We start from the raw sequence: 127978 nt of genomic DNA on the forward strand, positions 1-127978 counted from the left end.
TCTAACCCTTAGACTTTTATGAGTAATGAAATTGTATATCAATGAGAATGATTTAGAATGGTAGTCCCATGTGAAATGTGGAGAATCTCACTTTATAATGGAACAAATTGTGTACACATAACGCATTATTATGATAATTAAATTTAAAGAGGGAATTTAAACCACATTTGGTGATTTTTGGTTTTGCACTTAACATTTCGTCCAATTTGTTTCTAGAGATATTTAATAAAATTTTAGGCTCAATTGATAGGTTTAGATTTAGTTTGACTTGGAAATGGTCTTGAGTTTTTGCTGAGTCCGACCTAGATAAAAATGTTAAAATTTAGGTTCGGTCTGGCCTATTTATATTAGTCTTTTTAATTTTTATTTTTTATATAAAAATTTAAAAATATAATAATAAAATATACTAAAAATATTAAAATAAATGTTTCCCAACAGATTGAAAATAAATTTAAAAAAGTCTTTATACTTAAATAACACTAAGATAAGTGCAACTTAACAAGCAAATACCTCTAAAATAGTAACAAAATTAATAATAAAACAAGTGTTATACAATATCTAAACATTAACAGTAAAATAATAGCAATATAATAGTGAAATGATAGCAAAATAGTGGTAAAAAGTGAGAAAATAACAAAACAGCAGGATTTCTTTTATTGCAAATTTGGACCGGATTGGGCCAAAAGAACCTTACTCGAGGCTCGACCCATTTCTAAATAGGCTTTTTTTTTCCACAATAAACACTTTTTCAAAATAAACTTGAAAACTTTGATTCAGTTAACACAAAAGTAATAATATAACACAATAAGAAAATATATAAAGCTTGATAATGTTTCTAATGCTTCTAACAGCTAAACAAAAATTTACAGATTGGGATATGAACACAGATGGGGCCGGTAAGTTAATTGAAGGTTTCTAATGCTTTTATTGGAGGAGTGTTTAGGGTTTCGGATGTAAATTAGTTACGTGGCTTTTCGACGAAGATTGTTAAATCTTTAATTTTTAGAATTGAAACAAGAGCGATTTTAGAAGAGTTGCGTATAGTTTAAGAGAGGAATTTTAGACAAATAGATTTAGAGTATGATAATGCACTTTTAATGGAAACTATTTTATCTGGTGGTGCTGCTAGTAGTAAAATGATAGAATTGCGCTTAATTCATCAATTGCTAACTCGAAATTGAAAAGTCCGATTTCGTTTCCGAAATCTTTAAACGAATTTACCGATCAAATGAAAAAATATGCTCCTAATAGTGTTTTGAAATTACTCTACTTTGAAAAACCCCAAATTCGATGCGTGATTTATTGAAAATTTTTCTCGATTTGTTCCTCAAATTTGTTTTGGTCCACGTTAAATTTAAAGCTTTACAACTTTCTGTTAATTTTGTTCCCAATGATAATGATAATATTTAGAGTAAACTACATCAATAGTTATTAAATTATGGTTAAATTTTTATTTTGATCACTTAACTAAAAAATGTTACAATTTGATCACTAAAATATTTAAAAGACCCATAAATTAATTTCTATTTAAGAAAGTTTTAATACTAATACCTCAATTTAATACATAAAATTGTTTAATTTATCTTCAAATTTTCAGGTAATATTTTCCACATAAAATTTCATCATTATCTTACTATAATTGTGAACACTAATTAATTGGTATCACTCAACCATTCAAGTATATTAAATACTTTTTTTTTTGAATAATCTCACTAACAGGTTCTAATCATATTTGCTCTTTTTGACAACCTATAGTCCTTCCCTAACCCATAAATATGAGGATAATTTGTTTCAACACACTTAAACTCACGTCCTTCTATATTGACAACAATATCTACGCCAATTGAATCAAGACTCAACCAACAATATATTAACTCCTTAAGATTCGAGAATCTTGAATTTCATAGCATTCAACCTTAAATTTAAAGATGCCTTAATCTTATGAACATATTTTTAATTGTGTTATCCTTGGACTTTAGTGTCTTTTATCTAGTCTATAGGTGTTTCCTATGGATTAGACCAGGAGCTTATAGAGACTCGAAAAAATTCATTTTTTTCCAAGTTCGTCCGATAGTACGTAGTTACTGTTTTTTTTAAAAATCTGAATTAAATTAAAATGATTCAAATAATTAAAATTTTTGTTCAAAACTCGATATGGATAACTCTTAGATTTTTTTTGTTATAATTAAAGTATTTTTCATATTCGTTTTATAACTAACGAAAATCTTTTCAAAATTTATAGTTGTCTCTAGTGGTGGAATATCACATTAAGTTTTGAAGCGACTAATTAAAATTTTTAAAAATTTCGAGGGTTTAATTAAAATTTTCGAAACTTTAGTAGAACTTGATTAAAATTTTAAAAATTCTTGGAGAGCCTAAATAAAATTTTCAAAATTTTCGAAAATAGTTTTTCAAAATTTTGCCCTCCTCTCACGTTAAAAGATTTTTAAAATTGAACCAGTGATCAAATTAATTATGTCGTTAATTCGTAGATCTAACTAGTTCGATGAAATAGATCATTAAAAATTCATGAAAAATAAAATAAAATATTTAAAATTCGATTCAATCCGTTAAACCTCATAGTTCAATTAATTTTTTACATGATATATATCGATTTTTTAGATCAACCAATTCATTACTCTTTTTCGGATTTGTATATAATTGAGATGGATTAGAATTTTTATGGGACGTGAAATTCGTGGAATCTATTTATAATAACTGAAAAAATCTTATCCAGATACACAGACAGACAAATTGACTACTAAATTTTTATTCCCTCTTTTCCGAAAGCCGTCTACTATTGTTTGTTTAACAAACAGCAAATGGCATCCCTACATGCATGCATTATTATAATAAATTGAACACCCAATTTATTCTAACTTTCGGTCAGTTTTGCATTAAACATTTCCTACAAAATCTATCAACCCCCCAATTTAAAGATATTTATTTTATACAAATATATTTTAAACTTTTTTTATGAAACTCTTCACGTAGTAAATATACTTATTCGGTTTGAACAGAACTCGATTGACATGTACATTGCTACTAATGTAAGAGGACGTGGGTTCGAGTGCACTGAAATGTATTATCCTCTTATTTATAGTTTAAGGAGGGACTATAGGTAGTTCTAAGTATTGTGTCATATAATCAGAACCTATAATGAATTTTCTCTTTGTAAAAGAAACATATGTCAACATCTTAAATTCATTTGTGATTTTTTTTTAGTGACCGTGTATATAATGATTATTTTATATGAAATTATATTTAAATAAAAATAATATATTTAAAAAAATTTAGTGGGCTTAAATCTTCTCAAATAATTTTTCACAAATATAAGCGAATTTCATATTACTAGTTAAATCAAAGCTTGATCAACTATATATACTACTAATAACATATATAAATTTGATCCAATCTTACCCGATTCGTGTATTCAAGCTTTAATTATGAATAAAAGAATCCGAAAAGGTAAAGCTTAAGCTGCCACAAATAACTTTATGTTTCATGTACCTAATTTCTTCAAAGGAGTTAGGCTTGAGTCTCTTTCTTTAGTGTGTATGTGTACATATAAAATTCAAAAGTTTGTATATATACAAATAAACGTATATATTCTGGGTTTGATTCATGTATATATATCCAAGAAACCAAGAGAAAAACACAGCAAGATATCGAGTGAAACAGTAGAGTTTCTAGGAAATATGAGTCATTCACCTCTAAAATCTCCCCTACATAATCTACAAACAACTGAACTTCACCAGCATTCGATTCCGAATGTAGTTCATGTTCCAAAGATACATGAGCCAGTGGTGGCATATCCGGATCCATACTATCTACAAGAAGTAAGTACCTTGACAACAGACAACTTGGTTGCATCGAACCCTCCACAAGGCTATCGGCAATCCCCGATTGCTACACCTGCGGCGGTCTATCCGGATCCATACTATCCGCAACCCCAGGCAGTTTCACCCGTGATGGCATATCCGGATCCGCATTATCTACAACAATTAAGTACCTTGGCAACAAACAACTTGGCTGAAGAAGTACCTCCAGTTCCAGCCATGGTATCATCATCTGCATCGAATCCTCCACAAGGCTACCCGCAACGCACAGCAGCTTCATTGAACGTAAAGCCGGCGCCAGTGTCGTCATCGGGTGGTTGTTGTATCATCTTATGAAAACCATGGCTGATCTCTTAATCTCATCAAGTTTGACGTCAACTTTTTATGATCCCTTCGCATCAAGTTCTAATTTTAAGTTTTATCCTTGTTTCTTATGAAGTAAAAATCATAAACTCTACTTGAAGTTTGTTTTGTATTACGATTGGATCAAATTGAGGAAACATGAATTTAGTGGAACTATGAATTATTGCTTAAAGATTTGTTTACTTTTCATCACTGATTTTCAATTTAACCTTATAGAACAAGGAATTTCTTTTAAATTTTCTCAACAACTAAATTAAAATGAAGAATTGAAATACAATTCTAAACGAGAGAGACAAAAAAAAGAGATTAGAGACCACTCAATAAAAAAAATATTTAAGGATTTTTTTTAGCATTTTAAGAGCTTCATTTATTTCTAAAAAAAAAGGAAATGAGAAGGTTAATTCCAATTTTTTTTTTCACGAGATACAACTCAAAATTTCTAATTATTTATTTTTACGGATTTGACCATAATGGAAATTAATCACATTAGTAAGAATATATGCCGAAACGATTCCTGATTGGGTTTCAACTATTGGTAAATTAAGCAATCATATTTCCTTCACCTAACTGAGAACTTGATTTAACAACTCTTTTTTAAAAGGCGCGAATGCAAATACAAAACATATCCTAGATAAATTTCATGACTCGACACGCAGTTAGAGCCCATGGGCTCCTCCCAATGCTTGGGAGCTTGTAATTTTATGTTCTATTTCACTCCTAACAAAAGTTCTTTTCATCATTTTCTCGTGATATTATTTCACTATAAGTCACTTAAGAGTACTTAGCTTTGCAAGGTGGTCTTTACTGATTCACACAATATTTTGGCCCATAAGCTAGTGATATTTTCGACTACCAGATTATTTGCTTCAACAATAATTAAATAATTTTTAAAAAAATCTAAAAAGTTAATAAACATAAATTCTAATATTAGGACAATAAATATGGGCCAAAATCACCGAATAAAACCCAAAAAATATTTTAAAATCGAATCATACTATCTTTTAGCTGTTTTTTTTTTCTTCAGTTTACTGTTTTTTATCTATTCGTAATTATTCTCTTTACTCGTCATTAGCCAAATCATTAGATGAATCCAAATAAATTCTGATAACATTTCTTGCAGTATTTAATGAATCATTAAAGTATTAAACTAAATAAACAGCCTGCATCCAGAATTCACATATTCCTCAAATATTAATCCTAAACTTGAACATGAAATTGAAATTCCAACGAGCAGCAGCATCATTCTCCTCCATTAAGGGTTAGGGTTCTTCCGAAAAAATTATTATCCAAATAAATCACCATGTAAATATTAAATAGGGATATATGTTTGATATTTTTTAAAAATTTATCATATATTTGAAGAGTCATCGGACACAGATGGCGTAAATGAAGACTTCATGATACATGATGTTAGAGTAAGAGCTCCTACCATCACCATCACCAGCAAAGTAATCAACAAGGGCTCAGCATCCTAAAGAGATGAGCATGATACAGCAGATTTTCTTTAGCATAAAGCTCAGCCATGGTTGTATGTTGTTTGCTGAATATATTCCTTTTTATCTAAATATTGAAAAACATATGTTATTTTCAATGGATTCAAATCATAGATTTAAATGGTAATTGATATTCTCTGCATTCCATCACAATGCCACATATTACATCTACACTCCATCTTAAAAGCATGTGGAATAAGATCCTTGATTGAAATATTAAAACAATACGATGTGTACAATAATAAAATATATTATATTTAAAAAAATTAGAGTAAACTATAAAATAGTCACTTTTGTTTGTTTCAGATTATATTTTAGTCACTTATGTTTGAAATGTTACGTTATCGTTTTATTACGAAGTAGTCACTCTACCATTAATATCCGTTACCTCCCTAACGGCGGTCCTACGTGACAGTCTAAATAGGTTTTAAATGTCAACTTAGATGTCTTACGTGGTAATACAAATTAAATTTATTTAATTAAAAACCTATTTTCATTTGAGCAATTGGACATCCAAATTGGTATTTAAAACTCATTTGAATTGTCACGTAGGACTGCTGTAACAGAGCGGAGTTTAACAGTTAAATGATCATGTCGTAATAAAATAATAACGTAAATGACTAAAATATATATAATCTGAAGTGATTATTTTTATAATTTATTTATGTTTACGAATACAAACTGTATCTGAATCTTACTAAAAAAAATTAGTAAAATGAAAATGAAATATTTCTTAGTTGTGGCATTGGGTTTCCATTTTTAGTGATGTTATAGTGACACCTATCCATTTTTTGGGTGGTGTTAGTGACACGTAAAACTTTGATTGTTTTGTCTTTTTATTTTCATTTGGCATCTTCACTGTGCCCCCATTGCTACTTTCCAGCCTAAAAGATTAAAGTTTGAAAAATTAAAAGATTATTTCATTAATAAGGTTAAAAAAGAAGCAACCTATAGAGAAAATTTGATGGGAAATTTAAATATTTTACAGTCCTCAATCTCGAGCTTTGTTCAAACCACAACACTTAAAAGAACTATTCACATACATCAATATCAATGTAAAAATTTGGAAACGTTATCAGAAACGCCAGAACTGTTGGCGGAGGAAGTGTGAAATACAAGTTGGTAGGTTCTTTTATTCTATTTACTTTTTATAATCTGGTGCATCCTTTTACTTGACCCAATGACAGCTAAATTGTTTCACTTTTAAAATTTTGATTTCTTGTTGAATAAATATCGAGAAACTAAGACACCAGACCAGACCAGACCAGTTTCTGGGAGAAACAAGGGAGTCGTTGAGTTCCGAGTTTATGTAAAAATACCATGAATCGGCTTTCTCAAGGCTTGCCTTTAATGGGTGCTCATCAAGGGAACCAGGTTGAAGATTACAGAGAGGGACGAACGAGCCACGACAACTCCAACAAGAGCCAGCAGCAGCATCGACCTCCTCGAGAAAGTTATCAGAGCTCTGTTGATCTTCAACAACAGCATCGGCCTCCTCGGGAAACTTATAAGAGTTCCGATCATATTCAACAACAGCATCCACCTCCTCAAGATATTTATCAAAGTTCCGATCATCTTCAACAACAGCATCGGCCTCCTCGGGAAACTTATAAGAGCTCAGATCATATTCAACAACAGCATCAGCCTCCTCGGGAGAGTTATCAGAGTTCCGATCATCTTCATCAACAACAGCGTCAGCCTCCTCGGGAAAGTTATCAGAGTTCCGATCATCTTCATCAACAACAGAGTCAGCCTCCTCCGGAAAGTTATCAGAGTTCCGATCATTTTCAACAACAGCAATATCACCCTCGAGAAAGTTATCAGGATTCGGAACATCTTCAACAACGGCATCGGCCACCTCGAGAAAGTTATCAGTGTTCCAATCATCTTCAACAACAGCTACAGCCTTCGGAAAGTTATCATCAGAGTTTCAATCATCTTCAACAGCAGCAGCATCAGCCTCGGGAAAGTTATCAGAGCTCCGATCATCTTCCTCCTCGAGAAAGTTATCAAAATTCCGATCATCTTCAGCAACAGCAGGCTCCAGTTATCAAAGGATATGCAACAAAAGATGATTCTTCTTCTTTGATTAACAAAGTTGCCTCTGATCATCAGTTGCCTTCAGTTATCGATCCTTCAAAACATGTTCATCGTCCTAGTGGTTATCAGAGTTCCCATTCTCCGACACCTCGGGTTAAGCCTCCTTCCACCCATGACCCGAATTCCATTCTCATGAACCCTAAACCTCGTAGTCTGCTGTATCATGAAGAGTATGCAATGACCCATGGAAATACAGCAGATGATTCAGCCGAAGCGGAGAACAAAAATGTTAAAGTAAAGAGAACCCATACTAATAAACCACAGTCTTCATCCTGTTGCCAGTGATACAACCTTTATATTGTCTGAAAACACCATCCTACAGGTGAAGTTATGCGTAATAGGTATGTGTGTTCATTTATGTGTACAATAAATTTAAGATATGTAATAAAAGTCTAATTCTTTTGGTTAAATTTTGCTATTATTATTATCTTTTAAGTTGTGCATTTAATTTTTATATTTTAATTTGCATTGTGAGTAATATGTGAAACTAGCAATCTTATATAACATTACACATGTGGTGATTTGTTTGTCACATCGAATTCTAAAAATAACAGGACTTGCTGAATTTAACAACTATAATTTAATCAAAATTTATTAGAATATACCCATACCCCATACCTTTCCCATACCTACCCATACTTTGGAAAGGTCAAAGTTATGGGCACCAAATATTTATTTAGTGTTGGGCATGGGAAAATAGCAATTTTTGGTCCCTAAGTGAATAGTGACTTTACAAGGTGGCCCTTGAATCTCAACTATAAATAGGCCAACCATTGCTCATTCTCATCATCCCACATTTGCCATTCTCTACTTAAGGCATTGTTCTCTCTCCCTATTTGTAAAGTTTCACTTGTATTTTGGAGTGAAATATATTTGGTAGTGCCCGAGGACGTAGGCAAGATTTGCCGAACCTCGTTAAATTTTGGTGTTCTTTACTATTTAATGTTCATATTTTGTGAGTGTGATTGTAGTGATTTATTGTGCTATTAAATTACGATAGAGGGATATTCTGGCTAGGAAAGACTTGGTACTTAAGTGATCCTCGTGATTCACCTCTCTTTCCTGGGAATTGAACTTAGTGTGATTTTTTAGTACAATAATTTTACTCTTTCACACGCTTCCGCGCAACAATTGGTATCAGAGCAAGGTTCGTACTTGGGGAATACGACCATTTACGGCACTATTCACGTATACGGCACTATTCACGTATACAGTACTATTCACGTATACGGCACTATTCACGTATATAGTACTGTTCACGTATACAGTAGTTGGGATTGAGGAGAAAAATGGCAGCAGCATCGTCATCAGCAAGGACTACTGTGACAAATGCAAAATTTGAAGTAGAGAAATTTGACGGTACCAATAATTTTGGTATGTGGCAGTGTGAGATCCTGGATGTCTTATGTCAGCAAGAGCTGGATATAGCCCTTGAAGAAAAACCTGACAAGATGGATGACAAGGAGTGGGCCAAGATCAATAGACAGGCGTGTGGTACAATCCGCCTATGTTTGGCCAAAGAGCAGAAGTACTCCGTCATGAGTGAGACATCAGCGAAGAAGCTGTGGGATACATTGGAAGAAAAGTTTCTAACGAAAAGTCTTGAAAATAGGCTTTATATGAAAAAGAAACTTTATCGATTCACGTATGCACCCGGTATGTCGATGAATGACCATATGAACTCATTCAATAAAATTTTAGCAGACTTGCTAAATTTGGATGAGAAATTTGAAGATGAAGACAAGGCATTATTATTGTTGAATTCCCTTCCTGATGAATATGATCATCTTACCACCACATTGCTTCATGGGAAGGACACGATCACATTTGATGCAGTCTGTAGTGCGTTGTATAGATCTGAGACTCGAAAGAAAGATAAAAGAGATCACAGAGATACAACCGCAGAAGTCTTAACAGTAAGAGGTCGTTCACACAGCAGCAAACCTGGTAGAAGGGGTAAGTCCAAAGGGAGACCCGCCAAAGATGAATGTGCCTTTTGTCGTGAGAAAGGGCATTGGAAAAAGAATTGTCCTAAGTTACAAAAGGGCAAGTCTATTTCTAATGCATGTGTAGCGGAGCATGATGAGGAGTCAGACTTTAGCTTGGTTGGCATGGCAATGGCATGTCAAACGGATGAGTGGATATTGGATTCGGAATGTACTTACCATATGTGTCCTAATAAGGACTGGTTTTCTAGTCTTGAAGAACTAGAAGGTGGAGTTGTTTTTATGGGCAATGATAGTGCCAGTAAGACAATGGGTGTAGGTACAATCAAATTGAAGAACCATGACGGCTCAATCCAAGTTCTGACAGATGTTCGCTATGTACCCAGCTTGAAGAAAAATCTCATCTCATTAGGGGCCCTAGAATCTAAAGGGTTCACAATCACTTTGAGAGATGGATTACTAAAGGTAGTAGCTGGGGTATTGACGGTGATGAAAGGCACTAGAAGAAATAACTTGTACTATTTAAATGGAAGTACAGTTATTGGATCAACATCAACAGCTTCTGCGAAAGATGCAGATTCAGAGGCTACCAGGTTATGGCATAGGCGATTGGGACATGCTGGTGAAAAAGCTTTGCAGACTTTGGCGAAGCAAGGCTTGTTGAAAGGTGCAAATTCTTGCAAATTGGAATTCTGTGAACATTGTGTTCTGGGCAAGCAGACGAGGGTAAAATTTGGTTCAGCAATTCACAATACGAAAGGAATTCTGGACTACGTTCACAGTGATGTGTGGGGACCTACCAAAGTGGCTTCTTTGGGAGGTATGCACTATTTTGTCACTTTTCTTGATGATTATTCAAGAAAAGTATGGGTGTATCTAATGAAAAGAAAAAGTGAAGTTTTGGATGCATTTCTGAAGTGGAAGAAGATGGTGGAGACTCAGACTGGTCGAAAGGTCAAACGACTTCGATCAGATAATGGTACTGAGTACAAAAACGATCCATTTCTACAAGTATGCCAAGATGAGGGCATTGTGCGACACTTCACTGTTCGAGATACACCACAGCAGAATGGGGTGGCAGAACGCATGAATCGGACTATACTGGAGAAAGTTCGATGTATGTTGTCCAATGCTGGATTGGGCAAGGAATTTTGGGCTGAGGCAGTTACATATGCGTGCCATCTAATTAACCGATTGCCATCAGCTGCAATAAATGGAAAAACTCCTATGGAGATGTGGACTGGTAAACCTGCTACTGATTATGATTCTTTACATGTTTTTGGTTCCACTGCATATTATCATGTAAAAGAATCTAAGTTAGACCCAAGAGCAAAGAAAGCATTATTCATGGGTATAACTGGTGGTGTAAAAGGATACCGTCTCTGGTGTCCTGATACAAGGAAGATTGTTTTCAGTAGAGATGTAACTTTTGATGAATCAACCATGATGAAGAACGAGGATTCACAAAAGGATGACAAAACCAGTAGTACTTTGCAGCAGGTGGAGTTTGAAAAGGTTAATGATGATCCAGCTAATATTGAAAGAACAAATGATGAAGAGGTTTCGACCCAAGAACTTCTACAGCAACAAGATTCAATTGCATATAGGAGGCCAAGAAGAGAGATTCGTAAGCCTGCTCGCTTTGACGATATGGTGGCCTATGCACTTCCAATTGCAGATGATGATGTTCCTTCCACTTACACAGAAGCAATAAGTAACCCTGATGGTGTAAAGTGGAAGCAAGCAATGAATGAAGAAATGCAGTCTCTTCATAAAAATAAGACCTGGGAGTTGGTGACACTACCCAAGGGAAAGAAGGCAATTGGATGCAAATGGGTATATGCAAAGAAGGAAGGATTTCCTGGTAAAAATGAAATTCGATACAAGGCTAGATTGGTAGCAAAGGGTTACGCTCAGAAAGAAGGAATAGACTACAATGAAGTGTTTTCTCCAGTTGTGAAGCATTCGTCTATTCGGATTTTGCTAGCCTTGGTTGCGCAATATGATCTTGAACTAGTTCAGCTTGATGTGAAGACCGCGTTTTTACACGGTGATTTGGAAGAGGAAATCTATATGACTCAGCCAGATGGATTCAAGGTTGCTGGAAAAGAAAATTGGATTTGCAAACTGACAAAGTCGCTTTATGGATTGAAGCAATCTCCGAGGCAGTGGTACAAGCGATTTGATCAGTTCATGAAAGGGCAAAGGTACACAAGAAGTAAATTTGATCATTGCGTGTATTTTCAGAAGCTACAAGAAGGAACTTTCATATACTTGCTCTTATATGTTGATGATATGCTAATAGCATCTAAGAGCAAAGTTGAGATTGAAAGATTGAAGACTCAACTCAATCTCGAGTTTGAGATGAAAGATCTAGGAGAAGCTAAAAAGATTCTCGGCATGGAAATATGTAGAGATAGAGCTCATGGCAGAGTTAGCTTGTCTCAGAAGCAGTATTTGAAGAAAGTACTACAGCAGTTTGGTATGAACGAGCAGACCAAACCTGTAAGTACCCCGTTGGCTTCTCATTTCAAGCTTTCTGCACAACTATCTCCTTTGACGAATACGGAACAAGAATACATGTTGCAAGTTCCGTATTCTAATGCAGTGGGTAGCTTGATGTATGCAATGGTGTGTACAAGACCCGACATTTCACAGGCAGTTAGTATAGTGAGCAGGTATATGCATAATCCTGGAAAAGGACATTGGCAAGCTGTGAAATGGATTCTACGGTATATTCAGAAGACCGTGGATGTTGGATTACTGTTCAAGCAGGATAATACACTTGGTAAAGGTGTTATTGGGTACGTTGATTCTGACTATGCCGGTGATTTGGACAAGCGAAGATCAACCACCGGTTATGTGTTTACACTTGCTGGAGGACCAATAAGTTGGAAGTCTACACTACAGTCTACAGTTGCATTGTCAACCACAGAAGCCGAGTACATGGCTGTAACAGAGGCTGTAAAGGAGGCTGTTTGGTTACAAGGTATGGCTAAAACCTTGGGGTTGGTTCAGGAGCATATTAACGTGTATTGTGATAGTCAAAGTGCTATTCATTTAGCAAAGAATCAAGTCTATCATGCACGTACAAAACATATCGACGTACGATTCCATTTTGTGCGGGAAATTATTGAAGAGGGGAAAATTTGTCTTCAGAAGATCAAGACTGCAGATAATCCCGCAGATATGATGACCAAGGTGGTAACAGCAACCAAGTTCGAACATTGTTTGAACTTGATTAATATCCTGCAAGTTTAACAGTTGAAGAAGGCACTATCAAGTATTGTTGTCAAAAGCAGAAAGAATTGTGTGAAGATAAGATTATCCTAATCAAATCTTCAAGGTGGAGATTATTAGAATATACCCATACCCCATACCTTGCCCATACCTTTCCCATACCTACCCATACTTTGGAAAGGTCAAAGTTATGGGCACCAAATATTTATTTAGTGTTGGGCATGGGAAAATAGCAATTTTTGGTCCCTAAGTGAATAGTGACTTTACAAGGTGGCCCTTGAATCTCAACTATAAATAGGCCAACCATTGCTCATTCTCATCATCCCACATTTGCCATTCTCTACTTAAGGCATTGTTCTCTCTCCCTATTTGTAAAGTTTCACTTGTATTTTGGAGTGAAATATATTTGGTAGTGCCCGAGGACGTAGGCAAGATTTGCCGAACCTCGTTAAATTTTGGTGTTCTTTACTATTTAATGTTCATATTTTGTGAGTGTGATTGTAGTGATTTATTGTGCTATTAAATTACGATAGAGGGATATTCTGGCTAGGAAAGACTTGGTACTTAAGTGATCCTCGTGATTCACCTCTCTTTCCTGGGAATTGAACTTAGTGTGATTTTTTAGTACAATAATTTTACTCTTTCACACGCTTCCGCGCAACAAAATTAGAATTTTAAAATTCGAAAAATAAAGAGACTAAAAATGATTAAATTAAAGTATAAAGACGAAATTCGTCACTTAAAAGAGACTAATAACAAAATTTAACCGGTTTCTTTTGTTGATCCATATGCACTATTCTCATGTACTTGATAATATAAAATTATATGAAATTAAAGTATACAGGTTAAATTCTTAATTTGAAAATAGTAGAAGGACCAAAATCAGAATTTAAACTTATTTGAATAAGTGTCAAATATAAGCTTCTGAAGGGTCATTTAAAATATTTTTATTCTTTAATTTATTTCTTTACAACATGGTCACTTTATTCTTGGTTCTTCGCATGAAGCAATGACATTAAATTATTTCATCTTCTTTTTACTTTAAAATTCTTATATTTCATGTTCAATAAACATCAAAGAAACTAAAGAGTAAAGACCAAACCAGATCAATAGGCCTGTGAGAGAAAAAACAGGGGAGTTTGCCTTCAATGGATGCTCATCAATGGAATCAAGTTGAATATTACAGCGAGGGACGAACATCGATGATTCGAACGAGCAGCGATAATGCCAACGAAAGCCGGCAGCATCGGCCGCTTCCTGTTCCAAACGTCGATCATCTTCAACAACAGCAGCAGCAGACTCCGGCTATGGTCGCATCTTCAGAAGGGTATCCGTCGAAAGATGATGATTCTGAGAGTGATGGGAGTTTCGAGTCTTCCAGGAAATCCGAAAAGGATTGTGTTTCAAATGATCAGAGAATTTTCGAGCCTAAACCACAGCAGCCGACTCGCGTGGAAGAAAAGTGCTACCAATCTAAGCAATCGTTACCATCGGTTGCGGCTCAGTCTCCTCCGAAAGCGGGTGAACGGAGTTCTCCGAGCTTTAACCAGCCCCAACAATGGCAGACTTCAGATAGGGTTAATCCTCCTACAAGACATCCTAGTGGTTCTACTTCTCAGAGTTCCCATTCTGCAGCACCTATTAAAGCACATTCAAACACAGGGTATACACGTTTACCTTCAGTTGAGGCTCCTTCGGCACGTGTTCCTTTGAAGGTCGACCCGATTCCGATGAGCTATAATCCTCGTCCGCCGCATCCGGACGAGGAGGGAATGGCCTATCGTGGAGAAACAACGGCACCCGAAGATGAAATCACACCTGCAACTGCCGATTCTATCGAAGCGTCACCTAAAAATGTTGCAGTGAAAAGAAAAACATCACCACCACCATCATCTTCACCACCTTGTTGCTGCATCTCGTAGCATCATAAGTCGAGTGTTGTCAAAGCTGCAAAAAACCGTACTTGCCCAAGTAAAAGGGTAATTTGTGTGTGTGTATGTGTGTATAATAAGCTTAAAAGCTCCGTTACCAGTTATATAAAAAATGAATTCATCACTCAAATAACGTCAATGGCAAAAACTATAACATCTTATACAATAAATACCCATAATAAACGATATTGTGCAACCATGAAAAGAAAGAAAAGGTTTACATAGCAAACTGAAAATAAGTAAAATCAATTGGATCGAATTCGATATTATTCAAATTTGAATTTTATAGGTGAAGAAAAAACATGAAAATGCTGACTGAATTTGACTTATCCCGATATGAAAAATAAAAACTTTTCAACCATTGAATCAGAAGAAAAATGTACTCAAACATGTTTGAATCCATAATTTATTATCTTTTATTTTATAAGCAAAGTTAATTAATTTTTTTTATAAATTTTAAAATTTATTGTTACTTATTTTTCTTTAATATATATATATATCTATATTTGCTTATGTATATCTGTATATAATATATTTTTACTAGATTTGTTCATGGATTGGGCTATCCACCCAGGTTCGAAGATTTGTCCGAAATTTGAGAAGGTTTGGGTAAAAAAAAATAGGCCAGTTTAAAATATGAGTCAGGCTTGAACTTGAACTTGAACATTCAAGGCTTGAGCTCGGCCCGACCCATTTTAAGTTTATAATACTTTGTATTATGTTATTTTTATATATTATGTAATTTAGAACACATTAAAAAAATAAGCCTATAATAAATATATAATTCTACTCTAATGTAAACATTAAAATAATATTAAGATGACCATATAAAAATTTTCAATAAATAGAAAATGTATAAAATTATTAATATTTATATTATTTTGTTTTAATATTTAATGATTATTTCATGTCAACCCTTCAAACATACCCTTTGATGCATTTTACACAATCTGCACAAAAACAATCCAAAAACATAGCTCAACATGTCATCTTATAAGCCAAACACATAGCTTAACATAATACTCCACATTCATGCACATATAAGTTACATGAGACAAGGGTTAAACCAAACTATCATTCCCAAGTTCCCATTCATTTCATACAACACCTATGTACACATCACATAATCTAAGATAAAATGATAATAATAAAAAAGCTACCAAATCAAAGTATTGGATTGTGTAAGCTCCAAGGCAATCTGATCAATAAGTCTCACAAGCGTATGAACTATAGAAAATGAAAACAAAAATAGAGTGAGCAATTTGAATGCTTACTAAGTCATGGACATAAAACATTAACGTACCTCATTTTACACTTATACACAATAAATTACTCAACTTGACAATTAAACCTAAACATAGAGTAATATAATTCCACAATGTTGGTTTAATTCTTGATCTATAAAATAATTCATTTTAATTTTTCAACTTCAAATGCTTAGTAACATCCTATTATAAGCATATGACAGATTAATTTCAAATTTTTGAATGTTCCCTAAAGTTTTTTATTTTATTCAATTTAGTCCTTAAAACCGAAATTACCATATTTTCCAAATTTGAGCCTAGATTTCAAAATCGATCTCAATTACAGAAAATTCATACCAATTTCAAAATATTTTTCAAAACTAACACTTTAGTCCTTATGTTCAAAACTAATAATTTTCACTTTACAAATTAGTCCTTTTTCATATCTAAAATTTACGAAAAACAAAATTTTAATTCATGCAAGGACCGAATAGCTTAACACTTCATCAATGGTTTTCTAGGTTTTCCTTAGCTCAAACGGTTGAACAAAAAAAAAATGACAACTTTAAGTTGTTTTTTATATCTTAATTAGTTTTTCAATTAATCAAAATTAAGTTAATTAACCTATAAGCTTAATTAACATGTGATAGTGGATTACAATCGACATCCACACCGTTTGACTTAAATATAACGGTCCAATTGTTCAATTGGTCCTCCAATTAATTAAAAATTTATAACAATTAATTTTATTATTTTTACAATTTAATCCTTATACATTAATTAACTACCCGATTAACAAAATTAATAGCCAAACTTTAATTAGATTTCATACTAACCTCGTACATATTAAAATAATATTTATGAACTCGAAGATTGAAAATAGAATTTTGAAACCACCGTTTTCAACACCACTGACTTTCGGGTTGTTACACAACGTCTATGATTTCATTCTTGAAACTCAAATTTAACGTAATTTAATATTCTGAACTTAAGATTTATTACACCATAATAGTCTTACAATTTTCTATTTGTTATGAATATCTTATTAAGTGGATGTCCATCCTGATCAAGATAAAGTTTGAATGTACTTTAAATACTAATAGTTATTAGAATTAGATATCTACTTCATTTATACTTTGTAAGGCCCAATTCTAGCCCGGGCCCATGCAGAATAAATAAACAAAAAATATAAACCAATAAAAAACAGTCCATTTTAAATGTCCATTTACACTGGGCTCAATATGGCCCAAACTAAACACAACCCACTAAGCCAAATACCCCTAGCCCAATACCCTAACCCAACTGGCCTAAACCAGAAGTTAGAAACCCTAGCAGCAATGGTTCCCACCGCCGCAAGCCTCCACACGTGACGTTTGTTTCTCCCACGAGTGTCTGCCTCCTCACGCACGTAGCCCCACCACGAGCCTCCAGCTGGCCTCTGTACGGCCGTACCTGCAGTAGACACGAACAAGCAGCAGCAGAAACAACCACGCAAAAAAAGAAAATAACAGCAAGGATAAATTGGAATTTTATGATGGTAGTTTTAATTTTTATTTGGATCCGGCTATATAAAGTTGTTTTTGAATCTGTAAAAGGGGTTATTCCTCTACCCCCAACATTAATTCAAAGATACGAAATTTTCTTTCAAAAAAAAGAAAATATAGCATACTTTTAAGGTGATTTCTGATTCGAATTTTCTTTTCTTCTTTTCTTTATTATTTTTTCTTTTTTGGATTGTTTTTCAAAAACTGAGTAACAAAAGAAAAGGGGAGAGCCCATATGGTTAAGCCCGCCGTCGAATCCTTCGTTGGTTCCGATTGGAACCAGTTGGTTGGGGGACTCCGATGTTGAAGCGGCACATAGGCGGGTGCTCCTCTGCTCTAGGTTTTTGTACAGCCCAAATTTTCCCGGGCCCTATACCATCAAAACCAAAATAACCCATTTACAAATACAACCCAACAAATTCATCAAACCAACTACCAGCCCAAGAACCCAAAACAATTAACCTTAACCAAACTAGCCTAAACCCGAGCCCAATTACATCAAGCCCAAATGGCCCTAACCCAGCAAACCCGGAGCCCAATAGCCCGAGCCTAATTTCCCTAAAAAATATCTGCCTACGGTTTCAGAAACTGAAACCCTAACCCCTAACCTAGGCGTCGCCTCTAGCCTTTTGACCTTTGGCCTGCCACCACCGCCGCTCGATTGCCACAGCCGCCAACGTCTATCACCGCCCATCTACTTGCGCCGTCACCTGCAAAAATACGCAAGAAAACAGTAGCAACCAAAAAAGGAGACAGTGTAAACGGGCTATAAAAGCCGAAGACCTCTACTGTCAAGGGGTTCGGGTTTTGATTCCCTTTTTTCTTTCTTTTGTAATGTTTCACAAAAACAAATATATAAAAATCAAAGGTGATTACCAGCATACTTTGTTTGTTTTAGTTGTTTTAACTCTTCTGTTATTTTCGTTTTTTTTGTGCATTTATTTACATAAATAATAAATAAGGAAAGAGAGAGGTGCTCACCGGGACGGGGTTTTTCGCGCCGATTTGGCATTTCGTCAGTCGTCGGGGCAGTGGCAGTGCGGCGAGCCGAGCGGTGGCTCAATAGGGACCAAGGAACCCTACATGGCCGGACCTTTTTGAGAGAAAAAGGGTTCTCCTTTTGTTTTTTTTAGGAAAACAGCTGAAATGATTTTTTTGAAAGAAATTTGGGTTTAAATAACCCCATAAAACGGCGCCGTTTGGGCTTAGGGTTCAGAGACCAAAAACGGTGTCGTTTTGGTCTCTGACCCGCGCAGTGACCCGACCCGAGGGGAAGATCCGCGTTTTTTTGACTCTTGGGTTATTTGCGCAATTAGTCCTTTTGATTCTGTAGCAAATTCATGGAATTTTTTCGCATATTCGTAATTTGGCCACAAAATTTTATTTTTGTCTCAATTCGGTCCATTACGGCGCAGCGTTTTGGGGCCTTTGGCTTAATATCCTTTTAAAAATCTTAAAATAAGGCAATGTTTTGCGTTTGGAAATTCGAGAAAACGTACCGTAACCTGCCGGGTGTTGATTTTTCTCATTCAACCAAATAGCCAAATATCCTTCCAAAAATTTCAAAATAAGGCAATGTTTTGCTTTTGGAAATTCGAGGAATGTACCCTAATGCACTGGGTTTCGATTTCTCGTTTAACCAAATAGCCAAATATCCTCTTGAATTTCAACCCATGACATTCGAGTTTTCTAAGGATCATATTTTAAATTTCTTTAAAGTTTTCAATTTTCGACATTAAGACATTAACTAATCAACTAGGTACCAATTTTGGGCGTATCGAGGGTGCTAATCCTTCCTAATGCGTAACTGACTCTCAAACCCGTTTTTCTGTATTTCGTAAACCAGACTTGTTGTTTTAATGAAATCAAATCGTTTATTAAAAACAACCACTTTTCGAGGTGATCCGATCACACCTCATCAAAAAGGATCGGTGGCGACTCCCATTTTCGTTTTCATTTTCCAAAACCCAAGTTGACCCCATTTTCAATAAAAAAAATGGTGTCAACAGCTTGGCGACTCCACTAGGGACATAAAACTTTTTCAAAATAAGTGAGTCGAGCCACGAGTTGATTACCTTTTGTCTTTTTGTCAAAAATTGAAAACTTGATTTAAATATACGATCCTTTCGTTGCATTCCATTCATTTTTATTGCAATTTTCATTGCTGTAACTGTTGTGTTAATTTAAATTTCGGTATCTTTCTGCATATTGCATTGCATGACCGTTGGTCACACCTTTTTAAGTGGGAGTGAGAAGCTATTTCTTCGTGAGGTTTTCACCTCTGTGCAGGATAGTGGATCGCGTTCGGGATACATCCGTACCTATGTCTTCGTGAGATTTTCATCTCCGTGCAGCCATAGAGAAATGTATTCCCCTGAACCGAACTCGGTCTATATGAGCCTATAATGGGTGAAGATCGAGGAATCTGCTGGTTTGAGTACCATTGCTTTAGAGCCAAACCTCATGTAGTGAACCTTAGGAGCCCACCCTAAGTAGAACCACTTCGAACCCCTAGTATTCACCCGAATAGGTGTTCTATTTATTCTTGCTTGCTTTTGTTTTGTACTAACCTATTTTCTTTTTTTGTTATGATTGCATTGCATTTTCATCATAAAAAGAGGTGTTGATTTACGTTTGGTTGCTAAATAGAGAGCTTGTCATAAGGAAATGGGTTTCTTGATAAAGTGGATAATAATACGGTTGTCCGAATATGGTCCAAGAAAATGTGATAAGAGAAGGATGATAGTTTAATGAAGGACTACACGACCATTGCTCCGTTACCCGAGAATTCAAGATGACAACGATTATTCGAGAGCCGCTGAACTTTCTTAAAGAGAAGCCAACGAGCGTCACGAAGATGAGTGAGCAACCAGTCGCAGCCCGGATCAAGCAAAAGGGAGATAAAAAAGACGTTCCTTTTGAAGAGTTCGTGAGATTTACCTTAACGCTCGAATGAAGAAAAGGATCGTTGACTTGAAATATAAGGGCAAAGCCGTATATATATATCCGCTTTATGTAAAGAGATTTGTTTTCTAGTAAAGTTCTTCTTATAGAATTGAATCAAAAAAATCAATGTCTCTTTTTTGCATTCATCTCATGCATTTGCATTACATTGCATTATATGCATTAGATTTTCACAAAGTGACCCTAATTAGGTAAAATTATTTCAGTTAAACTAGAAAACCGACACCCCTACGGAACTCAAGCGAAAACAAAGAACATGGATCAAAGATTAGAAAAACTTGAACAGCTCCAAAAAGATATGCAAGATCGGATACAAGAGCGGCTGGAAAAAATTTAGCAAGATATGACAGAAAAGATGCGGGAGTCCCAGAACGACATGATGGCAAAGTTAACACAGCTGTTGAAAGTAGGAAATGACAAGGGAAAAGACCCTGTAGTTAATGATGAAGAGGGAAATAATGATGAACCCATTTACCCTCCAGGCTTTACCCCTCTGCACGCGCATACTCAAGCTGAGCTGTACCCACATAAATCCTCTGTTACGATCAGACCCCAGCAATCTCAGACGGGTCCTTCAATGCCAATGAATTTTCAAATTGGGGTAGGTCCTAATCCCGGAGAGAATCCTACCAATCTCATGGTCCCTGATCTCGATGACGTGGCAGAAGTGGAGAAAGCGAAAGTGGATCTATCAAAGCAATTAGAGGACCGATGTAAATGGCTGGAGGAGAAGTTTAAAACCATAGAAAATCCTGATTACCACCGAGGAATGGACGCTAAATATTTGAGCTTGGTACCCGATTTGGTCCTCCCTCCCAAATTTAAAATGCCGAAATTTGAGAAATATAACGGGACAAGTTGTCCGGAAGCTCATATCACTATGTTTTACCGAATGATGACCGGGTACATCAACAATGATCAACTACTGATTCACTACTTCCAGGACAGTTTGATCGGGTCAGCGGCTAGATGGTACAATCAATTGAGTCGGGCCAACATCTATTCATGGAAAGATTTAGTGTAGGCCTTTATAAAGCAGTACAGACATGTGATGGATATAGCACCCGATCAAATTGTATTGTAAAACATGGAAAAGAAGCCTAATGAGAGCTTCAGACAGTATGCCCAGAGATGAAGGGAGGTGGCAGCGCAAGTTCAACCACCACTTTTAGAAAAAGAGATAACCATACTTTTTATCAATACTTTGAAAGCTCTATTTCTCAATCACATGTTGAGCAGTGCCACTAAAAGCTTTTCAGACATAGTGATGTCAGGAGAAATAATAGAGAACGCCATAAGATGCGGCAGGATAGAAGCGGGAAAAAACGCCCAGAGGTTGGCTCCAATGAAGAAAGAGCACGAGATAAACAATGCAAGCGTGTTTAACAAGGGCTATTCTAAACCAATCACGGTGGGACAAGCAAGAGCAGTAATCACTAATCAACAAGGTTCTTTAAGGTAGGAAACCAATACTAGGCCAAATGAAAAAAGACTCCAGTGCACACCCATCCCGATGACATATAGAGAGTTGTATCAGAAGCTATTTGATACGCATATGGTATCTCCATTTTACTCAGAGCCCGTACAACCTCCGTACCCCAAATGGTACGATGTGAATGCCCAATGCGAGTATCATGCGGGAATTACAGGGCACTCGATTGAAAATTATACTACGTTCAAGAAGTTGGTTGAAAGATTTATTAAGATGGGGATCGTAAAATTTGGCGACCCATCAAGACCAAACGTAGCAGGGAATCCGCTACCCAATCATACTGATAATGGGGTGAATGCGATGTAGGAAGAAGTGTTGGGAAGCAACTCTTTTGTGAAATAGACTCATGTCTGAACGTCATTATTTTAATGAAATGCATCTTTTTGCGATCCTTTTTGAGCCAATATTCTTTCATTCTTTACGAATAATTATTTTTTATTCTTTAATACTTTTAGATTTTCATCCAAATCAATCATTCATTTATAATCATACTGTACAGATAATTACTCTTAAATTCATACATTCTTTATATATTCTTTGGTACCTACAATAGGTCCCTGAATATCAATGACATGAATAACACTGCTACAGACTCAGAATCTCCTTTTGAGCGAGACATGTGTTTAGAAGGATCCCATGACTTTGAAGATGACATAGATTGTAGCCTATCTCAAGACTTATTAAGGATAGTAAAACAAGATCGAAAACAGGTCCTACCTTACAAAAGAATCAATGGAATCCAAGACTTCTCCTTGTGTAGGGCATGAAGGTCATTGAGCCGATCTTGCCAAAAATTTCTGGAGGTCAACAATTCATCTTTGCAGCCGCCGGTTACTTCACTAAGTGGGTGGAAGCTGCTTCATACGGTAATGTTACGAAGTCGATAGTCAGCAAATCCTTGAAAATCATATGTCAGTATGGAATGTCAAAAATAATCATATTTGACAATGCACTAAATTTGAACAAGAGCACGATATCAGAAGTTGGTAGTCTGTTTAAGATTAACATCATGTCGCCTCAAAGTGAATAGTGTATTGGAGGCAAAAAAAAAACTCTGCTGGGGCAATGTCGTTCTCTTAGGCTTATCGCGATTTTACCGATTAAAGATGAGATTCTTTCTGAGTTTTTAGACCCAATCCCGATCGAGGAATGTTCAAATGTGCCAAAAGCAAATGATGCAAGCTAAAAAAAGGGGAAAGAAGAAGAAGTTCTCCCTAGAGGATTTCATGAGAGAACTTGGTATCGAAGAAGATCCTTATCACATAAAAAAAACTTCATGCCAAGATGGGAAGAACCTTATGTGGAAGGCCTTATCTGGAAAAGCATCAGTCTTGATCGAACGAGATAACAAGGACATGCCTAATCCTATAAGTTCAGATTCAATATAAAAAAAAAGAAAAAAAAAAGAAGAAAAAGAAAAGGAGAGGCCAAGTTAAAAACCCACAAAGGGTATCTTGAGACCAAAAGGGATTTGAGTTGAAAACCCAAAAAGGGCGACTCAAATTTTGGATCAAATTGGGGTATGAGGCGATCAAAGTAGCTCAAATTTTGATTAGATCTGGGCATATGGTGATCTTGTTATACCTGAATCAATAGGAAAGGGTAGGCGACATCTTGGGGCATTGACAAAGTCCTGTAGATCTCCTAAACACATGTCAAACTCAGAATGGTCTTTCAATGAGTTTGTACAGAAAAGTTCAAGCTGCGATATCTAGGGCATCTAGTCCTCATACTATTTATATTAAATTTTTTGTTCTTGGAACACTTCATTCTTTTTCAAGATACGTGTTCCCAATTAATCCCCTTTTTATTCTTACTATCCTTGATAATTTATCCACTTCGAGTTAAGCTCCCGAATCAATTCTATGTTATCCATCATTTTTATTCTTTTTGTAAGCATGTTGCATTGGAATAATGATTAATGGACTAATAATACATTCACAAAAGAAGTTTTGCATATTACTCTAGAAGTTTCTAAATAATACAGTAACCTGAAACAGGACTATTGTTTAGAAAACACCAAGTTTAAAGGGTGAAATATCTAAGAAGGAAGAGTCTAAATTAATACCACCCTTTTGGATTTTGTTGTCAAAACATTGATTGAAAAAAATGACAAGATGCCGTGTTGGTGACATAGCTTCAATGAACAAATAAGCAATGATCACCAAGTAATAAGAAAAGGTTTTCTCGGAGAAGAAAATTTTGCAATTGTGCATGAGCATTTTGTATGACATCTTGGAAATGGGGTAAAAGACCAAAGAGCTTCACATTTTGTATCCTTGATTTACAATAGGAGAAGATTGAAAAAGCCATATCTTTTTACCCTTGGGTTACAGTGGGAGAAAGATAGTTCAAATTTTGCATCCAGCGGATTGAACTTAGAGGTTTACAGTGGGGGCAATCTGATTAAGTGTTTCTTTGGATATGCCAGCCGAGCAAGAAGGCGTTGTAACACGTCAGTGATAAAACAATGAGCGATAACAACTCAAACATTAAAAATGGATCATTCTCATGACATTCTGCATTCATACAAATATTATTCATACACATCTAGTTAGGAAATTTTGATTCATTTTAATCATGACATCTTAAACACTAGGCATAAATAGGTCCATCAAATGGATTATACAGGTCATGTTCCCCAGAGAACAGATCAATGAAGATGGCAGATCTTACCTTCCTATACTGACAGCAAAGCAGATCGAAGATACTATAGTTTGCAATTTAGAAGATTAAAGCCACAACAGCGAATCTTATTTCCCAGGCGATGCAGCGGAACAGATTGAAGTCACAACGGCGAATCTTGCTTCCCCGATATTGCAATTTAAAAGATTGAAGCCACAATGGCGAATCTTATTTCCCAGGCGATGCAGCGGAACAGATTGAAGTCACAACGGCGAATCTTGCTTCCCCGACATTGCAATTTAAAAGATTGAAGCCATAACGGCGAATTTTATTTCCTAGGCGATGCAGCGGAACAGATTGAAGTCACAACGGCGAATCTTGTTTCCCCGACATTGCAATTTAAAATATTGAAGCCACAACGGCGAATCTTATTTCCCAGGTAATGCAGCAGAACAGATTGAAATCACAACGGCAAATCTTGCTTCCTCGACATTGCAATTTAAAAGATTGAAGTCACAACGACGAATCTTACTTCCAACCAATGCAGCGAAACAGATTGAAGTCACATCGGTGAATCTCGCTTCCCCGACATTGCAATTAAAAGATTGAAGCTACAACGGCGAATCTTACTTTCAGCCGGTGAAGTGCAACAGATTGAAGCTACAACGGCGAAACTCGCTTCCCCGACATTACAATTAAAAAGATTGAAGCCACAACGACGAATCTTACTTCCAGGTGGTATAGTGGAATAGATTGAAGTTACAACAGCGAATCTTGCTTCCCCGACACTGAAATTTAAAATATTGAAGCCACAACTACGAATCTTATTTCCTAGGCGATGTAGCAGAACAGATTGAAGCTACGACGGTAAATCTTACTTCCCCGACATTGCAATTTAAAAGATTGAAGCCACAACGGTGAATCTTACTTCCCAGACGATGCAGCGGAACTGATTGAAGCCACAACGGTGAATTTCACTTCCCCGACATTGCAATTTAAAATATTGAGGCCACAACGGCGAATCTTACTTTTCCAGGCAATGCAGCTGAATAGATTGAAGCTACAACGGCGAGTCTTCCTTCCCCGACATTGCAATCTCATTTCTCTAGCGGTGCAGTGGAACAGATTAAAGCTACGATGTCGAATCTTACCTCCCCAACATTACAGTTAAACAGACAGAAGAAGCCAATAATTCTATCTCCCTGGTTGGTAGTGGAATAGATTGAAGATTACAAGTCTTATCTCCCTAAGCAGTCCTATCTCTCTAAGTAGAAGTGGAGTAGATCAAAGATTGTAGATTCTGTCCCCCTAAGCAGTAGTGGAGCAGATCAACAATAACGAATCTTACTTCCCTAACGAATCTTATGGAGCAGACTAAAACCATAAGTTTTGTCCTTTTGAAGCTAGTACGAAGAAGATTGAAGCTACGAGTTAGAGCTTTCTAAAGTGCAGTGGAGTAGAGCGAAGCAACAAACCGCAGTGGATTGAAACAAAGCTACTTGAAGAGAAGCGTCAAGAGCAGTCAAGACTCGGCGAGACCGGGCAAATTTGGTCTTTCTTAAGTCTTTGCTCTGTTCTCATTACACGACAACGAGCAGAGAGGGGCAGCTGTACAGCCCAAATTTTCCCGGGCCCTATACCAGCAAAACCAAAATAACCCATTTACAAATACAACCCAACAAATTCATCAAACCAACTACCAGCCCAAGAACCCAAAACAATTAACCTTAACCAAACTAGCCTAAACCCGAGCCCAATTACATCAAACCCAAATAGCCCTAACCCAGAAAACCCGGAGCCCAATAGCCCGGGCCCAATTTCCCTAAAAAATATCTACCTAGGGTTTCAGAAATTGAAACCCTAGCCCCTAACCTAGGCGCCGCGTCTAGCCTTTTGACCTTTGGCCTGCCACTACCGCTGCTCGACTGCCACCGCCGCCAACGTCCATCACCGCCCATCCACTTGCGCCATCACCTGCAAAAACACGCAAGAAAATAGTAGCAACCAAAAAAGGAGACAGTGTAAACGGGTTATAAAAGCCGAAGACCCCTACTGTCAAGGGGTTCGGGTTTTGATTCCCTTTTTTCTTTCTTTTGTAACATTTCACAAAAACAAATATATAAAAACCAAAGGTGATTACCAGCATACTTTATTTGTTTTAGTTGTTTTAACTCTTCTGTTATTTTCGTTTTTTTTGTGCATTTATTTACATAAATAATAAATAAGGAAAGAGAGAGGTGCTCACCGAGACGGGGGTTTTCGTGCCGATTTGGACTTTCGTCGGCCGTCGAGGCAGTGGCGGTGCGGCGAGCTGAGCGGCGGCGCAACAGGGACCAAGGAACCCTACATGGCCTGGCCTTTTTGAGGGAAAAAGGGTTCCCCTTTTGTTTTTTTAGGAAAACGCCTGAAATGATTTTTTTGAAAGAAATTTAGGTTTAAATAACCCCATAAAACGGCGCCGTTTGGGCTTAGGGTTCAGAGACCAAAAAACGGCGTCGCTTTGGTCTCTAACTCGTGCGGTGACCCGACCCGAGGGAAGGATCCGCTTGTTTTTGACTTTTGGGTTATTTGCGCAATTAGTCCCTTTGATTCTGTAGCGCATTCATGGAAGTTTTTCGCATATTCGTAATTTGGCCACAAAATTTTATTTTTGTCTCAATTCGGTCCATTACAGCGCAGCGTTTTGGGGCCTTTGGCTTATTTCTCATTTTGGTTCCCCCTTTTTTGCGCGCATCAGAATTCAATCCCTTACCCTAATTTATTTCTTATTTCAGCCCAGAGATTTTGTTTTAGTTTTAATCTAGTACTATTATTATTATTATTATTATTATTATTATTATTATTATTATTATTATTATTATTATTATCATCATATTTCCATTTATACTTATTTATGTAAATTTTTAAATATATTTACCTTATTATAGTATTGTTATTATTTTAATTACTTATATATATATACACATACATGTGATTTTATAATATACATATGTAATATGCATATTTTTATAATCTATATAAATATATATACATATACGTACCTATATATATTTTTATATTTCACAATTTTTATACATATCTATGTACATTTCTATATATGTATATTATTTTCATAAATATGTATTTTATATATGTTCTTTATATTTTAACTATGTATTTTATATATGTTCTTTATATTTTATGAATCATATATATAGTTATATATATATTTTTTATATTTTATGATAGTTACATACGTGTATATAGGTATATGCTTACTCATATATATATATATATTTTTAATATATAATAATTTTAAAATATGTACATACATATATTTTTCATATTTCCATAATTTTATGTATATACGTACATATATATTTCCCTTAAATGTACATACATATGTTCATATTTTATAATTTTCATCTATTTTCTTTTATTATTTTTTATGTTCATTTATGTATTTATTTATATGTCCATTTTTTATGTTTTAGTTTATTTATTTATTTGTTATGGTATACACATGATTGATTTGTTTTTTTTTATTCATTTTTTGCTCATGTTCTTTTTGTTCACATTATCATATTTATTATTTCATTATGTATATTAACACCATACTTCAAAAAAGGAAAATTTTTCAAAATAAGGCAATGTTTTGCCGTTTAGAAATTTGAGAAAACATGCCCTAAGGTGCTGGGTGTCGATTCTTCTCGTTCAACCAAATGGCTTAATATCCTTTTAAAAAGTTTAAAATAAGGCAAGGTTTTGCCGTTTGGAAATTCGAGAAAACATGCCCTAAGGTGCTGGGTGTCGATTTTTCTCGTTCAACCAAATAGCTTAATATCCTTTTAAAAATTTTAAAATAAGACAATGTTTTGCATTTGGAAATTCGAGAAAACGTGCCCTAATGTGCTGGGTGTCGATTTTTCTCATTCAACCAAATAGCCAAATATCCTTTCAAAAATTTCAAAATAAGGCAATGTTGTGCGTTTGGAAATTCGAGGAACGTACCCTAATGTGCTGGGTTTCGATTTCTCGTTTAACCAAATAGCCAAATATCCTCTTGAATTTCAATCCATGACATTCGAGTTTTCTAAGGATCGTATTTTAAATTTCTTTAAAGTTTTCAATTTTCGACATTAAGACATTAACTAATCAATTAGGTACCAATTTTGGGCGTATCAAGGGTGCTAATCCTTCCTCATGCGTAACCGACTCTCGAACTCGTTTTTCTGAATTTCGTGGACCAAACTTGTTGTTTTAATGAAATCAAATCGTTTATTAAAAACAACCACTTTTCGAGGTGATCCGATCACACCTCATCAAAAAGGATCGGTGGCGACTCCCATTTTCGTTTTCATTTTCTAAAACCCAAGTCGACTCCATTTTCAATAAAAATTTTATTTTTTAATTTTTATTTTTAATTTTAAAATACTTTTAAAATAACTTGATTAATGTTTATTCCTTTGCTCCCACAATATTTCATGTACAAAACAATAAGCTAGGGAAAAGTTAAAGCATTGAAAATTAAAATATGTAATCTCATATATACTTTATTTTTATTAAAGTTTTCCATTCAATTAAATTTTCCTTTCAAGATTACATATAGAGTCATTTTCGTAGGAAGGACATTACACTATTAATCTAAATGCTTCAACCACATAATGAGTAAACTTCTTTTCTAACTTTTCCAAAGTAATAATTAAATGAATAATTATTTATCCTTTTCTTTTCGTAAGTTACAAAAAAAGAGCATAACTTAGAAATAAGGAAAAGTTAAAGCATCTCGGGTTTACTACTACTTACCATTCTCACAAGCATTTTATGATTCTCATAAATTCCAACAATATAAATATTTGATTTATAAGCTTAGCTTCCATCAACCCATTTTGTTGTTATTTAACACACAAACTAGCAACCAAACAAACATAAACACAAAGATGAGTCTTCAACACTTTAGCCATCAACATCCACTGGTGTTCATTGAAAGCCAGGGCCACGAAATCGAAAAGGTGAATTGCTCAGGATGTGGAGAGTTAGTGTCAGGTTCGAGCTTTCCCTGTGTGGAGTGTCGGTTTTACCTACACAAGCAGTGTGCTGAGGCACCTGCTGAGATGAATCACCCTTTCCATCGCAATCACAACCTTAATCTTCTTACAAGGAATCCATACAAGACCGGCACGGCCACCTGCGATTTCTGCAGAAAACCCTGTGAGAATTTTGTTTATCATTGTTCTTGCAAGTTAGACTTTCATATCAAATGTGCATTATTTTCTCATAGCATTGCTGAGAAAAGGATTGCAGAGTTTCAAGACATTCCCCGTATAGATCCATCCATCAATACAGGAAATGTTACTGAAGAACTCAAAAAAGCTGAATGTTTTGCTTGTTGGAAGCCATTATTAGATTCTGTTTACTTTTCTCCTAATTGTGGCTTTTACCTGCATGTAAAATGTGTTGATCTACCAGCAGAAATCAATCACCTCTTCCACCAAGAACATCCTATCTTATTACAATTTAACAGTCAAAGGCTCTCCTGCAAGATTTGTCAAAAGCCCCAACATCGGGGATTTGTTTATTGTTGTTCACTTTGCAAAATTGCCCTTCATATCGAATGTGCCACAATACCTACCAAAATCAATCAGCCTTTCCATCGCAAACATCCTCTTATTCTTCAATCTGTCGACGAATGTCTTCCTTGTCAAATATGCCAAGAAACCACCAACCTTAATGATGTCGTGTATTTTTGTTCAATTTGCAAGTTTGTCCTTCATAGTAGGTGTGTGTCATCACCACCGATTATAGAAGATAAACTTCATCATGAACATCCATTTACCCTATTGCCAAGACAAGTCTCATTTTGTGATGCTTGTGGCACTTTAGGGAATTATGTTCCTTATCTTTGTTCCACATGCGGTATTTTTGTCCATAAAAATTGCATTTCAGTGCCACGTATCATCAGATTCTATCGACATCAGCACCGCATTGCCCACACATATTTCCTGGACCAAAATGAATCTGAATCGTGGGAATGTAGATTTTGCTTAGAAGAGGTGAAGAAAGAGCATGGGGGTTACTTTTGTTCCAAATGCAATTACATAGTCCATGTAAAGTGTGCAACAAAAGACAGTGGTTTGTATTACGAGGTTGACTCTACAGAAACAGAAGAGGAAACGGACTCAGATGAACCTGTCGATTTGTGAGAAATTCATCCGCATAACTTAATACTGAGTGGAGACATTAGAGATTTAAAACAATGCGACGGTTGCCTTCTACCCATCGATACTTCTTATTGTTATTGTTCAGAATGTGATTTCTTCCTCCACAAAGCTTGTGCTGCATTAAGTACGAAGAAGCATCTTTGGTTTCACTATTGCCAAACGCTTCAACAACTTACTTCTGGTCGCATTTTTCAATGTAATTTTTGCAACAGTTTAACAAGTGGCTTTGCCTATACCTGTGATAAATGCAAAGTAAGTCATTGTTTGCGATGTTCTTTGCTTTCTGATATGCCCAAATGTGAAGGACATGAACATCGCCTCCGTCGCTTTCTTAGCAAGAATAAAGAATTGTGTAGAGGTTGTGGTAAGTCTGAAGATAACGGATTCACTTGTAAGCTTTGCAATTTTAACTTGGACGTGGCCTGTATTATATTGCCTCTTACAGCTCAACATAGTTCTGATGTACATCCTTTCAAACTCACTTATCACGAGGATGATGACAATTATTCAGAAGGTCATTATTGTGATATTTGTGAAGAGGAAAGGAATCCCAAACATTGGTTTTATCATTGTTCAGCTTGTAACACTTCAGCTCATCCCAAATGTGTTCTTAAATAATATCCATTTATTAAGCCTGGGACCATCTACAAAAAAGAAGTTCATCCACATCATCTCACTTTTGTCAAAAGGGTTGAGTTTTATCCAGAATGTCATAGATGTGGTAAGCACTGCCTTGATCTGTCCCTTCAATGTAAGAAAGTTGGATGCAGCTATATTATTCATTGGGAGTGTAGAATAGATAAGAGTTCGTAGCCTGATTTGTGGTCCATAATTCACGCTGGAATGTAAAATTTTTGGACTTGATTGTCTAGACAATGAGTATCGAATATAGATATGAATAAGTTATTACCGAAAATATGATGGGTTTTTTATAGACTTACATAAGTTGATATATGTGTCAAAACAAAAATATCAAATACTAATATTTAAAGAAATAAATGAAAAATCCAAAGAATGTAAAACAAGCAAATGCCAAAAACCTAGGGCTCTAACGGACATTATATTATTTTGCAACTATTAAGAGCATCATAAATTAAAAGACAACTCATACAAAGAGAGCCATAATTGATAATAAGAGATTGTGCTTGTTAAATATAAACAATTTTTGAGGAAAAACATTCACAATGGGTTCACAAAAGAATATCATTGTCCATAAATTTCATCGAAGAAATTCATGTTTGTTTTACCTTCTCAACTCATATTTTAATTAATTAATAAACTAATATAATAAGAATCAAAATAGTCACTTTTATTTATTTCATGCTACGTTTTAGTCATTTATGTTTGAAATGTTATGTTTAAATCATTTACGTTAACGTATTATAACATTTTAGTCACTGAGACATTAATTATTATTAACGATGCAATGATAAACTGACATGACACGATAAATCATCATTTCAAACAAAAAATTTAAGTCATATTATACAATTGGTCCCCATATTTTTTCATTTTGAGAAATTTAAATTTTTCTTTTCTTTTCTTTTAACTTTATTCTTCTTTATTTTTCTTTTCTACTTCTCCCTCTACTTTCCTCCCTTTTTCATCTCTACTTTCCTCCCTTTTTCATCTCTTATAATGTAACTTTTCTATATTTTCCATTTGTTAAAACTAATGGGGAAAAAGAAAAGAAAAAAAAAAGTTCAAAAAATAGATCACTATCAAAAGAATATTTTGAACTAGATCTTGATGGGCCATTCCGTAAAAGGAAATAGGCCTCCAAAAATAGGCGTATGCCGCTATAAGCGGCAAGCACAAGGTACTCTTTAGTAAAAGGCGAAAGAATAGTTCGCTCTGTGCTCACCGCACGGCTCCGTGATTTGGGGAGCTGGTTTTCGCTTTCGTTTATAAAAGATGGTAGAGTGGCCTTGTCTGTCCTTAAGGAATGTGGGATTCTGCTTCTTTCTAAACCTCAGCAACTTCTTTTCCACCTCTACCTCCTCATTAAAAAATAAATGGAAAATCCAAATGATGTAAAACAAGCAGATACCAAATACACCAAACCCATGACTCTAACAGGCATTACATTTTTGCAGCTAGCAACCAACACCATTAATTGAAAGACACAACTCATAGAAGCTAGAATTCCATAAATAAGAGATGATACTAAAATTAAATATATACACAATGGATTCAGAAAACAATACCATTCTCTATCAATTTCATTGTACGAACACTCACAATTGTTTTAACTTCTAAACTCAAATTTTACTTAATTATCAAATTAATATAATAAGAAATACAAATTCATGCATGTAAAATAGTACTTCCTATCTTACAATAAAAATACAAGTGTTGGCAGCCATGTTGTTAGATATCAATCAATGACTAATGGGAATTAGATGGCCAAAAGCAAAATATGACTACTTTCCTTCATTGGGTCTCAAACAAACTGAGTTGAAGTGATTAACAAGGGACTCTTTCAACTATTTTCAGGTCTCATATTGTATATCTATTATAGCATACAGATTGGTATAATTTTTATCATTTTGCTCTAAGTATAGGGCTATGGTTTCCAACTTCAAGAGAGATTGGATCCCTGCATGCAAACTTACATATACACTAAAAGGGATCCTTTACCTCATCCATTCCCATACCAATACCATTCTGGACTTTGAACTTTATTGAGCAAAGTGATACTAGGAATAGCTAACATGGGCCTCACCATTAGTTCATCCATGACAATACAAGTAACACCCTCACCTGAGGATGAACCCTTGTTTATAAGTTTCACAAGTGTCATATTTTGGGTTCGTAACATTGTAGCAGGCAGGACAAAGAGATTTTGGATTATTATTTTGCCACATGCATGACACAATTATCACTTTGATGGTTGCTACCTCTGTAAAGATTGATGGAGGATGTTGAGGATTGCTTGTTTGGAAACAAGAGTAGGCATAGTCATAAAAACCCATAGGCTTCAAACAGGGTGTCTTTGTTTGCTGCTGACTGTATGTACGGCTGTCATAGAGATTTAAAAGGCCATCAAACTATTCCTAGTTTAGTAAGTAGCCTTAAGACAAGGCATTGTCTAACAAATTCAGTAATTTCAACCCCTCAATTCCAAAGCAGAAGTAGGAAAAACTTTGAAATAAAACTTAATGGGTCATTCCAGTAACAAAACAACCCTCCAAAAATAGGCCTATGCCGCTTTAGGCGGGGAGCACACGGTATTCTTTAGTAAAAGGCGAAAGAATAGTTCGCACTGTGCTCACAGCACGGCTCCATGCTTTTGCAAAATTCATCTGCGCTTTTATTTATAAACCATGGTAGTAGAGTGGCATTGTCTGTCTCTATGAAATGTGGGATTCTGCTCCTTTTTAAAGCTCTCTCAACTTCTTTTCCAGCTCTACTCTTCTGCCAAGCCACACGCTTCTCCAACACATTTCTCCTTATCCCCTCTAATATAAATTTGCTTTTCACCATTGCTTTATACCGATTCACCATTCCGATTGGTAAAATCTTTTGCTTTACCCAGTCCAACAATTGTTTTAATAACATTAGTTTGAAACTAGATTATAACATGAACAAATCATTGAAAGATCAAATATATGTAATAACCATCTGACTCGGTTCATAACAGTTGTAACTTCAAACACATCTAAATACTGAAATCAACAGATATGAGCAACGAAAATATCTACATCAGCCAACAGCTTTTGTATATTTCTGAACATATCAGCGATGCATCAAGCATTTGTCGTCATTTACAACGCTTCTTCCTGGCCTTTTGGGTAAGCAACAGATCAGTAAGAACGGTCTTGGACTTTAGCGGTGACTTCAGGAGCTCCAATCCCTGAAACATGAACCAAACAAAAGCCATGGAACCTCCTGTCTTTTTTAAAACAACTTATAAACAAACGGGATAATAATGTTCACCTCATTCATTCCTACATTTACCACTTCCTCTTCCAAATCCTCAACTTGTTCGAGGTTGAACTTATAGAGCATAGCTACGATAGAAATAGTCGAGATTGGTGTAACTGTCAGGTCGTCCATGATTGTATACGTAATGACCCCTTTCACATAACCCTCCTTTGCAGTAGGTGATGATGTTGAAACCTTATTTGGCGGCAGGTGTACAAATGTTGCAGGGATGTTCATTGACTCCAGACCAAGAAGGGCAAGTAGTTGTTGGATCATGTGTGTAATACAAACAACTGTCATCATACAGTCCATTATAACCATACGATGACCCTTTATAACCATATGAACACTGGTAAAACCTTTGTGTTGTTGATGATTGAATGTTTGGCAACAAGACAGGAACATTGGCTGGCAAGCTTGAAGAATATTTAGGTTTCAACAACGTGTCCTTCTTTGTTGTTAGCAGAATGAATGAATCACTCAATTTTTCAACGCTCTCGTAAGGGTTTGCAAGACATCCGAGCATGCCTTCTTTTGCAAGCAGCCTTACAACATATTGTCATAAGGTTGCTTCTGCATATAAGCTTCAAGCTCACAGTGGTGGTGGTGGCGGCCATGGATGGTATTGGTCGATATGAAATTGTGTGTATTGCAGTGAATCCCCAACCAGTCACTTCTTTATAGAGGTTTCTTTTAGTAGAAATGATTCTTAGAGAGAATTGAAAAGGACACAAACGAACATTCACTGAGAGAACTCTCTAACTTTCCTGTAGTCATGTAATAAATAGCCAATAGTTTATGAATATTTTAATTATAATAAAAATAAATAGTTAAATTTCTATTCATTTATCAAAATTAAATAAACAATTATTAAGTTTTGAGTCGCGTAAGAGCTTAATACAATAATTAAACTATTTCTCAATTGTTTAAGTTATTGAAATAATTGGCCACTCAGCCTATTGCAAAACTCATCAAAGAAAGTAGGGATTCAATTTCATGTTTCATGGATAGTGTTTTCCAATCGGGTTATTATAATTATTGTAACAAATTCCAACCAGTATCAAATATTGATTTTTGAATTTTATTATTCGTATGTACTTTAATTTTACAGATAATGAAATAAATTTGGATATTCAAAGTTTAAATCCATTATCATCTTTACTTTTTAAAGTTTTTTTCTTGCTAAATTTATATGTTTAGCAGGAAAAATTATTTTATGGACCATCCCTATCACATTAACCATGGTCTCTTTCTAATTATTTAATGAAATTTCAACAAATTTTTCATATTATTGATACATAATTTTGATAAATATTTTACCCTGAGCCTCAAATCCCGACCCCTAAATTCTGAACTCTAAACCTGAAACCCTAAATCTTAAAAAAGTTCAATGTTTAGATTCAAGGTTCTAATTTTGGGGTTCAAGGTTCGAGTTCGAGATTTGGAATTCAAAAGTAATTGCTAAAATGTCATTAAATAATTCGAAAGAGGCTATGAATGATATGGTACGAAGGGTCTATAAATTAATTTCTCTTTTAAGAGACTTGAGAACCTAACAAATAATTTATTTAATTCGGATAATAATATTTAGATTTAATGCAAATAATATACGGACTTTGATCTTAAGCAATTATACAAACAATTACAATTTATTTGGACAGGGGTGATCCAAACCGTGCTTAATTTAAGCATTACTTTAGATCCCAAGATTGGGGTTATAAATAGAAAATTCTGATGTTTATATATCATAGTTATAGCTGTTGGACTTACTTGAAGTTTTATTTATAAAAATTGAACAAGAACATAATCTATCGTTTATTTATATTGAAAAGGATAACTTAAATTTTCAACAAAAAAACTTTCTAGGGGCCGACTCTTCAATTGAACATTAAAACTAAAATCAAGTGTCAAACACTATATTAACTCCTCAATTTTTTACTATAATTTCCAGGTTCTAAACTGAATTTATTTCAGTAAATAGGTTTCAATTTCATGCTATAATTATCTTATGCTTAATTTTAATTATACTAATACCCTTTAATTGGTTTCAATTTCATACTATTGTTATTTTATGCTTAATTGAACAATGGTAGTTAATTTGCAGTAACCAATGATCACAGAGAAGTAGAATTGCAAATGCATATAACAGAAGCAGTGTTGGCAATAAATGTACATACATGTACAACATATAATTCTATATACTTTGAGAAACTGATAAAAACACGTACAAAATTATAAGAAAAATCTATATACAATCGGACTGACATCCTACGAGATCCAACTTATATAAATGAAATAAGGTAAGAAAAAAAAATTCAAAGGAAAGTTACTTTCAATTTCCATTCATTCATTCCAACAAATGTACATTGTCACATAACCAGACATAAAATAATTAAAAAGAATTACCGAATCAAAGTTGAATTATATAAACTCAGAGACAATCCAATTAATAGGTTTCGCAAGCGTATGAACTACAAAAAAAAAAACAGCTTAAATATTTTGAATGCTTTGTAAGTTATGAGCATAAAACATTAACTTACCTCACTTTACACTTAAACCTAAATATAGTAACATAATTTCATAAGATTCGTTCAATTCTTAATCTATGCAATAATTCATTTTATTTTTGTCGATTCCAAATACTTAGTAACATCCTCTTATAAGCATATGACAATTTAATTTTAATTTTTGAATGCTCACCAAAATTTTTCATTTTATTAAATTTAATCCCTAAAACCGAAATTACCATATTTTTCAAATTTAAGCCTCAATTTCAAAATTGATCTCATTTACATCCTTCAAAGACCCTCTTTGGTCTATAATTACAAAAAATTCATACCAATTTCAAAATATTTTTCAAAATTAACACTTTAGTCATTATGTACAAAATTAACAATATTCACTTTATAAATTATAGTCTCTCTCTTTTTCATATGTAAGCTTAGAATCTAACCATTAAACACTAAAAGCTTCAAGAAATCATCGATGACAACTTTAAAAAACTTAAATAATTTAAAAAAATAATAAATACATTAGCTAAATCGAGCTCCTATTATCTTAAAAACATAAAATTTACGAAAGACGAAATTTTAATTCACTTACATACAAGGACCGAATAGCTTAAGACTTCAACAATGGTTTTCTAGGTTTTCCTTAGCTCATACGGTGGAAGAAAATAAAAAGAATTAAAAGACGACAACTTTAAGTTGCTTTTTATTTCTTAATTAGTTTTTTAATTAACCAAAATTAAGTTAATTAACCTATAAGCTTAATTAACATGTGATAGTGGATTACAATCCACATCCACATTCAACACCGTTTGACTTAAAAGGTGCAATTGTTCAATTGATCTTCCAATTAATTAAAAAACCATAACAATTAATCCTCCTCCACCGCATCCGGACGAGGAGGGAATGGCCTATCGTGGAGAAACAACGGTACCCGAATATGAAATCACACCTGCAACTGCCGATTCTATCGAAGCGTCACCTAAAAATGTTGCTGTGAAAAGAAAAACATCACCACCACCGTCATCTTCACCACCTTGTTGCTGCATCTCATAGCACCATAAGTCCAGTGTTGTCAAAGGCGCCAAAAACCATACTTGCCCAAGTAAAAGGGTAATTTGTGTGTGTGTGTGTTTTTGTGTATGTGTATGTGTGTACAATAAGCTTAAAAGCTCTGTTACCAATTATATAAAAAATGAATTCATCACTCAAATAACGTGAATGGCAAAAAGTATAACATCTTACACAATAAATACCCATAATATACCATATTGTGCAACCAATAAAAGAAAGAAAGAAAAAGTTTACATAGCAAACCCAAATTAAGTAAAATCAATTGGATCGAATTCGATATTATTCAAATTTGAATTTTGTAGATGGAAAAAAATCATGAAAAAGCTGTCTGGATTTGACTCAATCCGATATGAAAAATAAAAATTTTTCAACCATTAAATCAGAAGAAAAACGTACCTCAACATGTTTGAATCCATAATTTCTTATTTTTTTATTTTCTCCGACTACAAAATAAGTAAAAATTACAAAAAGAAATTTCAAGATTTTATAAATTAAAAATAAAGAATATCATAAATTATTTATATATTATATAAAATCCACTTGTAAGAAACCTTTAGGAGTTAAATAGGGGTATTTTAGGTAGAATAAAAAATTATTAGGGATAATTTAAGCATTACAACTTAATAAGAGAAATTTAGGTATTTTGTAAACAAATTTAATTAAATTGTTTATAAAATTTAAAATCTTATTATTAGTTATTTTTTATTTAATATAAATAAGAGCATTTTAGGAGTATAAGAAATTAATAAGAATAGTTTAGGTAGAATAAAAAAAAGCAGTAGGAATAATTTAGGCATTACAACTTAATAAGCGCAATTTAAGTATTTTATTTTATAAACAAAGTTAATTAATTTATTTATAACTTTTAAAATTTATATCTATATTTGTTTATCTATATCTGTATATAATATATTTTTATTAGATCTGTTCATGGACTGGTTACCCACCCAGGTCCGAAGATTCGTTTGAAATTTGAGAGGGTTTGGGTAAAAAAAATAGGCCAATTTAAAATATGAGTCAGGCTCGGACTTAAACATTCAATGCCTGAGCCCGACCTGACCCATTTTAAATTTATAATACTCTATATTATGTTATTTTTGTACATTATGTAATTTAGAACATAGTAAAAAAAATAAACGTATACTAAATATATAATTCTACTCTAATGTAAACATTAAAATAATGTTAAGATGACCATATAAAAATTTTCAATAAATAAAAAATGTATAAAATTATTAATATTTATTTTATTTTAATATTTAATGATTATTTCATGTCAACCCTTCAAACACGCCCTTTGATGCATTTTACACAATCTACACAAAAACAATCAAAAAAACATACCATAACACAATATTAAACCAATACCAACCAACCAAGTCAATGTGCCTAATTTGTCACCAAAACTATTTATTAATCTATTATATCATATATTTAACTTACCATGCCTATAAACTATTTATTAATCTCTTTTCCCTTCTCTTATTTCATACTCAACCAAACAAATAGCTCAACATAATACTCCACATTCATGCACATATAAGTTACATGAGACAAGGGTTAAACCAAACTATCATTCCCAAGTTCCGATCCATTTCATACAACACCTATGTACACATCACATAATCTAACATAAAATGATAATAATAAAAAGCTACCGAATCAAAGTTAGATTATGTAAGCTCAGAGGCGATCTGATCAATAAGTTTCACAAGCGTATGAACTGTAGAAAAAGAAAACAAAAATAGAGTAAGCATCTTAAATGCATGGTAAGTCATGGACATGAAACATTAACTTACCTCATTTTACACTTATACACAATAAATTACTCAACTTGACAATTAGACCTAAACATAGAGTAATATAATTCCACAATGTTGGTTTAATTCTTGACCTATACAATAATTCATTTTAATTTTTCAATTTCAAATGCTTAGTAACATCCTATTATAAGCATATGACAGATCAATTTCAATTTTTTAATGTTCCCTAAATTTTTCATTTTATTCAATTTAGTCCTTAAAATCGAAATTATCATATTTTCCAAATTTGAGCCTTGATTTCAAAATTGATCCCAATTACATCCTTCAAAGACCCTCTATTGTCTATAATTACAGAAATTGTCAAAATATTTTTCAAAACTAACACTTTAGTCCTTATGTTCAAAACTAATAATTTTCACTTTACAAATTAGTCATTTTTCATATCTAAGCTTAGAATCTAACCATTAAACATCAAAAACTTCAAGAATTCATCAACAAAAATTTTAAAAAACTTAAACAATTCTGAAAAATACTACTCGAATTAGCTAAATTGAGCTTTTACTATTTCAAAAATATAAAATTTACGAAAAACAAAATTTTGATTCATGCAAGGACCGAGTAGCTTAACACTTTATCAATGGTTTTCTAGGTTTCCCTTAGCTCAAACGGTGGAACAAAAAAAAAATGACAACTTTAAGTTGTTTTTTATATCTTAATTAGTTTTTTAATTAATCAAAATTAAGTTAATTAAAAATTTCAGCCCGTTTACTAGGCCCGAGCCCGGCCCGGCCCAAAATATGGGCCTGAGATTTTGCCCATGCCCAGCCCGAAGAAAAAAATATGGGGCCCGAGCTTGGTCCGGCCCGGCCCGACCCGTTTTAAGTTAAAATTAAAATTAAAATTAAAATTATTTTTTAATAAAATTAAAACTAATTGTTATTAAAATTAATTGTTAGTAAAATTATCAAATTATTAATTGTTAATTGTATTAATTGTTGTAATAAAATCTAACATTTGATTAGTAAATTTATCAAATTATTAATTGTATTAATTGTTGTAATAAAATCTAACATTTGATTAGTAAATTTATTAAATTATTAATTGTATTAATTGTATTAACTCTTGTAACAAAATCTAACATTTGATTAGTAAAACAAACTTGATGTTTTATTATTATTATTTTGTAACACTAGTCAAGGAAATGAAAGTAAATAAACTTAAAATAAAAACTATTATATTTTAAAAATAAAAAATATATATATTTAATATTTTTCGGGCCGGGCCGGGCTCGGGCCAAAAAAATCTTGCCCGAGGCCCGGCCCATTTTTAAACGGGCCTAAAATTTTGCCCAAGCCCATATTTCGGGCCTATATTTTTACCCAAACCCTCCCATATTTCAAGCGGGCCGTCGGGTCGGGCGGTCTAGTCCTAATGCATTGGATGTGACACGTTATTTTCTCGAGATGAAGATTTTTTCTAAAAAATAAATAAAGACAATATTCAATGTTTAGTGTTTTTAGAAATTGTGCCCTAACGTATTGGGTTGCAATTTTTATACGACTTAAACAATTGAATATCCTTTTAAATTTTATTGTGCGAGCTCTTAGATAAGCTCATTTTCAAAGAAGCGAAATATCGTACCCTAACTCATTGGGTGTTACATTTTCTCTTTCCGAAATGAGAAGATCTCAATGAGCATCTCGTTTCATATAAGTTTTAAAGCAAAGGATCGTATTTTAAATCTCTTCAAAGTTTTCAATTTTCGACACTAAGACATTAATTAATCAACTAGGTACCAATTTTGGGTGTTACGAGGGTGCTAATTCTTTCTCGTACGTAACCGACTCCCGAACCCTTTTTTCTAAATTTTGTAGACCAAAATTGTTATTTTAATAAAATCAAATCGTTTATTAAAAACAACTATTTTTCGAAGTGATCCGATCACACCTTATCAAAAAGGATTGGTGGTGACTCCCACTTTAGTTTTCATTTTCAATTTCCAAGTCGACCCCGTTTTATCAAAAAAATGGTGTCAATAGGAATTATTTAGGCATTACAACTTAATAATCGCAATGTAAGTATTTTATTTTATAAACAAAGTTAATTTATTTATTTATAACTTTTAAAATTTATATCTATATCTGTATATAATATATTTTTACTAGATTTGTTCATGGGCTGGTTACCCACCCAGGTCCAAAGATTCGTTTGAAATTTGAGAGGGTTTGGATAAAAAAAAAATAGGCCAGTTTAAAATATGAGTCAGGCTCGGACTTAAACATTCAAGGCCTGAGCTCGACCCAACCCATTTTAAGTTTATAATACTCTATATTATGTTATTTTTATACATTATGTAATTTAGAACACATTAAAAAAATAAACCTATACTAAATATATAATTCTACTCTAATGTAAACATTAAAATAATGTTAAGATGATCATATAAAAATTTTCAATAAATAGAAAATGTATAAAATTATTAATATTTATATTATATTATTTTAATATTTAATGATTATTTCATGTCAACCCTTCAAACATACCCTTTGATGCATTTTACACAATCTGCACAAAAACAATCCAAAAACATACCGTAACACAATATTTAACCAATACCAACCAACCAAGTCAATGTGCCTAATTTGTCACCAAAACTATTTATTAATCTATTATATCATATATTTAACTTATCATGCCTATAAACTATTCATTAATCTCATTTCCCCTCTCTTATTTCATACTCAACATGTCATCTTATAAGCCAAACACATAGCTCAACATAATACTCCACATTCATGCACATATAAGTTACATGAGACAAGGGTTAAACCAAACTATCATTCCCAAGTTCCGAACCATTTGATACAACACCTATATACACATCACGTAAACTAACATAAAATGATAATAAAAAAAAGCTATCGAATCAAAGTTAGATTGTGTAAGCTCCGAGGCGATCATCAATAAGTTTCACAAGCGTATGAACTGTAGAAAAAGAAAACAAAAATAGAGTAAGCATTTTAAATGCATAGTAAGTCATGGACATAAAACATTAACTTACCTCATTTTACACTTATACACAATAAATTACTCAACTTGACAATTAGACCTAAACATAGAGTAATATAATTCCACAAGGTTGGTTGGTTTAATACTTGACCTATACAATAATTCATTTTAATTTTTCAATTTCAAATGCTTAGTAACATCCTATTATAAGCATATGACAGATTAATTTCAAATTTTTGAATGTTCCCTAAAGTTTTTCATTTTATTCAATTTAGTCCCTAAAACCGAAATTACCATTTTTTCAAATTTGAGCCTTGATTTCAAAATCGATCTCAATTACATCCTTCAAAGACCCTCTATTGTCTATAATTATAGAAATTATCAAAATATTTTTCAAAACTAACACTTTAGTCCTTATGTTCAAAACTAATAATTTTCACTTTACAAATTAGTCATTTTTCATATCTAAGCTTAGAATCTAACCATTAAACATCAAAAAATTCAAGAATTCATCAACGAAAATTTTAAAAAACTTAAACAATTCTAAAAAATACTACTCGAATTAGCTAAATTGAGCTTTTACTATTTCAAAAATATAAAATTTACGAAAAACAAAATTTTGATTCATGCAAGGACCGAATAGCTTAACACTTTATCAATGGTTTTCTAGGTTTCCCTTAGCTCAAACGGTGGAACAAAAAAAAATGACAACTTTAAGTTGCTTTTTATATCTTAATTAGTTTTTTAATTAATCAAAATTAAGTTAATTAACGTATAAGCTTGGATTACAATCGACATCCACACCGTTTGACTTAAATATAATAGTCCAACTGTTCAATTGGTCCTCCAATTAATAAAAATCTATAACAATAAATTTTATCATTTTTACAATTTAATCCTTCTACATTAATAAACTACCCGATTAACAAAATTAATAGCCAAACTTTAATTAGATTTCATACCAACCTCGTACATATTAAAATAATATTTACGAACTCGAAGATTGGAAATAAAATTTCGAAACCACCGTTTTCGACACCACTGACTTTCGGGTTGTTGCACAATGTCTATAATTTCATTCTTGAAACTCAAATTTAACGCAATTTAATATTCTGAACTTATGATTTATTACACCATAATAGTCTTACAATTTTCTATTTGTTATGAATATACTATTAAGTGGATGTCCATCATAGTCAAGATAAAGTTTAAATGTACTTTAAATTCTAGTAGTTATTAAAATTAGATCTCTATTTCATTTATACTTCTTCTGCCTATAAATAGAGACTCTGATGAAGCATTGTAATCATTCCTTTTGATCAATAAATTACATTCTTTATTGCTTTCATATTTTCTTTCTTCTTTATTCTCTTCATCCCTCTTTATTTTCTAACACTATTTTTTTTTAATAATATTCTCTCTATCTAAAAGATGATTTGAGCTAAGAAAAGTTAAAATTCCACATTTAATAAAAGGAAATTTAATTTAATTTAATTGAATGAAAAAAATCTCTCATATAATATTCCCTTCTTTTATTTACTCACAAGATAAGAATATATAAGAAATAATTGTATAATAACATATTAAGTAAAATTCTTTTCTTTTCTTCTGTTGTTATATTTATTCCTATTTTTACAGTTTAAAATTAATAATAAAACTTGATTAATGTTTATTCCTTTACTCCCACATTATTTCATGTACAAAACAATAAGCTAGGGAAAAGTTAAAGCATTGAAAATTAAAGTTTTCCATTCTATTATTATTTGTTCCTTTCAAGATTGCATATTGAGTCATTTTCGTAGGAAGGACATTACACTATTAATCTAAATGCTTCAACCACATCTTGAGTAAATTTCTTTTCTAACTTTTCCAAAGTAATAATTAAATGAATAATTATTTATCCTTTTCTTTTTGTAAGTTACTGAAAAAAGCATAACTTAGAAGTAAGGAAAAGTTAAAGCATCTCGGGTTTACTATTACTTACCATTCTCACAAGCATTTTATGTTTCTCATAAATTCCAACACCATAAATCTTTGGTTTATAAGCTTAGCTTCCATCAACCCATTTTGTTGTTATTTAACACACAAACTAGCAACCAATAAACAAACATAAACACAAAGATGAGTCTTCAACACTTTAGCCATCAACATCCACTGGTGTTCATTGAAAGCCATGGCCACGAAATTGAAAAGGTGAATTGCTCAGGATGTGGAGAGTTAGTGTCAGGTTCCAGCTTTGGTTGTGTGGAGTGTGGGTTTTACCTACACAAGCAGTGCGCTGAGGCACCTGTTGAGATGGATCACCCTTTCCATCGCAACCACAACCTTAATCTTCTTGCAAGGAATCCATACAAGGCCGGTACAGGTACCTGCGATTTCTGCGAAAAACCCTGTGAGAATTTTGTTTATCATTGTTCTTGCAATTTAAACTTTCACATCAAATGTGCATTATTTTCTCATAGCATTGCTGAGAAAAGGAATGCAGAGTTTCAAGACATTCCCCGTATAGATCCATCCATCAATACAGGAAATGTTACTGAAGAACTCAAAAATGCTGAATGTTTTGCTTGTTGGAAGCCATTATTAGATTCTGTATACTTTTCTCCTAATTGTGGCTTTTACCTGCATGCAAAATGTGTTGATCTACCAGCAGAAATCAATCACCTCTTCCACCAAGAACATCCTCTCTTTTTACAATTTAACAGTCAAAGACTCTCCTGCAAGATTTGTCAAAAACCCCAACGTCGGGGATTTGTTTATTGTTGTTCACTTTGCAAATTTGCCCTTCATATCCAATGTGCAACAATACCTACCAAAATCAATCGGCCTTTCCATCGCAAACATCCTCTTATTCTTCAATCTGTCGACGAATGTCTTCCTTGTCAAATATGCCAAGAAACCACCAACCTTAATGATGTCGTGTATTTTTGTTCAATTTGCAAGTTTGTCCTTCATAGTAGGTGTGTGTCATCACCACCGATTATAGAAGATAAACTTCATCATGAACATCCATTTACCCTATTGCCAAGACAAGTCTCATTTTGTGATGCTTGTGGCACTTTAGGGAATTATGTTCCTTATCTTTGTTCCACATGCGGTATTTTTGTCCATAAAAATTGCATTTCAGTGCCACGTATCATCAAATTCTATCGACATCAGCACCGCATTGCCCACACATATTTTCTGGACCAAAATGAATCTGAATCGTGGGAATGTAGATTTTGCTTAGAGGAGGTGAAGAAAGAGCATGGGGGTTACTTTTGTTCCAAATGCAATTACATAGTCCACGTAAAGTGTGCAACAAAACACCGTGGTCGGTATTCCGTGGTCTACTCTACAGAAACAGAAGAGGAGACGGACTCAGATGAGCCTGTCAATTTGAGAGAAATTCATCCACATAACTTAATACTGAGTGGAGACATTAGGGATTTTAAACAATGCGACGGTTGCCTTCTACCCATCGATACTTCTTATTGTTATTGTTCACAATGTGATTTCTTCCTCCACAAAGCTTGTGCTGCATTACCTGCGAAGAAGCATCTTTGGTTTCACTATTGCCAAAAGCTTCAAAAACTTACTTCTGGTCGCATTTTTCAATGTGTTCTTTGCCGCAGTTTAACAAGTGGCTTTGCCTATACTTGTGATGAATGCAATGGAAGTTATTGTTTGCGATGTTCTTTGCTTTCTGATATGCCCAAATGTGAAGGACATGAACATCCCCTCCGTCGCTTTCTTAGCAAGAATACAGAATTGTGTAGAGGTTGTGGTGAGTCTAGACGTACCGTATTCACTTGTAAGCTTTGCAATTTTAATTTGGACTGGACCTGTATTACATTGCCTCTTACAGCTCAACATAGTTCTGATGTACATCCTTTCAAACTCACTTATCACGAGGATGATGACAATTATTCAGAAGGTCATTATTGTGATATTTGTGAAGAGAAAAGGAATCCCAAACATTGGTTTTATCATTGTTCAGCTTGTAACACTTCAGCTCATCCCAAATGTGTTCTTAAAGAATATCCACTTATCAAGCCTGGGACCATCTACAAAGAAGAAGTTCATCCACATCATCTCACTTTTGCCAAAAGGGTTGAATTTTATCCAAAATGTTATTACTGTGGTAAGCACTGCCTTGATCTGTCCCTTCAATGTAAGAAAGCTGGATGCAGCTATATTATTCATTGGGAGTGTAGAGTAGACAACATATATTGATATATGTGTCAAAACAAAAATATCAAATACTAATATTTAAAAAAAAAATCAATGAAAAATCCAAAGAATGTAAAACAAGCAAATGCAAAACCTAGAGCTCTAACAGACATTATATTATTTTGCAACTATTAACAGCATCATAAATTAAAAGAAAAAACTCATACAAAGAGGGCCATAATTGATAGTAAGAGATTATGCTAAAGTTAAATATAAACAATTTTTGAGGAAAAACATTCACAATGGGTTCACAAAAGAATACCATTGTCCATAAAATTCATCCAAGAATTTCTTGTTTATTTTACCTTCTAAACTCAAATTTTAATTAATTAATAAATTAATATAATAAGAATTAAAATAGTCACATTTATTTATTTCAAGCTACATCTTAGTCATTTATATTTGAAATGTTACGTTTATATCATTTACGTTAACGTGTTGTAACATTTTAGTCACTGAGCCACTAATTATCACTAACGATGCAATTGTAAGCTAACATGGCACGTTGAATTATCATTCCAAACAAAAAAATTAGGTTAAATTATACAATTGGTCCACATATGTTTTTATTTTGAGCAATTTAATATTTTTCTTTTATTTTCTTTTAACTTTATTTTTCTTTATTTTCCATTCTTTTCTGCTTCTTCTATTTTCCTCCCTTCTCCATACCTTTTAATGTAGTTTTTCTATATTTTCTATTTGTTAAAATTAATGGGGAAGAAGAAAAGGAAAAAAAATTGTTCAAAAAAATAAAAGTATGGAGACTAGTTTTAACAAATGGAAAATATAGAAAATCTACGTTGAAAAAGATCTAGAATGAATGAAAACAGAGGGAGAAGCATAAGAGAATGGAAAATAAAGAAAAAAAAGTTAAAAAATAAAACAAAAAAATTAAAATACTCAAAACAAATAAAAATATGGGGACCAATTGTATAATTTGATTTGAAATTTTTGTTTGAAATGTTTATTTAACGTGTCACGTTAGTTCACCATTACACCGTTAACGGTTCAGTAACTAAATTATGGCTACTTTTCATCATTGGGTCTCAAACAAATTGAGTTGAAGTGATTAACAAGTGATTCTTTCCATTATTTTCAAGTCTCATATTATATTTCTCTTATAACATTCAAATGGTATTAAGTTTTACATCAATTAATTCTAATTATATGGCTATGGTTTCCAAGTTTAAGGGAGATTCGATCCCAGGTCCAACATAGAGGGATAGATTTACAAACAATTGCAATTTATTTGGATACGGGTGATCCAAACCCTGCTTAATTTAAGCGTTGCTTTGGATCCCAAGATTGGGGCTATAAATAGAAAATTCTGATAATCATATATCATAGTTATAGCTGTTGGACTTACTTGAAGTTTAATTTATAAAAATTGAATAAGAACATAATCTATCGTTTATTTATATTGAAAAGGATAACTTAAATTTGCAACAAAAAGAATTGCTAAAGGGCCGACTCTTCAAAGTTTCGTTTACCGAGTAGCCTACTAGTAGAGGTGCTCATGGGCCGGGCCCATAAAAAAATTTCGGCCCGTGTCCCAAGCCCGGCCCGGCCCGTTTTTTAAATAAACACAAAAAAAATTTAGAAAATAAAAAAAAATATTTTAAAAATATTTTAAAAATAAAATATATATATTTATTATATTCGGGCCGGGTCGGGCTGGGCCCAGGCCAAAAAAGTGGTGCCCGAGGCCCGGCCCGTTTTTTAAACGGGCCTCATTTTTTGCCCAAGCCCATATTTCGGGCCAATATTTTTACCCAAACCCTCCCATATTTCGGGCGGGCCGTCGGGCCGGGCCAGGCCGCCCGGCCCATGAGCACCTCTACCTACCAGTCCCCCAACAATCGAAGGTATTACTTGAGCAATGGTTGCAGGTAAGTGGCCTATATGCCTCAGTTGGTGGTTCAAGTCTACCCCACATGCTAATGAGCTCCATAATTATTACACACCCTATATCGATACCTCTCCCTTTAGTATTGCAGGTCTACCAACCTAGACACTCTCGGTTCTATGAACCAAGCCCATAGGAAAGCTACTTAAAGCATGCTACTGAAGAACAATCCCTGTGATTGTTGGGAGCATGCTACTGAAGAACAATCCCTGTGATTGTTGGGAACAAACCAACTGCACAGTGGACAACATTTCGAAGACTTCCCAAACCATTCACCTTACCTAATTGCAAGAACACCACATTACTTAATTTGATACTTTATGTTTCTTCTTTCCCAAGGAACACAGCAGCAAGCACTATCTGGGACTGCAACGAAAGCAATTTCATGCCCCTATTTGCACAAATAAGCTCTAAGCCAATGTTATTGAAAATGAAATAAATATTCACTTAAAAAGGGATCCTTTACCTCATCCACTCCCATGCCAATGACATTCTGGATTTTGTACTAGTTGAGGAAAGTAATACCAGAAATTGTGGACATAGGACTGCCTAGCCATTAGATATTCATGACCATATAAGTATAACAACTCCATGGACAAACAAAAAGATTGGTGGTGGATACTGAGGATTGGAAACAAGAGTGGTACATTATTAGCAGCCTAGTTAGAAACCGTAGGCTTTTAAAGGGTGTTTTTGTTTGCTGCTGACTGCATGTAGTAGGTATCATCTAAAATTTAGTGTTACTTGGTACGTTGAACATTCAACATCGGTTCTTAATTGAACACTAAAATCAAACTCCAGTTCCAAATACTATATTACCCCTTTTCAGTTTTTTATTATAATTCTCAGGTTCTAAACTGAACTTATTTCAGTAAATAGGTTTCAATTTCATATTATGATTATCTTATGCTTAATTCTAATTCTACTAATACCATTTAATAGGTTTCAATTTCATATTATAATTATTTTATGCTTAACTGAACAATGGCAGTTAATTTGCTGTAACAAGCGATTAATTTAAATAATTCACTGGCAGCAAATAAAAATATTATCTGAAATTTCAAGCAAGCTAGCAGTGTTGGCAGCCAAGAGAGGATCACTATCAAAAGAATATTTTGAACTAGAACATAATGGGCCATTCCCGAAAAGGATATAGGCCTCCAAAAATAGGCGTATGCCGCAATAAGCGGCAAGCACAAGGCATTCTTTAGTAAAAGGCGAAAGAATAGTTCGCTCTGCGATCACCGCACGGCTCCGTGATTTAACGAGCTGGTTTTCGCTTTCATTTATAAAAGATGGTAGAGTGGCCTTGTCTGTCTTTAAGGAATGTGGGATTCTGCTCCTTTCTAAACCTTAGCAACTTCTTTTCCAAATGAAAAATAAATGGAAAATCCAAATGATGTAAAACAAGCAGATACCAAAAACACCAAACCCATGACTCTAACAGGCATTACATTTTTGCAGCTAACAACCAACACCATTAATTGAAAGACACAACTCATAGAAGCTATAATTCAATAAATAAGAGATGATACTAAAATTAAATATATACACAATGGATTCAGAAAACAATATACCATTCTCTATCAATTTCATTGTACGAACACTCACAGTTGTTTTAACTTCTAAACTCAAATTTTAATTAATTATAAAATTAATATAATAAGAAATACAAATTCAAGCATGTAAAATAGTACTTCCTCTCTTACAATAAAAATACAAGTGTTGGCAGCCATGCTTTGTTAGATATCAATCAATGACTAATGGGAATTAGATGGCCAAAAGCAAAATATGACTACTTTCCTTCATTGGGTCTCAAACAAACTGAGTTGAAGTGATTAACAAGGGACTCTTTCAACTATTTTCAAATCTCATATTGTATATCTATTATAACATACAGATGGGTATAATTTTTAGATCATTTAGCTCTAAGTATAGGGCTATGGTTTCCAACTTCAAGAGAGATTGGATCCCTGCATGCAAACTTACAGATACACTTAAAAGGGATCCTTTACCTCATCCACTCCCATACCAATAACATTCTGGACTTTGAACTTTGTTGAGCAAAGTGATACTAGGAATAGTTAACATGGGCCTCACCATTAGTTCATCCATGACAATACAAGTAACACCCTCACCTGAGGATGAACCCTTGTTTATAAGTTTCACAAGTGTCATATTTTGGGTTCTTAACATTGTAGCAGGCAGGACAAAGAGATTTTGGATTATTATTTTGCCACATGCATGACACAATTATCACTTTGATGGTTGCTACCTCTCTTAAGATTGATGGTGGAAGTTGAGGATTGCTTGTTTGGAAACAAGCGTGGGCATAGTCATTAAAACCCATAGGCTTCAAACAGGGTGTCTTCATTTGCTGCTGACTGTATGTACGGCTGTCATAAAGATTTCCAAGGCCATCACACTATTCCTAGTTTAGTAAGTAGCCTTAAGACAAGAAATTCAGTAATTTCAGCCCCACAAATCCAAAGCAAAATAGGAAAAACTTTGAAATAAAACTTAATGGGTCATTCCAGTAACGAAACAACCCTCCAAAAATAGGCGTATGCCGCTTTAGGCGGTGAGCACACGGTATTCTTTAGTAAAAGGCGAAAGAATAGTTCGCTCTGTGCTCCCAGCACGGCTCCATGCTTCTGAAAAGTTCATCTGTGCTTTTATTTATAAACCATGGTAGTGGAGTGGCATTTTCTGTCTCTATGAAATGTGGGATTCTGCTCCTTTCTAAAGCTCTCTCAACTTCTTTTCCAGCTCTACTCTTCTGCCAAGCCACACACTTCTCCAACACATTTCTTCTTATCCCCTCTAATATAAATTTGCTCTTCACCATTCCGATTGGTAAAATCTTGTGCTTTATCCAGTCCAACAATTGTTTTAATAACATTAGTTTGAAACTAGATTATAACATGAACAAATCATTGAAAGATCAAATATATGTAATAACCATCTGACTGAGTTCATAACAGTTGTAACTTCAAACACATCTTAATACTGAAATCAACAGAAGGAAATGAGCAACGAGAATCTCTACATCAGCCAACAGCTTTTGTATATTTCTGAACATATCAACGATGCATCAAGCATTTGTCATCATTTACAAACGCTTCTTCCTGGCCTTTTGGGTAAGGAACAGATCAGTAAGAACGGTCTTGGACTTTAGCGGTGACTTCAGGAGCTCCAAACCCTGAAACATGAACCAAACAAAAGCCATGGAACCTCCTGTCTTTTTTAAAACAACTTATAAACAAACGGGATAATAATGTTCACCTCATTCATTCCTACATTTACCACTTCCTCTTCCAAATCCTCGACTTGTTCGAGGTTGAACTTATAGAGCATAGCTACGATAGAAATAGTCGAGATTGGTGTGACTGTCAGGTCGTCCATGATTATATACGTAATGACCCCTTTCACATAACCCTCCTTTGCAGTAGGTGATGATGTTGAAACCTTATTCGGTGGCAGATGTACAAATGTTGCAGGGATGTTCATTGACTCCAGAGCAAGAAGGGCAAGTAGTTGTTGGATCATGTGTGTAATAGAAACAACTGTCATCATACAGTCCATTATAACCATACGATGATCCTTTATAACCATATCAACACTGGTAAAACCTTTGTGTTGTTGATGATTGAATGTTTGGCAACAAGACAGGAACATTGGCTGGCAAGCTTGAAGAACATTTAGGTTTCAACAACGTGTCCTTGTTTGTTGTTAGCAGAATGAATGAATCACTCAATTTTTCAACGCTCTCGTAAGGGTTTGCAAGACATCCGAGCATGCCTTCTTTTGCAAGCAACCTTATAACATATTGTCATAAGGTTGCTTCTGCATATAAGCTTGAAGCTCACAGGGGTGATGGTGGCGGCCATGGATGGTAGTAGTCGATATTAAATTGTGTGTATTGCAGTGAATCCCCAACCAGTCACTGCTTTATAGAGTTTTCTTTTAGCAGAAATGATGCTTAGAGAGAATTGAAAAGGACACAAATGAACGAATCACTAAGAGAATAACTTTCCTGTAGTAATGTAATAAATAGCCATTAGTTTATGAATATTTTAATTATAATAAAAATAAATAGTTAAATTTCTATTCATTTATCAAAATTAAATAAACAATTATTAAGTTTTGCTACATAATGAGTCGCGTAAGAGCTTAATACGATAATTAGACTATTTCTCAATGGTTTAAGTTATTAAAAAAATTGGTCACTTAACTTATTGCAAAACTCATCAAAGAAAATAGTGATTCAATTTCATATTTCATGAATAATGATTTCCAATCGGGTTATTATAATTATTGTAACAAATTCGAACTAGTATCAAATATTGATTTTTGAATTTTATTATCCGTTTACAGATAATGAAATAGACTTCGATATTCAAAGTTCAAACCCATTATCATCTTTACTTTTTAAAGTTTTTTTCTTGCTAATTAAATTTATATGTTTAGCAGGGAAAATTATTTTATGGATCATCCCTATCACATTATCCATGATTTCTTTCTAATTATTTAATGAAAAATCAATAATTTTTTTTCATATTATTAATACATAATTTTGATAATTTTTTTATCCTAAGCCTCAAATCCTAACCCTTAAACCCCAAACTTTAAACCTCAAACCCTAAATCCTAAAAAAGTTCAATATTTAGTATCAAGGTTTTGATTTTGGGGTCAAAGTTTGAGTTCGGAATTTGAAATTCAAAATTAATTGTTAAAATGTCATTAAATAATTCAAAAGAGGCTATGAATGATATGGTAAGAAGGGTCTATAAATTAATTTCTCATTTAAGAGACTCGAGAACTTGACAGATAATTTATTTAATTCGGATAAAAATATTTAGATTTAATACAAACAATACATGGACTTTGATCTTAAGCAATTATGCAAATTCAAATTCTGATACTAAAGAAATTTGCAAATTTTCAAGACATTCCAACATATTTTGAGAAAAAAGCTCTCTGCAGGGAACCAGGGAAGAAGTGCATGTATATGTATGTGTATAATAAGCTTAACTATGCATAATGAACCCTAAAAGAGTATAATCAACAATATTGTGTCCATTTTGCACAAAGAATAAAAAAATATCATGTCTCTTCATAATTACTCATTTGCCCTCTACATGCCAAAGTTCCTTAAACCTCCATTACCAATTCATATATGTATATGTATATGCATACACACATATACCCAACATCGAAGGCAAAAACTAAAACATCATTTAACATGGTTCCTCCAGCAAGACATCCTCCTCCACTACCTATGAAACGACATTCAAACACAAGCCATGCACAATTACCTTCTGCATTTGATCCCCCGAAAATGGCCTATCCGGGAGAAACAGCGCCTGCAAATGCCGATTCACAAAAGTGTTGCTGCAAATGCAATTACCTTGTTGCTACATCTCATGAAACAGCTGTCGATCACTACCCAAGCATCGTAGAGCTGGTGTTGTCAAAGCCACAAGGCGCAAGCTAGAAGCTAGAAGCTAGAATCCTTGCATTTCCTTAGGCAAAGCTTGCCCAAGTTGTATGAGTATAACAAGCTTAAAGCTCCATTACCAGTTGCATCAAAAATGAATTCATCACTCAAATACATATAATATATACACTAACATCAATGGCAAAAACTAAAACATCGTACTTAATAAATACTCATAATAAATCACAATTTATTACATTATAAAATTACAAATTAACTTCATATTAACTAAAAACCCCCAAAAAGTACAATTTTTTTTTTCAATTTTGAGGTGAAGAAGATTGAGAAGGTAGCCAAACACTAACTTTTTCTTTCTCGTACTTAACGAACAAAGCCCCAACTGCAGCTACAAAATAAATCTGAATAAAGATAATTGCTGGCGTATGATAACTTATCGCGCTCTTACCCGTAGCCAATTCCACTAAAACCAAAGCCGTCAACCCGAGAATCGCGATCCGTCCGTTTATTCTCTCGCCATATGGGCTAAACCCGAAATCCACTTTCAACCCATTTGAAATCGCCTCTTTTAAAGGCACCGGAGGGAGGTAGATGGAGGAGGAAGACAACGAAGTGGACACGGATCCGGATTTCTTTGATTTTCGGCGCTCCGCTTTCTTGCCGGCTCCGATTCGGTAACGGAGGCGGACTTGGGAGAGACGGGATTCGAATGGGTCGGATTCGGCTGAGGTGTCCGAGGAGGGGGCGGAGTCGGGTTCGGTTGATGAGTCAGCGTCGGAGTCAGGAGTGGCACGCGGGATAATGGAAATTTGGGGTTTGCGTAAAGCGAGGAAGAGTGCCCGTGGGGATGGGAAAGAGGTTGTCGCCGTTAGTTTGAGAGATGAAGCTGGTGGAGGAAGCGCTGCCGACATTTTCGGTGGTTGTTTCTTTCTTCACTTCAATCCACTTCTCTGTGTCGGATAAGAAACGGAATCTGTCTATTTTTTTGATAAAAATAATTTATTTAGGTTGTGGATTTTTCTATTTTTTAAGTGGTGGAATTTTTTTTGCCCCAATTTATTTGCAATTTTTCTCATTGGAATTGTTCCGCGGACAGACACACTTCCAAGGAAATGTTCCGGTGGAATAATAATTTCGTTGTACGATATATTAACATCCATTGAGATCAATTCTCAATCCAATCTGATTTAAACAAGCAAATCTGTTTAGATAATTATCCATTGAATCGGATTCGGTTTTTGCAACTAAGGATAATTTAAAACCTGGAAAAGTTGATTAGCACAGAAGATGATTGAACAACTGCAGGAAAGTAGTTCTTAATCACAACATTTCATAATCTAAAATCAAGCGGGAAAACACTTGGGAAAATTGCCTTTTAATAATATCAAAATTCATCGTCTGTGAAATTAACCGCAAGGTCCCAGTAATGGCCCACTCCAGCATCAGCAAAAATCTTTCTTGCAGCTGCTTCAGTGATGCACTCATGAACAGAAAATCTGCTGAAACTTGATTTAGCAACGCTACCTTGCCAGACTAATACACACTTGTTAGGGGGTTTCTCTTCATCTTTATCTCCATCATCATCATTGTCGTTTACAGCTTCAGCCCAGTTTATTCGCCTAAGCATGAGCTTCCCGTACCTCTTGATGGACTTGCTTCCACCTTCCACAACTACAACGCTAATACCCTCGGAGATCACAGCACAACCGGTTAATCGGTTTTCTTGGGCATTAACATCAACTTTAAAGCTGGTCTTGGGATGTGAGAGGTCATTGATCCTGTAAACCGAAACAATGGTCTCCACCGTATTTGGGTCATCGAAAAGCTTCCTCTCTTTCTTCTCACGGCGCTCAGCAGGGGTAAGCTTGCGAGCGATGTTTCTATCCACATGAGCCTGTTCCCGCTCAGCAGCAGCACTACGGATTTCCATTTCAAGCTTAGTAGGATCTTGGGTAGCTTCAGATCCTAGAACTTTCATTAAATTGCTCAACTTAACTTTTGGCTTGGGAGGTTCTATTAGGCCCTGTCTAATCATCTCCTGTTTATCCTTTTCCCTTGCCAGCCGTCGCTGAGTGCGAAGTTTCTTCTGCTCCTTTTTTGTTAGCTTCAGGGGCTGAGGTGGAGGAGGAGCTGGCTCGGCAGGAGGCTCAATTGGTTTGGGATGCTCAACATAAATAGTAATCTTCTCCTTCTTCAGCTTATCTTTGGTCATAACACCACCATCAGCGATGTCATCATAAGAACCAGAAACTAGAATAGGCAGATCCCTGAAAAACAACAATAAACATTCCACCAGACATACAAACAATGAGAGCGAATGAAATGACAGTTCTAACTTGTAATGTCCCCTTTAAATTTTTAAATGATGAAATAACATATAAGATTGGAAATAGATTCCAGCGCTTTTCAGCTTTAAAAATATGATGAAGTTGCATGCCTTGACTCAGCTTGAATATTATCAACAAAATCCACATAGCCTTAACTAACATTGGTATCCAAACAAAATACTCATAAAGAATGAAAATGCAACCCAATATTTACAGCCAGCAGCAAGTAAAACAACAGTGACTGCTACGAAGAACTGCATTTCGGCAATAAATAAATCTTCCTCACATATAACACCAGCTGGATGGATTATTTGGGTTTAGTTTAACAACATGTTGAATCAACAAATATCTCCTAAGTGATTTAATTAATTAGAGGTATGTGAGCTTAAAGGTGTCCAATAATGAAAGTATCATCAACTTACCACCACTCTACTTCAGGAATTGGGTCTTTCAATTTCTCCTTTGTTATTCTTTCTGACACCTCAATCAAATTTGTATTTATATCAGCCTTTGCCTTTGCCAACTGTGCTTGCTTTGCCTTTAGCTCTTTTGCTTTTGCTTCACCAAATTGACTCTGTAATGAATAGATAATAATCTCAAAACCAGACAAAAAACTGATGGAAGAATCAGAGAGAGAGAACACAATACCTTCAATTTGATGATCTCAGCATCTTTCGACCATTTCCCTTCCTCTACAAACTGAAACGTCATCCTTTTTGGCCTAAGAAGCTTATCTTTATTGATTCCCATCCTCACATCAAAATGTGGGTTTGATTTGCATCCACCTCTAGCTCAGGTTTAAGGATCTGGAATGAATCTTTCTTTTGCTTGTTAATATTGACCTGGAAAAATCAAATGGATCGGTTAAAGGCGGGCCCTGAAGGTAGCACAAAATTGCACTGGAAGTAAGAACATAAGAAACATTGCACCAAGACCAGAAAATTGACAAACCTTGAGAGTGCTAAGATTACTTGGTTTGGTCGCATTTATAATGTTACCATGTTCATCAATTTCTCTACCAAGCGCATCGACACGTAGAACAGGTGCCTTGGTGGGTTTCTGAGGAACCAGAATATCTGCTTGCACCTGTCCAGGGAACAAGTTTATTAGAGGAGCAAACTGAGGGTCCTGGCGGAATCCCATCTTAGCAGCCAATTCTTGAGCACGTTTAACAGCTTCTAAGTTTGATATTGAAGCAAGACCAGGAACAGCAGCCACCCCACCAGCAGGTGGCTTCATAGGGGCTGCTGCTGCAGAGGTAGAAGGAAGCACTGACGAGCTTGATAGTCCACTTGCAATTGCTGTAGTCGCTGATGAGACTGGCCCCTCAACCGTTACACCAGTCGCCACTGAACTGGAGCCTGTGCCTTTATTCAACTACATATAACAATACCAATACAACATGAATATTTCAACCTTCAAACCTTCAGGACCAAAAGCAAAAAGATTAAGAACTTACCAAAGGTATCTTCTTCAGTTTCTCTGCTAAATCTTTCTGCATTTGTAAAGCCTTTTTAGCTTTGGCTAAGGCATCAAGAGAGAGATTTCCACCACTTCTCCCAACGGCAGAAGAGCCATCTGTACTAGATCCAGGAACCTCATGAGATCCGGTAATACTATATGCTTTATTTTCAGCAGTAGAAACGGAAGATACCTTGGTAGATGGCGAGTGACCAGTCCTTGGTAATGATGCCAGAGCAGCACCCTGCAGGTAGGGGAGAAGTGAATTCACATCAGCATAAACACTTACAAGTTCAGCAACATGCTAGAAAATTTAGCAAAGGGAACAAATTCCTATATAATATATTTCAGATCTCATTCTAACAATTGATGCATTAGCTAATCTCTCAGCTGTCTAGGTATGCTTGAGTAAGCATACAGTAAAATCAACAACTGTGAAATATTACATCAACAATAGGGTCAATGGAAGATCCCTAAGGAGAGAAGTTAATCAAATCCGTGACATTATAAAATCTACTTTCTACAGGCCTCAAATAAGCTGCAAAAGTAAGAAGGAAAAAACTATGCCTCCTCCAGCTATATAACCCTCTAAACAAGCAACTCAACAAAAGAAAAAGAAAGGAGAAAATTTGATAAACTTCTTCTAAAATTTATGTACAAAGAACTAAATCACCACAACACGAAGCTGAATTATACAATATCCACTTAGAATAGTCATTTGAAATACAAAGAAAGGATTTTTACCTGTAACTAATGTATGACATGAAGAGAATTCAAAGTTCAAACAGGCACAAAACCACATAAGTTCTAAGGAACCAGACTATGTTTTCTACTCAAAACACTACTTATATACAATTCCACATAAATTAAGTTCATAGAAACTTCAAAAAGATACAGATTACAAGGAAACAAAGAAATAAGGTTAATGCTCCATTAAAATAATTATTTTGCTACTTGGTTTTGTAGTATTTGCTTCTTATTTCCTAAAATGTACTTCAAATAAAAGAAAATGGAGAACAAAAGAAAATTACTAATAATGAAGTTCTAAACTCAACAAGCTTAGTATATATGCAACTATAAACTTCATGCATTTAGCAATTTTTAATTACTTAAATTTCTTATATGGTTTTGCATTTAAATGGCATTTTATTGCTTTTTCGCTTCAGAGAGTAATAAACTAGATATCAAATTAAAGGAAAATTAGAAAGAATTACATTTTGAACTGGATCACCACCACTGGCAGCATTGGAGAACTCAATTTCTTCTTCCTTTGCTTTATCCCCAAATTTTCTTCTCTCTCTTTTTACCTCTCTATTTCCTTCAGTAACTTTGGCCCTCTTCTCTCCTCTCTCCTCACTCTCTTCCCTCTCTTTCCTCTTCTTCTTCGCTTCAGCTTCCTCGTAGGAATCCTCACGATGCTTCCTATCCCTCGAACCCTCCCTCTCGAAAGATCTCTCGCGTTCTTCACGGCGCGATGATGAAGATTTACGTTCCGAACGACGGTGGGAATCGTGGCCGTGGTGATGGTCAGAGTCGAGGTGGTGGCTGCGGTGGTGCTTGTCGTGGTGGTCCCGGGACCGTTTGGTTGCGGGTTTCTCTTTGTCCATTTGCACGGATTAGGGATTTCAAAGAGGGTTTTGGTTGTCCCTCTCTTGGCTATTTTTTCTATTTCTACCGTTTTCGTTGGGAACTGTTCTAAAATAACAAAATCTGTGTGTGTCTATATAGGTGATCATGCGTTCGGCTACCCGACCCAGCCCGATGGCCCGTCCGAAAAATAAAAGGTTCGGATAAAAATATAGGCTTAAAATATGAGTTTGAGCAAACGGGCTGGGCCTCAAATAAAACTTTTTCGGCCTAGGTCTGGCCTTGCTCGGCCTGAATTATATATTAAATATATTTTTTTTATTTTTAATCAAATATACTTTTTAACTTTCATGTTTTTAATCAATTTTTTTTTATTTTGCAGGTTTTTTATGCTATTTTATTATTGTAAAATTTAATATGGGTCGGGTCGGGCTTGAGCTTAGCAATTTTCTTTCGAGCCAGGCTTTGACAAATTTTTAAGATCATATTTCGGGCCGGGCCGAGCTCGAGCCTAGAAAACGGGCCTAAAATTTTGTCTAGGCCTGGCCCGAACTTGGGCCGGCCCATGATCACCTCTACGTGTCTACAAGCTAAACGGCGTTGTTTTAGTCAAACTGACTTCCCCGACTCGTTTTAAGCTGGGTTGGTTTAAATTTTTCAACCTGAATCAATTCGACTCGTTTGTTTTATTATTTAAAATAACATTTTAAAAAATCAGCAAATTAGTCGAGTTCAAGTTCGTCAACAAACCTGAAATTCCTTTTTTGAATTAAGCCTTAATCCAGCCTGGCCCAACCCATTAATAATTTTAAATTGATTTTTTTAAGATTATCTAAGCATTTTGTACTTTTAAGTAAACTACATTAATAGTTATTAATACATGGTATCTACAAAGGTGGAGAAAAAAAAAAGAGTGTGTTAAGAAAGGTCAATTTACCTATTCTAGAGTTAAAAGTTATAAAAGTAGGGGATCAAATAAAGAAGGGTTTGAACTTAATGTGTTAGGGTTTTGTATGTAGAGAGAAGTCCCCTTACTATGTTGCACATTGAGGTCTTTATAGGTAAGTGAGAGTTCCCGAATGGTCCCCTCTTTGAAGAGACCATATCCATTAATAGTGGATAGCTTAACAAAGGGTCTCATTGAATGGTTAAGGATAGACGATCCCTCATTGGGGGTACAAGGCATACGAGTGGTCGATCACTGAATGGCCATCGCAGTACAAGGCAGAAGGTTGCTTGCGAGTGTCTCTTTGGTAGGTTATCATGTTGCCACGTGTCATTAAAAAAAGTAGGGGTATAACAATACTCCTCCCAATCGAGAGGTAGGTTATAAAGTGACTTTGCTTTAAGACCATCCGCAAGTTATCCTCGAGACAACCACGAGCAACCCTTCCCCTTGTACCATCTGGATGGTCACTTAGTGACCGACTACCTGCATGCCTTGTATCATCACAATCGAGATTGTCCATTCTTAACCACCTGGTAGGACCCTCAATCCATCCGCTATTAATGGATATGATATTCTCAAAAGAGGACCACCTAGGAATCCTCACTTACCTATAAATACCCCAAGGTGTAACATAGTAGTGGGGCTCTTCTTCACACACAAAACCCTAACACACTAAGTTCGGACCTTCTCTACTTAAGCCCCCTACTTTTTCAACTCTTCACCCTAGAATAGACGAACCAACTTTCCTCCTTCTCCACCTCTGTAGATTCCATGTACCAACAGTAGTCACCCAACTATGGATTTTTTTCTTTTTTGGTCACCTAACTATGAAAAGTTATAAATTGGTCACCCAACTATTAGTATTTTCTTTCTCTTGGTCACCCAACTATGAAAAGTTATAAAATGATCACTTAATTATTCAGCTTTATCTTTTTTGGTCAACCAACTATCTAGGATTTTTGGGTGTTCCTATTTTTACATTAGCCAGCTAGTGACAAAAAAAGAGACAGAATTGAATAGTTAGATGACCATTTTATAATAATTTAAAATGTAATTTTATTTGCTTTAAAATAAAAAATAAAACAATTAAACTAAATTCGGGTTGAAATCAGAGTTAGAGCCAGAGTCAAAGTCAGGTCTCCTGTTAAATTTCGAATTTGGGGCAGATTTTTTTCTTTAAGAGTTGGGGTTGAGATGATTCATCAAGGTTCAAGGTTAGTACAAATCTACCCTACCCTGTTATCATCACTATCCAACACTTATTGGTAAATCATATTTCTTTATACTAAAATTGAATATACACCCGAAGTAATCCTAATTCATAATCCTACCTGAATATTTTTACTCATAGAACTAACATGGCCATGTGTTTGTCATGTTCTTAATAAATATTTATATAGAACTTAATTATTCTTGATAAAGTAGTACCACTTTTTATGTTCATATACATAGAGTTTATTTTTTGTTTATTGCTTTAAACAAAAAATAATCAATGAATTATGTTAAAAGGATTTAAGTCATCTTCTGTATGCAATGGATCACACTAGTTTTCATAACATTGCTGTTTAAAATGGATTTTATTAGTGCATCACATAATAATAAATTGTTATTATATTTTTTTACTTTTTAATTAAACGATTTTTTATTAAAAATTGGGTTCCCATTATTAATATCTAATATTAAAGGTTTTAAGCTCATTTGTTTTGTACTAATACGTACCAAATCCCTTGGTAATCATTTACGTGAAAGATATACCAAATTGTTAGTAAATTTGACATATGTAATGGCAATTATTCTGTTAGAGTTTGTTTCTTTAATATAGTCATATGTCTAGATTTTTCATTGTATGCTTTAAAGAAAACAACCGATTTTTGTAAGAACAATATGAGCGATTATAACTGCTAAATGTGACAACTAAAGAATATAACACAAAAGCAATTGATTATACAATTCAATTTCAACCTGTCTATAGGGTATTGCCCAGAGATACAATCCATTATCTTTAACCTCATCTAAATAATGATTTAAGTCACCACTTATCAATGTATCAACCTCATTTTTACAACTAAGATTTAGATCTCTTTCCACTGAGTTTTTTTCCCAGAAAATTTAGTTTATAAAACTAAGTGACTCATTTGTTTTACTACAAACATCACTCTCAAACACAATTCCTAATATACAAATTAAGTGTTAAAAACTCTTTGTTCATTATATCCATGTAAGTCTAGAAAATAAAGCTTTTTGTACTTGCTAACATAAAGATGAATCACAATCACAATCCCCACAAATATAGCCTCAAAACAGTATTGAGAGTATCCTAATAAGGTTAGGATTATTTAGAGATCTTTAAGATAAGTTTTCAAGTTAGTCATTCAATCTCCTTAATACAAGGGATCCAATTCGACCCAATGCACTATTATTTATTGCTCCAGATGATCAATATTCAAATATGAGACAACATGCATCCACGAGATCAACAAGATCGTGGCCCAACTATTTTGCTTAAAAAAATTATCGATTTCAAACAAGGCAAGTTATGAAACCTGAGTAATTAAAGTGCAGTTCTAACTTCAAAGAATTTTAATATTATTTTCCTTTTAATTTTCAACAATTAATTTGTAATTATTTAAACTTCTCAAAAGCTTCATCTTTTATTTTAATTAAAAAAAAGCATAGGTAAAATGAAAATAATCATTAATGAACATTATAATTTATCTCTTTCATCCTCTTGGAACATACCATTTAAGTAAAAAAATATGAAAACGAACAAGTTCTAATAACTAATGATTTCTTTCAACTTTTGTAAGGGGTTTCTTAATATTTTTGCTTCCATACAAATTTCAGGTTTTTCCTTATATTTTTTTTTGAAAAAATTTGTAATAATATATAATTTAAATTTCCTAAACTATCATGTCATAAAACAAATGTATGCTCAATGATATGAGAAAAAATAATATTTATTTCACTAATACTTAATATTAACATACCATGACCATCATATGAGTAATATTTTTGGACAAATACATAATTTCTAGAAACTATAACTTTATCAAACTCTAATACAATTTTAAGTTCATTATTGCACAACATATGTGCAGATAAAAGACTTTTCCTAATTTCAATTACATGAAATACATTAAATAATTTTAGCTTATATCTCGACGTAAATTCAATTAAACTGATCCATTTCCAATGATCTTAGTGACATTGTAGTTCTTCATTAGGATCTATTATGGTCTTTTACATTTTTCACATGCCTTGAATTGTCTCTAGAATCCAACCACCATTTGGAAGATTTTATTGCAGTAGCCATATGAGCTTCAATCTCCATGCGAATTTGCATTTTAGCTACCATTACAATAGGTTTCTTCGTATATTGTTCAGCATGATTAGTTGTGTTTGTGCCTACAGAACCATAAGTAGTCTTTTTTTCTCAAAAATTTTAATCTGGAATCCCGTATAAAATGTCATTTCTTTTTGCAACGGAAACACATTTCATTAGTATTTCTTTCTTTACTTCATTTGAATTCTCTCTTTCAAATTGAAGGCTCTTTTTACCTTTCAATAACTTTTTTTCACTAATAAAATTTCCATTCGAACAATAATGAGTGCATCTAGAGGTGATCATGGGCTGGGCCGGGCCAGGTTAGGGCCGAGTCCAGACAAAGTTTAGGCCCGTTTTCTAGGCCCAAGCCTGACCCAAAATATGGGCCTAAAAATTTGTCCAAATTCGGTCCGAAAGAAAATTGCTAAGCCCGATTCCGGCCCGGCCCATATTTGATAAAAAATAAAATATATATTTAATATATAATTCGGATTAAAAGTCCAAAAAAATATATTTAATAAAAAGTATATTTGATTAAAAATAAATAAATAAACATATATTTAATATATAATTCGGGTCCGGGCCAAAAAAGTCTTACCCGAGACCCGACCCATTTTCTAAACGGGCCTCATTTTTTGTCCAAACCCATATTTCGGGCCTATATTTTTACCCGAACCATCTCATTTTTCAAGCGGGCCGCAGGGTCGGGCCGAGTAGCCCAACCCATGATCACCTCTAAGTGCATCTCGAGTGCGATTTTTAACCTCGATTTAACTTAGTAAAGGTTAGAATTTGCAACTCAAGTACTTGATTTACAATAAGTTTTATACCAGTAATGGTAAATTCAAAAGATCTCAATGTAAGAAACTTGTTTATATATTTCTTCTTGTTTCTCTAAGTGTTCTCAAGTGCAATTCATGTTGCTTTCAATGGAATCATATTTCTATAGAGGTCATACAGTTGATATGTATGGAAATTTAATACATATTTGCAACAAATGTGCTCCTCTTTTAGGCTTTTTGCTTTTTGCTTTTATTGTAGCTTTAGAATCTATAGGTATCTCCTCTGGAAGTGGCCGGAGATTCAAATGAAGAACATAAAAAATCTTCAATGTAGATAATAAATCCACCATTTTGGAAATGAACTTTTCACTACCGAATTACATAAAGTATAAAAATATATATAATTTATTCTCTTTATAATCAATATTTGTTAATAATGTATGACTACTAACATTGCTAAATACTAACACTAAACATAAAGCTTTGGTGGTTAATCCTTCTAATGACCGGATGCCTTTTTTTTTTTTGATGAAAATCACAATAAAACAATTAATTATCACTAGGATAACATGACGAAACTAGAGGTGATCATGGGTTGGGCTACCTGGCCCGGCTTGATGGTCTGTCCGAAAAATGTGAGGGTTTGGGTAAAAATATAAGTTCGAAATATGTGTTTAGGCAAAAAAATAAGGCCTGTTTAGAAAACGGGTCAGGCCTCGGGTAAGACCTTTTTGGCCCGAGGCTGGCCCAAATTATATATTAAATGTTTTATTTTTATTTTTAATTAAATATACTTTTTATTATATATATTTTTAGACTTTTAATCCGAATTATATATTAAATATATATTTTTTTATTTTTAATCAAATATGGGCCGGGCTAGGCTCGAACTTAGTAATTTTCTTTCAGACCGGACTTGAATAAAGTTTTAGGCCCATATTTTAGGCTGAACCGGGCCTGGACTTAAAATCGAGCCTAAAATTTATTTAGACTCGACTCGACCTAGCCCATAATCACCTCTATACGAAACTCACAAAGCAAGCGAATATAGCCTTTCATGTAAAAAATGTAAAGTTTTTCAATCTAATAATATTTTACTCAATTTTATTTTAACCTTCATCTTGTCAATACTTAGGTTTCATTCGAATTCCATCAAAACATCCGTGCACAACTTTTAAGACAATTTTCATTTCAAATTCATCATAATTTGATGTTTGGATAACGATACAATGATGGGTTGTATCAACTGAACTCTTATTTTTCAACTGCGGGTAAAAAAGTCCATTGGATTCAATAGCCCTTTATTTGACAATACTACTTTTATTACATGTGCTTATGATACCAATAGTATGTGATTGATAAAAATGTAATTGTTATGAAAATTATTTTACAATGTTTGGCAGTTGAGTAAAATATTTGAAAACTAATGTTATTTTATAAAATTGCCCTTATCAAATGAAAGGATAGTGTTCATATATTTTAATGATTTTTATTCACAAATATTTGTATTAATTTAAAAGGTATAATTTTCTCACATTTTGATTAGATCTGTTGCATGAATGCATCTAAAAACAACTTGCATATTACCTCAGTATTCTGAAGATGTACGAATTTGCAAACATTTTTTTTTCTCCTTACATTAAGATATAAATTAAAGTGTATCCATATATTAGATATATGTATTGAAATTATCTTAATACTAAAATTTGATATCAATGAAAACATATTTTAAAAGATAGTCAAAGAAAATAAAGATATTTGCCTAGTGATACAACTATGACTTGTTAAAAAGGGGAAGAATAAGGAAATTGAATATCCTGAAACAAAAAATAAGACGCATTTGGAAGGGAAAGAATCAGTATGAGGGGTTGGTGAATGATTGACGAGGAGGAAAAATTAATGGTGGGCCAACCATGAAGGCTAATGGAAAAGATCCACCATCTACCATTGAGAAAGGCCGGTCCAAAGAGATAAGGGTAGGAGAAAGTAAGGGAAATGGGCCTTGGATCCCTCCTGGTTTCAATTCGGTCTTTATTAGTGCTACTATCTTACCAGAATCGAATCACATAGCTGTGATCGTTAAGGACGACAATACATTAGTCGGCCACTTTATTGCGTCTTTTTCAAAAGATCCCATGCATGCAACGAAGAGGGTTGGTACATTTATGCATGAGATGATCAAGTGTGGGTTTAAAATGTGTAGTGCCAAATCTTTAGGGCCATTGCTGTCTGAATGGATTGATTCAGTCTGGTACATTTTATTTTATTTTTACTTTCCATCCCATGAGAAATTAACTCTCTGACTAATTATTAAGGGGCAACTTTCCATTAAATTCCTAGGGCATTGTGCATACTAAATATCGGAATTATGTTTCAACTAATTAAATTCCTTAAAAATGATAATTTTCCATCATACCAAGTGCTTCGCCTTCATAACTATATTTGAATAAAAACATGACTCATTACTTTAGATGTACAACACCCAGTCTCACCACCAAGTTGTTTTTGTTTGTATCATTCATCCCAGTGACTTAAACATAGTAACACATCATGAAAGGTGATTGTACCTGAGAGGTTCCTCTAGGACCTGATAAAACTAGTCTCTCCAACATTAAATAGATTAATTTAATCCCTGTATTATTAAAAAAATTAAATAATGCCAAATTGGAATAAATTTAATATTTACTTTTTAGTAGAGTTAAGATTTTTAAAGTTTGTATAGTTCCGTGACTAAAATATTTTGTTTAAAATTGAATTGTAATCGTAAAAAAATAATTTTCAAACTATTTTTTATACTATAAATGTTAACTCTATTATAATTTAGACTTATTTAATTTTTCAATAATATACAGACTAAATTAATTTATTTAATAATGAGAATTATTTAACTTGGTCCTTATAACCTATTGTAAAATAAGTAAATAACAACTTCAATGCCCAATAAAAAAATATTTTTTAAACCTTTTATTATTACAAAATTACATAATTAGCTATAAGATAAAAAGAAAAGGAAAAGAAAAAAAATCTGTTGGTCACAGCACGTCGCATCATCCTAGAATTCCACATTTAACGCCGTCGTTTTCTTACACTTCATCATTTGAACAAAAAGTACAATAACGATCGAAGAACACATTTTCCCCCATTTCCTGTCTCAGAACTCCAAAACCCTAACATTTCCTCACAGAAAAAAATAGAAAATAACGAAAGAAATTACTTAAACCTAATTGCATTGATCGACCTAGCGGTAAAGCTAGAAAATAAGCGAAATGTCGTGGCTGAGGACGGCGGTGAACAAAGCGGTGGAGGTTGGGAACAATAATAACATCACGCGAAACATCAAAAACTATGCCGATACCGTTGTTCATCATGCTGGTCAGGCTGTTGCTGAAGGAGCCAAACTCTTTCAAGATCGCATTGTAATTTCTTTTTTTCCATTCATTTTTGTAAATGTTATTTATTTGCAGTTTGAGGTTTTCATGTTGCAATTTCATGCTGAATGGTTTTTTAGCTTGAAAGGTTTGCAATGTTGATTTTCTTTTTTAAAAATTTGAAATTTAGAGTTATTTTCATAATAATTACTTTGTTGTTATGGAAGTTCTAGATTATAGTTTTAGCGTTTTCATTTTGGTTTAAAATTGATTGTGTGTTTTGGTTGTTCAGTTAGAAGATAATGAAATGTATGTAATAATCTAAACAGGTTTTTTTTTTTAATAAATCAACAAAATGCGATTAAAATCGAATTATAATTGGAGAAATGTGTCTCTTTGGCGGAATAAATTATTTTTCTATACACTAGCCACATCTATATACATATTTTACTGAATTTTTTTGTTTAATTTTAATTGGATTTGGCAATTTCCCTTTCAAGTAATATTGTTATGCTGTTATTTGGTCTAATGTTAAATGTGGCTTGTGATGTTGTAAACTGATATTAAGAGCTTTGTGATTTGGTCAGTTGTCACATCAGAGTCAGCTGTCATTTCTGACTTGATTTAATGCGCTCCTAGATAGTTATTTACCTTGTTTACTTTTAGAAATTCTTTTTCCTGTTGTTGGTATCCTATAATATTGTTATTGGACTTGCTTAAGTTGTGTGGTTATGCAGGGGTCTCATAGTATCAGAAGTGTAAGGCAAACTGTGAAAAGATTGGAGGAAGCAGCAATCTCTTGTAGGGGTTTTGAGAGAGCTATGCTGCTGAGAAGATGGTTGGTTGCACTAAAAGAAATTGAGAAGTTATCTGAAGGCAGTCAAAATAGCCTCGAGCAAGTTCTTGCTTCTGATGAAGCAAAGGACACCCCAAAAAGGCCGTCACTGGTGAGTTATTCCTTTTGTTAACAAACACCAAATTGAATGCAGTGAATTAAGTTAAGTGTTACTTATTGAGTTGTAAATTAAATGTTTTTGTCAATGTCTGCTCAACAAGGGGATAGGTAGGTTCACTTTGGTTGCGTAGTCTGAGATCAAATTATATTGTGTTTCTTTCATGAGTTAGGTTAAATAGTTTAATATACCTTATTGTCATATCCTTAGATTTCCTTTTTATTTGTTGCATGAAGTGTATTTTTATTTGTTACATTTTGAAACTAATGCTGTTGATTAATTGTTTGTGTGCCTGAAATAGGTTCAATTGCTGAACTAATGCTACATTTCGAATAAGTTTCTTGTGTCATGACTCTATCTTTTGATCATTTTTAATGATCGATAGGTTTTGTATTATGACTCTGATATTGGGGATGCACCGATGAATTTTCAAGAGGTTTTCCTTCAAAGCCAGGCTTTGGAGTGCATAACAATATCTATGGTATGATTTGATATCTTGGTCATTTGTTCCTATTTTCTTTTTAATCAGAATTCATCAAGATAATATAGAATCTTGAATGTATCATAAACATTTTTAGACATTTATTTCCATGCTTTGCTAGCATAGTTATTGACTAATTTTTAGAGGATTAGGCATTAGATGAAGTTTTGGAAAAGTCAACATTTCAGGTATGGTCATTCTGGATCTAAATCTTTCCCTGAAAAAGAAAACTAAAATAAACAATCCGGATAGTTCATTTGTTCCTATTTTCTTTTTAATCAGAATTCATCAAGATAATGTAGAATCTTGAATGTATCATAAACATTTTTAGACATTTATTTCCATGCTTTGCTAGCATAGTTATTGACTAATTTTTAGAGGATTAGGCATTAGATGAAGTTTCAGAAAAGTCAACATTTCAGGTGTGGTCATTCTGGATCTAAATCTTTCCCTGAAAAAAAAAACTAAAATAAACAATCCGGATAGCTCATTTAAATAAAGAAAGATATAAAATATTTTATCATGGGCCTCGTTAATTTTTTGATATTTTTAATGATAACTGAGTAATGATTTTCCAAACAAAAACAAATGAATGCCTAATTCCTGCACTTCACGAGGTTTATAACAGCTTTACTGGAAATTGTTCTTAGTCTTGAGTTCCATGCAAGAACTGGAGCTTTAATCTTTAAATGTTCCCTAAGATCATTAAATCCTATCAAACACAGTAAGCTATGAAGCTGCTTCAATACCTGTTATGCTTTATGCTATCAAAACCATAAAAACAAAAAAAACTTTAGTGATACATTTACTGAGCTCAGTATGGCATTAAGTAGAAATTTTAATGATTGAATCATCTTCAAGGAAAATTATAAGAAAGCTCTTAGTTTGTTGTGTTCTATCAATATAAGTACATTTAAGTTATTTATAGATATGTCATCTTTTCTGCTGGAGTATCTTAGATGTCTTCATGTAAGATTGTATGTTTGATTTTCTGTAATTTTTATCTAGCCATGTTCAGAATTTGTGAGAACCTTTTTTTCATTATTAGCTAACAAGTTAATATCATGAATGAAAGAGCTTACTATTTCCAAAGGCATGGGCTTTTGTATTGAACTTTTATGCTTTTGGAATACCTGATCATTGAGGTTAACGCAGGTTAAATATTTTCTATGTTTCAGATTATTGAAGCTCCAAATGAGGAAGAGATTTCTCTGCTCCAGGAGATGTTTCGGCAAGTCCTCTCACTTTATCTCTATTGATTTATTATAAGCTGGAATGTCAACGTTGAGGATTTGCCATCACAGTTTAAAAGTGTCTGTTTCTAACATATGCAGAATAATTTCATTTTCTGCCTCTTCTTGTATGTTTTGTTTGGTTACGTGGGACAAATAATTTATTATTATGAACATTTAGCCTGAAACTTAAATAGGATTTTGGTAATTTCCTTTAATTAAATAATAATACCTGCAGGCTCTGCCTTACTGGAGGAAAAGAAGTTCACAATGCTGTAGTCAGCAGTATACAGGATCTAGCTTTTGCCTTTTCTAGCTACCAAGATGAAGTGCTGGTAACTTGTTGGAACCCATGCTACATTCTGAATGCAATTTAGAAAGATTCAAAGTTTAATGTATTCCCTTCTTTTTTTCCTCAAACATGGAAATTTATAGGTGAAACGGGAGGAACTGCTTCAGTTTGTGCAAAGTGCCATAACAGGGTTGAAAACCAGTGCAGATCTTTTAAGGTAGTTTAAAACAAAATACTTCCATTTCCTGTCCTTCAGCCCATGTTATAATGCGTACACTTCCCTGTTATGTTTTCTCTACTTTGGCTTTGGGTTCTTGGTTCATGTTTCTGACAATGCCAACATCTTGTATGTTTCTGGACTATTTTACTCTGACCCTTCATTTTTCCTAAAATACCCATGTCCAACACCCATATCCAACGTCTATCTGGATTTGGGTATGGAGGTAAGATTCTCCAACTATATAATAAAAACTGAAAAACTTTGAGCATACCTGTGATGGATGATACCCGTATTCAACACTCTTGAGTGGGTGACGTAACTTTTGGCAGTGTCTAATTGAATTTTTCTTTAATAATTATAGTGTAATTTTCCCTCTTAAAATGAGTTTTAACTTCTAATAACTAGCTAAGATATTTTTGTAGGCATGAATAAAAGTTACTTTTGATCATATTTTCATGTGCCCAGTTTGCATCTATGTTGGCATAAATCTACCTGCTTATCCTATTTTAACAGAGGAGGATTCAATATCATATTTTTTGGCTCATGTTGTGTAGCTACCATATTTTCCAGAAACTTTAGATATTGAAATTTGAGGTTTTTGATTGCTACACTTAAGCAAGAGAAATTAATATTTTGTATCTTTTAATCTCCAATGACAGATCGGATATTGAAGCTTCTGATTTGAAGAAAAAACTCAATAAGTTGAGCACACGAAAAGAAGGTCATGATAATGCATCAGAAAAGACTGCTAAAGTGACTATTGAGGTGAGCAGTGAGTTTAATGTGAACTATGGTAAACTTTGCTTATCCATTTTGTGGAAGTTTGGAATTTATAGTGTATTGTATGTTAAGTAGAAAACCTGGTCTAATGTCAGGGAAACAATTTTCAAAATTCCTGTTAGTTTTCGATCTGGACAAATCAAATTGCTAGTATAACATTATACTGGTTTAATTTGCTTGTTTATCTTGCAGTTGCTTGACGCTAATTATTTCTTTTTACTTCATTGTTGCTCTTGCATATGGTTCTTTAAAGTGTCACTTGTTGAATAATCTGTTTGCACTTGATAAAGCTGCAAAAGAATGTGATAGAAACACTTGGATTTCTTATTGGAATAAGTGTTATTTGATATTCCTTTGCCACAGAATGGTATGTTCTGGGTGTTTCCCAGACTTCTCTCTCTCTCTCTCTCTCACAAAAAACCAGCTTAGACTCTTAGTTGAGTGACGCATGAGCTTTTAAATATTATTTTTTTATTTCAGTAATATTTATAAATTTTTGACATATTATGGATAGCCAAGATTACAAGATACCGTTAGGGTTTAGATCTAGGGCTAAAGATTATTAGTCTCTCTCTCTCTCTCTCCCTCCCTCCCTCCCTCCCTCCCTCTCTAGCAGAATAGTGATGTTCTTATTATTGTTTACTGATTACCCCTGCAAATTGTCTTTATATGGATTGAACTTTATCTCATTTGCTCTCATTTTGGTGCATCTTGATAACTCATATATACAAAACAAAAAACCAGCTTAGACTCATAGTTGAGTGACACATGAGCTTTTAAATATTATTTTTTATTTCAGTAATATTTATAAATTATTGACATATTATGGATAGCTAAGATTATAAGATACTGTTAGGGTTTAGATCTAGGGCTAAGATTATTAGTTATCTTTAGGGTTTAAATCTAGGGCTATTAGAAATTTATTTGCTAGAAAGCGTATTATAAACAAGTAGTAAAATATTTATTAGCCAGAGTATTATTATTCATATTGTTTTCTTTGAATTAATAGAGAGAAACTAGAGGTTTTCCACAGCCCTACGTTTTCTAGAGTTCCATATTCTTTCTTACCCGTTTGTTCAGCCTTAATCCCATTGGTTTACTGTTGTTTCCCCCTAAACCACATCAATTTTGGTATCATAGCCTAATTAGATCCTAGGGTTTATATTAGGGTTTACTTTTAAGGTGAGTTGGATACACTCGAGGTCAACAAAGAGGAAATCAATGTCAAGAAACATAATTGAATGCAGTGCAACATGTGATTGAAGAATCATCATGTGCAATTTATGCTTGGTTGCGACAGGAACAAGTGGGAACCCATATGGAGATTCTGGAAGGTGCCCACATCTAGTTTGACATTCCAGAAGGTAGTTTCCTTGATAAATCTGATCTTGGTGAGGAAGAAAACCCCATCATGATTATGGACTGCAAGTTGTGTAGTAGGAGGATTGTTGGAGTGGTTGGTACCTGCCCTTGAATTAAATGAGGGTGGAATTAAATTTGAAGTTGCTGATGTTCTTGGCAGGATGCATCTTGAAGATCGAGAGCATGATATGCTAGAACCTAGAGCTCTATATGATATCTAATTCTACAAGCTCTTGTCGACAGTTTGAAATCAAGTTGACAAGGCCTACTCCTCCCCAAAGAAAAATTAAGAAGTCCTGAGTTTTTTTGGAGCTACTCATGTTTCTAATCTACTAGCTGATTATACGTATTTAGTGATCTTTACTGTGGCTATGTTTCCACTTAAACAGATATGAGCTTCTCAATACATTTCCCCTGAAAGAAAATATGACATCTGACAACCTTATCTTTGTGGCAGGCTCTGAGAGAAGCACTTGCAGATATACGAAACTGTTCCACATTGGAAAAGATTTTACTGAAAAAGAAGTCTCTAAACAACGGAGACTCTCCTGAGATTCATGCTCAAAAGGTATATATTTCTTGATATTTGGTTGTTTCCTGATTAGGTTACTATGCATGAATATGTATATGCAACCTGCTTTCTGTTAAAGTTTGCTTCATCTAGCTAAAATATTTAATTTAGGGGTTTATCATCTTTTTGCAGTTGAAGCTAAAAAATTAGAAGATGGGTATCTGTTTTAGCAAATGCAGCATTTCTTGGGGCGTCTATTTGTAACTTGCTACTTTATATTGTTTCTTTGAGCAGGTTGATAAGTTGAAGATCTTATCCGAATCTCTTGCAAGCTCCTCTGCAAAAGCTGAGAAACGCATATCAGATCACAGGTTTGCCAAGGATCTTTTAGAGTTGTTCTGAGTAACTTTTGATTTTATCAATGCTGTTACTTTAGAATAGCAGTTGCGTTTATATGTGATATATTGTTTTATGTTAAAGGGTTAGTGAGGCCTGGCTGATTCTTTTTTTAAAAGTATCTCATTAGGTACTATAAGAAAATTTTCAGTTATTGATGTTCAGTTTGAAATTGTACAATTTACTTTGACCTTTTTTAGATATCTCCTATTTGAAAACTTCCAAGAAAGTATGAAGATTATTATGAAAACATGGGTTGAAACTGTGACAGTGACCAGAATTCATGGTTGCTTTAAGAGGATGTCTGCTTAAGTCTTTGGTGTGATTTATATCTCTTATGTCTTATGTATGACCTTTGACCTAAATTTCCTTCTCGATCTTATTATTAATGATGAAAAGGTTAGCCTTGGGCCATGCTAATTGGCAAAAATTGTTTGAATCCTGTCTTTGGTGATTGCTTGGGGGTGCTTGCCTGGAATATTTCTACTTCTACTTAATATTTGGATTTTGGATGAAATTCTTGAAGACTGAGCACTGAAGCAACGTATAAAGCAATCTGAAGCTCTTTATAACTGATTCTGCTTTGAATTTTCTAAATATCCTCCTGAAATATGTTATTGTTGCACACTGGTCATTGGTTTTATTTTTGCCAGACTTCAGAAGGAGGAGGCCCTGACTGTTCGTGTAGCCAAAGCAAATGAAGCTGAAGGAAAAGAGAAGGTTGTATACTTGCACTGATATGTTCTCTTTGTCTGCACTGCTAGATAAAAAGGAAAATCTTATCATCTTGCAATTTAGGTTAGAGTACAATATTTGATTGCAGGAAGTTGTCTGGAACTTGATAGCTAGTTGTTTTCTTATTGTCTATAATCAAATGTGATGTCAAAATCATGATCTAGTTTAGGTAGATCTGCTGCGGAGGATTTTGTACACTTCCTAATCAAAGGCTGATGACATGGGAGGTTTAATATGGAACATGTCAAATTATTTACTGGATGATATTATCTAAAATTGGCATTCAAAGGATTATTTCCATATTTTCATGATTTCATGCATCATGGTACTGCATAGCAGTGATAATGCTGTTATTAGACATGATCTAGTTTAGGTAGATCTGCTGCGGAGGATTTTGTACACTTCCTAATCAAAGGCTGATGACATGGGAGGTTTAATATGGAACATGTCAAATTATTTACTGGATGATATTATCTAAAATTGCCATTCAAAGGATTATTTCCATATTTTCATGATTTCATGCATCATGGTACTGCATAGCAGTGATAATGCTGTTATTAGATGCCATTATATGCTGTTCAAAAAGTCTCCTAGGGGACATTGGTATTGGTTAGAAGATGAGCCTCGATTCGGTGGTCTTATTTTTGCATCTTGAGGATGTGGGTTTATGTGATGGGAGAGGGCTAGCTCCATTTGTATAGCTTAAGCATTAAGGCCAAATGCATGTTCATATATATAAAAAGAACTATTTATGTTGTAGAAATGAAGAAAGTTCCATTCTTTAAGGTTTATTTGTCTGTTTTTGCCTAGGATTTCATTAGCATCATAAACTATGTAAGCTTTTCACTGAAACAAAGAAAACCATGCAGATCTGGGCAAACCAGCTTGTGAGTTTTGGCGTATTAACTTGTTTTAGATGAAAAATCTGACATTTTCTTCCAATGAATGATATCCAGGAAATAGTAGCTGAGATTTCAGTGCTTGAGAAACAAAGAGATGAACTTGAAGCAGAGCTGAAAAAGGTTATTCTACTGCATTCTGTTTCTAGTTGTTGCTTACCCATTGGAAAATTTATAAAAATCTCCTGCAACGTGCTTTTACATGTTTGTTTCTCTTTACCTTCATATATAGTGAATTGTTCCCTCTTTTTACTTTAATAATTTTTTGTTTCTTTTATTTATACTTATTCATGTTGCTGGAGGTGACTGTATACTTTACTGAAGCAGATCTTTTGTATATTTTTACACTTTGTGGGTGATTGGCGAAGTTCACAAGTTACTAAAGCTTTGCAAATAGATTACTATGGCATATATAAGAATGATTTATCGATACAGTTTATTTCATTATTCTACTTAAATCCATCTTAATTATAATTGGCTCCACTTGATTGGTAATGAGTGGTTATTGTTTCCAATTATGAAGTAGTGAAGCTCCCATACAACCATGCAAGCAATGTGGCTTTGAAAACTTTACGTTTTCTGTGTTCATTCTATGGAAATTTCTATCTGTTTATTAACTTCCTATAGTGTAAAAAGGTGGATTCTGGGTTCTGGCCTTTACGATTTTGGTGGAATGTGTGTAGGTTAATATATCGTTGGCTGCTGCTAATGTGCGTCTACGTGATGTCCGGGAAGAAAGAGATCAGTTTAACGAAGCTAACAATCAGATTGTTTCCCATTTGAAAACAAAGGTGTGCATGTGCGTGCTTTTACCTAATTTCTATATTAATCATGTAAAGCTAAAATTTATATAAATTACTCCATCTTGATAATTTTACGTTCTGTCTCATGGTTCGAAATTCAAACATCTGATAACTCTTTTTGACATGTTAACAGGAAGATGAATTGTCAAATTCCATTTCTGCTTGTAGAGCAGAAGCAGAAGTTCTCCATACATGGATTAATTTCTTGGAAGATACTTGGCTTATCCAGTCCACATATGCAGAAACTAAGAACAAGCAAGTCGAGTATGTAATCCAACACTCTTCTTCTGTTAGGACAATATGTTTCTAATTATCCTCCTCCATTGATCCTGTTTTTCGAACTCCTTGCATTGAAGAAAGAGAATATTATGAAGTCTGTTCTTAATTCTATTAATTTAATACTTAATACTGGATTCTTTTAATTTTTTGGTTGATACTTGTTTGCATTTTCCAGTGAGGAATTGGAGCAACATGAGGATTTCTTTGTGGACTTGGCCTTTAATCTTCTCTCTGATTACAAGGTATTCATTGCATTCTGACTGATGAAGCACTTTGTGAACCTAAGTTGTGGTTAATTCCCACCTTTGCTCCTTTTCTCTTTCTCTCTCATGCATTGTTCTGGGAATCTTTGTACTCTTTTGCAGAAAGAGCTGACCCCTTCTATTAGTCGTATCGGTAAATTTGTAGAGAACCTGAAGAAGTTAAATGAGAGGTAATCTGTATCGTTTGAGATAAATAATTCTGGCCTACTTATTTTTACTGCAATTTCTAAATCTTTATCCCCGACAAGACAGATCAGAGAAGGCTTCTGGTCCAAGTGATGAGGATGCCAAAGAATTAAACCCGAGGAAACATCTTGAGGAGGAATATTTGGATTATGAAGCCAAGGTACACTCAGTCCCCGCTGATGCATATTTTCTCCCTCCCTTTTTTCCTTCTCTCATTTATTTTCTTTTAGAGGGTTATTTTTTTTATTTTGCAACGATGAAACCACATATTGCTTCATTAATTATTATTCACTTTTTGTTTAAATCCCTGTGTCTTTTTTCCTCTTACCATTGTCGAGTTCCTTGTTTCAGATTATTACTACCTTCAGTGTGGTGGATAACATGAAAGATCTGTTTTGTAAGCATGAGACACTTTCAAGGTTAGATATATACATATTGCATACAAACTCATCCTTTCCAATTTCTATGTGCACTCCTATCCTTGCGTTTTCATGATTCCCTCTAAATGGGGTTTGTGAATCCATTTTCTGGTCTTCTATCCAGGAAAGGTGACCCTAAGGTTAAAGAATTATTCAATGATATTGAAAAGTTAAGAGTGGAATTTGAAGCTATTGAAAGGCCGACATTGGAAATTGAGACTCCGAAGATTGATACTCCTAACGAGGATATGCAGATGGTTCCGGAATCGACACAACCTAAACCTGATAATACAAAGGCAAAGACTGAAGCACAACCATTGCTGGATCCTGCAGCAGAATTAGCAAAGCTGGAGTCAGAATTTGGGAAGGGTAGCCAAGACTACTTGACTGAGGAGATAGGTGATTGGGAGTTTGATGAACTTGAAAGGGAACTGAGAGCTGGTGATACTGCGCCAGGCAAATAGGTCAGGTAATTTAACCTTGTGGAAACACGGTCAAAATTATCTTATATATTATAATAGGCAAGCCCTTGTGCTAGTATGACATGTATTGATATATGTATAACCTGCATTCTAGAATCAAGGTTTTCATTGTTACCTCTGTAACATTGGATGAGGTCTCAATTTATTCATTCTTATGTAAATACCTGTAATCCTGGAATTCGTAGAAAACATGAATCTGTATCAGGGTTCATCTCTTCACAGTTTACTGTATGATTTCTCAAGCGTTGAAGAATTCGTAGGTCTGATAGGGTTGGGTTAGATGTGAAAGGTTCAACTTTCTTTTTGAGTTATTAGGTATGAGTCGGATTTGGCATGCAACTGTATAAGCTTTCTCATATTATTTAGAAGCTCATACTCTTGCCCGAATCTATCTCGATCACGACAGCCACAAAACACAAAACATCGCATTGTTTGAAAGTGTGGTATTTGTCACTAGGAAAAGGAAAAGAGGCAAAAAGAAAGATGAATGAGCTGAGAGGCTTTTGGGGGGGGGGGGAGGTTTCCAAATAGTGAACCCGAATGAAAAAAGAAAAAAGAAAAGCTGTAACGAAAAAAAGGGTTTCCTGATATAGAAATTTGGAATTTGTCTTATCTTTAGCATAACACCATCATTTTGCAGGGGGCCTCCATTGCTTTTCAACGGAACCTAGTGGGATGGGAGAGATTGAGAAATTTCCAACCCCCACTATTTCTTCCAAAAGGTTCTTTTCTAGCAACTGTGCTGTTTTCTGTTTTTTACTCTGCTTTTTGCTGGTGCCAGTGTTGGCCGGATAACTGGCAAACGATGCCCCTCTTCCGGTCCACTTTGAAGGAAAAAAAAAAGGTTAAAAAGCCGAATATATTATGTCAAACGCATATCCATATCCAGGAACTCAGATAATAGGATACGAAATTGTTTTTAACTTTTGGTTTATGGTTGCTTTATTTAGGTCTAGTAACCCATTGCCTTGTTAAAGACACAAGGTGTTGAGCAAGGTAGGGTTTATCATAATTATGCCCCATATCAACTTAGCAATTCCCTTCTTGTTGCTTGTTTTGGACACACATTTTTTCTTTACCCACGTAAGGGGGAAAATGATAGGGGAAAATGGTTTCAATAATAGAGATACATGAAGAAAATGGACAAGGTACAGTTTATCATAATTATGTCCAGTAGCTAAGATTTTACAAAATTCACCAGGACCGGCTTGAGATTTTTGCTATTTCATATAATAATAAAAGCTAGTTTCTAATAAATTTATTTAAATTGGATGCCTAGCTCAACTTAGGTTGGGTTTGAGTAGGGAAGGTAAAGAAATCCTAGTCCATAAACAGTTAATGGGCGGCAATTAATTATTCAAGGAAATGATATTTGTTTAGAATTAACCTTTAAATCGAAAGGACTAAATCACTTTTTTAAGGAAGGACTAAATCAAAAGATTTGGAAAGAGTGCCATGTCCAAAGGTAGGTTTTACTTATTCTTTGAATAAATAATTTTTTGGTTAAATTTTGTTATTAGTCCTTGTACTATGTATGAGTTGTGGATTTAGTTTACTTAGTTTGATCTTTTTTAGTCTATGCTTTTCAAAATTTGAAACTTTAGCCCCAAGTAACTGTTAAATTCATCATGTTAGTTCCAAGATCATATGCAGCAAATATATTATTACATGTAATTTTATGTCAGCTTGTTTTCATAAGTTACAGAAAAGCTATTTAATGGATTTAATTATTGTTGTTTGCATTAAGATTGAAGCTTTAAAATTCAAAAAATATCAAGACTAAAAATGATCAAATTGAAGAACATGGCTAACAATAGAATTTAACGAAATGGATTAAAAAACTATTGTTAAGGTAAGGACTAAAATTTTAGGATTTGAAAAGTAAAAATTTGAAAAATAAAGAGACTAAAATTGATCAATTTAAAAAGTATAAGGATTAAAATTAATTAAATTAAATTATAATTTGAACTGTCTTTTAATATTTTAACGTCATAATAGTAAAACAGAATTTTTAAAACTGATCCAGATCAGGTTTCAAACATTGAAGAATCCCAAGTCCAGCTAAAATCAGTAGCTGAAATGTAATTTTCCTATTTTGGATTCTTGATAAATTATAATTTGAAACCACCTTCCTCTACCCACACAAACACTAGTACATTGAAGATGAAGTCCAAAAATATCAACAGTTAATCAAAAATCAAGTCATACCCGAGAAAAAGGTTTGCCCTTTGTTATGATACTTGTTATTACCGGCCTAAAACTCGAATGAGACTTGAATGGGTTTGGGTCAAATGTCATCGAGCTCGCAGACTGAACTTGCATGATAATGGGTGTTCGCAGGAGGGATACTTATATTCTCTTGTGAAGTCACACATGAAATCGCGCATGAGAGTACCTAAACACGTGTTAATTCTAGAGTAGGATACGTGTTAATATGCATGGAACCTACTTAATATGGCATATCAGTGAAGAGTATCTATATCATATAAATAGAGAAGCCTCACTATTTAGGAGAGACAGAAAAATACTCAACAACCTTATGAAATTACAAGTATTAATACATGAGTTAAAAATACCATCATCACAGATACATCGAACATCAACCATCACACAAACTGATACATAAGGACCTAATTAAATTATAAATAAAATGGAGGAAAGGATCCCATTGAACAAACAACATAAGTAAGTGGGTTAAAAAAAAGAGGGGTGGAAGAGAGTGTATTAAAAGGGAAGACAAAGCTTTAAACCAAAACCCAAAGAAAAGAAATAAAAACAGGAAGGGTCCTCGAGTTTCACAGGATATATATTCCCCATCCACCATCGACTGTCGGATCATCTGTTCCTTTCTTTCTTGATGTCAACAACTCATCCAGTACTCTTTCATTGTCTTCCCCTTTTCCATAAAAATATATTATCCTTTTTTTATCCGTAAAAAAATAAAAAACGATTGCAGATGTTGAAATTTCGAACTTTAATTTTATATATCGTTTTCCGAAACTCGAGTTGAAAAAACAAGCCCCGGAATCCAGTAAAAAGTAGTGAAAACATGTTAATAAAAAGTGGGTGTTTAGCTTTTCTTTCTTCTTTAATCACATTATTTTATTTTACTAATAAAAAAAGAAGAAGTGAACTTTACTTATATTTTTCTTGAACAAGCCATGCAAGTATTTATGGTGATGAATGATGCTGGAAACCGGGTTTTGAAACTTGGGCTGCTTTCAATTTAGAACCTTTTTGGCTTGAAGTTCTCACACATTATCTATTTGTTCTTGAATTATGAATGAGGAGCATGCTATAAAGGGAAAGTTTAGAAATTTTTTTAGGGTTGAAATTTAATTATAATTTTTCATAGGTCAAAATATAAATTTATTATATATTAATTTGTAATTTCACCATTTTTGTAGGGACTGGATAGAATTTTCTTTTTCATTTTTAGGGGTGCTAAATATTGAATTATAGTTTTTTTTTAATTTATAAGAGGACTAATCTATTTAAAAGAGTTATGCTTGCCCCCTCATATTTACCTCCGAATTGAATTATTAAAATTTAGAGTGATCAAAGTTTAATTTCATCATATATCAACTTGATGAATTCATTATTTAACAAAATTAAATAGAAATTTTTCATTTTTAAGGGCTATAATACAATTTTATCATTGATTTGAAAGGACTAAAAGGCAAATTTTCATTTTTTAGAGTTCCATGTCGTTGTCTGCCTCCTTTATTCAAGTTTGAGCCATGAATAAACACGAATATATTCATGTTAAAGTAGACAAAAAATTGAGGGAAAATGAAAAAGATTGGGGTAAGTGAAAGAATTAGGAAAATGTCAAACAAATACTTTGGTCCCTAGTCCTCTCATCAAACCATTTCTTTTACATTATCGTATTAAAAAGAACAAACATTAGTGTAAGGGTTGGTCCCCCAACTGGACTAACTTCCATAATTGTCCCAATTTTTTTATATTTGGAACCATTCGAAATAGTTTACAAAATTATACAATTATTTCAGAAATTATTTTATGAACTCTTCCTACCACATCATCTTTGGTTCTTTTCTAATTATTTAATAATATTTTAGTAATTTTTTTCATGTCATTGACACATAATTTTGATAATTTTTTTTACCTTGAATCCTGAACTCCGATCTCGAACCTTGAATTCCAAATTCAAACTGGGTTTAGGGTTCGGATTCAGGATTTGAGATTTAAGGTCAGAGTTTTGAGTTTGAGATTTAGGATTTTGGGTAAAAAAATAATCAAAATTATGTGTCAATAATATAAAAAAATTATTAAAATATCATTAAATAATTAAAAATAGACCATAAATGATGTGATGGAAGAGAATGAATTGTATGAAACTGTGATTCCACGTCATCCTTATCCATTTCCAATGGGAGAATGACAAATTAAATTTTTACTACTGATTTTCAGATTTTTCCTCCTGAAAAATTTAAATTCAACTAAAAATGCCAAAAATTAGAAGTAAATCTGATTTGTTATTCTCTCAATAAAAAAGATTAAAGATGACACAAAACCACAGTTTCATATAATTATTTCTCGTGATGGAAAAGGTCCATAAAATAATTTTTAATTCCTTACCCTATATTTAATTTAATTCTTTTACTGAATACTTGTCCTACCAGGCGGTTATTTTTCTTGCTTATAAAAAGTGGAAGGAGCTCTCTTTCTTTCCAACCCCTCAAAAACTTTGCATTAAAAAAAATACGGCAATGAGCTTCATTGATAATGAAGAAGATGATGAATATATTGACATGGAAATCACTTCATTTTCCAATTATTTCACAAATTCAAGGAATTCAAGGGAATTTGAATTCCAAATGTCTTCAATCTCCATTGAAAAGGAACCCACAAGTTCCCCAGCTGATGAACTTTTTTACAATGGGAAGCTTCTTCCCCTTCATCTTCCTCCACAGCTGCTTCAATTTTCGGGTTCGGGTTCGGGTTATGGTGACTTCAAGAATGGTGTGGTTGAAGAATTGTATGGCACACCATTAACCACTACTGTTACGACACCGACTTCAACGAGCACTCCGTTTGAATCCTGCAATATCTCGCCTTGTGACTCGTGTTATGTTAGTGGAGAGCTGAACCCGGATGAGTACTCGTCGACGTCGTTGTTCTACGAGTACTCGACCGAGACGGAAGTTAGTCGATGTTTCGATGAGAACCCGAAGAAGTCTTGGACTAAAAAACTCAAGCTCAGCTCAAAGTTGAAGGCTTCGAGAGCTTACCTCAAAGCCTTGTTTGGAAAATCAGGTTGCACGGATGAATCATCCGACGCGGCTAAAGATGGCAATCAAACTACGGTTTCGAAACCGAAAAGGCGAAACAATGCGGACAAAGGGAAGCTAGTTGACAATAGTGACGGTAATGGTAATAGTAATCGTCATAGGAGATCGTTCTCGACGACGGCTACGAAAGGTTATTCTTTGACGAACAAGTCTTCCACTTCTTCACCATCATCATCTTCTTCTTCTTCAAACTCGAATGGCTCAAACGGTTTTCCGTACCTGCAGTTTCTTAAACGAAGCAGCAGCGTTAATACGGAAATCGAGAATCCAATTCAAGGAGCCATTGCACATTGCAAACGATCTCAATCTCAAAAGATGATGGCCTCAACTAAGATTGTAGGTGAAGTTGGGTATTATTCTTTGACAGCTTCTAACATTCCTGTTTTCGAAGAACAAGACAGGCCAGATCATTGCAGGGGCTAAAAAAAATTGATAATTTATGTTATTCGGATTCAGGTATATGTTAAATACGAATATTTTTTAAAGAAAAATGAAGAATCGGAGTAACGATAAAAATATTAGAATGTAGATTTTTGTTATTACTTTTGAAGTATAACAAGGTTTGATGCAAAATTGTCTTGTAATATGTTAGATCATAAATTGTCTATGGACGTTCCTTTCAAGATGATGGAGTGAATTTCTTTAAAATGTACCAATATATTTCTTCTTTAATTATAAAACTCGAATCTAACGTTTTACTTTAAAAATATCGAACACTTTATTACTCGATTCAACTGAAGTTTACATTAAACTTAATGCAACCATCAATTACCATACTTGACTAAGAAATTTGAGATTCTCATAATCCAACTACTTGAAATTAAGTAAATTTTGTATCAGTACCGTACTTACCGTTACTTGCAACATCATTAAATATATTATTCAATTGGGAATTTTTTTCCCATAAAATTATGTTATTTATGTGCATAAATACATTAAAAAAAATGCAATCCTGTGGTACAACTTTTGCATCAGCTAAACATGGGTCCAGGATTTCAGGGCGTATCCACAAATCCCAGATTGTGCATATAATAAGTTCCTCAGTTTCAAAAAATTTTGACATTAAATGACACAATCACAATCAAAATGCTGCCATCAATTTTTCATATGCACTCATTTTTCTTTTATATAAAGCGACCTTGCATTTTTTTTTTGATATTTTATCTTTTCTATATATTCAAGCATTAGTTGAAATTTATGATCATCATTTATCAAATTGTTAAACTTGAACCTAAACCTTGAACTTTAAACTCTGAGTTCAAGGTTTCGAGTTTTGGGTTTAGGGTTCGAATTTTGAGTTTGGGGTTCTGGGTTTATAGTTTAGTGTTTGAGATTCAAGATTCGGGTCTCGGATTCTTGGTTTAAGGTTCAAGGTTCGAGATTTTGTGTTTTGGGTTCTGGATATAAAAAATTTCCAAAATTATGTGTCAATGACATAGAAAAAATTACTGAAATATCATTAAATATTTGAAAAAGGACCATGGATGATGTGGTGAGAAGGGTCCATAAAATAATTTCTCCCTTTTATTAGATTTTTTGGTATTTTTAAAATAAAAAAATACTCATGTGGCCAATTTAAAACCGCATGGAAGCCATGTAAGAAAAAAAACATATTGACTTTCACTCTACTTCTCTAAAATAGTATTGAAAATTTTTACAATCTCATATTCAGAATCGAAAACTCTACAATCACATATCTAACATTTTTTTACTTATTTGACTTTTAATCCATGTAATGTTAGTCCTATGATGATGTATTGAACTTGAATTATTAAACCAAAAGAGTAAAAAGAATAAATTTTCAGAATAAAAAATAAAAAGATTAAATTTTAAATTTGCGGAGAATTTAACAATTGAGAGCATAATTAGACTCTAATAAAAATATAGATAAATCTTAGCTTTCACTTCCCATTAATTGTAAAAGCCGCCATCAAGGATGTTTAAATAAATAATTAAGTCGAATTATTATTAATCGAATTAATTGAAAATTGAAAATATTTAATAGTTAATTAAAGTATTTTTTTTTGGTGAAAATAATCAATTAAACTCAACAATGTAAGAGTTTTTGAGTTTAGTTTTTGTTATTTCTTAGATTTTCTTTTAATATTTTTTTCTTTGGCCTACTACCATATACAATTTAGACTTAAGTTTTTCTTTAGTCAATACAACTTATGTATAATATATTTATTATCAATAATTTCAATTAAGTGACTAATTCCATTAATTAACTTCTTTTGAACTAGAGGTAAAAATTTAGGCTAGTTTGCTAGGCCCGAGCCCGGCCCAAAAACTGGGCATAAAATTTTGTCCAAGTCTCAACCCAGATAAAAAAGTTAAAACCTGAGCTTGGCCTGACCTGGCCTGCTCATATTAATTTTTTATATTATATTATTCTTTTACATAATTTTTAAATATATAATACCTCAAAAATATTAAAAACATTAAAATAAATATTTTCGAAAAAATTGATAATAAATTTTAAAAAATATGTATACTTAAATAATACTAAGATAGATGCAACTTAACAAGAAAATGTCTCTAAAATAATAACAAAATTAACATTAAAACAAGTGTTGTATAGTATCCAATAGAGGTGCTCATGGGCCGGGCCCAGAAAAAATTTTGGCCCGCGTCCTAGACTCGGGTCAGGCCCGACCTGAAATATGGGTCTACATTTGTGTCAGGCCCGGCCCGAGAAAAAATTTCTAAGCCCGAGTCTGGCCCGGCCCAGCCAATTTTTTAATAAACACCAAAAAATTATTTTAAAAATAAAAAATAAAAAAGTATTTTAAAAATATTTTAAAATTAAAAAATAAAAAATATATTTATTATATTCGGGCCGGGCCGGGCCTGGGGCCAAAAAAGTGGTGCACGAGGCCCGGCCCGTTTTTTTGCCCAAACCCATATTTCGAGCGGGCCGTTCCGCCCGGCCCATGAGCACCTCTAGTATCGAAACAATAACAACAAAATAGTAGCAATATAATAGTGAAATGGTAGCAAAATAAGGAGAAAACAACAATAAAATATCATTAAAATAACAAAAATAATAGCAGCTTTTTTTTTGGCATTTAGTGAATTTCGGCTGAGCTGGGATCGGGCAAAAAATGTCTTACCTGAGGCCCGACTGTTTTTAAAATGGGCCTTATTTTTAGCCCAAGCCCATTTTTGGACCTATATTTTTACCCAAACTCTCTCATTTTTTGAGCGGACCTTCGGGTCGAGCCAGATGACTCAACTCATGAACAGACCTATTTTAAATTAAATTAATTGATAATCAAAATTTAACGAAAATTAATTAAATTAATTAAATCGATTTTAACCAAATTTTGCACACTCGTAATTGTAATGATTTCCCTCAAGCTGAACCATATAAAATAATGCAAAAAGGCAGTCAATAAATTAGGCAAAGCTAAGCCAATTTTTAATTGAGTTGCAACCAATCATCAGATAATAAAACTAATGTTGAGTGATTTAAAAAAGGCTTAAAATGGTTTTGCCTCTTTAGATTAATAAAGAGACGCTTGTGAGAATTAAATAAATGTTGAAAATTACAACATGTTGTTCTTCTAGAGACTTAAAAACTAATAATAATAAAAGACAATGAAGAATAAAAAATGGAAAGTGAAAAATCTTCAAAGTGCAGACAAAACAGCCTTTCAGGTGGTCTGCTTTTCTGTTTTCTTAGTGGGTTTTATCAAACCTTAAACTAATGTAAAAATAAAAAAAGGCAAATTTTGATGCTGTTAAGCACTAAGGGATGTTTGACAAACATGTAATATAAAACATTTTCTTAAAATTATTTATGTCACATATTTTGAACATGAATATACAAATATAGCTTTTAAAGATTCTTTATATTTATAATTTTTTAAAATATATTAAAAATATATATGTTATATTATTGTCTTGTTACGGAGTGGTCACTCTACCGTTAAGCTCCGTTACCTCCTTAATAGCGGTCCTACGTAGTAGTCCAAATGGGTTTTAAATGCCAACTTGGATGTCCTACGTGACGGTCCAAATTAAATTTATTTAATTAAAAACTTATTTTCATCTCAACAATTGGACATCCAAGTTGGCATTTAAAACCCATTTGGACTACCACGTAGGAGTGTCGCTAGGGAGGTAACGGAGTTTAACGGTAGAGTGAACACTTCGTAATAAAATAATAACGTAAGTGACTAAAATATAACATTTTAAACATAAGCGACTAAAATGTAATATTAGGCAAAAAAAGTGACTATTTTTATAATTTACCCTTAAATTTATTAATATAATTATACATGTAAATTGTTAAATCAATTTGATATTTCTATTATATTGATCCACAAAATTGGACATACATGATCAGTGTTAATTAACTTAAATATGATGACCCGATTATAAAAATATTAATATTAATACAAAGAATTATAAAAGTGTACAAAACTATTTTAATTTTATACTAGTGTAAGTACATCTCCCTCATATATATACATATAAAATAGAAAGAAGGTATAGATGAAGGTTCCAAGGGAAAAAAATTGTAGCCACTAAAATTGCTAACTTCAGACTTTCTATATGTTTTGTCTTTGAATTGCATAAATCAACTAGATTAAATTAGGTTAAAATATGTTATAAATCTTTGTATTTAAAAAAAAATTTAGAATTTAGTCTATATACTTTTACTTTTAAACATTAGTATTTTATTTTTAAAATTTTAAAATTCAGGTCCAACTATTAACACTATTAAATAATAATAAAAATCAATATGATTTTGTAGTGGAGACGGGTGCTCTATAAGAGACCCAAGAAATAACTATCGTTAAAACTCCAAAAGAGATTCAGACACTTAGAATTAGAACTGAAAATAATGAAAATGAATAGATTTTAATATGAAATGTTATCGACAATGGTTTTGCATGTAATATTATTGTTGAAATAATGAAAGAAAATGAGAATCTTGAATATAAAATTGTCTAGAAATGTAGAAATAGTAATGACAAACCAAAATGGTGTAAAGCCATTGAGGTACACATTGACAATCTTGCAAAAAGAAAATAAGAAAAATGAAGTTTTACGATATAAATCATGACTTGTAATATAAGAGATTTCGCAAAGCCTTCGTATTGATTATGTAAAGATATAATAATCTGTTGTGGTTGATGTAATAACTTTTAGATTCCTTATTAGTTTGGAGTTCATGAAAAACTTAACATGCGTTCAATGGTTGTTGTTACTGCTTTTTATATGAATCAGTATAGTGAAATTTATATTAAAATCCTTATAGGATTTAGAATGCTAGAAACATATAGAAATTCTCAAGAAATTGTTAAATGTGTTTGTATAAATATTTATTTGAATTGAAATTATTTGAACATATGCAGTTAACTCGACTCGGTGAATAATAGTTGAAAGAAGATTATAAAATGATCTAACATTCCCATATGTATTTTTTTATAGTAAGATCATAATTACAGTTTATCTTGACTTACAGATTGAGCACTTAACATATGAAATATTCGTATATAAATTGACATATACCAATAAAGTCTTAAAAGAGATTCGATATTGATAAAATACATCCATTAAATACCTCCAATGGTTATAATATCTCTAATGTGAATAAAAACAGTTAATCACATCTTCAAGACAATGATAAAGAAATCTTCGATCCAGAAGCACCTATCTTAGTTGGTCTAAAAGTACCATATTGTAGTGCTATAGAAGCATTGATCTATCTTTGTAATAGCATGCATTCTATTAAACATGTGACATTCTTTAGATAAAATGGTCCAACAAAAGTCGAAAAGATGATATATATTAAAGAAGATTTATCAAAATATATTTCTTCACAATTCTTTCTCAATCATTATTTTTAGAAAAATGATGATATAAATATTTAGTAAATATGTTCTAAGTGATAATTTAAAAAGCTAGTATTCAGTATTGAAATGTATAAATTCTAAGATGTTATGTGATGTTATCAGGAGAGGGGTAAATACATATTGTACACTTTTTACCTTAATCGAGATTTTGTTCTATTGGATTTTCCTTGTAAAGTTTTCAATGAGACAATATGTTGTGTATTAAAGATATGTATACTTTTTTTTTCTTCAACCCACTGAATTTTTTTAGTAAAGTTTTAACGAGACACATTATTTATTAGTAGATATCCAAAACAGAGTGTTATAAATATTTTTATTATTAAGTGAATGTTCATTAGAGTAAGAAGTCGGGTATACTTTAGAACTCTAATGTTCTTTAGGAGTAGAATTTTATTTCGTTCATACGTCTTATATTTATAAATATAAACTCTGGAGAACTATTGTAGATACTCACTTAATGAATAAATGATACATTCCTATTTGTTATCCGATCTCTTGTTCTTGTTACTTTTTTTTAATTTTATAACAAAATTTGGCCTAATTCTTTTGGTTTTTTAATTAAAGTATCTATCTAGTACATTTTGAATGAACCGACCCGATCATATCAGCGGCATAGCTAGGGGGGACTGGCAGGGGCCCTGTCTCCCCTAAAATTGAAAAAAATTTCATTTAGGCCCTATAAAATTTTTAAAATTTTAAATTAATAAAGATAAAATTGTACTTTGTCCCCCTAAAAATGATAAAAAATGATTTAATATTTTAAAAATTATAAAGATATAAACTATTACAATGGTGAAATTGTATTTTTACTATCGTGAAAATTACAATTTAATTTCACCTCCTAAAAAAATTTTCTAGCTTTACCCCTACAGTCAACATGATTACAAATAAATTTATTATGGAATAAATGAAACACACCACAAAAAATAGAAAGGTCAATATGAAATTTTACAATAATAAATAAAATGAACTCAAAACACAAATCGAATAATTTACAACTCACCTCTAAAAATGTACTCAAAAATTATTATATAGTTACTCTTAAAGTCATTCAGTGACTTGCTCCTTTACTCTCTATGCTCTATGGCTAATACGAAGTTCTAGTGTTTTTAAAAATCGGATTAATGGTTAAATCGATCAAATTATTAATTTTCGATTTAATTGATTCAACTATTATAAAATAAAAAAATTAAAAATTCTAGAAAATTTATAAAAAGTTTTAAAAAATTAATAAGCATAAATAATAATAATAATAATAATAATAGAAAATAAGCATTAATTTTATAAATTATTACAAAATCAAATATTTAAACTAGCTTAAATTAAGATCAGTAATTTTTTTCACCTAATTCGACCAGATTTTTAGCTATTTAATTGGTTTTTTACTAGTTTAATTCTTCTTCGATTTTATATACTAGTTAGACTATCAATTTCTAGTTTGATCAGTTTTTTATCGATTTAATTAATTTTTTACTGTTTAATTCTTCTTCGATTTTATATACTAGTCGGACTATCAATTTCTAGTTAGATGTAATTTAGTTTTTACAACCATACCTCTTAAAATGTCAATGCTTGACATTTATGAGCAAATCTAGTTGCCATACTTGGTTTCGGTGCCCATAAATCTTTGACAATTTATAAGATTTATGTCTACCGTGAATTCAATTTATGTTTTGAGTCTAATTGGGGCATATTAAAAGTATATAAATTTTCAAATAATATCTTTTTAAAAAACTTAAACTAAAAAAATTGATGTGGTACACATTTGGATTGCCACATAGATGACATGCTATATTTAAATAATTTTTAAAATATTAAAAAATATTTTTATTTTTTGTAATTTTATAATATTTTAAATTTAAAAATAGTTATTATAATTTTTAAAATTTTTAAATTTTAAAAATTAATTAAATACTGACGTGTCATCCACGTGTATACAACATCAGTAAAGTTAAAAAACGATAAAATTTCCACTCATTTTGAAGTGGTTTGAAAAAAAAAAAGCAAATTTAAGGGGTAAAAAGGACGAAAAACTAAATGAAGGATTAAAATGATTTTTTTATAAAGTCAGAGGGTCAAATAAATCATTATGCCAACATTAAATTTAAGAGATGTTGGCTCTAATAAATGATAAAAGAGGGCCATTGCAGCTAACTCACATAGCCCACATTCAACTTTTGGATTTTAATTTGTTCGGCCTTAATAGTGGAAATTTTGTTTTAGTTTTTTTAAAATAAAAAAAATTATAGTTTAATTTTTTAAATTTATAAAATTTTAAGTTAATATAATGACCATTTAAAAATTTATATTTAATTTTGACCCAAAATTCTACGTTCTAACTAGTTATAAAGTCCAAACTAGGGACGATAACGGTTCATTTTGGATCAATTTTGAAAAATAATTATGTTATCCCATAGTATTTTAGTATTTCAAAAACTTAATCGAATATCGAAAGTAACCAAACCAAATTTCATCGTTTCGAATAGGTTTAGCTCATCGGTTTTATTTTTTCGAAAAAAATATTTTATAATATTTTGAATTCTTTTCCACTAATTTTATGTCATAAAAATAAAAAATTATTACAAATTAAATAAAAATATAATTCAGTTTAGATCATATAATTATGAATTTCTTTTAAAATTTATGATCCGTAAATCGAATGAAATCGGATCGAAATCAAACCGAATACTCTTATTTGAATCAATTGTTAATTTTTTTCTCGATTTTCTTCCTTAGCCCTATTCCAAACCCTAAAAACCCTAATGACTAGATTCATTAACCCAGCTATATTTTTCCAAGAAAGAAGTATTGGCAGTACATTTTAAAGGATACCTACCAATACAATCTTCCCACACATTAACATCATCCAAGTTCTTCATTACTTCCCAAACACAGTTATTGCACTTGAAACCAGCTCCAAGGCTTATCATCAATATTCTATCCCCTTTTTTTAGCCTTTTTTTAGCTTCCATGTAACTCAAAACATACCATAACCCGGCAGCCGATGTGTTTCCGAATCGATGAAGCGCCATTCGAGTCGGTTCGAGGTCATATTCATTTAGCCCTAAGCTTCGTCCCATTGCGTCGATCACCGCTCTTCCGCCAGGATGGATACAAAAATAGTCGATTCCGGATTTTAGGTTCAAACCGGATTCCGGACTCGATGTTTTGGACTTATTTCTCCAATAGGTTACCATTGAGTACCGAATGAGTTCCCTTAATGGCAACATTTTAGGTGCTAAAACTCGAAGGTTCATCGATACCGCTTTAGCGGCAGCTTTCGGGAGGTTTTTGGTGAGGAAGAAACCGCAGTTGCCTTGATCGTCTTCGATTCGAGTGCAGCTACCATACGCTTCGTCGATCGAACCGACATGGGTTCGGACCAAGTGGTTCAGTTTCAAAATGGCTCGATGTTTAAGCTCTCTTTTGTTCGTTAAAAGCAAAGAACAACCCCCTATACGAAAAAGAATATTGGGGAGCATCATGGACCTTTCTTTGCCTACATACCAATTAGGGCTTAATGATTCCGAGCTCACAACAATGGCGAATTGGTTCTTATATGTTTGAAACAAGTGGTTCACAAGATCAACGGCTATAACACTCGCACTACAACCCATCCCCGACAAATTAAAAACCTTAACATCCTCCCTCATCTTGTACCTATTGATCACTCGAGCCGGTATCGACGGCACCGAAGAAATCATCGAGATGGTAACAACAAGTACATCGATTTCCGACGGCAAAACTCCAGTTTTAGCGAACAGCTTGTCGAGGGTACCGAAGACGATATCGTCGATCTCCGAAAGCGCATTGGAGAGATTCGGGGATTCTTCTCTGCCCGCGATGACGTTTCTTGGGCCGTAAGTTTCTTCCCCAATGCCTGCATTCACCATTGATTGTAGCAGAAACTTGTACTCTCCGACACCCAGATTTTTGTTCCTCAAAACCAGGTTCCCACACGTTTCTGTGTCGAGTTTCATGTCGTCGGGTGCCTTGTAACACTCGTAAGCTATGATGTAACAGCTTTGGGTCCTCCATAACAGCTTGTAAATGAAGAAAACGAACATGAAATAAAGAAATACCAGAAATATTGTAATGAAAAGCTCCATTGATGAAGATAAAAAAGGGAAGAAAATTAATGGAACTTGTTTTCCTTTGGGGGGGGGGCCTGGTTCATTGTATATGAAAGATTTTACCTGTATTTATAGTTGAAATTTGAATCTGGTTTTTGTGTAGAATTTGGTGTGGAAGTTGGAATTTTGAAAGTTGTAAAAACATATTCAACAACTTGCATGAAAATGGTGTATTAGAGCATTCAGTAGGGTTCAGTAGAGTAGGAGATTGCAGTTGCATAATAATTAATAGTGGCATGTGGAGTATGTCCAGCTGGAAAAAAGAAATTGGGTGTTTGGACTTCGGATGGAAATTAAAAACTGAAATTATTTCTAAAAGCAGATTTAGTCCTAACCCAATTGATATCGATTTTGTTGTTAATATAGGAGGACGTAGGTTTAAGTGTCCTAAAGTGTATTATCCTCCCATTTAAGAATTAGAGAAGGATTATGTATAATTTTAAATATATATGTGGATTAAGTCTTAATTCGATTGACATCAATATTATCATCAATACAGGAGGACATGGGTTTGAGTGCCTTGAAATGTGTTATCCTCTAATTTACATAAATTATTTAATTTTTTATGAAAAAAATGAAATTTTATTTCTAAGTTCATCAAATGGATTTGACAACCAATAAATTTTTAAGGACATGTGATTAATAAATTAGCAATGTAATAATAAATAGCTACAATAAATTTTAAAATTTTCTGTTTGGGAAAGAAATTAAGGGTAAATTATATTAGTAGTGATTAACTAGTAGTAATTTTTTTAGTTAATTAATTATGAAAAGTTTAAAAAATATCACTTACCTGTTAGTAATTTTTTTTAATTTATTCTTTTTTGGTCCCCAAATGGTTAACGGTGGCAGTTTTTAGAATTGACATAATAGTAAATTTAACCCTCATCATTTATACATTGCGTCAATTTAGTCTTAATTCTAAAAAATCTAACCCTAAATACTTACATATTGCGTAATTTAGTCTTTTTTGCAATATTTACTTTCTTTCTGACCATTATTTCTCTTAAAAAGCTAAATAATAAATTTATCAGCTAAACTTTTTTGAAAATATAAAAAAAATGGAGACACTAAAAAAATCCAAGATAATAATTTTGTCTTTTCTCATTCTTCTAAAATTAACTCTCAATATCACAAAGAGAAGAAAAATTGAAAAAAAGAAAAATAAAATTACACAATGTGCAAATATTGAGGATTATTTTTATTTAGAATTAAGACTAAATTGACATAATTTATAAATTTTGAGGGTTGAAGTTGCTATTATGTCAATTTTAAAAGCGACAACTGTTAACCAGTTGGTGGCCAAAAAAAAAATTGAATAGTTAGATGACCATTTTATAACTTTTTATAGTTGGGTGACCAAAATGATACTTGTTAAGATTATTTAAGGAGATAAATATTAAAATTATACATGAACTTTGATCTACTGTGCACTTTGATACATGCAATTTGATTTTTTGCAATTATGCACATTAAACTTTGATTTTGGTTCAAATGTATATATAAAACCTTGATTTTGATTCAATTGTATACGTTTAAAAAATGAATACAAGAATTTATTTTTATATCGGATAAGTATAATTATTCGTGTCTGTAATATGTAAGCGTAAAATGATATTATATTGCTAATGGTGTTAGTTATTTATGAAAAAAGAATCAGTCTAAATGCCATGTATAAAGTTACACAAAATTAATATTCATGTATAACATTGCAAATTGAACCAAAGTTCATGTGTCGTTTTGAGATTTATCACATCATTTAAGTTATTAATTTAGTAATATTCTATATTAAATACAATAGTTAATAAAAATTAGATCAAATTTAATACATTAAAATAATAATTTTAAGAGATGTTGAATTACTAAACAAATATATTTATTATTTTGGCTTAAGGATGTAAAAAGTCTTCAAACATTAAAAAAAAAGTAATTAAGCCCTTCCTCTTTTTTTTTTTTGCACTCAATTGAGCACTTGAACTTTCAAAATGCATCAAAAAGACCCTCAAACTTCTTCAAAAAAATCAATTAAGCCCCTGCTTTTTTTTACTCAATTGGGTACTTGAACTTTCAAAATGCATCAAAAAGACACTCAAAATTTTTCAAAAAAGCAATTAAGTCCATGTTCTTATTAAAATTTAGAAAAAAATATAAATAATAAATAATAAATTTTAGAAAAAATATTAAATTTAATAAAAATATAAAAAATTTAAAATTTATTAAAATTTAGATTTTTTTATAAAAATCGTAAAAAATAAAAAAATATAAAATTTTATAGAAATTATAAAAAAAATCGACAACCCCTAGTTTTTTTCAATTAAAGTAATCATGTATCGCAACACAATGTGATATGTGACAAAAAATGATAAAAAAATAAAAATCAATAAAAGTTATAGAAAAATTATAAAATGCTTCTTTTGGTAAGATAATTTTTATAATTTTTTAACGAAATTTATATTTTTTTACATTTTGTATAATTTTCTTATGACTTTATAAAATTTTACAATTTTTTATATACTTTTTACTATTTATATATATATTTTATATTTTTTAATAAATTGTTAATATTTGAATTTTTTATTACAATTTAATAATATTTATAGCTTTTATTGATTTTAATTTTTTTATAATTTTTAATAAAAGCAGGGGCTTAATTGCTTTTTTTGAAAAGTTTGGGGTCTTTTTGATGCATTTTGAAAGTTCAAATACTCAATTGAGTGAAAAAAAGAGAGTAGGGGATTAATTGCTTTTTTTGAAAATGTTTGAGAGCCTTTTTGATGCATTTTGAAAGTTCAAATACCTAAATAAGTGCCAAAAAAAAAAACCAGAGGCTTAATTGCTTTTTTTGAAAAAGTTTGAGGAATTATTGCACCCTTAAACCTATTATTTTTAAAACAGTAATAAATATATTTTATTAAAAGAGTTAATTATACTAGATATCCCTAAACTATAACCCTCATTTTAAATTGGTCCCTAAACTTCAATACGTTTTAATTATATCCTCAAATTATTGATTTATATCAAGCCAAATCCTTTCGTTATTAAAATTGTTAAATGACACATTAAATCTTATATAGCTAAATTTAAATAAAAATAGAATGTTGTCGCATAACTTTTAAAAGTAAAAAATAAAAATAAAGTAAAACTGAATAAAAAGAGTAAACAATAAAGCCTCCGTAAAAGCTTTGAAAACCTCAAAGCTAAATTTTTAAAAACATCAATTTTTACATATTCATTTTTTCTTAAAGTTTTTCAATTTAAATTATTTAACATAAAGTTAAGATATAGTGTGTCATTTAATAGTTAAATTAACAATTTTAATAATGGAAGGACCTAATTAATATAACATCGATAGTTTGAGGATGTAATTAAAATGATGTGAAGTTTAGGGATCAATTTAAAATGAGGGTCATAATTTGGGGATGTTTGGTGCAATTAACTCTTATTAAAAATGCATATAAAAAATTAATTGATACTTTGATTATAATGGTAAAGTTAAATGTTTATTATGTTTGGTGATTTGGGTTCAAATCTAATTATGATTAAATTTTTATTAAATTATTATATATAAAAAGATAAAAATACTCTAAAAATATAACTTAATCTGTATATTTATATGAGAACGTATTTTAGTAATTTCACAACTAAATTAGTAATCGATGATCTCGTGATACCAACTCAATAAAATACTTAATATAAGTGTAGATTACAATCTACTATTGTGTAGATAATCTCCATGTACCATTAATATTTTCTTCGTAATTTAATTTTTAGATAAACTACACTAATAAATAGGGAATTATTAATAAATTTATTTTATTAAGAGGTTTTTAGTATCTATTATAAGATTTTTTAATTAATGTTGTGTTTTAGCCCATTGATAAGATATAAATATGGCACATTAAATTCTCAAAGTTCTGATGGTATGTGGTTGGCTATTTATTGGTTTTGGCATAAGAAAAACAATTGAATTTATATAGTTTGTTAAAGTAATAGATACTAATGCGGAGAAATTATTTTATGGATCATTTTAATCATATTTGTTGGGGATCGATCCGATTAAGCAGCAAGTAAAAAATAGTGGAAGAAATTGAGTAATTGATCACACAAATTTAACGTGAAAAAACCTCTCCAAAGAGGATAAAAAACCACAAGCAAATATAATTTTACTATAATGGCAAAAGAACGAAGAGTACAAAAGATGGAGATAAAAACTAAACCCCAAAAACCCAAAAACAAAGAACCTTCAAAACGTAAACACAAAATTCTCTAAATGTGTTATGAGTTCTAATCTCTAATGGGTGTATTTTTCTAAGGTTGTAAAAGAGCCTATTTATAGGCTAAATTCTTAGGTCAAATGATAATAAAATAATCTAGACTAATCAGAGTTTGATTGAAACAAATAAACAAAATTTAACTGGAAGATTATTTCTCAAATTTGACTAAAATAGGAGTCATACTCAACAAATCTCCACCTTGACTCATATTTCCACAATGTCATCTTTGCCAAAGCCTACCACGGGCCTATCTTAAATTATGCAGGGAATTAACTGAGTCGAATCTGTGCTTAGGAACTGGAATACTTCTAGCCTTCAACTTGTACACTGCCAAATCAAAACTAACCCAGGTTTAATTTTCACGAACACAGTGCCCTAACTTTTCAAAACCTGCATCCAAAAGAGAACCTCTCTTCAACAAAACGGTCATACCTTTTTCCCTCCTATGACCAAGTTGCCTCCACTTCAAACCAGTTAACTTCGACTCCATAACGGACGAGAGACGTCTGATTTCACCAGTCAGTGTAGAACATTCCAGAATATAAAGACTGTCGGTTCTTTTACCTTTTAACAAAACGAGAGCTCTACGAGATACTTTAATGCCGCTCGACTCAATGTTGATTTTGCATCCTTTCAAGTCTAAAATACTCAAAAAGATGAGATTCTTTCGTAAATCAGGTACATACCTGACATCTGAGAGTGTCCTAATCGTCCCATCGTGTGTATCCTAATTTTAACAATATCAATACCAATTACCTTACTGGATGAATCGTTTCCCATGCTCACAACTCCACCTTCAACCGAACTGTATGTGGAGAACTATTCTCTATTGGGACACATATGGAAAGAACATCCAAAATCTAGGATCCACTCGGACGTAAGCTTGGAATTATCGCTCATTAACACTAACAAGAAATTATCACCGCTTTCATCAGCCAATTTAGCATCAACTACATCTTCCTCATTACTCTCAGCAGCTTTTTTATTTTGTAGTTTATAACAATCTGCTTTGACGTGACCAAACTTTTTACAATACCAACACCTTTTTTCTCGCTTCTTTGATGCTACCAAAACGAAAGCTTGCCTATGTGCCTTACTATCCGAACCAAACTCATTATCGAGTTTGTCTCTACTCAACAAATGACCCTTCACATCTTCGAACGAGAGTTTGTCTCTGTCATAAATCAGGGTCTCCCTGAAAGACTTGCATGAAGTGGGGATAAAAAACCACGGGCAAAGATAATTTTACTAGAATGGTAAAAGAACGAAGAGTACAAAAGATGAAGATAAAAATTAAACCCCAAAAACTTAAAAATAAAGAACCTTTAAAATGTAAACACAAAATTCTCTAAATATGTTATGAGTTCTAATCTCTAATGTGTGTATTTTTCTAAGGTTGTAAAAGAGCCTATTTAGAGGCTAAATTCATAGGTCAAATAATAAAATAATCTAGACTAATCAGGGTTTGATTGAACAAATAAACAAATTTTAACTAGAAGATTATTTATCAAATTTGACTAAAATAGGAGTCATACTCAACAATATTATTTATGGTCTCTTTTCAATTATTTAATAATATTTTAGTAATTTTTCATGTCATTGACACATAATTTTAGTAATTTTTTACCATGAATCTCAAACCTCAAATCCTGAATACTGAACCCCAAAACTAAAACTCTAACCCTAAATCAAACTTTAAACCCTCAATATTGAACCTCAAATCTCAAACCCTAAACATAAAGTTTGGGTTTGGGTTTGAATTTGGGTTTAGGGTTCAAGGTTCGAAATTCAAGGTTTAAGGTTAAAAAATTACCAAAATTATGTGTTAATGACATAGAAAAAATTACTGAAATATCATTAAATAATTGAAAAGTGGCCATGAATAATGTGGTCAGAACTCAGAAGGGTCCATAAAATAATTTCTCTAATAATCTGGGTTTAATCCAATTATTTTTTGGTAATTATTTTTAATAGATATTCAATATATTTAAGATTTTTTTTTATCTTTCATACCAGATTTATGGCCTATGTTTGGAATTTGTAATTGTCTCTCCCATTAATATTATCACCAAAGTTCAATATATTTAAGATTTTAAGCTTATGACATTCATAATATCATTTTCTAATGTTACATTCATTGTACGTGATTTTATGTGTTTATTTTTTAATTTATTAAACAATATAATTTTACGATATGTAATTAATACAAAACAAAATTATTTAAAAAAATAAATAATTAAAATATACTAAATACAAATATTACAATAAAATAATTCCTACTCAAATGTTTGACATATCATATATTAATACTACTTGTCTTCAATTTTCATTTTTTTTCTTATTCTCTTAATCAATAAAATGAACTTAATAATTCGTAAATAATAATTAATATAAATACTTCAATTTATTTTTATATTAGATAAATACAATTATTTTTGTATGTAATATATAAACATAAAATGATGTTATATCAATAATTGTGTAAATAATTTATGAGAATTCGATCAAATCAAAATTTTATGTATAAAATTACACAAAATCAAAATTCATATATGCAATTGCGTATTCAACCAAAATTCATGTATAATTTTGAGATTTATCCCTTTTTAACAAATTCAACAAGAATTAGGTAAGTAGAAATAAATTTTTGGTTGACCATATTCTTTTATTCCAAAATACATTTTATGATTTAAAATACATTAAAATAATTTTATATTTTCATTTAAAAATATTATCCCAAATAATAATTACTATATATCGAAATTTCACATGAACAAATCCAAATAAGATACTGTCTTTATCGACTTGATTTATATAATAAAACTATATTTTATCACTCTTTAAAATTTAAAAATTAATTTAAATATAATAGCATAAAATTATAATTTAATAATTTGATTCTAATGAAATCGATCCAATCGATTAATTCGATAAATTTAAAATAAACCCATTCCATATTGTTTTAAAAAGTGAGGTAGTAACATGGGCAAGTGGGAAAAAGCTATTAATATCCTATAGCAGACATACCATTGAAGCTGCATGTGTAGGATGTTGTTGTGGGCCAATTCACTTGGCGATGAGCTTAATTAAAAAAAATCTATCACACATTAATTGTTATTTAAGTAGCCAACCTGTTATGAATATATATTAAAAAAGAATGGTAGATATTTATTACTTTTTAGAAGGTGGTGTAATAAATTTTTTTTATTGTGAATCGAGTTTTTGTTAATGTAGGAGGACGTGAGTTTGAGTGTATTGAAGCGCGTTATCCTCTTATTTATGGGTTGGGGAGGGACTATGATTGTTCTAGGCATTGTATAAAAGAGAATAGATATGATCAAAATTTATAATGAGATTATTCAAAAAAACTTTTGTCAATCTGTCTTATTAATTGAATTAAATCGAACCTGATTATATCCAAATTTTTTATACCCAAAACAAATACATAACACATAAAATAAAATAAAAATTACAAATACTAAAATTAGTAATTATAGACTTCTATATATATAATTTCAGTTCGCTTCTCCCTGCTCATATGGTCACAAACTTTTCTCCTGATTTTGCCTAGACTTTCATAAAACCCAATTTAGCACCTCATCATTTTTCTTGGACCACTGAATTTTTTGAAATTGGTCATTCAGTATGAAAATGTAGGGCGAAATTGGATTGAGTGACCAATGAATTAGAATATGACCACTCTAAATCTACCCAATGGGGCGTAATAAGCATGTTCGCTACAAACGGCTCGGTCTTGGTTCCATTCATTCCAAGTTCACTTTTAAAACCTTGCTTTGTGTATACCCATGCTTCATTGATTTCTTAATAAATAACTTTAATTTTGTGAATACAATAGTGATCCCAGCCAATTCTTCATGGACATTACTCTATGATTACATGTGTGAAGTCCAAAATTTGAACCAAACTAGTAAATGGACATTCCAACAACAAATGCTCCATGTTTTCTTCCTCTACTTGACAAAGTGCGTAGATATGGGAGCATGAAGTAGAGGTGCTCATGGGCCGGGTCTATAAAAAATTTCGACCCAGGTCCTAGGCCCAGGCCCGACTCAAAATATGGGCCTGAAATTTTGCTCAGGCCCGGCCCGGCCCATTTTTTAAATAAAATATTAAAAATTTATTTTAAAAATTAAAAAAATTAAAAAAGTATTTTAAAAATATTTTTAAAAATATTTTAAATTTAAATTTTTTTTAAAAAAAGTATTTTAAAAATATTTTAAAATTAAAAAAATTTTAAAAAATAAATATATTTATTATATTGGGCCAGGCTGGGCCGGGCCCGGGCCAAAAAAGTTGTGCCCGAGGCTCGGCCCGTTTTCTAAACGGGCCTCATTTTTTTCCCAAGCCCATATTTCGGGCCTATATTTTTACCCAAACCCTCCCATATTTCAGGCGGGCCGCTCGGCCTATGAGCACCTCTAGCATGAAGGGACCCGGCCCCATCCAAAATTTTTCATTTAATTTTTTAAAAATCTTAAATTAGTAAAGATAAAATTAAATTTTGACCCCTCCTAAAAATGATAAAAAAATGATTTAATTCTTTAAAAATTATAAAGATATAGGCTGTTAAAATAGTGAAATTGTATTTTTATTATCGTAAAAATCACAATTTAATTTTGACCCCCCTAAAAAGAATTTTCTGACTTCGGCCCTGTTTAAAATTCAATGATCCTATACTCTTCTATAAAAACATGATTACTTTGTATGGTAATTTAAGTTTCCATAGAAATTGCCTTATTTTGAGGGGGACAGGAAGAATGGCCGTGTTTATATTTCTTACCTGAACATTCGTGAGTTCTTGAAAATAAGCAGATTTTACAGAAAACTCACCATCTTGGGAGTGTGTTTTAATCTTATCTTCATGTGTCCATCAAAAGGTGTTTTTGTATCCCACAACCTTTGCGTATTCATATTAACGATCTCATTTATACTTTCTTCTTGACAAAATGGTCCTAACTGCTCCAAATTTCTCCATTTATTAACATTTTGCCGACGTTTCTATTGAAATTTAGAATGTTTTAACACTTTGTTTCACTATTTAAAATATTTTTTTAAATGTAAATTCATTAATTTATTCAATGAATGAACCCATACCATTTAGAGAGAAAAAAATAGTAAATATTCATCGTAGATGGTGCAGGACAAGCTCCATCAACATAACAAAGGCTTTAGCCTTAGCATCAATAGAACATTATGGCACGTTGACAATTGGCTTTGTCACAACTTAAGCACGACGTATTTGGAGTGATTGCAAGCACTTAATACGATAGGGAAATCAGTCCCGGTTAGTCCCAAGCGGCTAGCAAAAATAGACAAAAGAATCTAGCATTCACCAAACTAGAGAGGCGACAACAAAATAATCCCTAAAACCACTTGTAAAACTAAGATTGCATGCATAAGCAAGACTAAAAAAGTGCTACAACAGCAGACAAAAACTTCTAAAACTGAAGACTTTTATTAAACAGTGGAAAAATAAACAAAAATTTATAAAACTTGAGACAACATGGGTCCAAATCGACACGTGAAATCATTTATTATTTTGAAATACTTTCAAAACAGAAACAAATAAAGAAGTTGACGAAGAGCCACCCACTTTTAAAGAAAAACTACTGGTGGTCGATAGAGTTTTAGCGAACAATAGACATCATCAACTATCCATCACAACTTGTGAAGACAACAAAGATACTCACAAAATAGATCTGCAAAGCTTTAATGGCTAGCTTATGCATGCATTTTTATAAGGGATGGGCCTGGTATTTTCGACCGAACAGACGGTGGCGTTATGACGAGAAGCTTCCTAACGTTGTGACTACGGACGACGTCGTGATGACACAAATGGGGTACTATTTAAAATACTTTTATGTTAATGATTATATATTTTTATGATTTAATTTACAAAAGTTTGATCACTATTAGTAATTTGGGTCGGATTAGATTGATTTAATTTAAAAACGGTAAGCTAACGTGACACGTTAAATCATCATTTCAAATGAAAATTTTAAGTTAAATTTTAACTCTAAACGAAAAATATAGGGACCAATTGTATAATTTAACCAAAAAATTTTGTTTGAAATAATGATTTAACATGTCACATCAACTTATCGTTACACCGTTAACAACAATTAACGACTCAGTGACTAAAATGTTACAACACGTTAACGTAAGTGACAAAAATGTAACATTTCAAACATAAGTACTAAAATGTAACATGAGGTAAATAAAAATGACTGTTTTGATGGTTTACCTTAATTTAAATACAAATTTGATTAGTTTTTAACTAAAGTAAAAGCATTTATTTATCATACGCTACAAATAGAAAACACAAAGTGATTCCAATAAATGTTTAATTATTTATATCTTTATTGAGTAAAAAAAACAGATAATAAAATCACGAGACATTGGTTTAGTGGTAATATTGAGATTGTAATTTTTTTTTATATTATGCATGTTTGTTTTACGGTTTATGTTCAGGGTTTATGGTTATCCTTCTTAATAATGTTGCTTCTAAAGTTTGAATCTGCGTTTTCCCCTTAGAAGTGCAATATGCCTTATTATTGCATCCGACCACTTGTTGGTAGATCATAAAAAAATTTAAGATTTCGAATATGAGTGTTACTATATATAAATAAGTTGCTTTTACTTCAAATGGTTAATTAATTAATTATTAAGTTTAATATTTATCATGATTTATTATTATTATTGATTAAATGCTAAAGTTACATATTTTATGTAATTAAATTGGTTAATTTATGAGAATGCACCACTAACTTTGCCATATTTATTGAATTTTGTGCAGGAATGCAATTTGGGGCTAAATAGAAGAAAAAGGGAACAATTGGGCCAAATTAAAGAAAGAAGCAAAGAAGGAGGGCCAAAGTAGAATTTTTCCTATTTTAATTAGCTGAAAATTTTGTTGATTTAGTGGGGGAGATTATTTTGGGATATTTTTGGTCATGGAATATTTTTTTTCTTAATTTTCTATGACTAGTTGGCTCCTAATTTAGTAAATCCTCTAGTATAAATAGAGCATGTATTGATCATCAAATCATCAATCAAATATCAAGCATTCTTCTTTCAATACATTCTCTCTTTTCTCACGTAGCTTTGTTGTTTCTTTAGTTTCCTTTCCTTCAAATTTTAATTTCCAGTAGCTAATCACCATTTGCAATTCCTTTTTCAATTTTTTTTCCAAATAATCAACCACCCCACTTTAATATATTCCAACTCCCATACTCAATCACATCACCCACCTTTTCACCCATTTACCTTAATTAATTTATCAAATACCAACATGTCCCAAACCTTAGCCAACTAAGCCCATTTTCAGCTTTAGGCCGAAATTAGCCTCGTCAAAACCCGTGAGTTACGAACCCGAGCCATTTAACTCCTAAAATTCTAGTACTTATTACTTCTTCGGATTAAGAGTATGATTTTGTCAGTTCATAAAGTCAGATCAACACTAAGTCAAAAAAGACGTCGTTTGATTTGGTGTGATTAGACGTACAGTTGGAATTCCGAAAAGAACGTTGTACAACCCAATTTTGCCCAGACCCGGGCCCAAGAACCAAAACCAATTAACTCACCCAACTAGCCTAACCCGGAACCCAATTACAAACAAACCCAATTACCATTAACCTAACCTACCCAACCCATTACAGAACGGGCCCAAACCCGAGGCCCAATGTCTTAGCCCAGTAAGCTAACAGCCAAAACTAGGGTTTTAGAAAGTTTGAAACCCTAGCGCCGCACCTAGGCGCCGCCTCCCCCCTTTAGCCTTTTGACCTTTTGGCTCCCTGCCACCGCCGCTGTAGTCACGTCGCCACCGCCACGGTCACATCACCGTTCGCCCACTTGCGCCGTCACCTGCAAAAACACGCAAGAAACAGTAGCAACAATAAGAGAAAATAAAAAAAAACTATGTAAATAGACTATAAAAACCGAGGATCCCCCACTGCCAAGGGGTTCGGGTTTTGGTGATTCTCTGTTCTCTTTTTTGTAACATTCAAAAAAAAATCAAAAAATCAAAAGGTGATTTTGTTTTCTCGTTTTCGCATCTCTTTTCTCATATTCGTTTTTTATACATACACATATATATATTTATTAAAAGCAGTTTATTTGCGGAAAATAAAAAAAAATAATAAAAATTTTACCTTTTTGAATTTTCCTGCCACCGCGCCGGTACAGTGGGCCGATGATCGGCGCGGGGAGGGTTTGGAACCCTGAAAGCTTGGCTGTTGAGAGAAAATGTGGAGTTTTTTTTAGGGAATCGGTTAAAATGATTTTTTTGGAAGAAAATGGGTTTAAATACCCAATCCCAAACGGCGTCGTTTAAGCCTTCTCCGACCCGCGCGGTGACCCGACCCTGGGGGAGGATCCGCTCGTTTTCGCTAAATGGACTAATTGCGCCATTGGTCCCTTTGATTTTGTAGCGCTTTCAGGGCAGTTTTCCGCATACTTGCGATTTCGACCATAAATTTCTCTTTTGTTTCAATTTGGTCCATAGACTATGGGTTAGGACTGCACTTGAACGGCGTCGTTTGGCTGGTGTGGGATATTTTCCCTACTGATCCCCCTTTCCCTTTTCGCTTTTGAAATTAGTCCCTACGTTGTTTTCCTTTTTTTAAAAATTATCCCACCTATTTATTTTAAATTGTATTTTAATCCCTTTTTATTATCTTGTTATTTTATCATTTAAAATGCGATACTGTGCTTTTCATGTTTTTTTTTTTATTTTTCAAATCTTGCTATATATATGTATGTATATGCATGATGATATTTAATAATATATATATCATTTTATTATCCTTTTAATATACATGTGTATGTGTTTACATTTACCTTAGTTTTTATATATCTATATGTCTATGTTTCTAGAATACGTATTTGTATACACACATTCATGCGTATTTCTTAACCTACATATATACATATACTTGCATATTATATATGTATATATATATTTGATTACACATTTTATTTTCATGAACATACACATATTTATATCTTTTTGTATATATCTTAAAATCCTTTTTCTATATTTTATAAGTTGTATATACATATTTTCTTTCATTTTACAATGTATGTATGCACCTATTTTTCATATGTACTTCATTATTTTCATATTCCATAATTTTATACACCTACGCATATATATGTACATATTTTTATATATATAAATTTTTTCCTTCTTTTTAATATACTTTATATATATATTTTATATATTTTATAATTTATGCATACACACATATTTTAAATTCATGTCCATATACATCTCTTTACATTTGCAATTATATTCAATATTTATTTATTTCATTTTCATTAGTATTTTAAATGATAGATTTAATTTTGTTTGTTTGTATATTTTATTGTTTGTATGTTGTAAGGTCGACTTTTATCTATTTTATGTCGTTATCGCATTTCATATCGTTTTTATACTTTCATATCCATTATGGTTTTACCATGTATAAAAAAATGTAATTTGCTTTCGTATTTTTGTTATGGTTTTCGTGTTTTTATTATACTCGATTTAACAAAATTTGTTTTGAATAAATAATATTTCGTGTTTAGATTCGAGAGGATCGTACCCTAACTTACTGGGTTTTGATTTTCACGATAAATCTAAATGCACGAATGTTTTTAAACTCAAGTTTTAAATGATCCCGGGATTTTAAGAAAAAATCGCGTCCTAACTTACTGGTCGTGATTTCATTCTTAAATCCGAGATGGTTAAAATATCTTTTAAATAAGCATTTTTCATTCGTGTATTGGGAATTTGAGACATTGTATCCTAACTTACTGGATATGATTCTCTTTTTTGAATAACGTAAAATATGCTTCTTTTTCAATTTTCTTTATATAATACAAGGATCGTATTTTTAAAATTCTTCAAAGTTTTCAATTTTCGACATTAAGACATTAAGTAATCAACTAGGTACCAATTTTGGGCGTATCGAGGGTGCTAATCCTTCCTCGTGCGTAACCGACTCCCGAACCCGTTTTTCTGAATTTCGTGGATCAAACTTGTTGTTTTAATAAAATTAAACCGTTTATTAAAAACAACCACTTTTACGAGGTGACCCAATCACACCTCATCAAAAAGGATTGGTGGCGACTCCCGTTTTCGTTTTCATTTTTCAAAACCCAAGTCGACCCCGTTTTCATCCAAAAACATGGTGTCAACAAACGTTTCTAATCGGTTTTCTGTGAACACATTGGCGTGCCAAGTGGAGATTGCTGTTTGGTTTCGTCAAGGGAAGTAGTAACCGGATTTAAATGTCCCATGCGATTGAGGACATTGGTTCGAGCTAGGCTCTTCTAGAACGCAAAGTTGCCGGAGTTCTAAATCACGAACGTTTCGTGGTTGTTCGATCGGTAAGAATTAGTTATTGGACGTTCCATAACTAATTTACACAAGGAAGAGTTGGTGTCCGAGGCGTCCTTGGTAGCTATAACTAGCTTATTGGAAAAGAGGAGTTCATCCAATTTCGAGGATCGGTTCAAAGACGAGGAAATTCGTGTCTAAAGCTGAGCTCATTCTAATTAATTTTTCTTAATATTTATTTCCCGGTTTTTATTATTTTGTTTTCAACTTTTACTTTTGATGTTATTTTTCTGTTTATTTCAGGTTTTCAAATTTTTATCCCCCCGAACGTCTTGGGCACGACAGCTGCCCCGACATAAATCTGCTCAAGCGAGCAACAATTTACAGTAAACCTAGTCTCTGAGGGATCGACCCTACTCCCTATACTGCTTAAATCGCAAATTAAGCGTAGGTCTATATTGGTGGATTCGACTCCCATCAATTATTATTTATTATTGTACTTAAAAGAACTTTTGTTTAATAATTTTAGGGTAAATTATAAAAATAGTCATCTAATTATTTGCGTATTTTTGTTTGGTCATTTAGGTTTAAATTTTTTTTTATTTTAGTCATTAACGTTATCGAACTTTAATATTTTGGTCACTCCTCCATTAAATCTTTAGCAATCATGTTTTTATTGGCATAATAAATTTATCCCTCTAATATTTACAAATCCTATCAATTTAGTTCTAAATTTAAAAATTAACAAATTAACCCTCAACTTTACACATTCTGTCAATTTAGTCTTGATTCTTAAAATTAAAATTTTAAAAAATAAAAAAATTGTTTAAAAGTTTGATTTTTTATAAAAATACATACAAGGTCATGAAAGTATTTATAAATAAATGAATATATTTTTCTTATTTTCTAGCATGAAATTTATTAATAAAATAATAATATTATAAATAGAACAATTTAAAAGAGAAAAATCATGAAGAAAACTTAGATATATTCAACTTTTCTCTTTTTCAACATTAATGATTATCGTATTCAAATTGGGTCAAAAACTACATCCTAAGGTCAAAGAGAGTGAGAATCAATAACTTTAGGTAGTTGCGCATAATAAGTTCGTTGTCCTTGAGGGCAAGTATGATTGGAGGTATATAGGTGAGGATAAGGTATTGGAAACTAAGGGGTTCGATGGTGCGATGGAGGATGCGGAAATTAAGGAGTTTAAAGTAAGGGTTATTAGGACCGATGGTTGTGGGCTAAGGCGGTGCCCAACACTCGGCAAATTTGACGAGGACTAATAAGCGAGGCCAGACATATAATAAAATGTGTTATTTATAAAATAAACTTTTTTTAAGAAAAATGAAAAGTTTGAATTTAGTTTAAGTCTTGTTTGTGGGGTTTTTTTAAAATATTTTATTTATAAAAATATTATTTTAATAAATAAATTTCATGTCAAAAAAGAAAAGAAAAAATGAGTATTCTTTTATTTATAAGTTTGTATGTATTTTTATAAAATCTTATTTATTTTCATTGAAAATTAAACTCTTATATTATTTTTATTTTTATTTTTAAGAATCTAAATTGATAGAATGTACAAAATTGAAGGCTAAATTTGTTGAAATTTTTAGAATTAAAATTAAATTGATAGAACCTGTAAACATTGGAGGGCTAAATTTATTATTTTTCCAATAAAAATGTCATTGTTAATTATTTAATGGAGGAGTGATCAAAATATTAAAATTAAATAACGCTAATAGGTAAAATAGAAAATTTTAAACCTGGTGACCAAAGTGGAAACATGCTAATAATTGGGTAATTATTTTTATAGTTTATCCATAATTCTAACTTAAGAAACTTAAAACACAATCAAGTTAGATAATAATTATTGTCTTAATTATATTGGATACAATGTAGAGACATTACACTCTTAACGAGAGAATACATATTCAAACCTTAGAAATGGCATTGTTAGGAGGGACAGCAATGAATGGAATAACAATGAACTTTGAACATAGACACTAAAACAAGCATAAAAAATACTAAAAAAATATCTTAATTCTTACATACTTAAATTTATGCTAAATTTTGTCGCACCCATTTATCATAAAAAAAAGTTGCCCATTGAAAGTCAAGGTGGATCAAAACTTGTCGAATTCGAGTATTGTTGTTATCCCTATATGTTATATTTTACTTTCTAGTAGAGCCAAATCAAATTTTATTTTATTTTATTTCATTTTTATACATTTGTAACGAGTTCAAACACGGCATTGACTAAAATACCAATAAATGCTTTTTTTTAAATTATGAAAATAGGTCAAATTTTTGAATTTACGGGAATGGACTGATTTAGGAAAACCCAGACAAACAGATTTGCAGCTTGTTCCTAGATAATAAGGGATTGCTTCCTCTTTTAACTAACATAAGATTGAAGGGTACAGTATACACATATCTCATATATCATATTGCTTAAAAAAAATTAGACTATCGATCTATATAAAGTCACTTTTAGTGTTGATTTGGCAAAAAGCACTTCAAGATAGAAGCTTTTTTCTGTCAATATGCTGAAAATGCGTCTAGTTGGAAGTGTCATTTTATTGGTGACACACAGAAAACGCTTCCAGCTCAAAGCGTTTTTCTGAGTTTTCCCTAAAAACACTTCCAGTTCTAAATTAGCTTATTCTCATAAATATTCAAAAATTCGGCCTATTTCTGTAATTTAAAAAAAAACGGCATTTATTAATATTTCAGTACACGGCTTATTCAACCCGGCCAAAAAGCAATTTTCCCACCAAACACGCCTTAAGTAACGGAAAGCAACGACTTCTCAGAACATCTCGGACACCAATAAAACGACAGCGTACTAAGCAAAACAACAGCAGCAACAAAAATAACATGGCATCGCTTCCGTACGCCGACGTGGACAGTACCCAAAGAGCAATCGCCGGTCAAGCCGAGGGCTTCGGCCGGTTCGCCGTCGGTGGTCTCCACGGCCCTCTAGTCACGGTCACCACTTTATCCGGTCCGTTTCCTCTAAATTCTTCTTTCAACTTAATTTTTTCCCTTTCAAATAACACTTATTTTTTACATATAATTTCCTTGAAGACGACGGTCCGGGTTCTCTCCGAGACGCTTGCCGGAATCCGGGACCGGGTTGGATCGTGTTCAAAGTGTCGGGAACAATCCGATTATCGACGTACTTAAGCGTGGGCTCTCACAAGACAATTGATGGACGAGGCGAAAGGGTAAAGCTGACGGGGAAAGGGTTGAGATTGAAAGAATGTGAGAATGTGATTGTTTGTAATATGGAATTTGAAGGTGGAAGAGGACACGATGTTGATGGGATTCAAGTAAAGCCAAATTCGAAGCATATTTGGATCGATAGGTGTAGTTTTAAAGATTATGATGATGGCTTGATTGATATTACTAGAGGAAGCACTGACATCACTGTTTCTAGGTAAATTTTCCTTCTTTTTAATGGTTTTTAGTGTTGATATTTGAAATTATTGTTTGAGATGGTGTTGGTTTATGTGATTATTGTTGAAGCAGATGAGGTTAGAATTTTAGGGTAAAGTAGTGATTGGATTGAGCTTTAATGGTTTCAATATTTTTCAATCTAACATATTACAAATTAAAATGTATGCTAGAACTTGGTGATGCAAACACTGAAAATGGTATTGAATGTGAGGATTAAATTCTGGGTTTGTTTTGGTTTCTGCAAATCTTTCTCCTAATAGATGCTTGGGAAGTGTTTTATATCTTAGAGGATTGTATCAAATATGTGTCATATACAAAAACTTCAAAGGAAAATGAAAAGTTAAGTACTATAGTTTTGTAATCAGTGAAACAAAGATTGATGGATTTGTGTTTTCAATTTTTGTCATTTTGCCCCTTAAGGATTATCTTATTCTAATAATTAAGCCAATGATGCCTTAGTTTAATGGCAATGTTAAGCCCTGAGATCTTTGAGATTTTGAGTCTTGTGTGTAAGTTCTCTTTACATTTATTTAGGCTTGAGGCCATTGTGTGCGGCCGTGTCTGGATATATTCTGGTTATCAGTTTGATCATGCATAGTTGCAGTTATTTAGATGTATTGATTGTACTTGTAACTGTATAATGGTTGAATTCAGAGTTGTAGAGGGTTTTTTACATCATTTTTGTTTATTCAATTTAGGCTCCCCTACAATGGATTTTATGAAATGGTCTTTTGAATAAACTGGGTAATAATCAGTGAATTGACATTGGATTCTGGGTTTTAATGTGATTTCAATGTTGTTTTTTCTGCAATTTCGGTGCCCCCCAGATGTTACTTCACTCAACATGACAAGACAATGCTCATTGGAGCAGATCCTACTCATGTAGGAGATAGGTGCATCCGAGTGACGATCCACCATTGCTTCTTCGATGGAACTCGGCAAAGGCAACCTCGTCTTAGATTTGGGAAGGTTCATTTGTATAACAATTACACTCGAAACTGGGACATTTATGCTGTTTGTGCAAGTGTAGAAGCCCAGGTAAATGTGTCTTTCCTTTTTTCTGTTTGATGGAAATAGATAATGTTCTTTCATAATTGTGTATATTTTGTGTTTAATCAGATATATTCTCAATGCAACATATATGAAGCAGGAAAGAAGAAGAAAACTTTTGAGTTTTATACCGAGAAGGTGACAATCTTTTACTAAACAAAACCTAACATGATGATATACTTGTGATTTGGACGTATTTGGTTGGTTTTGGATCATGTCAATTCGGGCTTTTAAAATTATTGTGTCAATTCGGTATTCAAAATTTTTCAGGTATTTTCAATTCAATAAGTTTAGGGTTTGGATCAATCTTAGATTTTGGACATTCAGGTTTGAAGCTCGAATCATTTGAGTCCTAGTCACTTAATATTCGGGTTATTTTAAGTTACTTGTTTGGATCATATTTTGGTTCGAGTCAGGCAACTATAAGTTATTGATGTTTTACTATCAAATCAGTTTGAGCCAAGTTCAGGTTGAAGATGATTATGTCAGGTTCCCCAATTTAAAAGCTTAGTTCAGATTGTTTGAGTTCTAGTCACTTTGGATTAAGGTCACTTCAAGATACTTGTTTGAACCATTTAAAGTTTAGATCAGATTTAGGTTTGGATCAATTCGTGCTCAAGATGGACAAGTTTAAGTTTATAAATAAGGTTGAGTTGAGTTTAGTTTTGAGTTGATTGGGTTGGGTTGTGTTTCCAATTTAGGTCATGGCGGGTTTAGTTGATTTTGAGTTTAAGCCATTACTTGTTCAAGGGTTCAGGTTGATATCATTTAAACTTGAATTTGTTTTGAATGCCGCTCTTGGCCCAAATATACAGGCAGGGGATAGGGAAGAGGCGAGTTCAGGTGTAATAAGATCGGAAGGAGACCTGTTTTTGAATGGTGCACAATCATGCTTATTAGCAACAAGCGGTGGGGAAGGAAGTGTGTTCCACCCAAGTGAATATTATAAAACATGGACAATGGAAGCTCCCTCGGACTCTTTGAAACAAGTTCTTCAAGTATGCACAGGTTGGCAACCTGTTCCTCGGCTTCTTGATCACCATAAGTGATGATTGTATTTAGTGCTTTTTTCTTTATGAATCTAATTTATGTGTTTTAAATAGCTAACGAGGGGTAAAAGGCTATGGAAATCCTGTATTAGAAAATAAATTATATTTTGCTCTCCATTCAAAAAGCATATTGATCTTTTCTGATAAAAGTTTATGCATTTATACTGTTAAAAATTAACGTGATTAATGATATAACCAGATAGTGATACATAAAATACCGCGTATATATCATGCTAACAAAAACCAAATTACTCAATTTAATCTTCAAAATATGTTATCATCAAGAAAGTATACTTTTTGAAACCATTTTAATACCAACCAAATATTCCATTCTTTATACAAAGATGAGCAAATATTTTTTATCAAATGGGAAGCAAACGAGGTTTCAATAATATCGAATTAAAACTTCTCAAACTAATTGGATTTTAATTTCACTCATCAAGAAATGCAAAAAATCCATAAATTACCATTCAATCAAAAAGACCAGAATCTTGGTTTTTAACAAGGGGACAAAAAAGAGTTTCCAAACATGAAGATTGAAACAAAATCACAACTCGGGTTTTACGGAAGACGATGCTAGAAAGTAAAGAGCGAATCGATATGTAAATAGAATGTGAGAGATCCTACCCTACACCTTAATGGCATACTTCCTCATTGGGAAGTACATTTCCTTCTTCTTCTCCCTTTCGGTCTTCAAAGATGCCTGCAAAGCAAAATAACAGATGTTCAATGATTTGGGTAGTTCCTATAGAACCTGATGCTGACAAGAATTAACAGATATTGCTTCAACCGAAATCAAAAGGATATGCTTATACCTGGTGCTTGGTAAGCCTTCTGCGGATAGCTCGGGTCTTCTTGGGACGGAGATCGAGAGGCAAGAATTTCTTCTTCTTGTATGCCTCCCTCAATGCAGACTTCTGCTTCTGTGAGATTACAGTCAGAACTTGAGCAATGGACAGCCTCACCACCTTTCTGCATCCACAACACCACCAGACTCAGAACAAAGTTCCAAAACCAATGAATCGATAACCAAAACACTGGAAAACCAGAACAACAAGACCTCAAGTATTCAACTAAGAAACCGTAAACAGAACTTCAAAAAAGCAAAAAGCTTGACTTGTCAACCAAACCATTTCAAGTTCATTTGCACAGCTTTCTATTTCACTTCTCGCAAAGTCAGAAAACGATCAAACTCAAGTAAAAACAGAGCATATAGCAGAATAAACATCAATCCAAACATTATTCCTCCATAGAAAAAGTAAAATCATGCAGCTTGCTATGCATGAAAACCAGTTTCTTACATTGTATTCTTGAAAACCATTAGTATTAAAATTATATTTATTAAAACAAAATATGCTATTCAAATCAGAAGAAACATTTCATTCCACCCATTTCTTAATACTTTATCAATTATATAAATTACATTTTCACTAAAAAACCAAAGAAAATTACAATTACCCATTTCTTCAAATAAACTAAGAAACCAAATCCCAATTTATATGCTCAATTAAACATAAACTTAAGATCCATAGCTAAAACATAATAAAATCAACAAAAATGAGAGAGAGGAATAAGGTTTACATCTTAGAAAGCTTGTTAGGTGCACCACCGGTAACTTTAGCAACGCGAAGAAGAGCAAGTTCAGCTTTGAGATCTTTCAACTGAGCCAAAAGATCGGTTTTTGATTTCTGTCGCAACTCATGAACCTTGATCCTTGCTGTTTTTATTTATTTATTTACAAAAAAAAAGTTAAAAATCCGTGTTCATCATTCTTCAAATTAACGATAACATGTAAGAAAAACATAGAGAATTTACAGGCTTTTTGATCAGTTACCCATTGCTTTGCTTCTTTTGCTGTTCTGCTGCAGGGACGACAACGGCGGCCTCTTTCTGTTTTCAGGGATAAATATACGCTGAAACCCTAAATTTAAAGAAGCGAAGGGTTTTTTAAAGTGTGGAGTTTGCTTGGGCCTTACTGGGCTTTATTTCTTTCTTTCTGGTTTCAATAAAATTTGATATTTTTGGGGCGTAATCTTCATTGGAATCATGAAATTTAAGTATGGGAATTAAAATAATACACTAATTATATCCATAATTATAATCAGTATCAACAAGTGTCGGGTACAATTAGAAATTGAAATGGAACGGGGTGGAGGTAAGGGAGGATGTTGTTAACCGTTTTATAATTGGCATGTTTTGCTCCACCATCTATTTCGTTATACTATGGATGTATAATCTTCAAAACCACGACCACCCTCATAGATATTGGAAACATTCATCCCCACCTCACTCACTCCGTATCAATTTAACATTTACTGCCTATCTTTAACAATTTCAATCTTTTGAAAGTCAAGTAAATATTTAAATATATTTCTTAAAAACTTGGGGAGAGAGGGATACTGTCATAACACTAAACCAAAGCTATGAATTACAAAAAAAAAATTTAAAAAAAATTAAAAACTAGAGAAATTCTCTCTTTCCGAGAGCATAGGAAGAAGAAAAAAAATGGTGGAAGTAAGCGGGTGGCTTGGAGGGAAAAAATGGGTTGAGGAAGAAGTCAAATTTAACAATTGACATGGCATGCACAGTTAGCTGGCATTAAGGATTTAACGATCGAGTGACTAAATTGTAAGTTTTTTTTATTTGGGTGAGTAAAATAAAAGCGCCTAAAAAGTTGGGTGACCAACTAGATAGTTTACCCTATAATTTTTTTTATATATTTGTGTATATTAATGAATTTTAAACACACGTTTGTGTTCTAAATTGTGGTTTTCACACGCGTATATGGGTGATAGGATTAGGGGTGAGCAAAACTCGAATCAATTCAAAAAAAAATGATTTTTTTTAATTTCGAGTTAATCGAATCGAGTTATTCGAGTTATTCATTTTTTTCAAGTCAACTTGAATAAGTAATCCGAGTTTTGAGTTTTTGTCGAGTTGAATTTGACAATTCGAATAACATATTGGTATAAATACTCATTTGGTTCTTATCAAAATTAAAATTAAGCAAATTGATCTCTCTAAACAAAAATTACAAAAAAAATCAAAATGATTTTAAAAAATTCAAAATATTTATAAAAATTCTAAAATTTATATTTTTTAAATATATATTAATTTTAAAAAAATTCTAAAGAATATATAAAGAAAGTTAAAATTTTAAAAATTTTCTAAAATAATAATTTTGAGACATAAATAAGTTAATTAATGGTTCAAATTTATCATACTAAAGTATCTTATTTTTTTCTTATTTTGCTTTGAAAAAGTTTTCAAATATATATGGTTTCAAATTTATGTACTCTAACATTGAATTAGTTATACAGTAACAAGATTTTAATTTAACTCAAACAATTTCACTCGATTCAACTCGACTTAAATTTCATTTCTCTCGACTTGATTTGGAAAATTTTCAAATTGAGTTAGGATGATAAAATAAGACTCTTTAACTCGATTAACTCAATTTTTTTACTCGATTCGATTCGACTCGATTTAATCGAACGCTCACCCCTAGATAAGATATTTTTATTAATGATGTTGTTGACTAAGTTATTGTTACAAATTAACTCAACGCCAACTCAAGGTTGATGACAAAACAACGATAAACAATTGTATTTATTTAGTATTCTTAACCTGATGTGTTTTTGTGTTCAAATTTTATTTTACTTATAGTTTAATCTATTTTTTTCTTTTAAAATCATAAATATTTCATGTGTTATTATCAATTAATTTCAAACCATAAATTCCATTATTTATTGTGTTATTTTTAAACATACATTTATATTCTAAATAGCGATTTCCACACGCATATGCATGTGATATGATTTCTAGTAGTATATAATTTTAATATACAATAATCACTTAATATGTGAAAAGTGTATTCAATCTTAAATATAAAAAGTATGTTTGGACACCACAGAGTAATTGTAATAAAGTATAATTACAATAAATTATCTATATTGGTGTCACTCTTAACTGGATTCATCTATTCAATTATGAAATTACAAAAATATCATTTCTTTTAAATTATAATTAATATTATTATAACGATACTTTTATACCATCTTTAAATAAAAAGATTAAAAATTATAAATTCAATGATCGAATATGTTTTCAAAAACAATAAAATACAATTTCTTTACACTCCACCTATATTCACTACAATTTTTTTTAAAAAGAAAATGTTTTTTAATATAAAATATTTTCGAATGTAACAAAATCTAGTAATTCGTTAAACATATTCAAGTCTATGTGAAAATGTTGTGCCTGGAGATTGCTTTGCAGAAGGTTTAATTCTTTAAGAAGATCCATTTTAGGGATAGCATCTTGGAAAGACAAATTAGTTGGTTTTTCTTCTAACATTGCTGGGACAGATTTAGAGGTGGAGGAGGATTTTGACTACTTGGAAGTCCATTATCAACGGTATTCCCTCGATTGAATTCTCAGATAGGATTTAACAAATTCTTACTCGGGATATGGAAAATACTGTGATCTTGAAGCTCTTGGGATGCAATATTGGTTTCTCGGTTTTACAAAATAAAATTTACATCTTATGGAATCCCTCGTCGCCATTCCATTTGATGGATATCAAGAATGGTTACTTCTTGGCCAAATTTGAGAATAAACTTGACTGTGAAAATGTCATTTCAGAAGGTCCTTGGATTGTTCTTGGTCAATATTTGACAGTACAACCATGGACAGTATCCTTTGACCTAGCATAAACATTTTTGAGCGTGGTGATGTCGTGGATTAGATTTCCGAGTTTGTCGAGCTACATGTATAAGCATAAGGTATTAGTGGAAATATAGGGTCTGGTGGGCAAGGTTGCCAAATAACAAAGCAAAAGGTAGATTTGCACGCATGGTTGTGTATATTAATCTGGATAGAACTTTGGTGTTTCAAATTTTAATTAATGGTAAAATATAGAGAGTCGAGTATGAATTTTTACCAACGGCCTATTTTCACTGTGGAAGATATGGCCACATGAAGGATGTCTACCCTTTTAGGGTCACTGAACCCAGCTCTGAAAAGAATCCACCATGGTCTGAAACTCTACTAGAAGTTGTAAGAATGGTAATTGATGGAACAGGTGAGAATGGCAGAACATACAGGCCACGAATGCTGGTGGAGAAGAAATCACGGCGAAAATCGAGGGATTCACCACAGATTGACACTGGAATTATGACAAAGAAAAATGAAGGATCTCATTTTAGGGCTCTATCAAAAATGGAAATGATCGCTGGAATTAAATCTGGTAATAAAGATGAGAGTTTGGCTAATCACAGTAATAAGGAGAAAAAAGTTCTATTCGAAGGCAATCAAAGGATTGAGGTTCCCCACTTTATTGTAGGCCGTCTAGAAAATAGGGCTCAGAATAGAGGCCCATTTAATGAATTAGACTTTAAGAACTTGGTAGGTCCTTCAAGATTAAAATACAATGCTAATGGGTTAGGTGTTGCGCCCGTTTGGTCTAAAAAGCAGGCAGATGGTCCAAGGTCATTGTATAATGGGGCTTCTAAGGGCCTAAGGGAGAGTAGCTTGTTGTTGGGTAATAAACTGGGTCAGGGGAACGGGTCGCCTAATGGGTTAGCGATAAGTAATGGTCCTTCTTTGCTTGATTGAAGCGGCTACTAAAAATGAAAATAATGAACAGGCAGATGATGGTGGCTCTACAAATTCGGGTTCAGCCACTTTTAACGACGATAGTGGTGGTATCTTCGAATCTTTCTCCTGTCCAAGGTTAACGTCGGAAGGTTCTGTAGATGTTATAGTAGCTGAAATGAACAGCGGCCTCGATCCTAGCAGACATATGACGATCATTTTCAAGGAAACCAAAGACCCAAACCCCGGTGTTTCGATGAATGGGGTACCATTTCTGACTTCGGGAAAAGGAAAATCAAAGTCATCATGAAGAGATCCGGGGGAGAAAGTTGGAGGAACGCGGTTATCAAAAAAGCTCAATAAAATTATTTATTGTAGGGGAAGTCGATTCAAGGCAAACAACAATTCAAAGGTTTTGTCGTGTGAATCCATGGCCTATTTGGTTGAGGCTATTTCGACACAACATAGTATTGAGTTTGGCTTAGGTGACCCAAATAAAGTTGAAGGAATTCATGCCTTAAGTGAATATCCAAGACAATAAAGCCTCAATTTATATTATTATTTTTTTATTAATTTAAATTTGATGCTATTTTCGTAGAGCTATCAAGGTTGCACTAGCAGTAAATATTTTCGTGCTTTCTGTGAGTATAATGTACAACATGGTCCAAATATTGTGTGCCTGCTGAAATCGAAAGTAAGTAGTAAAAAAGCAAATTTAATAATTGATAAATTGAGATTTAATTATTCTCACCATGTTGAAGCAATTGGCTTTTCACGAGGAATTTGGGTAGGTTGGAAGGAATTTTTTCGAATTAGAATTATTCAAAATCATCCTCAGTTTATTCTCATTTATGTTTCTGACAAGGCTCCCTCTAATTCTATTTTCATCTTTTTTTGTTTATGATAGCTCAGACAAGAGGAAAAGAGTGTCACTTTGGGATGATTTGAAAGTTGCTTTACCTCAAGATCCCTTTCCATGGTTGATAATGGGAGATTTTAATGCTATTCTCTCACCTAATGATAAAAAAGCAATAGTGTCATAGGAACGAAATGTAATTTTTTTTGTCAATTTTGTTTATTCTTGTAATTTGGAGGATCTAGGGTTCATTAGGCCATCTTTTACTTAGCAAAGAGGTGGTATGTCTGATAGGCTAGATCGAGCACTAGCTAATAACACTTGGGCTTCATCTTTTCTTCACTGCATTGTTTATCACCTTCCACAAATTAAATCTAAACACAGGTTCATCCTCTTGAAAACCAAACCAAAAATTAGTTTGGCTAAAGGAAAACCCTTTAGGTTTCTTATAGAGTGGACAAAACACGTTAATATTCCCACTTTGGTCAAGGATAAGTGCAACTATTCAAGTAATATGGCTAACTCTCTTACTAAATTTACCTTGCATGTTAAGGAATGGAACATGTCAATTTATGAATTTATAGGTACTCGCAAACGGCATCTTATGAGATTGCTTTTGAATATTCAAAAGGCGCTGGATCATTCAGCCTCTAATCGATTAGTTAATCTAGAAATTGATGTACGTGATGAATATTGGAAAATCTGCTCAATCATGAGGAGTTAATTTGGAGGCAAAAGACTAGATGTGATTGGCTCTAGCTTTGAGATCGTAACACAATTTTTTCATCATCGTACGATCCAAAGAAGGAAATTCAATCGTATCATGGCTTTGTGCATTAATAATGGTGAATGGTGTTCTGACCAAAATATCCTTAAATATGAGGCAGTTGGTTTCTTTAAATACTATATGGTGACATCTCTGATCCCATGAGAGGCCTCCCTTCTAATATCTTTCCACGTCTCAAGTCCCAGGACATTGCTTTTTTGGAGAAGACGATTTCGACTGAAGAGATTAAGAGGGCCTTATTCGACATGGATCCATGCACCCAGAGTCAGTGGGTTATTGTTGGTAGTGCACACAGAGTCAGTGGGATATTGTTGGTAGTGCTGTCTATGAATGGGTTCAAGGAGTTTTCGTTGGTAACAATATTGACTCGAATCTTGTTAACACTCTGCTCGTGCTTATTCTGAAGAAAAATAGTCTAAAGAATTTTAGTCAATTTCGACCCATTAGTCTTTGCTCAGTTCTGTACAAATTAGTAATGAAAATGATTGCAAATAGATTTAAATTGGTGCTTCTTAATTTCATCTCGCAAGAACAAGCCGGTTTCATTAACGGTCGCAATATCTCTAATAATGTTATTATAGCACAGAAAGTTATTCGTTCTATGCGTAGTAAGCAAATTGGCAAAAATTGGATGGTGATCAAGTTAGATTTGGAGAAGGCCTATGGCAGAATGAGTTAGGATTTTATTGGTGCTTATCTACAGGTTGTTGGGATCCTCGAATTTCTCAAATCTATGGTCATGGCAACCATTTCTTCTTTTATGTAGATCTTTTAGAATGGAGTTCCCACTCAGAAGTTTAAGCAAATTAGAGAGGTCAAACAGGGATATCCGCTTTCACCTTATCTCCTTGTTCTATGTATGGAATGGTTAGGCTATATTATTCATGCGAAAATTGATGCTAGTAAGTGGTGTCCAATTCGTCTCTCAAGAACGGACTCGACTTTATCTCACTTTTTTTTGTAGATGATCTGGTTATTTTTTGCAAAGTGCAGATGTAGTAAGCATATCCTTTAAAAGGCATTTTGAAGCACTTTTGTGAATTTTCTGGGCACAAGATCAATGCGCAGAAAAGTAATATGTATTTTTCCAAAGGAGTTGAGGTTGATCTTTGTGCTTAGGAAGTTCATAATCTTGGTATTTACTTGGGTGTACCCCTTCTTCATAATTGGGTTACTAAAAGCACCCTGAATTTTGTTGTGAAAAAGGTGAGGCACAAATTGCAAAGTTGGGAAGCTAGGAAGTTATCCATTGCGGGAAGAATCACCCTGGCCCAATCGATTATCTTAGCTATTCCAAATTACTTCATGCAGTCCATGTAAGGCAAACGAATTCTAACTAATTCCCACATAAATTGCCTTACTATTCGTTTGCCTTACATGGACTGCATGAATTCTAAACAGAGAATTCTAACTAATTCAGAACGTACTCGGAGAGAAATTGGCCACATCAGTTCTTGTCATATATGTGGGCATGATATAGAGGATACTCTCCAAGTACTTCGGGACTGTCCGCCAACAAAGGAAGTGTGGATGCATGTTGTTCTAGTTGAACAACAACACAATTTCTTTTTTAGTTCTTTTCAGGTTTGGTTTTCTTCTAATCTTTGTTGTCATATGAGATTGCATGATCATGTAGTTATTTGGTCGTGTCTATTCGGGCTAATCGCCTGGTGAATTTGGAAGAATAGGAATATATTCATCTTCCATTTATCTTCCAAAACGTTACTTGGTCAGCTTATGAAATTGTCAAAGCTTCTCTCAGTTGGGCACAACAATTTCAACTTAATCATAATGGATACAAGAACAACTCACTTGCTTCGATTGTTCAATCACACTTTGATGGAACGTGGGTTCATTTATTCTCTGATGGAGTAGTGGCCAGAAACATCAGGAGTGCTTTTGCTGGCAGTGTGGTACGGGATCCGGTTGGTAACTGGATATTGAGATTTAATCGTTATCTGGGCAGATGTACACCTTTTGAGGTGGAACTTTGGGGTATTCTGGATAAGCTTCTTATTTTGTTAAATAAGCCTAAGGGATACAAACGAGCCACAATTCAAATAGATAACCTAGAGGTGGTTAATGCCTTGACTGTTAAGGGGTCGGAAGATTCAGGTACTACCTTGATTAGAAGGATTCAAAGAATTATGAATTTTGAAGGACAGTGGGAGATTAGATATATACTCAGGGAATGCAACTTAATTGCGGATCGACAGTTTAGCATGACCGTCAAGTTTACATATTTTTGGTGTGCCTCCTAATAATGTGTTAAAGGTTTTTCAACAAGACAAAACGTGTGGTGTTTTTAAACAATTGATTTGATGTAACTTAAGATGCTTTTAAGATTTAAGAGCACTTCAAAACTAAAAATTTAAATATATTATAAAAAATAAAATCGAATAAAATCTAAAATTGTTCCTAATTATTTAAAAATTAATCCATACTTTAATGACTTTTATATTTTCCATGAAAATCACATTTTTTTCTTGAAAAAAGATAATGAGATTGAACAACCACACCCCTAGCTAACTACCATTATGATAGAAGGGGACAATAGACAATTATGGACGTCTAAAGTAGCCATAAAAATATGTCTTAATTAAAATAATGCAAAACGATAAACTTAAGAAAAGCGGGTTTATCATATAAGGTCAATATACATCTACTTGATAATAGATTTAGGTTAAAATATATTTCAAGTATTTGTATTTTTTGTATATTTAAAATTTATTTTTAATTTTAAAAATTTAATTGATTTCAAAATTTATATTTAATTATTAACATTATTATAATTTTTATGTTAAATTTATTGGTTTAATATTTTAAAATAAAAAATATTCGTTTAGTAGTCATATAAAAAAATGTATATCATAATTAACTTGAATTTAACCAAAAAACTTCAATGATATGAACAATTGAACTTACACTTTTAAATCCAAAAATTAGAGGGACTAAATTTTAAATGTACGGAGAGTATAAGGACTTTGAGTATATTTAAATTTAATATTTAGTAACTTTTTTAACTAACCGCTCAAATTAGAATGGATCTGATCATGAGTCAAGCCATCCATTGGACTTGAAGGTCCACCCAAAAAGTTAGAGAGTTTGGGTAAAAATATAGACCCAAAAAATAAGATCCATTTTCTAAACGGTCCAAGTCTCAGGTAGGATTTTTTAACCTAAGCTTGGCTTAGCCCAAATCAACCTGTACTTTCTTTTCTGCTATCGTTTTACTATCATTTCACATTATATTGCTACTACTTTGTTGTTTTTGTTTGAATATTGTATAACTCTTGTTTTATTATTAATTTTACTACTATTTTAGAGACATTTACTTGATAAGTTGCAACTATTTTAGTGTTATTTAAGTATAAAGACTTTTTTTAATGTATTTTCAATTTATTGGGAAACATTTATTTTAATATTTTTAGTGTATTTGATGTATTATATTTTTTAAAATTATTTTTATATAAAAAATTTAACACGGGCAGACCGGGTCGAGCTAGGGTTTAGTAATTTTAATCTAGGTTGGGCTTGAACAAAATTTTAGACCTATTCTAAAATGGGGTTGAGCCTAGACCTAAAAAATAGACTTAAAATTTTGTATTGGTCCTACCCAACCCATGATCAGGTCTAAATTAGAATCAATCATTATAAGCACTAAATTGAAGAATTAATTCAACAATTAACTCAATTCAAACTAACTAACGCATAAATCTACACATTTACACCTTATGAGATTCAAACGTGACATCTCAAAACTTTCAAAACTTCAACCTTAAATCGATACAAAGCTTTATCGGCTAATATTTTATAATTATTAAGATATTGATATTCCATTAGATTTTGACTAATTCTATGTATATACAGCAAGTTGAGAAAAGAAATTGTTTGAAGTGATATTTTTCTTTCAATAATTAGTTGAGTCATTAATTATATTGACTCACTCTCTTATTTGACCAAGTTTTCCCTTGCATTTGCTATGTAATTGTCGTGAGGCATAGGTGGTGATCTTGTGAAAGAAGTTATCATAATCAATACAAAACATTATCTTAATAAATATTAAATTTAGGAAACTCTATGTATCGGTCCGATGGTTAGAGTGTTTACAGTTTAAAGTGTAATTTAGATTTGAGTTACGCTAATCATATTATTGTTAGGGTTTTGTCCACCTCTTATAATTCACCAAAAACCCTTAAAAAAATTTTGATAAAAAGATGTGATAGAAAATAATTTTCACATTTATTTAAAAGAAAAAGCAAAGGAATATCACATGTATTTTATGAACGCAATTAATTAATGTTATACGACCCAATCACTTTTATAGCAAATTCGTGCTAAAAGATCTTTCAGCATTAGTGTGACTTCTTCTTTTTCCTGCTAGGTTGGGTGGGTTTAAAGGATCAAGCTTATCCCCCTTCTTCTTGAAGGAAGAGGTTTTTTTACATATGAAAAAAAGGGCTTGGAGTGAACTTTCATCTCATGATGATCACTTTATAGAGTTCAATTTTAGGCTCAGTTCAAGGTGTAACTTTACCGAGAGTTAATGTAACTAAGAAGTTGAAATCGTTAAATAAGATTAAATGTGATGTGATGGTTGTATTTTGAGGGTGTTGTGACAATGCTACTCGTTGTATATTATTGCATATGGGTATAATAATTTTAAATAAATTTAATAACAAATATATCATAAATATTTTTATATTTTATTAATTTAAATAATAAATTAAATCCCGATCATGATATATGTTGACCACTCACCTCAGCCTTTAATCATGTGGTCGGGGATTTGATCCCTACTCATAGGAATGAAGTAGAGGTAAATCCAAAATATTTTTTAGTGGGGCCAAGATTAAATTATAAATTTTTGAGTAGTGAAAATATAATTTTATCATTTATTAAACTATGATTTCATCATTTTTAAGGGTCTAAATAGATTTTTTTTATTTAGGGGGTCAAAGTATAATTTTACCATATATTAAATTAATTTTTTATTTTTTATAAAGAGATAAATTATATTATTTTCATTTTCTTTGGGCCTACCCCTTAAATTCGCCCCTGGAATGAAACACATTTTGTGATCAGTCGTAGGCAAAATAGAAAAACTCACATTGGGTTTAGGGATAATCAGGCTCGAACTGATGACTTCCACCACGTCAAGGTGACAATTTACTGCTGAATTATATCCCTTCCCTGCCCCCATCAAGAAATAGAACTGGCTAATCCCAAGTCAAAGGATCGAGAAACTCAACAATGTCATTATTCTTGAACAACTTGGAGCAGGCTTTCCTTTAACACTATTATGGATACGAAAATAATGGAAAAAGTTGGATTCAATTGTCAACTGCTCCTATCGGAAATAGGATTGACTATGGATCCGAGCCATATACACATGGTTTCATAAAATCGTACGATTCTTGTAACAGCCTGATTTTCAGTGATGTCGAAAACAGTGGTTCGAGACCACCAAATTCGGCAAATCAGCTCATAAATTTTTATTATTTAATATTTACAAGCCAAATGTAGTTTTTAAAATGTTTTTGAATTAGTAATTTGTGTATATTTATATGCTTATATTGAGTGTTGAATATGTAAATTGTGTAAAAGTCATATATGTGTATGTAATTGATTTCACAACTGAAAATCCCTGATAAATAAATAAGTCTCGTTTGGATAATGAGATTCGATGGATACAGGGTTCTGTTTCCCGAAATGGTAGTGTTCCTGCATATGTTGCGGACGTAACGTAGCTCGAAAAAGCGTCCCGTTACAAGCCATTTCGAGCTTCCCGTTATAGTGTTCTTGTGAGCTTCCCGTTAAATACTCTTCGGAGCATCTCAATCGGTTATGACCCTACATGTGTTGTGGGCACACCGCAACTTTTATGAGTATCCCATTATATGGCTCTTCGTGAGCTTCCCGATTAAAGGCTCTTTGTGAACTTCCAGTTAGTGCTCGCTTGAACTTCCCGTTATATGGCTATCCGGTGCTTCCCGTTAATTGCTCTTCGGAGCTACCTGTTAATTGCTCTTTGAAGCTACCCATTATAGGCTCTTTGTGAGCTTCTCGTTATATTGCCCGGATAAGCTTCTCGTTACAAGGCTTAATGAGCTTCCTGTTATAGTGCTTGAGAGAGAGCTTTCTGTTTAAGTGCTCATAAAAATGCTCCCGGATATGAATTGATGGATTTATAGTATTGTACACTTTAGGTGTACTACCCAAGTATCCATCGAGATTTCAAATGATTCAACGGGTGAAATTCTGACATGAGAACATGTGAAATCAAAATGAAACTATTATCTGTATATGCATAAAA

At 32.8% G+C, this 127978-nt stretch overlaps 9 protein-coding genes, 4 non-coding genes and 1 pseudogene across 14 annotated transcripts; 6 read left to right on the plus strand and 8 right to left on the minus strand.

Moving 5' to 3' along the window:
- The first annotated feature begins 7015 nt into the window (after window positions 1-7015).
- Window positions 7016-8080, plus strand: LOC107930678 (putative cyclin-dependent serine/threonine-protein kinase DDB_G0272797/DDB_G0274007). The gene has a single exon (XM_016862388.2). It carries the CDS (start codon window positions 7016-7018, stop codon window positions 8078-8080), a length of 1065 nt encoding a protein of 354 aa, XP_016717877.2.
- Window positions 8081-29700: 21620 nt separating this feature from the next.
- LOC107930673 (uncharacterized) lies at window positions 29701-30963 on the plus strand. The gene has a single exon (XM_016862383.2). The coding sequence runs from the start codon at window positions 29701-29703 to the stop codon at window positions 30961-30963; it is 1263 nt and encodes a 420-aa protein (XP_016717872.1).
- A 1774-nt stretch (window positions 30964-32737) lies between these two features.
- Window positions 32738-32854, minus strand: LOC121222667 (U5 spliceosomal RNA). The gene has a single exon (XR_005920024.1). It is a non-coding gene; the product is annotated as a U5 spliceosomal RNA (small nuclear RNA).
- A 1296-nt stretch (window positions 32855-34150) lies between these two features.
- Window positions 34151-34265, minus strand: LOC121222670 (U5 spliceosomal RNA). Its single transcript, XR_005920028.1, has one exon. It is a non-coding gene; the product is annotated as a U5 spliceosomal RNA (small nuclear RNA).
- Window positions 34266-45296: 11031 nt separating this feature from the next.
- On the plus strand, window positions 45297-47476 carry LOC107930680 (uncharacterized). The gene has a single exon (XM_016862389.2). It carries the CDS (start codon window positions 45383-45385, stop codon window positions 47474-47476), a length of 2094 nt encoding a protein of 697 aa, XP_016717878.2. The 5' UTR covers window positions 45297-45382.
- Window positions 47477-50518: 3042 nt separating this feature from the next.
- On the minus strand, window positions 50519-50633 carry LOC121222673 (U5 spliceosomal RNA). The gene has a single exon (XR_005920030.1). It is a non-coding gene; the product is annotated as a U5 spliceosomal RNA (small nuclear RNA).
- Window positions 50634-51910: 1277 nt separating this feature from the next.
- Window positions 51911-52025, minus strand: LOC121222669 (U5 spliceosomal RNA). The gene has a single exon (XR_005920027.1). It is a non-coding gene; the product is annotated as a U5 spliceosomal RNA (small nuclear RNA).
- A 2993-nt stretch (window positions 52026-55018) lies between these two features.
- On the minus strand, window positions 55019-56162 carry LOC107930726 (uncharacterized). Its single transcript, XM_016862435.2, has one exon. It carries the CDS (start codon window positions 55746-55748, stop codon window positions 55140-55142), a length of 609 nt encoding a protein of 202 aa, XP_016717924.1. The 5' UTR covers window positions 55749-56162; the 3' UTR covers window positions 55019-55139.
- LOC121222552 (protein RDM16-like) lies at window positions 56089-60322 on the minus strand (annotated as a pseudogene).
- An 8041-nt stretch (window positions 60323-68363) lies between these two features.
- LOC107930732 (uncharacterized) lies at window positions 68364-79155 on the plus strand. Of its 2 annotated transcripts, XM_016862447.2 has the most exons (18): window positions 68364-68684; window positions 69374-69583; window positions 69975-70070; window positions 71249-71301; window positions 71541-71637; window positions 71738-71811; window positions 72474-72579; window positions 74414-74524; window positions 74762-74838; window positions 75517-75583; window positions 76555-76620; window positions 77181-77288; window positions 77434-77564; window positions 77755-77821; window positions 77945-78012; window positions 78095-78188; window positions 78380-78447; window positions 78572-79155. In XM_016862447.2, the coding sequence occupies exons 1-18, from the start codon at window positions 68535-68537 to the stop codon at window positions 78909-78911; spliced, it is 1983 nt and encodes a 660-aa protein (XP_016717936.1). In that variant the 5' UTR covers window positions 68364-68534; the 3' UTR covers window positions 78912-79155. The 2 variants fall into 2 exon arrangements, with proteins under 2 accessions (XP_016717936.1, XP_040959483.1); XM_041103549.1 differs by lacking the exon at window positions 68364-68684 and having other exon boundaries at window positions 69442-69583; window positions 69891-70070.
- A 4507-nt stretch (window positions 79156-83662) lies between these two features.
- On the plus strand, window positions 83663-84667 carry LOC107930711 (probable membrane-associated kinase regulator 4). The gene has a single exon (XM_016862420.2). The coding sequence runs from the start codon at window positions 83663-83665 to the stop codon at window positions 84665-84667; it is 1005 nt and encodes a 334-aa protein (XP_016717909.1).
- Window positions 84668-92704: 8037 nt separating this feature from the next.
- Window positions 92705-94298, minus strand: LOC107930681 (3-ketoacyl-CoA synthase 19). The gene has a single exon (XM_041103550.1). The coding sequence runs from the start codon at window positions 94218-94220 to the stop codon at window positions 92871-92873; it is 1350 nt and encodes a 449-aa protein (XP_040959484.1). The 5' UTR covers window positions 94221-94298; the 3' UTR covers window positions 92705-92870.
- A 17304-nt stretch (window positions 94299-111602) lies between these two features.
- Window positions 111603-114541, plus strand: LOC107930738 (probable pectate lyase 4). Its single transcript, XM_016862457.2, has 5 exons — window positions 111603-111870; window positions 111954-112305; window positions 113153-113363; window positions 113445-113513; window positions 114191-114541. Exons 1-5 carry the CDS (start codon window positions 111744-111746, stop codon window positions 114422-114424), a joined length of 993 nt encoding a protein of 330 aa, XP_016717946.1. The 5' UTR covers window positions 111603-111743; the 3' UTR covers window positions 114425-114541.
- Window positions 114542-114870: 329 nt separating this feature from the next.
- LOC107930739 (60S ribosomal protein L35) lies at window positions 114871-116623 on the minus strand. The gene is made up of 4 exons (XM_016862458.2): window positions 116259-116623; window positions 116006-116141; window positions 115240-115396; window positions 114871-115127 (listed from the first exon to the last, which is right to left on the minus strand). Exons 1-4 carry the CDS (start codon window positions 116260-116262, stop codon window positions 115053-115055), a joined length of 372 nt encoding a protein of 123 aa, XP_016717947.1. The 5' UTR covers window positions 116263-116623; the 3' UTR covers window positions 114871-115052.
- Window positions 116624-127978: the final 11355 nt, after the last annotated feature.

Source organism: Gossypium hirsutum, chromosome D10 (genome assembly GCF_007990345.1).
Source record: "Gossypium hirsutum isolate 1008001.06 chromosome D10, Gossypium_hirsutum_v2.1, whole genome shotgun sequence".
In the NCBI taxonomy this organism is placed as follows: domain Eukaryota; kingdom Viridiplantae; phylum Streptophyta; class Magnoliopsida; order Malvales; family Malvaceae; genus Gossypium; species Gossypium hirsutum.

Bases quoted from the DNA above. Each gene is read 5' to 3' on its own strand.
- LOC107930681 (XM_041103550.1), bottom strand. From the start codon at position 94,220: ATGGAGCTTTTCATTACAATATTTCTGGTATTTCTTTATTTCATGTTC.
- LOC107930738 (XM_016862457.2), top strand. From the start codon at position 111,744: ATGGCATCGCTTCCGTACGCCGACGTGGACAGTACCCAAAGAGCAATC. The intron at 112,306-113,152 runs GTAAATTTTCCT...GGTGCCCCCCAG, and splicing joins ACTGACATCACTGTTTCTAG to ATGTTACTTCACTCAACATG. The intron at 113,514-114,190 runs GTGACAATCTTT...CCAAATATACAG, and splicing joins TTGAGTTTTATACCGAGAAG to GCAGGGGATAGGGAAGAGGC.
- LOC107930678 (XM_016862388.2), top strand. From the start codon at position 7,016: ATGAATCGGCTTTCTCAAGGCTTGCCTTTAATGGGTGCTCATCAAGGG.
- LOC107930711 (XM_016862420.2), top strand. From the start codon at position 83,663: ATGAGCTTCATTGATAATGAAGAAGATGATGAATATATTGACATGGAA.
- LOC107930732 (XM_016862447.2), top strand. From the start codon at position 68,535: ATGTCGTGGCTGAGGACGGCGGTGAACAAAGCGGTGGAGGTTGGGAAC. The intron at 78,013-78,094 runs GTAATCTGTATC...CCGACAAGACAG, and splicing joins CTGAAGAAGTTAAATGAGAG to ATCAGAGAAGGCTTCTGGTC. The intron at 78,189-78,379 runs GTACACTCAGTC...TCCTTGTTTCAG, and splicing joins ATTTGGATTATGAAGCCAAG to ATTATTACTACCTTCAGTGT.
- LOC107930680 (XM_016862389.2), top strand. From the start codon at position 45,383: ATGAGTCTTCAACACTTTAGCCATCAACATCCACTGGTGTTCATTGAA.
- LOC107930726 (XM_016862435.2), bottom strand. From the start codon at position 55,748: ATGTCGGCAGCGCTTCCTCCACCAGCTTCATCTCTCAAACTAACGGCG.
- LOC107930739 (XM_016862458.2), bottom strand. The intron at 115,397-116,005 runs GTAAACCTTATT...TTGTGGATGCAG, and splicing joins CCTAACAAGCTTTCTAAGAT to AAAGGTGGTGAGGCTGTCCA. The intron at 115,128-115,239 runs GTATAAGCATAT...TTTGCTTTGCAG, and splicing joins GAAGGCTTACCAAGCACCAG to GCATCTTTGAAGACCGAAAG.
- LOC107930673 (XM_016862383.2), top strand. From the start codon at position 29,701: ATGAGTCTTCAACACTTTAGCCATCAACATCCACTGGTGTTCATTGAA.